General features: G+C 35.8%; 19 protein-coding genes, 2 long non-coding RNA genes, 1 other non-coding gene and 1 pseudogene across 27 annotated transcripts in view; 16 read left to right on the top strand and 7 right to left on the bottom strand.

The window, feature by feature from the left end:
- The first annotated feature begins 1,019 nt into the window (after positions 1-1,019).
- On the top strand, positions 1,020-2,417 carry LOC147279159 (ethylene-responsive transcription factor SHINE 2-like). The gene is made up of 2 exons (XM_086250841.1): positions 1,020-1,346; positions 1,680-2,417. The coding sequence occupies exons 1-2, from the start codon at positions 1,267-1,269 to the stop codon at positions 2,251-2,253; spliced, it is 654 nt and encodes a 217-aa protein (XP_086106967.1). The 5' UTR covers positions 1,020-1,266; the 3' UTR covers positions 2,254-2,417.
- Positions 2,418-11,510: 9,093 nt separating this feature from the next.
- On the bottom strand, positions 11,511-17,745 carry RDR6 (RNA-dependent RNA polymerase 6). Its single transcript, XM_086252311.1, has 3 exons — positions 17,551-17,745; positions 13,584-16,368; positions 11,511-12,616 (listed from the first exon to the last, which is right to left on the bottom strand). The coding sequence occupies exons 2-3, from the start codon at positions 16,296-16,298 to the stop codon at positions 11,741-11,743; spliced, it is 3,591 nt and encodes a 1,196-aa protein (XP_086108437.1). The 5' UTR covers positions 16,299-16,368; positions 17,551-17,745; the 3' UTR covers positions 11,511-11,740.
- A 3,130-nt stretch (positions 17,746-20,875) lies between these two features.
- LOC147279157 (SPX domain-containing protein 1-like) lies at positions 20,876-23,672 on the top strand. The gene is made up of 3 exons (XM_086252723.1): positions 20,876-21,293; positions 22,479-22,605; positions 23,016-23,672. Exons 1-3 carry the CDS (start codon positions 20,976-20,978, stop codon positions 23,456-23,458), a joined length of 888 nt encoding a protein of 295 aa, XP_086108849.1. The 5' UTR covers positions 20,876-20,975; the 3' UTR covers positions 23,459-23,672.
- A 682-nt stretch (positions 23,673-24,354) lies between these two features.
- Positions 24,355-25,620, top strand: LOC147279156 (putative carboxylesterase 17). The gene has a single exon (XM_086252721.1). The coding sequence runs from the start codon at positions 24,646-24,648 to the stop codon at positions 25,585-25,587; it is 942 nt and encodes a 313-aa protein (XP_086108847.1). The 5' UTR covers positions 24,355-24,645; the 3' UTR covers positions 25,588-25,620.
- A 217-nt stretch (positions 25,621-25,837) lies between these two features.
- On the bottom strand, positions 25,838-27,225 carry LOC147279155 (protein BUNDLE SHEATH DEFECTIVE 2, chloroplastic-like). Its single transcript, XM_086251471.1, has 5 exons — positions 27,086-27,225; positions 26,915-27,003; positions 26,697-26,760; positions 26,512-26,608; positions 25,838-26,135 (listed from the first exon to the last, which is right to left on the bottom strand). The coding sequence occupies exons 1-5, from the start codon at positions 27,141-27,143 to the stop codon at positions 26,048-26,050; spliced, it is 396 nt and encodes a 131-aa protein (XP_086107597.1). The 5' UTR covers positions 27,144-27,225; the 3' UTR covers positions 25,838-26,047.
- A 1,424-nt stretch (positions 27,226-28,649) lies between these two features.
- LOC147279154 (DEAD-box ATP-dependent RNA helicase 15) lies at positions 28,650-34,677 on the top strand. 2 transcript variants are annotated; one of them, XM_086252719.1, is made up of 13 exons: positions 28,650-28,667; positions 28,739-28,795; positions 28,925-29,037; positions 29,325-29,425; positions 30,164-30,336; positions 30,448-30,679; positions 30,795-30,913; positions 31,572-31,628; positions 31,710-31,894; positions 32,478-32,622; positions 33,518-33,601; positions 33,691-33,754; positions 34,324-34,677. In XM_086252719.1, the coding sequence occupies exons 3-13, from the start codon at positions 28,928-28,930 to the stop codon at positions 34,332-34,334; spliced, it is 1,281 nt and encodes a 426-aa protein (XP_086108845.1). In that variant the 5' UTR covers positions 28,650-28,667; positions 28,739-28,795; positions 28,925-28,927; the 3' UTR covers positions 34,335-34,677. The 2 variants fall into 2 exon arrangements, with proteins under 2 accessions (XP_086108845.1, XP_086108846.1); XM_086252720.1 differs by lacking the exons at positions 28,650-28,667; positions 28,739-28,795; positions 28,925-29,037 and having other exon boundaries at positions 30,045-30,336.
- Positions 34,678-36,230: 1,553 nt separating this feature from the next.
- LOC147279153 (uncharacterized protein At2g24330-like) lies at positions 36,231-40,719 on the top strand. 5 transcript variants are annotated; one of them, XM_086251780.1, is made up of 6 exons: positions 36,231-36,611; positions 36,692-36,985; positions 37,477-37,621; positions 38,831-38,940; positions 39,395-39,818; positions 39,999-40,719. In XM_086251780.1, the coding sequence occupies exons 2-6, from the start codon at positions 36,725-36,727 to the stop codon at positions 40,280-40,282; spliced, it is 1,224 nt and encodes a 407-aa protein (XP_086107906.1). In that variant the 5' UTR covers positions 36,231-36,611; positions 36,692-36,724; the 3' UTR covers positions 40,283-40,719. The 5 variants fall into 5 exon arrangements, with proteins under 5 accessions (XP_086107906.1, XP_086107903.1, XP_086107905.1 ...); XM_086251779.1 differs by having other exon boundaries at positions 36,233-36,570; XM_086251781.1 differs by lacking the exon at positions 36,231-36,611 and adding an exon at positions 37,110-37,379 and having other exon boundaries at positions 36,856-36,985.
- Positions 40,720-41,751: 1,032 nt separating this feature from the next.
- On the top strand, positions 41,752-42,961 carry LOC147279152 (uncharacterized). The gene is made up of 3 exons (XR_015123568.1): positions 41,752-41,884; positions 41,974-42,037; positions 42,608-42,961. It is a non-coding gene; the product is annotated as an uncharacterized LOC147279152 (long non-coding RNA).
- A 2,923-nt stretch (positions 42,962-45,884) lies between these two features.
- Positions 45,885-48,430, top strand: LOC147279151 (putative polygalacturonase At3g15720). Its single transcript, XM_086252005.1, has 7 exons — positions 45,885-45,968; positions 46,930-46,992; positions 47,119-47,326; positions 47,412-47,493; positions 47,593-47,701; positions 47,830-47,943; positions 48,170-48,430. Exons 1-7 carry the CDS (start codon positions 45,885-45,887, stop codon positions 48,428-48,430), a joined length of 921 nt encoding a protein of 306 aa, XP_086108131.1.
- A 1,365-nt stretch (positions 48,431-49,795) lies between these two features.
- LOC147279150 (putative polygalacturonase At3g15720) lies at positions 49,796-52,195 on the top strand. Its single transcript, XM_086252004.1, has 8 exons — positions 49,796-49,813; positions 49,904-50,041; positions 50,243-50,380; positions 50,494-50,667; positions 50,920-51,127; positions 51,308-51,389; positions 51,645-51,750; positions 51,857-52,195. Exons 1-8 carry the CDS (start codon positions 49,796-49,798, stop codon positions 52,193-52,195), a joined length of 1,203 nt encoding a protein of 400 aa, XP_086108130.1.
- Positions 52,196-56,039: 3,844 nt separating this feature from the next.
- Positions 56,040-58,844, top strand: LOC147279149 (putative polygalacturonase At3g15720). The gene is made up of 9 exons (XM_086252003.1): positions 56,040-56,096; positions 56,243-56,380; positions 56,522-56,659; positions 56,874-57,071; positions 57,182-57,211; positions 57,654-57,861; positions 58,052-58,133; positions 58,297-58,405; positions 58,515-58,844. The coding sequence occupies exons 1-9, from the start codon at positions 56,040-56,042 to the stop codon at positions 58,842-58,844; spliced, it is 1,290 nt and encodes a 429-aa protein (XP_086108129.1).
- A 3,460-nt stretch (positions 58,845-62,304) lies between these two features.
- Positions 62,305-63,150, top strand: LOC147279148 (uncharacterized). The gene has a single exon (XM_086252001.1). The coding sequence runs from the start codon at positions 62,335-62,337 to the stop codon at positions 63,148-63,150; it is 816 nt and encodes a 271-aa protein (XP_086108127.1). The 5' UTR covers positions 62,305-62,334.
- A 2,679-nt stretch (positions 63,151-65,829) lies between these two features.
- LOC147279147 (putative L-type lectin-domain containing receptor kinase S.5) lies at positions 65,830-68,746 on the top strand. The gene is made up of 3 exons (XM_086252000.1): positions 65,830-66,286; positions 66,868-67,623; positions 67,920-68,746. The coding sequence occupies exons 1-3, from the start codon at positions 65,830-65,832 to the stop codon at positions 68,744-68,746; spliced, it is 2,040 nt and encodes a 679-aa protein (XP_086108126.1).
- A 279-nt stretch (positions 68,747-69,025) lies between these two features.
- On the bottom strand, positions 69,026-69,097 carry TRNAG-UCC (transfer RNA glycine (anticodon UCC)). Its single transcript has one exon. It is a non-coding gene; the product is annotated as a tRNA-Gly (tRNA).
- Positions 69,098-78,772: 9,675 nt separating this feature from the next.
- On the top strand, positions 78,773-82,966 carry LOC147279144 (uncharacterized). The gene is made up of 2 exons (XR_015123634.1): positions 78,773-78,807; positions 82,780-82,966. It is a non-coding gene; the product is annotated as an uncharacterized LOC147279144 (long non-coding RNA).
- Positions 79,265-80,035, top strand: LOC147279145 (zinc finger BED domain-containing protein RICESLEEPER 3-like). The gene has a single exon (XM_086250072.1). It carries the CDS (start codon positions 79,265-79,267, stop codon positions 80,033-80,035), a length of 771 nt encoding a protein of 256 aa, XP_086106198.1.
- Positions 82,967-85,540: 2,574 nt separating the features above from the next.
- LOC147279143 (putative sugar phosphate/phosphate translocator At5g25400) lies at positions 85,541-87,169 on the top strand. Its single transcript, XM_086250811.1, has one exon. It carries the CDS (start codon positions 85,720-85,722, stop codon positions 86,767-86,769), a length of 1,050 nt encoding a protein of 349 aa, XP_086106937.1. The 5' UTR covers positions 85,541-85,719; the 3' UTR covers positions 86,770-87,169.
- Positions 87,170-90,243: 3,074 nt separating this feature from the next.
- Positions 90,244-92,239, bottom strand: LOC147279142 (pentatricopeptide repeat-containing protein At4g21065 pseudogene; annotated as a pseudogene).
- A 204-nt stretch (positions 92,240-92,443) lies between these two features.
- Positions 92,444-97,795, top strand: LOC147279141 (AFG1-like ATPase family protein). Its single transcript, XM_086251072.1, has 14 exons — positions 92,444-92,635; positions 92,714-92,850; positions 92,934-93,076; positions 93,172-93,317; positions 93,478-93,557; positions 93,683-93,940; positions 94,711-94,821; positions 95,144-95,266; positions 95,379-95,500; positions 95,578-95,647; positions 96,130-96,222; positions 96,589-96,716; positions 97,278-97,419; positions 97,503-97,795. The coding sequence occupies exons 1-14, from the start codon at positions 92,500-92,502 to the stop codon at positions 97,635-97,637; spliced, it is 1,824 nt and encodes a 607-aa protein (XP_086107198.1). The 5' UTR covers positions 92,444-92,499; the 3' UTR covers positions 97,638-97,795.
- A 1,379-nt stretch (positions 97,796-99,174) lies between these two features.
- On the bottom strand, positions 99,175-100,265 carry LOC147279140 (EG45-like domain containing protein 2). Its single transcript, XM_086252461.1, has 3 exons — positions 100,130-100,265; positions 99,524-99,803; positions 99,175-99,412 (listed from the first exon to the last, which is right to left on the bottom strand). Exons 1-3 carry the CDS (start codon positions 100,233-100,235, stop codon positions 99,406-99,408), a joined length of 393 nt encoding a protein of 130 aa, XP_086108587.1. The 5' UTR covers positions 100,236-100,265; the 3' UTR covers positions 99,175-99,405.
- A 4,901-nt stretch (positions 100,266-105,166) lies between these two features.
- SHS1 (Mitochondrial substrate carrier family protein) lies at positions 105,167-108,494 on the top strand. The gene is made up of 3 exons (XM_086250984.1): positions 105,167-106,103; positions 107,535-107,696; positions 107,779-108,494. Exons 1-3 carry the CDS (start codon positions 105,564-105,566, stop codon positions 108,247-108,249), a joined length of 1,173 nt encoding a protein of 390 aa, XP_086107110.1. The 5' UTR covers positions 105,167-105,563; the 3' UTR covers positions 108,250-108,494.
- Positions 108,495-109,167: 673 nt separating this feature from the next.
- Positions 109,168-111,239, bottom strand: LOC147279138 (uncharacterized protein At2g34160-like). The gene is made up of 5 exons (XM_086251022.1): positions 110,999-111,239; positions 110,746-110,794; positions 110,417-110,479; positions 110,264-110,328; positions 109,168-109,546 (listed from the first exon to the last, which is right to left on the bottom strand). Exons 1-5 carry the CDS (start codon positions 111,122-111,124, stop codon positions 109,454-109,456), a joined length of 396 nt encoding a protein of 131 aa, XP_086107148.1. The 5' UTR covers positions 111,125-111,239; the 3' UTR covers positions 109,168-109,453.
- A 2,792-nt stretch (positions 111,240-114,031) lies between these two features.
- The window catches only part of LOC147279137 (cellulose synthase A catalytic subunit 1 [UDP-forming]), a 6,848-nt gene continuing 6,336 nt past the window's right edge, over positions 114,032-114,543 (bottom strand). Inside the window, exon 14 of the mRNA XM_086249438.1 lies at positions 114,032-114,543. This exon is cut by the window's right edge and continues 498 nt beyond it. Within this exon, the coding sequence (XP_086105564.1) occupies positions 114,454-114,543 (90 nt within the window). The 3' untranslated portion in view covers positions 114,032-114,453.

The following is a 114,543-nucleotide window of genomic DNA, read 5'->3' as shown; positions in this document are numbered from 1 at the left end:
CGTATCAACTATCAAGTAATTCATCATGTATTTTGACGCTTGTGATGGTTCAAATATTAATTGTGAACTAGTTTTTAGCACTTAAAAATGAAAATAAGTGCAGGTCTGAAAAGTAAAGTGTGAAAGACAAAAGAGTCAAGCCAACAATAAATTTAGACACCAAAACGTCAATAATTTAGAGAACTCGGGTCCTAGCATAGTAAATAACCAATCCACTACAAGTCTTCTGAGTCAACCTCCATCCAAATAAACCTTTAAATGAATGCAAAGAAAAAGAAAAAAAATCAGACTGCACGCAAACCCCTTCAACAGCATTCAATTTTCTTTAATAATATGAACCCTTTCTTTTAAACAGGATCTATACAAGCCATAGAATCACAGCAATACAAAAGAAAGAAAACAAAAAGCAGGGTAAACAGAACACTGGCATAGTGGCATATATGCATTTCTCACAACTGCAAACTCTACTGTACGAATTAATATGAATCATTTTTCCAACCTTTGAATTTGATGAATTTGTTTTTCATTCTACTGTCCGCGACGTTTATATTTTGATTTATTTCAGGGATTTTGAGCTCTCAGAGCTAAACATTAACATAACATTTCTATCAAATTCATTTTATATCCTAGAAAAAGATGATGTAAAAAAATAAAAGTTTACCCTCAAAACTGGGGAAGTGCTCGCCTTAAAAAAACCTTTGTTGAACACTCTGTGATAAGTGCACATCATTGATGCACACATGATGAGTTATATATATATATTATATATATGATTTAGGTAAAAAAGTTGTTGATAAAAAATTAGTGTTTGTGAATAGTGGGAAGATAATTAATGCTTTTCTTTTTGGTGGGCAGAAGGTCCATAACATGATGGTCACAATTTTGTTATAGTTCCAGATGTCAAGAACCAAGGTGTCTGCAATTGTGTGTACAGGTGAAAACTTTATTGCAGGCTGTACTAATGCACAGGTCACTCTCCGACCAATCCACCGACAATTCATATAAATGTCCACACAGACTTTGTACAATACATTGCCAATTCCAAGTTCATGCCCTTTCATCATGACTAGTAGTACTCACTCATCATGCATCACCATCACTCTACCCTATACATTATAGCTAGCTACCTCATCGATCATCAGTTCATCATCATGATCTCCAGCTAATCCCTTACTTAAAATCCATATCTACCTATCTCTGCAACTTCTGCATCTCTCTCTCTCTCTCTCTGATCATATTATCTTATACCAAATTCTAACAACAAACATGGTACAATCAAGGAAGTTTAGAGGAGTCAGGCAGCGCCAGTGGGGCTCCTGGGTGTCAGAAATTCGCCATCCTTTACTGTAAGTACTTCCACCCCATTCACATTATTGCACTCTACATGCTTCTTATCACACACACACATATATATATATAGATATATGTGTGTGCATATTCACATTGAATTCTTCATCCAACCCCATTTTCTTTCTTACATACCTCCTCCTACATCATTTTCAGAGTAATCGTCTAGTCTAGTCAAACATGCTATGTTATATTGAATCAAATGTTCATATACATATTTATGTATAATTGCACCTTATCAATAGTTTTAATTCGTAATTTAATAACATAACAGATCGTCTTACTTCACTTGGTTGCATAATGTGATGTTTGTTTCTCTCTCATGTTTTTAGTAAGAGAAGGGTGTGGCTAGGCACATTTGAGACAGCAGAGGCAGCAGCCAGGGCATATGACCAAGCAGCCATATTGATGAATGGTCAAAACGCCAAGACCAATTTTCCCACCACACCTTGTCAGGATCAAGAATCAAAAGCTAGTGATCAAGACCAACATGAGTCTCCATGGACAAGTCCGAAAGCGCTTTCAGAGCTGCTAAGCTCCAAGCTCAGGAAGTGCTGCAAAGACCCATCTCCATCTCTCACCTGCCTAAGACTTGACAATGAAAACTCTCACATTGGGGTGTGGCAGAAGCGCCCGGCTGGGTCCCGAGCCAGCTCCAACTGGGTCATGAGAATCGAGCTGGAGAAGAAGAAGAAGCAATGTTCAGATTTTGAACATGGATCCTCATCGTCGACCTTGTTGCCGGGTTTATCACCAACGGCTGGGATTGAGGTTGGATCGGGTGAAGCCGAAAATGATGAGGAAGAGGATAAGATTGCAATACAAATGATAGAAGAATTGCTCAACTGGAATTACCCAATTCCTTCTTCTTCATCACCTACAAGTAATGTTCAAGAAGGGAATTAAAAGTAGTACCTGCTCTGTTTTTCTAGTACTTAATCAGTAGTAACAGTAGTAGTAGTAGTGATATCATAAAATGCCACCTCACTATTGTTTGTGATGGGTGATGAATGTGGAAAATTGTAGAAAGATTTAAAGCACTATACTACTTAGTGGAGGGTTTAACGTGCATGCCCATACTAAGATTAATTAAGAGCAAATTACAATTTAGTACCTTAACTTTACATGTTGTTTCAACTTAGTACTCCAACTTTGAAAACTTGCAAAAAAGTACCTCAACTTTCATTTTGTGTCAAAATAGTACCTCCGTTAGTTTTTCTGTTAAATAAACCGTTAAATGCTGATGTAGCAGGGATATTTTCGTCTTTTTACTCACATTCAAAAAATAATAATATTTTAAAAAACTTTTTAATAAAAAAAATTCTTAAAATAAATTCTTAAAATAATTAAAATAAAAAAAATTTCTTAAACACTGTTTTTCCCCCTCCCCCTTCCCGAGCCATGCCCCCACGCAGCACCCCCAGCCCCATTCCCAGCCCCCATCCCCTCCACCCTACCCAATCCCAATCCTAGCCCCCCAGTCCCGTCGCCCTCCTCTACCTGCCCGACCCACCCTCCCCCTCATCCCCAGTCCCCGTCGCACCCCCTTCAAGCCCCGTCGCACCCTCCTCCCTCCAACCTCCGTTGCACCCACGTCCTCCCAAACCCAGTCGCACCCCTTCCCTTCCTTTCCAGCCCTCGTCGCCCCCACCCCCCCTCACCCAGCCCAACCCAGCCAACCCTCACCCAACCTTTCCCCGTTACCCAACCAGTCGCACCCACCTCCTAGCAACGCCCCAACCCCGATCGCACCCTCATGCCTCCCGAGCCACCCCCTGCTTGTCTCCCACAAACCCAACCCAGCCCCTCCCCGACCCACCCCCCTTCACCCCCCTATTACCCAAACCCCAACCTAGCCCCCTCAACCCCCCTGCCCCATCTCCCCCAAATTTTTTTATTTTTAAAAGTTGAAATTTTTTTAAGAATTTTTTTTATTAAAATTTTTTTAAAAATATTATTATTTTTTAAATGTAGATAAAAAGATGAAAATACCCCTGCCACATTAGCATTTAACGGTTTATTTAACAGAAAAACTAACGGAGGTACTATTTTGACACAAAATAAAAATTGAGGTACTTTTTTGCAAGTTTTCAAAGTTGGGGTACTAAGTTGAAACAACATGTAAAGTTGAGGTACTAAATTGTAATTTGCTCATTAATTAATTAGCATCTAGGTTCTTGTTCACATAAATCCATAAACTCTCAGGTACTTTGTGGTTAATTTGTATATATAGCTATATATATATATATATATACATACATTGGCCTGGTATGCAAAGGCAATTATCAGGAATGTTTATTTACACCATTGCTCCCGGTAAGATACACTTTTTTTCAATTTGCCCCCTGAAACTTAAATCTTCTCAGTTTGCCACCTGAACTTCACACAGTTATTGCAAAAGACCCTATACCGTCAACTCTGTCAATTTTTCCGATAAAATAGCTGACGTGACACCTATATGGCATGAGTGAGACCCTTTTTTAGCTATGTAAGATTCATGTGGACAAAAAAAGAATAAAAAATAATTTTTAAACTAAAAAATAATAAGATCCATGTCAATTTTTTATAACTTTTTTTGTCTACATGGATCTTACATAACTAGAAAAGTGTATCACTCATGCCATATAAGTGCCACGTCAGCTTTTTTAATAGAAAAATTGACAGAGTTAACGGCATAGAGTCTTTTGCAATAACTGTGTGAATTTCAGGTGGCAAACTGAGAGGATTTAAGTTTCAGGGGACAAAGTGAAAAAAAGTGTATCTTACGAGGGGTAATGGTATGAATAAGCCTTATCAGGAATTATGTTTAATTCTCAAGATGCACTGAGTTTTTCATGTGTACTGTTTTAAGTGTTTGGTCAATAACTTTGTGTTAACAACTAATTAGAGTAAATATACTCAGATAGATCACATATGCAATTCGTGTGTAATGTGGTGGTAGTTACTGAGAAAATATGGACGGATTTAAAGTAGGAAAATGTGTAATTACTATAGCTTATAAGTAGGGGTACTATATTTTTTTGATGAAATTAATTGACAAATATTTTACATTTCTTACATGATGGTTGAAAAAAAGTTCTCTCTCTCTCTCTCTCTCTCTCTCTCTCTCTCTCTCTCTCTCTCTCTCTCTCTCTCTCTCTCTCTCTCTCTCTATCAAAGGCATTGAGCCTACAAACAGTTTTAACTTTTCTCTTAATGGTATAAATTATTAATTTCTATTCTATCTAGTAAAATTCTATGAAGTAAAAAGAGAGAAAATTTGAGTGAAAATTAAAAGAGGACTCTATTGACAAAAAGGAGAGTTTTTGACAAAAAATGACTATAATTCATAAGGAAATGAAATGCTAACCAGTAGCAACAATTCGAGGAAGTGATATGAAAATGACAGATAAATTAAGTCTTTAAAGTTAATTTAAATTATGAAAAATGGTAAAGAAATAAGTTGGGATCACGATACATTAGAGTCGGGTTAAAGTCCTTCTAATGTAATTAAAAAACAATCCAATAAAACTAGTTAGATTACATTTATTAAGGGGTATATTTATACCAAATTAAGAGAAGTAATACCAGCTTGGTCTCACTCCTAGGGATGGCAACGGAATGAGGAGGGCACCAGTGCCCTCCTCATTTTCCGCCCCCAACCCGCTAGGGAGTTACCCCCCAAACCCCCGAATCCCACCCTTTTTTTTTTTTGCCTTAATACACTCACAGTTAAAACCATGTTCTAATATTTAATAAAATAAATTCATATTCAAAAAATAAATTCTTATAGATGTAAGTATCAGTTAGTAATCTAACCACCAATTTTTTTTCTTTTTTTTATAGATGTATTAGCTAGTAATGTGCAAAAACAAATTTGATAGTCTATTATTATAAATCCATAATCCATAAATCAATATATCCATAAATTCATATACCATACATCCATAATTCATAAATTCATAAATACATATACCATATATGATACATCAGGGCCCTTCCAATAAGGGATCCCTCATTTAGTGTTAAATGAGGGATCACCTTGTGGGACCCACACGAGTCGTTTTGTGTTAATCCGAACCACCCAATTTTTGCATCTCCATTGATAAATCATTCCTACAAAAAATCAGCCAAATTGAAAATCGTTTACCCGTTCGATTAAGTGGTCAAAGTTTAGGTGTTTATAGAGGAATTTGTTATTCGTCTATTTGTTTTAAACTTTGACCGCTTAAATAAACGACTAAACGATTTGGCTGATTTTTTGCAGAGATGATCTATCAACGGAGATGTAAAAAATGGACGGTTCAGATTAACACAAAACGACCCGTGTGGGCCACACAGAGTGATCCCTCATTTAACACTAAATGAGGGATCCCTTATTAGAAGGGCCCTGTATGATACATATATTATATAATATTAAAAATAAAAATAAAGTATATATATATATAATCAGGGCAAGTTCGGGGTTGGGGGAACCAATATCATACACGCCCCGTCCCCAATCGGTTCCCCGTTTAAAATCCCCAAATCTGAACCCGCCCCATTTAGCATTTCCATTTATTTTTTAATTGGATCGGGTCTCCGCAAAGACCCTAATCCGCGGGTATTTTTGCCATCCCTAGTCGCTCCTACTAGAAATGTCCACTACTCAGAAAATAAAAAGGTAACATTATCTAAAAAAGAGGGAAAATAAGAGGTAACATTGGGCCCTGCATCCTGAACATAAAGTGAAAAATGAAAAGCAAGATGGATGAACACATTTGTGATATGCCTGTTATTTTGTATATATAGGATTTTTGTAGAATAGCTTATTTTGTACACTTGCACTGTTTTTTTTTATTTGATTAATTATTGAGGCATAAAAATAAAGGAAGGAGTGCAAATGTAAAAAATTGAAATGTGTAAATCATCATCTTCTTTTTATATTTTATATAATTATACTATTCCTACATATAGAACCATTATAATATCTCGAGATTCTTTACTTACTTAGTTGGTATGTATTTGAAATATCTTCTAATAAAATGGAGAAAATACTATTAGATCAATAGTTTTGCATGTTGTTACCCACTCCACTCATACGTGGGGGTACCCTACTAACTTGAGGGTTTGACAAGTCTACGCTAAGACTCAGTCTATTAGTTCAATAGTAAATTAGTAAGAATCAGTGACACGTTAATATATATATATATAGGGCCCTTGCAATCAAGGAGTAAAATTTCGATTTCGAGGAAATTTTCGATGAAAATTTCGACGGAAATTTTCGCGGAAATTTCGATTAAAATTTCGATTTCGATAAAATTAAACAAAAATGATGGAAATTGCTATCAAAATACGGAAATTTTGAATGAAACTTGACCATATGTTTATTTAACATATTATCTACTACATTGATAAAAAATATTGAAGAAATCAAATTATATGGTAGGTTTCATATGATATAAGGTGAATATAATGTGCGCTGGAGGCAAATACTGTTAAATAAAAATAGTTCACTAATTACTAATTACATAAAAATGACCTCTTTTTAAGGGATATTTAATCATTTTGAATCCAATTGTCCTTAAAACATATGTGGACAAATAAGAAAATGACATGTATTGTTATTTTCTAAACCACTTAATCTAATAACAAAAAACAATCTATAAATAGATTGTGAGATCCCAAAAAGTTGGTTTATAATTTATTTTGAAGTAAATAGTGATTTATTGATAATTATCTTGTTAATTCGAAGATATTAGAATTTTTCTGAGGAATTTTGGAAGGAAATAAATGAATTTGAAGTAGTACAAAAATAAAATTTATTGAGACGAGCTCACGAGATTTTACAGAACGTTTTTCGAACCTCGAAGTTGATTTTGGTAAATTATTTGAATTTTAAGTGATTTTGGCAAGTCATTGAGAAACAATAAAAATTAGAAAATACTCAATCTTGATTTTAGTCTTGTTGGAAAAGTCTCGGGTCAACGAGCGCATAGACGCAAATAAAACGTGTTTTTTTTTTCTTTTTTTTTCTTTCCTTTCCTTTTCTTTTCTTTTCTTTTTTTTTCTTTTCTTTTTCTTTTTTTCTTTTCTTTTTCTTTTCTTTTCTTTTCTTTCCTTTTCTTTTTTTTCTTTCCTTCTTCCTTTTTTTTCTTTCCTTCTTCCTTTTCACCCGTGACTGCAGGCTATACAACAACACCCAAATTTTACCACTTACCTTTTTAACTGAAAAGCAAAAGCTGCACCCAAAGCATTCTTATCTGAATCTTAAGGACAGGACCCTACCCTATTAACCCTCTGCCGAGCTTAACCCTGCCCTTTTGAAGGGAGCCAAATAAATGTCAACACCTGCTGCCAACAGTCTTTCTTCGGAATTATACTGAACGGGTCGATCCTCCCCTCCCGTTTGTTTTAGCAACTTATCCTAAGGTCTCCTCACTACCAAATTTTACCACGAAGCCGTCGCACCACAACAGCCACCAGCAGAATCACCAGTACTCCGAGCCCAACTCCTTCATCGGTTGCTAGGAGGCCCCCAGAGACCCAAAACAGGCGGAGGCCAAGCTCGCGCGCCTCCACTGAGAGTACACCAAGCAAGTCAAGGAGGTCCGCAAGAAGTACATCAAGGAGGTCGAGCTCCTGCGGCTCGAGAAGCTTCGCAAGGACGAGGCCCAAGGAGAAGACAGAGAATAGAGATAGAGAGAGATCTGAGAGATGAAAATGGAAAGAAATAGGGCTGGGCAGATGAAGATCTAAATGTATAGTCGCGAAATTTCGCCAAATTTCGTCGAAATTTGGGCGAAATTTCGCTGATAGTTTCAAAAATGAACATGAGGCGGCTTCGAAATTTCGGCCGAAATTTTACCGAAATTTCGGCGAAATTACCGAAATTTCGCCGAAAAATTAACGAAAATTAACGGGTATGGTATAAAATTTCGGGACCCCTAAAAAACGAAAATTTCGCCGAAATTTTCGAAATTTCACTCCTTGCTTGCAATAAGGGATTCCTCATTTAGTGTTAAATGAGAGATTATTCTGTGTGGTCCACACGGGTCGTTTTGTGTTAATCCGAACCGTCCATTTTTTATATCTTCATTGATAGATCATCCCTGCAAAAAATCAGCCAAATCGAAAATCGTTTACTCGTTTGTTTAAGCGGTCAAAGTTTAAAACAAATAGACGAACAACAAATTCCTCTATAAACACCTAAACTTTGACCGCTTAATCTAACGAGTAAACGATTTTCGATTTGGCTGATTTTTGGCAGAGATGATCTATCAATGGAGATGTAAAAAATGGACGGTTCTGATTAACACAAAACAACTCGTGTGGGCCTTACAAGGTGATCCCTCATTTAACACTAAATGAGGGATCCCTTATTGGAAGGACCCTATATATATATAGGAAGGCTCCATTGTAAGATTTTACAAATAAAATTTTTAACAATCCAAACCGTTTATTTTTTAGACTTTTATTCATAAATTATTATTGCAAAAAATTAGTTAAATCGGAAATCATTTGCTTATCTAACTTTGATCAAACAAATAGATGAACAAAAAAATTTTCGATAAAACCGTCCATTTGTTTGATGAAAGTTAGATAAGCAAATGATTTCTGATTTTGCTAATTTTTTACAAGAGTGATCTATGAATACAAGTTTAAAAAATAAACTGTTAAATAACTACATGGGAGTGGGCCCCATAAAAAATCCTACATTTAGTGTTAAATGTAGAATTCTTTTTTTTTTTGGTACAAGACGGGCCGAAGCCAAAAAAAAAACCTAAACAACTACAGCTCTAGGACAAGGAGTACTAAGAGAATCAGCAGAAAGTAAAGAGCAGACCTCAGGAGGGGGGGAATCAAACCAATGAACACCCAAAGCCCTCCCTACACTTAAGGAGGCTAAACGATCAGCACAAAAATTTTGCTCACGATACACATGCCTCACCAAGCAATTAGCAAACCCACCAAAAAGCAGCCTGCAGCTATTAGCAAGACTAAACAGAGGATGAGCAACATCAACCTCTTTAGATACAAGGGAGACAACCAAGGAGGAATCACTTTCCACTTCAAGCATAACAACACCTTGATCACGAGCAGGGGAAAGACCCCAAAACAAACCCCACAATTCAGCCTCAAGGACAGAACCAACACCAAGATTAGCAGTAAAGTCTTTAATCCACTCCCCAACATGATTCTGCAATAAACCACCAGCACCAATGATCTCAGAAGAAGGATTTATGCAACCATCAACATTAAGCTTCACACAACCCTCAACAGGAGGCCACCAATGAAGATCAATCACGTTAAATGTAGAATTCTACAATAGAGTCTTCCTATATATATATATATATATATATATGCTTTTATGCGGATACAATAATTTCTCATAAGAAATCCACTGCCATTGCATATGTATTATAATTATTTACCATATACTATGATTGCCAAAGAAGTGCCTACCATGCGCTGCACGCCTAGGCAATGAAATAAATGAAATTCTGGGAATGAAAAAGAAATTAATGCAAAAGAGTTATATCGATCAATATGCTTAATTAATTATATTGAAAACAACATCTTAAGCAACTTGGACGTGCAAGACTTTGTTTCAACGTCAACTTAGATTTTTATATATGAACAACATATTCCAGATGGGCACAAAGAATAACCTTTTATTTTCTACTATGAAGAATTAATAGAATTCTTTGGTATAAAAATCACTTAAAACTCAACTTCAATCTTTCCTCAAATTAATTACCAAGAACAAAAAAAAAATCCTCAATCAAATAAATCCCAAACTCATAATTTTCTCAATCAATTGGGTATTCTGGGTTCTTAAATTTGAGTTTACTACTAGAATGTTTTTTCTTTAAGTCGAACTTTAATCCTAAATGTGAGATTGAAACGCTAGATTATATATTGGAAGCTTATAAGCTAGCCCTCGTAGCCTATCAACCATCAAAGTAGCTTGAATGATTTCTGAAGTTAATTACTGCCAATAATTCAAGAAGCTGGAGAGTTTTGAAGGCAGCAAATTAAATAAAAAGGAACGAATTAATCTTGTGGTGCGAATGATAATGAATTCAGACCACAAGATTTGTTCCTCTGATGTCCGTACGATGAATACGAATTCATGAATGTAAAGCTGACCAACTGATCGATATGATGAAGGGACAGCCCTTAGTAGTTGGGGGTGATCAATGTTCATAAATGCTCCATACATCAAGGAGGACTAAGACTTACTCAGAGAGAGAGAGAAAAGAGGCTTAATTTCAGTGCATGTGATTATCAAAGGGGCAGTTGATGAAGATGTGACAGTGATATATAGATTTTAGTTGTCATTGTTCATTGTTGTCGTGGATCCTTCTCCCTCTCAAGTCTTAATATATGTATATATAGAATGAATATAAACTTGTGTAACAATCCATTTTTCGAGTAGAGTGTTGGAATAATGTGATGGATTAAAACACCAAATACTTGACAATTACAGATACTGAAAAGGGTGGCAGCTCATTTTCGAGTTTTCATAATGAAAAAATAATAATAATAATAATAATAATAATGATCGATAATAATTGGGAGTAACCTCTATTTTGGGTCCTACATCAGTTTCTTCGTGTACAAGAAAATTGTTTTGTTTGTTTGTTCAACTCATTTTCATTGTTTCAATAGATAGTATTACTGGCCAAAAAAAAAAAAAAAAGGATAGTATTAGATAGAAGCTTTTCCATCTTTTAAGAAACATCGTACTTGATGATATGGTGCTGATTGATGAACCGTACTTGTAAGATGAGAATTAGATAGAGTTGCGATATGTGAAAATTTGTGAATCTTCATGCTTTTAGGCATGGGAGGCAATTGAATATCACATGGAATTGGTAAGCCTGCAATAAGATTCATTAATTTAGGAGATCCGTACATGAAACTGTTACAGCTCCTAAGCATTAATCATTAGGATATGTCAAGCAGTGTAAAAGGAATTTAGAGTATTATAAGCATTAATCAAGAGTTGGGTTTCACAATTTTCTAATGCTTGGGCAGTAAGACAGAAGCTGATACTATTTCAGTATCTCTCTCTCTCTCTCTCAAGATATCAGCTATTAAGCCAAAAACCCAAGCCTTCCTGCTTGAATTAGCAGATAACGCAGGGTTGAGCCACATGGATCTGACTACAAGGCTTGAATATTCAAAGGAACAAACAATTTTGCAGTCAACCAGAAGACACTTAATTGCAAGCAAGCTATAAACTTCAACAAGTCACATTCTAAAAGGAAAATCTAAACAGAAAATTAAACATAAGAGCAGACCTAATAAAATGGCAGAATGGCCTTGCTGCCATGGATTTTGGCAGAGACACAGGAGACAACTCTCAAGACCTTCAAAATGTTTGACACAGCCTCAAGAGACAACTCTCAATAGCTTCAAATGCTTGTCACATACGATCAGCTAGGTACCTAGCCAAAGAGTTGATTGGCTTTGTAGAGTCAATAATCCCCACTTCACGGCACTTAATCTTGATCCGAGCGAGGTAGTCAGATGTGATCCAGGGAAAGCTTAACATCACCACATCTCCAGAACCATCTGGCTCTTGCAAATGCAGTGATTTTTTCACCCATACAGGATGGTAGGTGACCTGGTACCATGCTGATGCCTTCTTCTCATACACAACATTCTTCTCATCATCAGTAAGTGACTCAAAATCTGAATCTATCTTCTCAAAAATTTGCCTGAATTCTTTCTTAAGAGCACTGTAGGAATGCTTCAGCCTCTCTTTCAGATCCCCTTGCTTCCTGCTGTTGGACTTGGGCATTGACCAAACATGCCCAGTAACAATCTCTTCTTCTCTCTTAACTTTATATTGTCCCAGTAGTCCCTTCAGCTGACCATCATAAGAGCACTTTCTCTCCCATGCATCAACCATGAAATCAGCCGCTCCTGGAACCACCAGATCCATATCATATGGGATGTCACTGGGAGCATAATTTAGCTCAGAAGAGGTTGCCTCATCTTCATCATAAGCATCTCTAATCTGGCGATAGAGTCTCCCCAAAATTTTAGTTGACTTGTACGACTGGTAGTCCTCTTTCCCCATGAAATCTGGGTACAACTTTGGCTTTAGGTGTGGTGGCATGGTAGCAGTCTTCCCAGTTTTCGGAAAATCAACTGCTGTTGCCGCTAACTCTGCTAGTAATAGGCAGGTCTCATCCATTGCCCCGTATTCACTGCGGTCAGCATGAACCACATGGGCATTGCATATAGTCCCCAGGTTCTCATTGGCCATGTTTCTCACAAAAAAGTCTATTATATCCTGCGGTATAAACACGATGACACAAGTGAGTTTCTGTGGCATACTTAGGATTCCAAAATAGTGTAAATCCAGAAAAGAAAACACGATTTTGAATGTAAAACCTAATAAATCTAGAACAAGTTACTGTAAATTATATCTTCACTCTTACTTTAGACAATTGCTCAGAACATGGCGACATTTTATTGGCATGATTTGGAACTCTGGATGTGTTTATTAACAGAACAATTTCTTGTAATCAAACCATTTGCTAGGAAACTTCATGATGGAAATTCATGTTGTTAAGAGTATAAAATATTTGTTGGCATGCATCTTGATAGTTTAAGCTTTTAGGAACTAGGTAACCCAACAAAATCTAACATAGTATCTGAACAGGAGATCCTAAGTTTGAAACTGCAACCTCCCAATATTTGTTGAATTCTATATGTTGGGCCCTTTAGTACTGGGAAGAGGACCACAGTGACGGGTAACATTAGCGTATAAAATAATTGTAGTCCACATCTTAACAACTTAAGCTTTTAGGAATAATAGTAAACCAAAAAAATTTAAGCCATGTATCCCTTAATGGTACCACCAATAACAATATGGTGTTATCTAATGTGTTTCCAAGAATTTGGTTGAAAAGAAACTTAGGTACTCCTGTAGAGCATAAAACAAAACAATATTGTATAGCATTAACTATACATGATTTCTGGCCTTAATGTACAGTGTACTAACATTATCAATTCTACAAGAAAAATTACTCATAAAATAGGAGTCTGACATGATTTAATCCAATATAATGAAATTGCAGTGTTATCCTAATTTTAGAAGCATACAAGATAATAAGAAGGTTGCTTTTCCAAGGAAGAAAGAAAAATATATCCATTACAGAAAAGCAAACATGGAGTGAGGAGAAAATTCTACATGTTTGAAAATTCAATTATTTAAAGAATCTCATAGATAACCATTAGAAATGGCAGGTAAGTACCTGTTGAGTGACAGGACGCCCTTGAACTTTGGGTTCCGCAGCAGCATACTGCATAGGTTCCGAGCTCTTCTTACTCGGGGGAATAAGATTTTCATCCCATGTGACAAAGTAGAGGTCCCCATCTAGGTCACTTCCAGAAGCTTCATCTGTGTGGGGCCTATCACCCTTCTGAGGGAAAACAAGGCAATCATATAAGTGGTGTAAACCAGGGGCATCAACTGCTTCAAGAATCCTTATATCTCCTGGATGAAGGCAAGGATTCTTTGCTATCACAACGTATCCTTTAATTACTTGAAGATTTTTCTCTATCTGAGCAAACCTGGAGCCATGCTTTGCAAAACAGTTTTCTAGTGATGGGGCAGACACTTGGATAAAGCACTGGCCTTGCTCAAGTACCCCTAGCTCATCTAGACAGCCCATAAGCCATCTCCCAGAAGGAACAAAAATCCTAGCCTTTTCCCGAAGGCCCCAAAGCTGTGCGGCTTGTATACAGGTTAACATGCCTCGCAGATGAGGTTCTGTCTGGGGCTTGAAACCTGCACTCAACATTACAGCTGCCGCATTTCCTTGCTCAGCGCAGGATGCAGTAAGAACATCAAATGCCACATCCGTTTCCACAAGCATCCGCATTAATTTGGAAACCATTGTCTCCTGCATTCTCCAGAATATTTCATCTGGAACATTCAGTGTTGAAAGCAATGTTATAATCTGCCTGTTTAGGAAACCTGGCTGCAACCTAGTCCAAGAACAGATTTCCAATGTAATATGGTCTGACTGAAACTTGTTCATGCTAGGCCTTAAAGAAAGCTGGAACCCATCGCCTTTGGATGGCCAACAAGCGATAACCCCTTTACAGCCAGCATATCTAATTTGATATGCACAAGGTGGATCTCTGTCCAATTTCAATTTCTGTGCAACTTCCAGTGCAAGCTCAGGAGTGATCGTACCAATCCCATCTGAGAAAACATACCCATTCCTCTTAACATCTGGAAGGGTAGGATTAACCTTGCTTGATGGAACTTCTATTGTTGCATATGTAGACGAAAAGCACTGACCCATCCTAGCAGTACATTTTGCAATGTTTTTGTTGTTGAACTTCCCCATCCAAGTTTTGATCTGGAGGACACTAATGCACTTGTTTTCAGCAAAAAACCAGGCAGAACGGTCCTTCAATTGATTTGATGAGAAGGCCAAGAAAGAGTACTTCCGACCACATAAGTAAAATCCATCAGTCAGAATGGTCCTAACCCGTTTATTTACTGCTGTTTTTTGAGAAAAGGAGTATGACGTGATTTCCTTCACAATAGGAGCGACATAATAGTTAAGAACATGGGAATTAATTGTCTGCATGCCTTCATCCATAAATGTAACCCTTAAAAACCGATCAGAAACTTCTTTATATTTTCTAAGAACCCTATTGGATAGTTCAACCTCTGCTGGAAGACAATAGGCTTTAGTTGGGGTAATAGCCAGCCTCCTAACTTCAGAAATATCATCCAATTGTTTAGGATTCTTGAAAAGCTTGGGATTCTTCAGCAACCATTCTTGGACAACTTTCAGCCTCTTGCAGGCATCAAAAACTGGTTGTCTGCCTGAACACAAGTGCTTCAATGCCGCCACATTGACCTCCTTTGGTTGGTTTCTCAGTAAATCAAAGAAACTGTCTGACAACTGGTACTGGTTAAAAATGCCCTTGTGCATTACTGCATTAACCAAGAACATTATATCAAAGGAAATATCTACCTTGTAATGAAAGCAGAAGAAAGAATCTGAAATGGGTGTCCCAAAATCGGGTTCATCCTGAATCCTAGGTGCCCATTTGATGCAAACCTCCTGCACCCTTTGTTCTCTAAGATAATTCATGGCCTTCTTCAACTTTGCACCATGGCGGGGTGGGATTGAAACTCTGTACGAATTACAACGCCCTATGGCCCCACTAGGAGTAAAATCCGTGGTTCTAATCCAAGGATCATCATCATCCAACAAATCAAATGGAACTGATTGTTCAATATCATCATCGGCAGTTCGATACGAAACCCAGGGTGATGAAGCCAACCGCAGCAGAATTACAAGATATGAGGTATCTGAGTAATGTTTGATATCAGTGATGTCTCTTACCAAGAACTCCACCTTAAAATCACATTTTATCACTGCATGCTTCTTCCTCCCTTTAAATGAAAAGGCAGTATCTCTTGTAAAACAAAATTTGCATGTCCTATCAAAAGGATCCACAATAAAATCAACCCCATAAGGAGGTCCTCTCCAAGCAATAAAGAATTCATCTTGCCGAACTAAAGTTCCAATCTCAACACGCACATCAGATAGCTTGAAAGGAGTTTTAGTATTCCTCCTCCTGTTCAAGGAGTATGGATTCTCAGGGCCCAAACTTACCTTCAATGGTTGGTTGTTGAAAAAAAGTTCACAACGCCCCTCAGCATCCATGGTAGAAGTCACTGACTCAGGCAAGGCAAAATGCACAAATGCATGGGGCTCCACCTTCTTATAATCATCTGTTGTTTCAATATCTGCAGTACCAAAGAGATCAAAATTCGGAAAAGAATCTGGAGGTGTCCAAGAAGTTTTTAACCTACACCTATATACAAGCCCAATTTCATCTTCCAAGTATTTTACAAAATCTTTTGCCTTAACATGACGGTCGAATCCCCCAAAACTGACTTGAGTTACCACTGTGTCCTTTTTGCTTCCTAATTCCATTTCCTCTATTAAAAGAAACTGCCAGTTCAAAGCTTATGAACAAAAAAGAAGAAGAACCTCTTCAGTCAACCTGATTCAAAGAAACAAACACGTGTCTCAGCAAATGTGGTAATATAGGCTAACATTCACAAGACAATTCTACCAAAAAGTTATATATTCCAGTATAAACTAAAAAATAACCCTTCTCTTGGTAACTGTGAACAGTGAGGATGGAAAAATTCAACCTAATGTCTGTGTTGTCTGTTTGACAAAAGCTGAAGAGATATAACAAAACTAATTGTACCAGACACGTTCAAAAAATTCCTTTCTTACTGGAAATATGCATCTCTGTGTGTGTACTTCTCTATCAAGATTAAGAAGTTTGAAATAACTTCATTTGTTGTGAAAAGGAGGAATACAAGATTAAAATCAATAGGCTCATTAGACATGCTGGAAAAGAATGTTGTGAACAGACCCAAGGATTTAGGTTCCAATCTATAAAAAATCAAACTGAATAGAAGTATACCAAAACAAAATGCAAAACAAGAATGTGGTTTGGCTTTTGTTCTCCACCCAAAGACAAAGATGACAATAAATTCAATGAAAGTTGAAGCATTAAAGGGTGTAGACAAAACCAGAACAGTGGTCTCCACAACTAAAACACCCAAGAGTGCCTTACACCCACATCAGACTCTATTGGACTCTCTGCAACCCTATCACAGATATCCTATACTTCAATACATCCCCACATAGCACAGCCTAAAGAATTAATCAAATGGCAAAGAATTCAAAAATATAATATGTTGCCAGAAGAAAAAAACCAAAAACCCATCAAAAATATTTAAAAAAAATCATCCAGTCAACCCCAATACAACAATCTAAACTTTATTTAATCTCAAACTAACAATATATACGAGTATCACTTTCTATTCTTCTCCTAAACTTTTTTTTAGCATATCATCAGAACAAGAAGCTTCATTTTGCCCAGGAAGAGACAAATTGAATAGAAAGTGATCATATACTTTTAAAATTAAACTGAATACAACTGTCCTCAGTTAATTTGACGAGATAAAAATTTGAAATGCAAATGTAGATCATTTTACCTGAAACAACAAATGTAAACCAATTGGAACAAAATTTTATTTTCTTATCAACCAAACATTCTTTTTACAATTACCCATAAACAGAAACAAGACAAACTCTTTTCCCACATTTTCTCGGGAAACAAACACGGATTAGCTGAAATTTGGGGAAGGGGAAAGAAGAGCCCTACCGATCGACCTCTGGAGCTTCAAGTTAAAATTTGTAATCCGAGCGCGACACTGTCTGTGTGAGAGAGAGTGAGTCTGCGACTGAAGAAGACTTGAATGAATGAATGAAAGAAGCGTGCGTGTCAGCTTGTGTCTTTTCAGTTAACTTCCTGAAGAAGTTCATGACTATGAGAGAGAAAGACAGAGAGAGATCTTCTTTTTTTCTTTTTCCTCCCGCTTGATTTTTTGGTCAGGGAATAAATGAAAGTTGTGGCCCTTGTGGGGGCTCCGTTGGAATAATGCTAAACTATAGGAGTACCGAAGAAATCAACAATAAATTATATAATTATTCTTTTTTTCTTTAAGGCAGATGCGTTCGCCTTTTATACAGATATCCCGTGTATCGAATATTTGATAATGTGTTTTTATAATAGCTGAGCGCTGCAAAAAACGCTTGTTACCGCTTCTTTTGCTTTTTTTTTTTTTTTTTTTTTTAAGATATGGGATACAAATTCACTTCATAATCTTTTATGGTGCGTTTGGATGAAGTAATTTGAAACTACTAAAAAATTCACAAATGACGAAATTAAAAATGACGTGATTTAAAATTTTAGAATTTGTAAATTCTCTTGTTTGGATAAATGTAATCATAATGGAATTTAAATACGAAATTTATAATAGTTTTATAAAAGAGTGATGGTGATAGTGGCAACAATAAAAATGATGTTTATGGTAAGTTGACGATGGTAGTAGGGGTGATGGCCCACGGGCGGTGGGAGAAATGGTGGTGGCAAAAATTGGGGTATTAGAGGTGGTGGCAACGGCGACATTGGCGGTGATGGTGATGGTGGTGGCGACAGCAACAGCGATGGTGGTGGTGATGGCATTGGTGATGGAGGCGGCGGCGGCGGTGTCAGTGTCGGTGGTGGTGGTGGTGGTGGTGGCGGTGGCGGTGGCGGTGTCAGTGGTGGTGACGGTGGTGGCAATAGTGGCGGCTGTGGTGGTAGCGGCGGAGGTGGTGTTGGTGGTGGTGGCAGCCGGCAGTGGTAGTGGTGGTGGCGGTGTCGGTGGTGGTGGTGGTGACGGTGGCGGCGGTGGCGGTCGTAGTAGTGGCAGAGGTAGTGGGGGCGGCGAAGGTGGTGTCGGTGGTTGTGGTGGTGATGGTAGCGGCGGAGGTGGCGGTGGTGGTGGCAGTGGTGGTGACGATGGTGGTGGTGGTAGTGGTGGTGGTATTGTAATTAATTGGCAAGGTAATGGGTAGACACGACTTTTTTTTTATTTTTAAAAAAATTGGAATTTTAAAAATGACACCAATTTAGGTGGAATTTAAACTTGGAATTTATAGCCTTCAAATCCCAAGTTTTTTTCCACATAGAATTTACAAAATTCTATATGTATGGACCCAAACAAGGAAATTAGAGCATGTAATTTCTTAAATGCTGAGTTTTGTTTAAATTTAAAGTTTTTTTTCTCCATCCAAACACACCATTAGAGTATAGAACGAGACTTTTCGGATTTTAGGCTCTCATAATTAAAATTTAACATAAAACCGATAAATTAGTGTCAAACGCTCGGCGCCTGGTATCTGTAAAAAAAATAAAAAATTTGCAAATGTTTGCCCAAGAGAATGGCTATATATATAGGACCTAGATCCTCTGCCAGTTTTTTGGTACCAGAATGGTACATGACTTTCAATCCAAACTCTTAATTTTCTTTCATGGCTAAGATTTTGTCACTTCAAAAAATTTTATTTTTTCCCTTAAATAATAATAAAAAAATTAGAAAATGGAAAAAGGAAAACCCATTGTCCTCTTCAGTGGCCCTACCCACGCCTCCTCCTTCACTCCAATCACCCTCGCCACCTACCCCTATCTCTCTCTCTCTCTCTCTCTCTCTCTCTCTCTCTCTCTCTCTCTCCCCCATAGTCCTAGCTGGTGGATGATTTTCTAGCCCAAGCTTGCTCCAATTTTGGGTTTCCTCTCAAATTCAAAATAAAATAGGAAATTATTGTAGGGTATATCTCCGGCCAACTTGTGTTAAAAGTGGAGGCTACATATCAAACCCAAAGCAAACAATTTCATAATTTTGAAGAAAATTAGATGAGGCTTACAAATTACAAGAGAAAGAAGAAGATGAAAGAGTTGCGTGAGAGGAAGGGACGACGGTGTGCCTCAATTGACCCACCCGAGGATACATTATAGATGATGATGATGGAGGCCTGTACAGCTGGGGGTTTCGCTTACACCACTGCCATGCCGAAATGGAGAAAGATAGGGGAGGAGGTGGGGATTGGGAAATTGTCGCCGGAGAAGTGGGGAACAGTGGGTTGGGCTGAGATGATATTTTTTGGTTTTTTTAATTTTTATTTTTAAATATTAATTTATGGAAACTAAGTAATTTGCAAATGTGGCAAAATCTCAGCCATAAAATATTATTGAAAGGCTGAGATCAAAAGTCAGGCACATAGCCTGGTATAATTTGCCAAGCAGAGGATCCAGGTCCATATATATATATATATATATATATATATATATATATAGGCCCATTTAAGTAAGGATGTGTTTACTTTAAAAAAAGTAAGAACAACTTTTATGTGTAACACCCGACAATATAGTTTAATGAGCGAAATCGATCATTTTTTAGTTTCCTACTTAAAAGCCATTTCTGTAAAAAATCAGTAATTGTTTGGCCATTTAAAATCTGCAGACAAATACAGTCTGTATGATAAAATTGAAATGATATTGGCTATAATAAGTTGGCTAAATAATTTTCAATTTGGCTTATTTTTTGTAAAAGTAATCTTTGAATAATGTTCTAAAATAAACAATTCTAAACATTGAATTATAGGTATAGAGAGAATGTTCTTATTTTTGTTAAAGTAATGACAATCTTATTTGTAAAATTTCCATATATATAAAAGTAAAAGATAATATTAATTATACCGATCAGGTGCGGACGTCTAAGCGCTTGATAATGAATTTTTAAAACAAGCGCTCGGTGCTGTTTCCTCTGTTGAGTTTTGAGGATATATTAATGGGTTCACCTTGTCCCCTCCTAAGATATAGAATGAGTTTGATGAAAACGTTATGTTAGGGGTTAGTTATGAGATTTTAGATTTTTAAAACTAAATTATAATATAAACGTTGACAAACCAACACGGATTGCTCGATTACTCGATACTGCAAAATTTTATATTTCGAACGCTTAGCATTAGGTGTGAACGTGCGACCTGAATGAGACTAATTCATTGTAATGCTTGCTTTCTTAGTCAAACAAAGAGAATATTCCCCATAACCCACTTGACAGTCGAATATTCCAATTCCACATCCTATCCTATAATATCTCTCTCTCTCTCTCTCTCATCACAAACCAAACGTCGCCGTAACGAAACCCGACAAAATCACCGGTAACTTCCATTACCTCTCGGTGTACTGGTGTGCGCGGGAACATGAAGTTCTCGAAGAGCCTCGGCATCCTGATCGAGGAGGCCTTGCCCGAATGGCGGGACAAGTTTTTGTCCTACAAGGACTTGAAGAAGCAGCTGAAGCTGATCTACCCCAAAGACGGAGACAAGCCGCCGAACAAACGGCCCAGATTGGCCGACGACGAGGCCCGTACCGACGGTGGAGATTTCGCCGACGAGACTAGCGAAGCCGGAGACGTTTCCAAGGAGGTCGCCGATTTCGTGAGGTTGTTGGAGAACGAAATGGAAAAGTTCAATGCCTTCTTTGAGGAGAAGGAGGAAGTGTACGTTATTAGATGGAAGGTATAATTTTCGAATTCAGAATATGATCGATAAATGTAATTTGGATTTTAGAATATGATTGTTCTGAAATTGAGAGATTGAATTGCTGCTTGGAAATTCTTGAACTTTTTGTTTGTTTTGTGTAGTAAGCTTGGTTTAGGAGATTAAGAGATGTGTATTGATGTGTAATATTGAATTTGGTTGGTTTTTGCGTTGTTTTAGGCCATGTTATGCTGGTAATTAGCACAAATTCTAGAAATATTGGTTTATTGTTGTTGATTGAATAGAGAAAACTTAGCCACCTTTCATTCTGTGACCAGTTTAGTATGTTGAACTTATACAATTAGGAATTTTTTTGTTTTTGGTAGGCTAGCATTGATATATCTATCTTGTTACACAAAGCATTGATAAACAACATTTAGAAGCAACTGGCGTTGAGGAATAGCAATAATTAGTATAAAACAGGGTAATTAAGGAAGATGTGCCTCGTGTTTTAGATAGGGTCTGGTTTACTGTTGGTAGGAAAGTTTTGATTTTTGCTTATTAGCCATTAAAGGAATACTTTGTCTTGCAAATCGAAACCAACTAGTATGCTCTCTTGGAGTGTTTTAATTGTGTTATCTTTCAAAATAAAGGAAAAAATATGTTTAGGCAAAGCTTATTCTCTTTCAAATTGAGTTTTCTGCTCCTAGAAAGATGTTATACACTTATAGCTTCTCCAAAAGCTGTTCAATATGGACCTCTAGTTTTTATTTGTTTGAATCTCCTTTTCCTCTAAAGTGCTCTATCTGTTATAATACGTATCTTATCCTCGGAAGCATGTTCTTATTACCGTTCTTCGATTTTCATTTGAGATTGGTATACATTCTCTAATCCTTGTTTGGTCTAAAGCACCACCACAATCATCACCAACCCTGCTTTCTTCGACATTGTAATAATCACAGCTCTACTCGATTCTTTGCCAAATGTTGATGACTTCTTGTTGAATGGTACACATGAATCAATGGATGACATTTTGAAGTCTCTTAATATACTTGCAAATATACTTGGTCGTTTCCTCCCTACCTCTTTAATTTTTTATGGTGGAACATAGCTATTGCTTTGGGACCTGCCCATTGTTGAATAATGTATAGTAAGATACATGGACATGTTGTACAAATTGATCTTTCAATTTTTCATACCTTTTGGGTTGATTTTGGAATGCAGGAGCTGCAAGATAGAGTAGCAGATGCCAAGGACTCAAATGAGCAGTTGATGAAAGTAGGGAGAGAAATAGTGGATTTTCATGGAGAGATGGTTTTATTAGAGAATTACAGTGCCCTTAACTATACAGGTACTTATCTTTATCTTGTGGTTGTGCAAGACTTGTAAAAGAGATGCCTGGTCTTGAAAAGATTGACATTTTTTGTGTGCAAATGTGCATGAGGCAGTGAATTATGAATCTGTTATTGTTGTAATTGCAAATTACTATTATGACATACAGCATGTCTATATAGATGTGAAGGCCGGAAAAGCGAACATGTTGACCTGAATTTTAATTTATTAAGATCATTGGTTTTGGTTTACATCTTTCAGATCTCTTCTGTGGCCATATCATATATGCTATTTGTCTTCTTTTTCCTCTGCACAAATGAATGGCTAAAATTGATAGAGGAACTTGTCAATTTTCTTTGATTTTTCCTAGTTGTTCAAAGCCCGAAATGTCTTACTTTTGGGTGTTTTTGCTTCCTACTTGGTCAATAGGACTATTGAAGATTCTAAAGAAACATGACAAGCGAACTGGTGCTCTAATTCGCTTTCCCTTTGTCCAAAGGGTCATGCAACAACCTTTCTTCACTACTGATGTACTCAACAAGCTTGTGAAGGAGTGTGAGGTGATGCTTGATCATGTCTTCTCCAAGAATGACCCATCAGGCCCATCTGAAGCAACCAAAGTGGAAGAACAGTGTGACTCTAAGGCTGTGACTGAAAATAGAGAAATGCTACTTAAAGCTCCCAAAGAACTTGCAGAAATAAAGCATATGGAGAGTGTATACATGAAGCAAACTTTATCGGCATTGCGGGTCTTGAAGGAGGTTCGGAGTGGAAGCTCAACCATTAGTGCTTTTTCGCTGCCCCCTTTGCAAACTAATGTGGTGGAGGAGGATTTGAAGAATATGCCTGTTTTAGAACAAGCGGCCAAATGAAATATTTTGAAAAATTTGGGATGGAGATTTTCTTTTGCTATTGATTTTACACCAATAGTAGATAACAATTGTATGCTCATAACGGTGGGATGGAACCATGGACACCCCTTCCCTAGTCATTGTAAATCACCATGAGGTCCATGACCAAGTATCACTTTTGCATGTCAAACTGTGGTGCAAGATAGCGACTCAAATAAAGATGATTGATTCCAGATGTGTTATAGTTATCAATTGATGCCTTTTCTTTTAATTTTTTTTTTTCCATGTAAATAATTGATTTGCTTTTCCCAGACAGAAATTCTTCTAATATAGAAAGGCATATGTGGAACAAAAGCCACAAGCGTTCCATGGAAGAGTACTTTGTAAATGTCCATAAAGCATAACAATAGGAGAGCTAGTGTGAGAGGGAAGCAAATTTTGATGGGGGAGAAATGTTTGGAGAAATTTGGCATGGAGATTTTCTTCCTGTCTTGTTTTATTGAAGTTACAGCAGTAGTAGATACCAATTGTATGCTTATTACAGTGGGATGGAGCCTTGGACATCCCTCCTTTCCATAGTCATTGTGAATCACCATGTCCAATTATTTGTTTTGCATGTCAAACTGAGGTACAAGATTGTGACTCAAGTAAAGATAATTGATTCCAAATCTGTGTTATATTTTTCAATTGATGCCTTATATTTTATTTTTTTGTTTTTGTATGGAAATAATTAATGTGCTTTTCCTAAAATAGGCAGCTTTGGAGCTCTATACGAATTTTGATCTTCCCCCTCTGAACAGAGAAAAGGGAAAAAATCACTGCTTATTCCTGTAAAAGTTTCAGATTTTTATTAGTTTGGTTCAAATTCTCATTTCACCTCTGAAAAATTTGACCAATGGGAGTAGTTGAAAGAAACACACATAACGCACTCTTTGATTTCTAAAGTTTTGAGTTTCCGTTGCATTCTACCAACCCCTTTTCTATGTCTCTTCTTTTATTGTCTAATGCACTTTACATGAGGAACCTAACATCAATTCCTTCACCAGCACCAATTTAAAAGCAAAATATCCTTCACTCACAGTTCATGCTAGACTTGCTAGTGCATTATGTAAAACCTATAGCTTTTAGAATACCCAATAAACCTATATATACCACCCCCCCTCCCCAAACTGTGAAACATTCATGTGAAAAATATTTTTCGTGGAAAAATGTCCATAGTTGAAGAAGCACCAGATTTTCTTCAAGTTTTTTCTGATGGAACTGTAAAACGCTTTGCACCAGAAATAGCGCCTGCCTCACTGGAATCAACTAACGGATTCAAGTCCAAGGATGTGATCATTGACCCATCAAAACCAATTACCGGAAGGGTCTTCCTTCCTAGTACTCCAAAATCCTTGAGTCGGCTTCCGGTAGTGGTTTATTTTCATGGTGGTGGCTTCTGCATTGGCTCAACCACATGGCTTGGCTACCATCATTTCCTAGGAGACTTCTCTGTTGCAGCTCAATCCATTGTTATTTCGGTTGACTACCGTTTGGCTCCAGAGAACCGGCTCCCCATAGCTTATGAAGACTGTTATTACTCACTTGAATGGCTTAGCCACCAAGTAAACTCTGAACCATGGCTGGAGCAAGCTGACCTCTCTCGGGTGTTTCTCTCCGGGGACAGTGCTGGGGGGAACATAGCACACAATGTTGCTGTGAAAACCATTCGCAGTGCAATCAATCATGTCAGAATAAGAGGATTGTTATTGATCCATCCTTATTTTGGTAGTGAAAAGAGAACCGAGAAAGAGATGGCTGAAGCGGCAGCAGAAGATTTGGGCCATTTGGCAAGCAATGACATGTTTTGGAGACTAAGTATACCAGAAGGCTCGAATCGTGATTATTTCGGGTGTAACTTCGAGAAGACAGAACTGTCTGCAGCCGAATGGAGAGATGAGTTCCCTGTCGTGGTAGTTTATGTTGCTGGCTTGGATTTTCTGAAAGAGAGGGGAGTGATGTATGCAGAGTATCTGCAGAAAAAAGGAGTTAAAGAAGTGAAGCTGGTGGAGGCTGAGAAGGAGTCTCATGTTTTTCATGTTTTTGAACCTAAATCTGAGGCAACCCGTTTGCTTCAGAGAAATATGACTGAATTCATCAGGACCTATTAACCAGTTCAGATGGCCATCACTATGGCATGCCAATGAGACCATATGTAAAATAATGGAGATAGGAAACCCTTCTTCTACTTCAATTCTATATGAATTTTAGTAATCATATTCATATATATGCATCAATAGTGTAAGTTCTTATGTGCTAAACCAATGCTTTAATTAAGGTGAAATTCCCAATCAAATTCAACCGAAATAGACACAACCAAGCATTTCATGTTTGGCTGAGTATGGGAGTCAGACCATATCATAATCTGAAATCCTACAGATTTTCACCATAACAAGAACTAATAGGCTACAAGGTCATCAAGATATTATAACATCATATGCTAACCCCAATATAAAGACAATATCACTGAACAAATGACAATGTACATAAGCATACAAGTCCACTCTAGGAGGGCTGCAGCTAATGATGTATATACTTCATATTTTGCAGACATACCAGCATTCTCATTCTTCATTCAGACGTAGTATCGGAGGTGCTCATGAAACCTCCAAGAAAGCCCGCTCCATTGCAATTTCCACACAACATCTCCTTTCTACCACTAAAAGGAAATAAGAACATTAAAAGTGACTAGGATTTCACCTAAAAAAAAAAAAAAGTGTAGCATTTTATTTCACCCAATCTATTTCGTGAGTCCAAATACTCTCTCTAGGACAAGCATTTTATTCCACCCAAAATCATAGTTCTTGTGCATAGCAATGAATGTTGTTTCTCATGTTAAAAAAACATTAAAAAGCTTATTTTATAACTTTGCCCCGCGTCAATACTTATTTTGACTCACTTACAAACTAAGGTAGTTGGCACGCTAACGAAAAAGATAGCAAACTTGACCGAATGAGACAATTTAAAACAAGACGTATTTTTCGGGGAACAAGCTTAATCAAGCAAACGAAAAGGATGTAGAAGTGCATGGTTACCCGCAAAGCCAACATGAGTCACCAGCTTTAAACTGCCCATTAAAGAGATCAGCAGAGTTCACTCCACTACCTTTGCATTGCGAGCAGAGAACCGCACCTGCCCATTGCACAACAAACACAAATATAACTTTATTCATATACAACACATGCATTATGCATACTCTTTCCAACAGTACTCAGCTTACCATTTCCCTCACAATCAGCACAAACCATGCTGCTGGGTTTTGTGCTTTCATTGCTTTTTGAAGCCTAATGGGATTCCAAAGAACAACATTTCAGCATGCAACATATCTATGTATCAAAACTATGTATACCAAGAAATTATTTGAATTATAGATGCTTTGTAAACTAGCAAGTAATATTTATTCAAGTTAGATTAAAGAGTGGGACAAAAATAAAGAACCTTAGCTTTCACATGGGAAAATTTAGCAGCTGGAGAATTTCGGACCAGGTTGTCTATCCGAAGGAGCTTTTGAGTTCTGCTATGGTTGCCTATAGTACCATTGGGTCAGTGAGTGAACAACTTAATTCATGAGCAAGAGCATAACAAAACGTGACAGAGAAAGACAGAGACCTGGTTGTGGCGTGGCTTTGAAGGAAGTTAAAGGTGCCAAGTACAGAGCATATGCCATTGAAGCAAATGAAGGAGTAACTAGATAGCACCACCAGTCAACTGTAGTTCAGGTTGGTTTGATTGGTGTGGCTGGGATCTAATCTTGTACGATTAGATATTTTACTAAACGTGGCCTAACACATGTAGATTGTCTTGAAGGACTCATTTGGCCCATTGGGCTCGAGAGTGGATGTTGAAACAATTCTTTTGAAAACTAAACCCTTTTGATTTCCATTAAAGACTTCTAAACTTTTTTTTTTTTTTTTCAAAGTTTCAGAAATTTAACTCTTGAGTAGTGCTCGATTTTCCCTTGAGAAGGAAATGCTCGAACACCCTTTAAGGGTCAAATTTCTGAAAAAAAAAAAAGTTAAAATTTGTTTACTCAAATTTGTGTTAGTTTTCCAAATGAGTGGTTTGACTTTTTTTTTAAATAAACTCAAACGTGAGCTTGGTTTGGCTCATTAGGCTCGAGTAGGGGTGTAAATAAGCCGAGCCAAAGACCAAAGTGGTCATGCTCGGCTTGTATATTTTCTATAGAGCTCAAGCTCGGCTCAAAATTGAATGATTTTTTCTATGCTTGTGCTTCATTTGGCTCATTTGATTTTTTCGAAGCTCAAGTTTGGCTCGTTTTTAAATGACTTTGATCTTGAGTTGAGTTTGGCTCATTTGGCTCAAATAAGGGTGTAAATGAGCCAAATCGAGCCGAATACTAATGTGGTCAAACTGAGCTCAAGCTCAAATATTTTTTTAGGCTTAAGCTTAGCTTGGCTCATTTGATTTTTCCCAAGATTGAAACTAACAAAATTATTAGTATTGCATGAATAAAATTATTTGTATAAAATCTTTGGTACCACATTTATACCAAACTATCGACTACACTTGTGATACAAAAATATATAATACATCTAGGGCTGACATTTTTTACCGAATTATCGAAAAAAAAACCGTCTACCCAGTCAATCCAAATCAATCAGTTCGGTTATGTTTGTGTCTTTTTAGTTTCAGTTGGCGAAACGAATCGAACCGCCACCATCAATAGTTGGAAACTGTATGCAAAACCACCCACTCATAACACCAAAACCCCGAACTGCACCTCCAAAACTGTTGACTGACCCCAACAGAACCTAAAATTGTCAATAACCGATAGCCTTCGGTATGGCGGCAATTGCATTATGTGGCATCTGAGAAATGTCAGTTCAGTAGTCAGTCATAGGTTTTCGAACCGATTCCACCCCTAGATCGATACATCTAACATATTTTTTTTTTGCCCAAGAATGATACATCTAACGTTACTCCTATTACAAACGCCAAACCGATCATCTTACCTCAGCTTATCTAGATGCCAAGTTGCCGACTCCATCACTCCAATATGAAAAAGAAAAAAAAGAAATTTTATTCTGCCAAAATTGATATAAGTGGATCAATAGTATTATAGTGAATATTGACAAACAGCAAGGGTAGTTTCGGAAATAGGCCGTTTATATATAGTGGTGGTTCCCAATCCTTGTAACCCTATCACTGGCTTTGCTCTCTCTTCGTTGAGGTCTCATCCCGACTCTCTCTCTCACTAAAAGTTTCAAATTGGTTTTTTCAGCTAACGTTTTCAATTTGCAGACTCTCCCAAACTCTCAAACCCTCACCCTTATTCAACCTACTCACACTTTCGCACAGGTAAAATTCTCCATCTCCATCTCCTTCGGAAACCCTAATTTCTCTAACAACTGTGTCGGATTCAAAAGTTCGAAACCCTAATTTCCGACTCGAGCTTCGAAACCCTAATTGGAGGTCTCTGAATAGCAGAATATGGGCGAAACAAGGGACGACGTTTACGACGAGGAGCTCGTCGACTACGAAGAAGATGACGAGAAGGCCCCCGACTCCGCAGCTAAAGTCAATGGCGAAGCCGCCAAGAAGTGAGTTTTTGTTCTATGGATTCTGTACCTGTTTTCTGTTGTCAGATTGTTTAGGAAACGAAGAGCAAATCGATTTGATGTTTGTTTTCTCAGAAAACACAGGAAATTAGATTAAAAAGATTCAACCTTTCCTTTTAGCTGGTTGCGGATGTTTTGGATTATATATTATCTGTTGCTCCTATTTGATTGGTGAAATAGGAATGGTGATCATAAAGTAAAGCTAGTCTGATTGCAATTGATTTATATTTAGGTCTAATTTTATTCTTATTTATTCTTGGTTTTGGCAGGGGATACGTTGGAATTCACAGCTCAGGGTTCAGAGATTTCCTTTTGAAGCCAGAGCTTCTTCGGGCTATTGTGGACTCAGGATTTGAGCATCCTTCAGAAGGCAAACTATTAAACTCTTTATTATTGATAGTTCTTTTTATTTTTGTTGGTGAAGTCAACCCGTTTTCCTGATTCTTTCAATTTTTCATTGGCCTTATGATTATGTTTCGATATACACATGTATATTTTGACTTCTAGATTATATCATACATTATGGCTCTATGTTGTTTTAGAATAGCTGAATAGGTCATTTCTTGTTCTCTGTGATGCCAAGGTGCTCTTTGAACTAAAATGTCAAAACTTGTATAGTTTATACAGTTGAAATTTATTTTGGATAAGGACTGTGTGTTGGTTTGGAGTTTGTTTCTTCAATGCTCATTAGTTTATCCCCTTTGGTTTCAAATGGGAATTTTCCACTCTCACTCTAGGAGGTGGTTGTAGAGGGAACTCGTTTAGTGTCTTAGATTGTTGTGGTCTAGTTCAGATAAGGGAATTGGTATAGATCATCATTCTCTCTCATAAGTAGTGTGGTTCATGTGTCAGGATTTTGAGTTGATGCATGCTATATGGCTTTTGCACTTCTGTAGGATTAGATAATTTTTCCCATTATTATTTACCTGCTTCTCATTTTTTTTTTTTTTGCAATGCTTAATTTTAATGATTTGATGTATGCTTTTCAGGTAATTTGTTCTACTATCATAATCTTGAATTCAGAGAAAACTTTCATATAAAGATTGGAGAGGTTATGTTTTACTTACCAATGGTTCCTTCGATGCGGTTTTCTTTGGTTCTTCATCAGTACAACATGAATGTATCCCGCAAGCTATCCTGGGCATGGATGTTATTTGTCAAGCTAAATCAGGGATGGGAAAAACTGCTGTTTTTGTTTTATCGACTTTGCAGCAGATTGACCCTGTAGCAGGCCAAGTTTCTGCTCTTGTTCTTTGTCATACTAGAGAATTAGCTTACCAGGTACATTTCCAATCCATATTCTATCTGATAAAATTAATGTCTGAATTAATTTTTCTCTTGTCCATTCATATATACATATCACCTCACTTTTGTTTCCTAACTCATGTGTAGATTTGTCACGAGTTCGAGAGGTTCAGTACCTACTTGCCTGATCTCAAGGTTGCTGTCTTCTATGGTGGTGTCAATATCAAACTTCACAAAGATTTACTTAAAAACGAATGCCCCCACATTGTTGTTGGAACGCCTGGAAGAATACTGGCACTGGCAAGAGAAAAGGACCTCTCTTTGAAGAATGTGAGGCATTTTATCCTCGATGAATGTGACAAGATGCTTGAATCACTTGGTATGGGATGTTTATGTTTACAGATAGTGTTCGTGTTTGTGTGCCATTGGATTTTCCTGTATGCCTTAGTTAATGTTTCCATGTTTTCTCATTATTTGCTTTCTACTCAATGCAGACATGAGGAGAGATGTGCAAGAAATTTTCAAGATGACACCTCATGATAAGCAAGTGATGATGTTTTCTGCAACACTCAGCAAAGAAATCCGCCCGGTTTGCAAGAAATTTATGCAAGATGTAATGTCTCATGGCCAGTACTACTTCAATTTTGAAGTCTCTTTTTCCATAATCCCACTTTCTCCGAGAGTTGTCTAATTACGTAGAATGCGGTGGTTCCATGACTGCTTGCTGTTGGCATTGTGTTTACATGGTATCTTTATTCGGCCGTTTATTTGGAATTTGTGGCTTGATAAGGGTGTTCAACTGGAGTAAAAAAGAAAAAGTAATACACAGAGGCCATCTTTTAGGAGTTCTCACAGTTGTGTGGGATTAGCGCCTTGTATACTGCATTAATATTTGTCTAGGTTCATTTTTCTCCTTTGGTTTAGGCTTTTTTGTTTTTATTAGGTCATGTTGGTGTGGTTTTAGATTTGGGGTCAAGGGTATTTTGGGTTTGTTTGCCAGTTGAGGGGTGGGTGGGTGGGTGGGTGGGTGAGGGTGTTGGAGTTGATTTCTACTTTGGTCAACTGTCAAAATTGGGTAATAGATTGTATTGAGCGTCAGTGCTTGAATGGTGGTTGCTTGGTGTGGTTTAGAAAAGTATCTTGGAGGAGACAAAACAGATGGACCAGAATCTTGATTCAAGAGATGTGCATCCGTCATTCATTTCCTTCTGGATTCTATTAGCTTGAGGAAGGCCCCTAATATGATTTACTGTGACATTTGTTCCTTTCAGCCCATGGAAATATATGTTGATGACGAAGCCAAGTTGACTCTGCATGGTCTAGTACAGGTATGTGTTTTTACAAGCTGATTTTCAGTTGATTGCACTTGTTCATTGATATGAATCTTACCTTTGTATCTGAAATGGCAGCACTACATCAAGTTAACTGAGGCAGAGAAAAACCGCAAGTTGAATGACCTCCTTGATGCGTTGGACTTCAACCAAGTTGTTATATTCGTCAAAAGTGTGAGCAGAGCCGCAGAGTTGAACAAGTTACTTTCAGAGTGTAATTTTCCCTCCATATGCATCCATTCTGGAATGAACCAGGAAGAAAGGTTTGTATAGTAACATGCATATATGTACATTTTTCGTATTTTCGTATTTTGATAGCTTGTGGAGTTTTAGTATTTTTTTTGTTTCTATATTTGGGATAGATTACTACAACTTTTTTTTTTGTTTTTTTTTTGTGTTCTTAGTAACTCATTTCATTACCCATCTTTGTAATTTGGTTTTTGTGAAGTTTCTATACAATGTGATGTGAACGTGGGAAAAATGGACCCTGTGAGGTGTTTATATTTGTTAATTTTTCATTGCCATGATATATTATTCTTTTGGTTTTCTATTTGTTATAACTTATCTTCTTAATGGGTTCATATGAATCTTGTTTGCCCCAAGTTAAAAGCTTGATGTTGAGTTTTCTACTGTTTTTTAGTTTCTGTTTTTGTATTGAAGTTATAGTTATACCCTGTCTATCCTGGTGTCCCCCCCCTCTCTTCCGTTTCTACTTTCTTTCTTGTCCTGGCATCCAGTATCAGTCCAGTATGAAATGTCTTGTTGTACTGTCTCCCTTGTTTGGCTAAGTTATTTTCCGTTGGGACTGGGAGTTGCATTTAATCTGTAATGGTATGCCTTTTGTAGATTGAAGCGCTACAAAGGATTCAAGGAGGGTCAGAACAGGATTCTTGTGGCCACAGATTTGGTTGGTAGAGGAATCGACATTGAACGTGTTAACATCGTCATCAATTATGACATGCCAGATTCTGCTGACACTTACTTGCACAGGGTAGGTTAAGATTATTTCCTTAATTTAAGAGTAGTCTTCTCCTACATCTTTATTGTGCAACTGAGTTTTTTAACTTATGTATTATCTTGTCGTTTTGGTCTGTTTCTACCTGTTCTTTAGGGGTATTTTGTATTGGTGTCATGCATCATCATATGCCTTTACTTCTTTTCTGGAAAAGGATGATTGACACTGCATTTATATGACTATGACACATAAACAGTCATCAAATTATATCCCATTATTTTGTTTTAAAACCTACAACTGAAATTAAAACTAATGCTTGGTTAAAAATGTATATCTGATAAAACATTTTTTTTTTTAAATCTCAGAATATTGTAGTAGTTGTAAGATGTGGATCAGAAAACAAAAATAGAGTTTTGAGAACTCCAGTTATGATCTTTTGCTATCCCCTTATTACATTCCTTAATTATAAAAGACCAAAATTGTCAAGATAGCAGAATTTTATTCCAGAAGAAAAATCATGTTGATGGTACATATTAAGATGCAAGTTCAACAAACTTAATTGGTCCTGTTAGTGTGAGATATCAAAGAAAATGCTAGTGTATTTGAAAGTTTGACTAATAACTCAGGTGTTTTGAAATTGTGAAATAAAAACAAATTTGCCTTCAATACATGCTCAAGATTTTCATGGATATTTTTCTTTTAAAGTAAACAGTACAAATGTAACAGTTTTATATCTTTTCTGTGAACAGTATTGAATTAATTTAGTTTCCTTGTGGTGCATTGTATCATATGTTATGCATGCTAAATTGTGAGTGTATATGAGTATTTAGACTGCATGATGCAAAATAAATGTTGTGGATATAATACTAATGTTAATATGAAAAGCCTTAGAGCTGTCTAACCTCCTGCGTTCATATCGAAATCTTGACAGGTTGGAAGAGCTGGTAGGTTCGGCACCAAAGGGCTTGCAATTACATTTGTTTCATCTGCTGCAGACTCCGTTGTTCTTAATGATGTATGAAATTAGTTTTGCTGGTCTTTATCTTTTCCATTGTTTATTGCCACTTTTTTGTGTTTTTTATCTTTTTAGGTTTGCATATGCAGGTTCAAGAGAGGTTTGAGGTTGATATAAAGGAGCTTCCTGAACAGATTGACACTGCTACATATAGTATGTTCTCTTGCTTAAAAGTTTATTGTGTGTGATTGTGACTTGTGAATCTGTAACCGTAGTTTATAGTAGGTTCAATATATACTTTAACCTTCATCTTTTTGATTAATGATTTTTTTTTATTTCATCTTATATGCACTAAACTCTCTTACTAATTTTTGCATCTATCAATGGAGAAAAAAGACAGAAAATATTTAAATTTCTTTCCCATTCATGTTTGTGTTATTTACGGGTCTTATTATTGTACTTTCCTCACAATTACTCTCATTTTTGGCCGACTTTGGTGTATGTTAATATTAGTAGCAAATTGGTAAAATGCGTATCCTCTATGGTTTTCCCATATGCGTTGTGTTTGCGCAATTGTTTCCATACGTCTTCACAATCATCATATGATTTCTTCTATTATATGCTTTTGTTTCTACATTTCATTTACCACTTTGAATTTGATGTTGACAATTATTGTATGTGAGATGTTCTGGTCGATGCCATATGGGAACTAACTGTTGTTGGTTTTTGTTAGTTTCATGGCTTAACGGGATTCTACTTTTGACAATTACTCTTGTATGCAGTGCCGTCTTGATGGAAGTTTACGTCTCGACATGATGGCTTCATTTACTCGGACAGTGGAGGAGGGTTTGCTGCATATCGTTTTGTGTTTTTCAGACTGATTTTAAACGATTTGAAGCGCTCTACGCTAATGTATACGACTTTGAACTGTAGTTTCTAAAACTTGTTGCTCCCTCCTCCACACAAGGAAGTAGGCATGACGCTATTAGGGATTTGAGAGAGTATGTAGTATGCGTTCAAATTTTTAGCATTCATTTGCAGTTTTATGTGTTTACTAGCTGTGGACCTATGCACTTTTGGGTAAAAAAATTGAACTTTTGGAGAGAAATGTAATGTGTGTTCTTTTCTGTCGCTTATCAGTTTGTGTTGTACAAGAAAAATATGTTATATAGGAGGGAGAGGCGCATAAGATAAACTAATAAAGGTTTTCCCTGTATTAGTTTTTGCCTTTTTGGTAATGCAAGTTTTTCAAGCTAGAAAACCAAAATTTTCTCCTTTTTCTGAAATTGTTTACTATTTCAGTATTTCTTATGGTAAATGAGTAAAACAATAGTACTTAGGAGTACAATGTATAGAGCAGTTACGAAAAAAAATCATTTCAAGGTCGGAGAAAATATTATGTTTTTGATCTTTGGTAAATGGTAATTGAGTAAACTGTTACTCAACCCACAATGCAGTCCGGCCTTTTCGTAAAATAAGAATCTTCCTTATTTGAGAATCTCTGTGTATACTTTGGTTATCATAACAAATATTATTTTCAAAGAAAGACAAATTATTTTGTGAGATATATGACTAAGTCATCGATATTTAACACTTTACAATCATTAATATCTGACCTAAACAGAAAAAAAAATTAACGTCATATTTCTTTCCTTCTATTCTTTGATTTCTTTCCTCATTTACTCAACCGATAAGCAGAGGCGGAACGTAGGAGAGACTAGGGGCCATGGCCCGTGCAAACTTAAAAAAAAAATAATTCAACATAAGTTGTAATTACCAATGTGTAAGAGTATATTTGTTGTGTCATGTGTGTAATTACATTTTTTCTTCACTTCTGATTCTATTATTTTCGTTGAGATTATAGTTAAATCAAATACTACATAACTCAAACCTCATCATTTTGATATTTATTTTTTTATGGTTATTGGTAATATGAGTTTTTTTTTTTGGTACTTAATTGATCATATTGCTTTTTTTTTTTTAATATATATTTTTTAAAGAATGGGTTTATTTAAAACCAATTATTTTGTATCTTATTCTTCATCCAACTTTTTGTATGTAATTTTCGGATTCCCCCCACATTTATAGTTGCAAAAAACTAAAATCATTGGTAATTTATTCTTGTAGTTTCCTTTGTTTTAAGGACCATACTTCTTCAAAGTCCAATTTCTTAAATAAAACCCCTCTATTAAACCAAACAAGAAAATTAATATTTAAGAACTATGTATTACACAGAATCAAAGATAATTGATCATGATCATGATCTTGATTAGTGCAACAAATGTGTAAAACATAGTATTCCAACAATAAATTTTTAACATGCTCATAATAAATAAACTCTAATTGTAAATATCTATATGAATTCACAAAATTCATACTAATTATATGAGAATTTAATATATGTATATGTACACAACTTAACAATTTCATACTATTTTTTGTAATAATAGAAAGAGTTAAAATAATTTTTTTTAAGATATTATTAAAATTATTTAGTGAGATATTGGTGAGAATTAAATATTTATATTTCGGGCCCCGCTACATTTAAAACAAGTCATTTTATGAAAATTCCTGAAAAAATCTTGAGGTTAAAATTGGGTTAAATAAGATGAATAGGTAGAGAGTAGAGTTGGGTACTGAGTTGAGTTAATGAGCAATTAAATTTGGAGGCGGTTGGAGAGGCATGGGAAGGCAAATAGGGTCTGGACCCGGCTCCGCGTTGTTGGCGCTGCGGTGTGCGCGTCTCTCATTGCGTGTGAAAAAAACTAACATCTAAAAAGCAAGAATTACGAAAATAAAGAAAAAGCCCACCCCCGATTATTTTGAACACCGCCCTTCCTCGACACTCTCGTCTCTCACTCCACCGCCGATACTCTCTCTCTGCGCATCATCGTCATCGTCATCGTCATCGTCATCTTCATCGATCAAATTCAAAGCTCTGCTTTGCGTTCCCCTCACGGACTTCTCTTCTTTCTCAATTTTCATCATTACTCTCTCTCTCTCGGTCTCTCCGAGATCTGAAAGCGAAGGTTGATTCAAGCTCTCTCGATCTCCCATCACTTTCTTCAAGGTCCTCATAACTTTCACAATTTTTCAGATCTGATTTTTTTTTTCTATGTATTTATGCTGCGGTTTTTATTCATCTTACAGAACGAGGAAGGAGAAATTGAAAGGACCAAGGGAATGGCGGAGGACAAAAGCGACGTCGTCGGAGAAGGCGCGAAGAATCACTCGGCTCCCGCTACGCCCGTAGCCAAGAAGAAGCGCAAGGGAATATTCTCCCGAATGTGGAGTGGGATCTTCCGATTGCACGGCGACGATTTCGAGAAGCGCCTTCAGTACATTTCCAAGGAAGAAGCCACTGTCCTCGCTAGAATGAAGCGGCGATCCCTAACTTGGAGGCGCATGACCAGACACCTCATTATCTTCTCCGTCCTTTTTGAGGTATTGGATGTCTTGCTCTGCTTTGTTAAGCATATTCATATACACACCCATCAATTTGGGGTGCTCTGTTACACTACCTGACTTGTTTGGCTGATTAAGAATTCTGACTTTTTGGTGCCAATAGTAGTTCCTTTTCATGTCCATAAAAGGTCTTAGAATCCACTACAACCGTTACCAAATTTCTTGGAGTATTGAGTTTCAGCTAGTTGGGAAGGTGATGGCGTCAAAATACAATGTTGTTTGTTACACTATCTGGGTTATTTGGCTAATTAAGAATTCTGACTTTTCGGGGCAATACTACTTCATTTTCATCTCCATGAATGGTCTAAAAATGCACTTTGACCATTATCAAATTTCTTGGAATATAGACTTTGAGCGAGTTGGGCAAGTGATGGTATCAAAGTACACTGTTGTCTGTTACTTACTCTTTTGTCATTTTCCTTATTTTTTGTTTCTTCCCAAAGATTTTGTTTTAAACCCTTTAATTTCAGGTTATTGCTATCGGTTATGCTATATTAACGACAAGATCAACTGATTTAGATTGGAAGATGAGGGTGTTTCGAGTTATGCCGATGTTTCTTTTGCCCGCCTTTTCCTCTCTTGCGTATTCAGCATTCATGAGCTTCACAAAGATGTGTAAGTGTCTTAAAATTTACAACTTGCTTATCTTTTGTAGGATAGATAGGTTCAGTTTTATGTCATGTGGTATTTCCAATTATTATTTTTTAATATTTTTATAACTTCTTTTTCAAAAAGTATCTGGTTCCAATTTTGTTTTAATATTTCTGATTGTCCTTTTGTTAGGAGGAATTTTGACTTATTTTTTAATACTTGCGTTGGTGGCTTCTTACTTTGTTTATTGAGTTTGTTTGAGCTTGATCATATATTCTTTGTGCACATGGAGTGTAGCTTCTCCTATAATTCCATTTGGAGTTAGAAAGCCATATAAAATTATAAACTGTGCAATTCTCTGATAGAGATTTCCACTTTAAATTATTGGAGTCATTTGCTAGACAACATTTGTTGGAAGTCATTGGGGACCTGTTGCTTTAAACTTCTTTCCTCATTCATGCAGAGTGATGTTTGAATTGCATCCTCCTTTGCATGCAAGAGAAAATCCTTTCTGTATTTTCTTAAATGTTAGCTATAGTAACTTTATTAGTAATTAGAGATGGTCAAATCATACTTTTGTTAAATAGTTTGGAGAATGATGCACACTCTCATAAGAGTTCAATTGATGGAAAATGAGCAAAAACTCACTAAGTTTGGGAATCTTCTCGGAAGTCATTATTGCAATTCACAAATCATTAAACTGTGGAATTTCCCATGGTACTGGTGGCTAGTTCATATGTGATACCTGATCTGAAGTTCAATATTGTTTCCAATGTGTACACATATGGTACATATCATGCATTTTTTTACTAGCAAAAGTCTCTTTCCAGCTGTCCCTATCTTGATTTTCTTGGCATGTTTATTTTTAATTTTGTCTGTTGCGAGTCTATGCTTACCAGCTTTATGCATGCCTGTATTTTAGGAAGAACATACAAAAGCATCAAACATATGGTTTTTAGTAGTCTAACGCCACGTCAGTGTTGTAATGGATCATGGACGGAAAGCTACAAAACTAGATCTATGATGTTAATATTTCATTAGTTTATCACTGTTGATCAAAATGTCTGTTGAATAATTTGGATGTTTGGTGGTTTGAACCCATTATTTAGAATGCATTGAAAAGATAGATTTCTTGCCTTTAATCAATGTCCAATATGATACTGCAAATAAGTGGAGGGTACATGTCCAGTGTTCATACTCGTTTTTATTAACAATTTGTTATCTCAAGTATAGGTGATCGCAAGGATAACAAAACCCTGGAAAGACTTCGGGCTGAAAGGCAAGCAAAAATTAATGAACTTAAAGAGAAGACAAATTATTACACTACTCAACAGCTTATTCAGGTGATGATTAGAAGCGAGTTTTGTTGTTATTATTGCCCTCTTTATATGTCTTTATGTCTCATTATTGAACTCTCTTTGGTGTTTTCTGTTAGTTTGTTGAATTTTTATGGTGTAGGCCTTGACGTATCATTTGGCCCTTCATCTCATTTTATCTCATTTGACTGTGTTAATGGTTGTGTCGAGGTTTTTATATTATATATGCAGAATTGTTTGGAAGAATTCTAGGAACTCATGTAAAATGAACCAGATAATTGAGTCAATAAAGTCAATTGCAATAATCATGACATACTTATTTCTATTGTTGTGGGCTGAATCGTTTGTTTTTTCCTTTTCTCCTTGTTGGGGCTGAGGCTCCTCAATAGTTTGTGCTTGAGTAATGGTATATGTGAAGATGTACCTTGTTTGTTCGCCACCATTTTTTTTGTTTGTGCTTAAGTTATGTTCTTGTATGCAGAGATATGATCCTGACCCAGCAGCAAAGGCAGCTGCTGCAACTGTCCTGGCTTCTAAGTTGGGTGCAGATTCAGGCTTGATATTTCATGTGGGAGATGAATCTAAAACAAATGCCCCAGCAGGAAAAAGCAATGATGTTGAACTTGTCCGCTCTGGTGAACTTCGAAACCGGAAGCCAGTACACACCAGATCTAGTAGTACAGGGAGTGCCCCATTGCTTTATCCTGATGATGATACACCTCATTCTGTAGGGTCCGAGGGTCCTCAGACTCCTATGGAGAATCAGCTGGTTGTTGCTCATCACAATCCTCAAGCATCATCTCCACAAGATGGAGGATGGATTGCTCGTATTGCAGCATTACTTGTGGGTGAGGATCCAACACAGTCTTATGCGCTCATATGCGGCAACTGTCATATGCACAATGGTAAGTTATCTGCATCCTGTAGTATGCACTCTTATTTTTTCATGTTTTCTTTGAAGCAAGTGACGGAAAGTCCTGAATATGGTGCACCTGCAGACTCATGCACTCTCCTCACTGAGATGCTTTCTTTCAATTTTGTGGTTGTAAGATAATGAATGATTTTTTATTTTTGTGTCTGTGCAGGTCTTGCTAAGAAGGAGGATTTCCCGTATATCACTTATTATTGCCCCCACTGTCATGCCCTAAATAGGCCTAAACAATTGGAAGAGCGCGGTTCTGGTTCTAGCACTCCTAGTTCGGGCTCTTTGAGAGCAGGGGTCGGAAGTGATGCAACAAACCAAGCCAGTGGTTCTTTGAATGACAGTGTAGTCACAAGTAGCAGCCCGGTTGGAGCTGGTCCAGAGATTGAGGAAGTAACTGAAAGGCCTGCGTCGGGTGATACAGTTAGTTTAGAAAAACACGAGTAGGGTGAAGATGTTCTTTTCTTCAGTTAGGTCTTCGTTTCCCTTTGCTTGTAGGTATGGGGCTTATTCTGCTGGATGGATTTATGTGTTTGCCTATATGCTTGGTCGTGTACAAGAAAGCGTTGAAGTTGAGATGCCTTGCCGAGAAACTATGGGGCGTTTATGAAAAACATAGATTACATGGATTGATTGTTATCTTGTACATCTCTTGAGTTTTCATTTTATTATATTGTTGTCTGGTTCGCTTGTCGTTGCTGGTAATGGTATAAAGTTGCGGATAAATGGTCCCAAGTACCTTTCTAAACTCTCCAATTTTGGAAAATCATAACTTTACTGTTGTAATGTAAGTGATACAAGAGGGAATACTACTTGAGTTGTTCAGAAACTGTTACTCTTTGTTTATTTATTTTTTATCCAGGAAAGGATATGAATTAAACTTGTTTACTTAGAGTTTCATTTCAGTATTTCCCTAATACTAATATTATCAAGAAAATGAGAACCCGGATAAGGATGGTTATTGTTGAGCACTTGAGCTTGTGAGGTAGCGTCCCAACTCTGAATCACATAGTTTGATTGATGCTATTGAAGTGTATCCACCAATTTATTTTATTCATTTTTTTGGTAAATAATAAAATATGTTTTAGTTTAGATTTTTCAGTTAGTAAATAGAAAAGTTGCAGAGTTAATTAAATGTTGGCAGACTGGTGGGAACTAACTGTAAAAGTCTCCTGAGATTCTGACTGCATCTTTATTTTTTGTTGGTCAGATTCTGACTGGATCTTGACCCTCGTGTCACATACATCAAACCCCTTTCTCATTCACCAAAAAAAAAAAACACTTAAAAAAGGAAAAAAAAAAAAAAAAATCTCTCAAGTCCGTCTGTCTGTCCGACTTCCCTCTCTGCCTGCGTGGGTCGGCCCTTTCTTTTCCAGTCATATTTTTTATTTTTTATTTTATTATATAATAAAAAAATAAATAAAAAAATAAACAAAAGGAAATAAATGTAACCAAAATCAAAGCCTTTCCTTTCCTCGCACGCTGACCTAAAAAAACCCCCCAAATTATATTTTTTATTCTTCCCAATTTCACACCAAAAAGCCCGGCTCTTTCTTCTTCATCTTCCACTTTCAGCTACAACCAGCTTCCTCTTCTCCTCAACCAGGTACCTGTTAAGCTATTTCTCTCTTCTCTATTTTTTTTTTTCCTATAACTCAGGTGTTTTGAAATTGTGAAATAAAAACAAATTTGCCTTCAATACATGCTCAAGATTTTCATGGATATTTTTCTTTTAAAGTAAACAGTACAAATGTAACAGTTTTATATCTTTTCTGTGAACAGTATTGAATTAATTTAGTTTCCTTGTGGTGCATTGTATCATATGTTATGCATGCTAAATTGTGAGTGTATATGAGTATTTAGACTGCATGATGCAAAATAAATGTTGTGGATATAATACTAATGTTTAATATGAAAAGCCTTAGAGCTGTCTAACCTCCTGCGTTCATATCGAAATCTTGACAGGTTGGAAGAGCTGGTAGGTTCGGCACCAAAGGGCTTGCAATTACATTTGTTTCATCTGCTGCAGACTCCGTTGTTCTTAATGATGTATGAAATTAGTTTTGCTGGTCTTTATCTTTTCCATTGTTTATTGCCACTTTTTTGTGTTTTTTATCTTTTTAGGTTTGCATATGCAGGTTCAAGAGAGGTTTGAGGTTGATATAAAGGAGCTTCCTGAACAGATTGACACTGCTACATATAGTATGTTCTCTTGCTTAAAAGTTTATTGTGTGTGATTGTGACTTGTGAATCTGTAACCGTAGTTTATAGTAGGTTCAATATATACTTTAACCTTCATCTTTTTGATTAATGATTTTTTTTTATTTCATCTTATATGCACTAAACTCTCTTACTAATTTTTGCATCTATCAATGGAGAAAAAAGACAGAAAATATTTAAATTTCTTTCCCATTCATGTTTGTGTTATTTATGGGTCTTATTATTGTACTTTCCTCACAATTACTCTCATTTTTGGCCGACTTTGGTGTATGTTAATATTAGTAGCAAATTGGTAAAATGCGTATCCTCTATGGTTTTTCCCATATGCGTTGTGTTTGCGCAATTGTTTCCATACGTCTTCACAATCATCATATGATTTCTTCTATTATATGCTTTAGTTTCTACATTTCATTTACCACTTTGAATTTGATGTTGACAATTATTGTATGTGAGATGTTCTGGTCGATGCCATATGGGAACTAACTGTTGTTGGTTTTTGTTAGTTTCATGGCTTAACGGGATTCTACTTTTGACAATTACTCTTGTATGCAGTGCCGTCTTGATGGAAGTTTACGTCTCGACATGATGGCTTCATTTACTCGGACAGTGGAGGAGGGTTTGCTGCATATCGTTTTGTGTTTTTCAGACTGATTTTAAACGATTTGAAGCGCTCTACGCTAATGTATACGACTTTGAACTGTAGTTTCTAAAACTTGTTGCTCCCTCCTCCACACAAGGAAGTAGGCATGACGCTATTAGGGATTTGAGAGAGTATGTAGTATGCGTTCAAATTTTTAGCATTCATTTGCAGTTTTATGTGTTTACTAGCTGTGGACCTATGCACTTTTGGGTAAAAAAATTGAACTTTTGGAGAGAAATGTAATGTGTGTTCTTTTCTGTCGCTTATCAGTTTGTGTTGTACAAGAAAAATATGTTATATAGGAGGGAGAGGCGCATAAGATAAACTAATAAAGGTTTTCCCTGTATTAGTTTTTGCCTTTTTGGTAATGCAAGTTTTTCAAGCTAGAAAACCAAAATTTTCTCCTTTTTCTGAAATTGTTTACTATTTCAGTATTTCTTATGGTAAATGAGTAAAACAATAGTACTTAGGAGTACAATGTATAGAGCAGTTACGAAAAAAAATCATTTCAAGGTCGGAGAAAATATTATGTTTTTGATCTTTGGTAAATGGTAATTGAGTAAACTGTTACTCAACCCACAATGCAGTCCGGCCTTTTCGTAAAATAAGAATCTTCCTTATTTGAGAATCTCTGTGTATACTTTGGTTATCATAACAAATATTATTTTCAAAGAAAGACAAATTATTTTGTGAGATATATGACTAAGTCATCGATATTTAACACTTTACAATCATTAATATCTGACCTAAACAGAAAAAAAAATTAACGTCATATTTCTTTCCTTCTATTCTTTGATTTCTTTCCTCATTTACTCAACCGATAAGCAGAGGCGGAACGTAGGAGAGACTAGGGGCCATGGCCCGTGCAAACTTAAAAAAAAAATAATTCAACATAAGTTGTAATTACCAATGTGTAGAGTATATTTGTTGTGTCATGTGTGTAATTACATTTTTTCTTCACTTCTGATTCTATTATTTTCGTTGAGATTATAGTTAAATCAAATACTACATAACTCAAACCTCATCATTTTGATATTTATTTTTTTATGGTTATTGGTAATATGAGTTTTTTTTTTTGGTACTTAATTGATCATATTGCTTTTTTTTTTAATATATATTTTTTAAAGAATGGGTTTATTTAAAACCAATTATTTTGTATCTTATTCTTCATCCAACTTTTTGTATGTAATTTTCGGATTCCCCCCCCCCCCCCCCACATTTATAGTTGCAAAAAACTAAAATCATTGGTAATTTATTCTTGTAGTTTCCTTTGTTTTAAGGACCATACTTCTTCAAAGTCCAATTTCTTAAATAAAACCCCTCTATTAAACCAAACAAGAAAATTAATATTTAAGAACTATGTATTACACAGAATCAAAGATAATTGATCATGATCATGATCTTGATTAGTGCAACAAATGTGTAAAACATAGTATTCCAACAATAAATTTTTAACATGCTCATAATAAATAAACTCTAATTGTAAATATCTATATGAATTCACAAAATTCATATGAATATATTTTGGGTGTAGTACTGAGTGTCATTCAAAAAATGTGTCATACTGTTCATACTAATTATATGAGAATTTAATATATGTATATGTACACAACTTAACAATTTCATACTATTTTTTATAATAATAGAAAGAGTTAAAATAATTTTTTTTAAGATATTATTGAAATTATTTAGTGAGATATTGGTGAGAATTAAATATTTATATTTCGGCCCCCGCAAGCATATATAGCATCTCGTCTCCGCCCCTGCCCAAAAGCAAGAAAGCCTCCAAATTCTTCTTTGTCTGTGGGCCAAGTGGTATTGCTACTGGAAGTGATTTATTGTGCTTCCTGGTGGGTTGTCACAGCCTATCTCTAGACAGCCATTGGAGAATCGAAGAGACCTTTCTCTGGCTTTGTAGAATCCATTTCCTTACACCTTCAATTCAGTATGGATTCACTCCATATGAAATCCAAAATAAAATTTCAGCTCTAATATAGCATTTTGGGTTTCCTATAAATTATAAACCTTTCGGAGGAAGTCAAATATGGACCAACTCTGCTTATAACTTTTAGGAAAAAGTCGAAAACCCTATGGAAATAAACTTTTCCTCTGATTACAAAAAAAAAATAAAAGAAGCTCAAACTAACATGATGCATTTGTGTACAATATATACATATTAATTAAAAATTTGAAAGTGGCTCTCTCTCTTTCTCTCTTTCTCTATATTTGTACTTTAATTAAAATTATAAACAACAAAGATATTGTCATATGGAATAATAGGGAAGGGAATTAATGGGATGCATTACTTATTTCATTTTCAATGTCCATATATATCATATATATAGAATAGGCAAAGAGGGTGCAAACCATGCATAAATTTTTTCGAAGCTGTTCATATATACAAATCACACAAAATGGTACATAGATCCGAGCATTTAGCATTTCTGAATTTGCTACCTCTTTTTTCATCAAGTATTCTATTAGAGCTACTAGCATCTGTACACGAGTGGCTCTACTTGTAGAACTAGAATTCGCCACTACTATTATGGAGAAAATATATAGAAAAAATGTTCTATATATTCTCTACAAAAAGTCTCGCAACATAACGTACAATATTATGTGGTCAAATTGTACATCTGAATTATTATTTAAATTGGCTTTTAATTAAATGTGTATGTGATTCAGATTCATAATTTGATAAAACAGCATCCCTCATAATATGTATACGAAAAGTTACCACACTACTTTTATTATTTGTATTGTTTAGCCGTATTCTCTATAATATGTTATTTTTATCATATTCTCTAAAATTGAAAATAATAATATAACTAGACATTAAATATATATGCGCAGGATTTATGGGGCACCACTTTTATCATTTGTATTGTTTTAACGAGTTTTGTCGACATTGGAGCTGCGTGTGAAAGCTCAAATATTTTCAACGTGGTTGACTATGGTGCCACTGGAGATGGTCAAAATGATGATTCCCAAGTAAAATATTGCCTTCAACTTTATTAATTTTGCAGTTTTTCTATTTGGGTTTTGCTTCTTTAATATCAATTCTAAAAATAATATATTAATTGTTTGCTTAATTTTTGATTTTTATATATATGCAATATTTGATAGGCTTTTTTAAAAGCGTGGAAGGATCTGTGTGAAGCTGAAGGATGTTATTATGGTCTGCCAACAATGGAAATACCTGGAGGAAAGACATTTAAATTGCAGCCTGTTCATTTTCAAGGTCCCTGCAAGTCTAAATCTGTTCGAGTTAAGGTACTTCACTTAATTATTTATTTATGTGTTTGTGATCAGGACAAAAAATTTCAAAAACCGAGCTTATACATGTTTTTATCTATGTTATCACGTAATTTGAAATCTTTGTAGGTGAATATGTAAAAATTAAAAAATTCTTATATATTTTTAACAAAATTGCTACTGAGTAAAAGCGTTTTACATATGAGTACAGAAATGATACTTTACTAAGATAAAATCCTTCGTAATGGAACATGAAATGTCTGAAAATGATTTGTATTTTACTGGAGTTTTTTTAATCATAATCAATTAATGGATTTTATTGGCAATACAATTGGAATACGGTTTTGATCAGATTAATTACTTTGATTAGGTTAAGCATTGTCCAAATTAATTCACTTCAAAAGATTGAAGTTTGTGGGATGCAGATTTCAGGAACCATCATTGCTCCAGCATATACGAGTGGATGGAAAAATTGTTATGCAAATAGCTGGCTAGGATTTTCTAATGTGGCCAATCTCATCATCAATGGATCAGGAATTATCGACGGTCAGGGTGAAATTTGGTGGAACAAACAGGAAAAAAAAGACCATCATGTACACATCTTTACATTTTATTCTATGCATTTATAGAGTAACACATATCCTCACAAATTCTGATAACAGATGCTAGCTACTTCTTTTTTTTTTTTTTTTTTTTTTTTTTTTTTTCTGCCCATAGCCCCATACCGCAGTGTAGTTTTATGATCATAACTTTTTATTCTATGCATTTCAATTCTCACAATATTATGTTGACAAATTCTAAATTTGGACCACACATTTAATATAGTACCTCAACCTATTAAATAATTCATAATCACTTTGTTTTATTCAATCCAGATTCACTTCTAATAAGAGAATTAATATTTCTGTGTATATATATATATATTATCATATTCATGAAATTAGATGGGTAAAAAATTATAACTCTAATTTATTTCCAGGAAAGAAGTAGTTATGATCAAACTCTCCCTTTGTTGGGTTATGCAAACTGCTATAGGCCTACGGTAAGACACTATGGAAAACTTTTAATTCATTATACAAAGAAATTTGTAACACAGTTAATTATTTCTATTAATTAATATATATCCAATAGAAATTAATTTGTATCCCTTTTCCTATTAATATTGCAGGCTTTGTTTATCTACAGTTGCTCTAATCTTGAGCTTAGGGGATTAACTCATGTTAATAGCCCAAGAAACCATATCAATATAATTCGTAGTAACAATGTATCTCTTTCCCATCTTAATATAACTGCACCCGAATCAAGCCCTAACACTGATGGAATTGATATTGGCTCCACAACACATGTGCAAATCCAAAACAGTAACATTGCAACTGGTAATTAATCTATCATTTAATTAGGTGTTGTTTTTTTTTTTTTTTTGTTGGTAATAATGTACCTATATATTAATATGCATGCTAGGGGATGACTGCATTGCTATCAAGGGAAATTGTTCTCATATCAATATTTCGGGGATTGAATGTGGCCCAGGTCATGGTATAAGGTTTGTCAAATATCTCATCTTTAATATGTTAGTTGAATTTTGGTTTAATATTATAATTTTGGTTTTTTCTTTCTAGTAAATGTGTCTCTTATTATATAGTGTGGGAAGCCTTGGAGCAAATGGGGCATATGAAACAGTTGAAGAGGTGTTTGTGCGAAACTCTACTTTTAAAGGGTCTATGTATGGAGCAAGGATTAAGACCTGGCAGGTGAGAAAAGTACTAATTTATAATTATTTTGATCATCTCAATCGACTATCTTATGTTGCATTTGCTTAATAGTAAAGTGATAATTAAAAACTAAACCCTTATCAATAATTGGCTCTTATTTTGATTAGGGGGGTTCAGGGTACGCGAGGAATATTCATTTCGAAGGCATCCAACTTCAGAACGCTAGCAATTCGATTATCATTGACCAATTTTACTGCCCTGGTGGCAGTTGCAAAAACATGGTAAGTGCATGCATGTATATATTTTTTCTTTTGCATAATTTCGAAATCACATTTTTAGATAATATAATGTGATATGGTCTAAGAATATGATCATTTTAACATTACTTTCTCTTTCAATAAAAATAAAAAACAAATGGGGTTTGGTCAAATATTATTATACAACTGGATCTTGGTATATATGGTATATATGTGCAAAGTTATAATCAGAAATGAATTAATGTTGCAGAGCAAGGCAGTGTCAGTGAGCAATGTTACGTACACTGGTGTGAAGGGAACGAGTGCTTGGAATTGTGCAATCACATTGAACTGTGCAAAGATAAATTGCACCAACATTAAAATGGGTCATGTTAACATAACATCAGCAGCTAATGGGGGTGATCAGGTTTTTGCCTCTTGCATGAATGCCAAAGGAACATCTGCCTACACCACACCCACTGTGCCTTGCTTACAAGACTTGGGCTATGGAAGACCCCCATATAGATCATGAAATAACGAGTGGTGAAATAGAGATAGAGCAGTTAATTTTGGTGCCTAATTATACAAGTTATCGACTATTAGTTAGGTGGACTTCAATGATGAGTGTTGAAGGATAAAACAAATATATAGTGATCGAAAACACAATTAATGGCTATTCCTTAGTCCACACTCCACAATGTAACATTAGTGAAGGTGAGTGATGTAACATTTAGTGGCTTTCATGGAACTTCAGATACTGAACAAGCCATAACATTGGATTAATTGCTCTAATTTGGGCTGCACCAACATTATAATATATGGATCATATCAACATAACCTCGGGGGTGCCTGGAAAGCCACTTCGATCTTTATGCAACAATGCCAGTGGAATATCAAGCTTTACTACACCTGACGTTCCATATATGCCTATCAAAGCACTGATGCATTGCATATTATGCTTCTTAATTGGAACTTAATTAAGCCAATTCCTTCTTATTATACAACGACACCGATAGAAAATCAAGCTTTACTATATACATTCATCAATTATAATTTAATTTTTTGTAAAACATGCAAATTGTATCTTCTTTTTTGAGTTCATCGATCGATTGTGCGGTTGTATCCTGTTGTGGCAGCAGGCCAACCAATATATTGTTCCAATCGATCTAATGCGAAAACAGTTATATGGCAACTTAAAATAATTGTTGCTTTGGTCTCTCATATATGCCTACCTTTATCTTAAAGTCAAATTTTATAATATATATATTGGGTTTTAAAGTCAAATTTTATAATATATATATTTTTTTTTCTGCATAAATTGATGATCATCATGGACATTACAGTGAACGGTACGTTGAAAAAATTGATTACCGAATGCCGCATAAAAGGGCACAAAAAAATTCATTATCCATTAACTAAGTAAGAAATAAAAAAACAATTATAAAGTAAACAATTCACCAACTAACGAGTACAATTCACCAACTAATGAAATGAAAAAGAAGAGAAAGCAAAATCTCAAAACTCAACATGCATGTACAGATTATATAATTAACCACCTTCCTGGATCTTTTTCATAAATCAAGTCAGACACCACAAGTCTGTAAAGCTGATTTTATATGTCCAAAAATTAAGGCCTCAGGAGAAAAATTTCCAAATAAAGACATTGATTAGATATAGGCATATCCTATATTGATTAGTGTTATTAATATTTAATTGTCAATACCAGTGGAAGGGACTCCATGTTCAATTCCAATAAGAGTATAAGACTATAAATAAGAAGGTATATGGATAAGAGGAGGATATGATATATATAAATCCATGAGTTTTCATTGAGTTTTTATTGGTGATCCCTTGGCAATATTCTGTTCGATCTTTTGCTTTTCAATCTTCTTGAAACATGAGTGCAGTGATAATGGCGAGTTTCTGTTCTTTTCCTTTCCATTATTCTTGAAACATGAGTAGTGCATGCACTGAAAGCTTAATTCTCTTTTTATATTTTGTGCAGGACAAACTACCATCAGTTGGTTTACTTCCTTTTTTGGCTATTGTTTCATCTATAATTGGCATTGCATATGCCCAAGATGGTACTTATAATGTGTTTGATTTTGGTGCTACCGGAAATGGCCAAGTCGATGACTCCCCAGTAATTAAATCTTGAACTGATCATTTTCAATCATCTTTTTTTTTTTTTTTTTTTTTTTTTTTTTTTTTTTTTTTTAAACAGTCTCTATATCTTGCTATATATAATATATATATACACAAAAAGATAGAAGAAATTAAAATGAAATAAATATATCGCTAATTTAATACATATTGAATTTTTAATTTATTTGTATGTAAAAAGGCTTTCTTGAAGGCATGGCAAAAAGTATGTGGAGCTGTTGGAGGCACCCAAACCCTAAACATTCCAATGGGAAGAATATACTTAGTGAAGCCTATAAAATATGAGGGTCCTTGTAAGTCAAACAGCATTGTAGTTCAGGTAATCAATATATCATCAACTAATTATTAATTCAATAATATTTACTTTCACTTAATTTATTAGAATATGTCTCAATTTCGAATTCCTTTTTTTTTTTTTTCTCTTAAAATCAGATTAGAGGGCATATTGTGGCTCCCTCCAATCCTAATGAATGGACAGGATGTGAATTGGGATGCTTGCTATGCTTTCAAAATGTGAAGGGCCTTGTCATTAAGGGAACAGGACTTATAGATGGCAAGGGTTCAAGATGGTGGACCCCCAAACCTGAGTTACCTGACTACACAAATGTGCTTGCTATTCCCTACTTATTTTTAATTTTTTTAATGCATAAATAATAAAGTATTATTAATTTCTCAAATTTTTAAAAACTACTTATATATCGGATTTTTTCCTCGTGTATGTTTGCCTGGAAGCAGGAGACTCACTTGAATTGCATAGCACCCGCGGTAACTCTTCAACTCTATGAATCTTTCATCAATTATATATAATTCTAAGTCATTTTTAATCGCTATGACAAATTTATATATGTTGTTGCGCAGGCTCTAAGTTTCCACTACTGTGACAGACTTCAACTAAGTGGATTTAATTCGCGTGATAGCCCAAATAAGCATATCTATATACATGGTTCCACTGGTGTATCTATATCAAACATTCATGTAATTGCACCAGAACACAGTCCCAACACTGATGGAATCGTTCTCTCTGCGACAAGACGAGTAAATATATTTGACTCTGTCATTGCAACTGGTAATTTAATTAATTTCTCCCTCTTTTTATTCATTACTTTATTATTAATTTTATGGGTATATATGGCGAATCATTTGCATATATAAGTGTTGAATGATGTGACATCGCCTTATTGGTTGTAATTGATATTGTTTAATTAATTGCATATCTCTTGGTTTTACTTGTAATTAATTACTGTAGGTGATGACTGCATTGCAATTAAGCGCGGCTCCTCTTTTATAAACGTAACTCGTGTAACATGCGGACCAGGTCATGGTATTAGGTACGGTAAAAACATGTTTCTTTAATCATAAAATCATAATTTAATTATTAGAAAAAATATGCTCCGTCACCACATAATTTTCGTCTAAAAAAAGAGGAAATTTAATGGATGACGGAGATTGAACGAGTACATTACTTTTTCTAGAGTATGTGCTGTATAGTCTGTATTCGAATTTAAGAAAAAACAAAAAAACAAAAATGAGCTTTAATATTTGAACATAACTCTATGTCTCTATGTACATGTGTTTGCCTCTAGTGTGGGAAGTTTAGGAAGACATCCTGATGAAACAGTTGAACAAGTGCACGTTCAAAATTGTACATTTTACAAAACTCAGAATGGTGCAAGAATCAAGACATTCCAGGTAAGAATATTTCCTAACTATCATATATACATATGCTTAACATTAATTATTTTTCAAGGATTTCTCATAAATAAAAAAAACACTCTCTGTTTGTTTGTTTTTCAAGGGAGGATCTGGTTATGCGAAGGCAATATCTTTTAACCAAATCACACTTGTAGAGTCCAAAAATCCAATTATTATTGACCAAGACTACGTTGGTACCGAATCTACCGATGGTAATGGAGTACAAGTGAGCGACATAACATTTAGTGGTTTCCATGGAACTTCAGCTACTGAGAAAGCGATAATACTGAATTGTTCTGATGGCTTGGGTTGCACCAACATTGTTATGGATCATGTCAACTTAACTTCGATTGTGCAAGGGAAACCCACCATTTCTTATTGCAAGAATGCCAGTGGAAGATCAAGCTTTACTAGACCTAATGTTCCTTGCCTATCAAAGTGATCGAGAGCCATAAATATATTATATATGCATATTGTTAATGTTCAATCTTCTTGAAATGATATGATATAAGAAATTCAAGAAGATTGAACATTAATATTGTTAAAATTAGTGATATATATGTGTAACTTAAAATTAAGAATAATATTTTATGCCTAGCTGGCCATTTCTGGTTGGTTGTAGCTGCAATTCCCTTTGTACGATCGATGACTCCTTTTATAGAGCCTATAAGGGATATTCTCTAATTAATTGATGAAAACGATGAACTTTATAATTAACCACGATCAACACAGCTCCATGTAGCGGATTCAAAAAAATTTCTTGATGGGGTGAGATGAGGGAATGTTTCATATATTTTTTTTTTAAATGAGAATGTAGCTCTAAATATTTCCTCTTGTTCTTACCTCAGCTTCTTTGAGGGCATTTTATCAAACATCTAGCCCCATGATCATGATATGTATTTCTGAGCATTTTAGACCAACTAGTGCGTATATCTTTGGCATTGGACCTGATAACCCATATTTGTTGGGTTGTTTTGCCGTTTGGCAATGGGTCCAGCCCTGGGCGTTGGGCCCAGTAACCCGTTGGTAGGGTTGTGCTGTCATGTGATCTCTCTTTACAAATTGATTTTAAAGGCGATCGAGTTAACCTCACAGAGCTTTAATTAACACATTTTGTTAGAGAAATTTCTCTGCAATATAGATATGACTGATTTGGTATCTTAATCAAATAACATGGTGGCACTTATGCTTTTATACTTCATCACATAACAATTTCTCCAATTTCAAGACATAATCGATCTATCTCTTAGAATGCCAAGTCAGCTCATATCCTTATTATAGATAAGTTTTTCTCCCTTTTGTTATAACTAATTAATAATGTGTTTTTAGTGACGAAAAATAGTTAATGATAAAATTAATTAATAATTCAACAAAATATATAATTTTAAGTGAACCACTTCATTTATTATTGTTCAATTAATTAAGGATTGAATGTTTACAATTAACTTTTATATTTATCGGATCGCAAAGTTTGAATCCATATTGTTCTTGTAAAAGTCTTGAAATTACAACTCAGTATACTTGGAATTCCACATGTTGACCTTGCCAAGGTTTTTAAAATGTTTTTTCTTTTTTGTTTGCCTCTTGTCAAGTTATTTATTTAATTTTTTTATTACAAGGGAGGGGGAGGGTTCGAACCCGGGTGTGTAAGGGGGAGCTTTTGTCCTCGAAGTACCAACTAGCTAGGCCAACCCCAATTCGCCTCTTGTCAAGTTATTTAATTTCATTATGTGGCTAGTAATGCACTACAAAAGAACTATGTAAGTACATAATAAAATGACTATAAATTAGGGTGTAAAATTTCGTTTTTTAAAGGTATGAAAATTTTAACACCAAACTAAAAAAATTTTGTTTAATTTCGACAATTTCGTCGAAAATTTCAAAAATTTCCCGAAATTCTTGAAATTTCGGCGAAATTTTTGGCTCGGGGAAGCGAAGACCAGAGAGAGGGGAGGAAAAGGCGAGCTGGCCTCGTCGCCGGACGTCGCCGAAGCCCGCAGATCGAAGAGAGAGAAGAGATCGGGGAGGGAGATGAGGAAGAGAGAGAGACCAGGGAAGGAGGAAAAGAAGGAGAAAGGAGGAAGAGAGGGAGGGAGGAGAGAGAAGTCTCTGGGCGTGGGTCTGGTGGCTGGGCAGTGGGAAAGAAGAAAGAGATGAAGTCATGGGAAGAAAGAAGAAAAGAAGGAAAGGAAGGAAGGAAAGAAAAGAAAAAGAAAAGAAAAGAAAAAGAAAAGAAAAAGGAAAAAAAAAAAAAAGAGGAAAAAAAAAGTTTAGGATTGGTTAAGGTTTGGGGTCTTTGTGCAATTAAAAAGAAAAGAAAAATTTGGGGTTTCGTTTAGTTGTTTTTAAATCCTAAATCTTAATACATTTCTATATAAAAATAATTAAAAATATCTTAATTAAAGAGCATAAACCCTAATATCTTATACGGTTATACCATATCCTAAAGAATATAGAATACACATTATAAAATATATAAAATTTAGTGTATATATTATAGAGTATATAGGATTTAGTGTATAAATTATAGAGTATAAAGAATATAATAATTTTATTTATTCATTATATTAATTTTATTTAATAGTATTTACCTCCAGCGTACATTATATTTATATTATATCACATGAAATTTACTATATAATTTAGTTTCTTCAATGTTTTTTATCAATGTAGTAGATAATATGTTAAATAAACATATGGTAAAGTTTCATTCAAAATTTCCGTATTTTAATAGCAATTTCCGTCGTTTTCGTCTAATTTCTGTCGAAATTTAAAAACCTTCGAAATTTCCGTCGAAATTTCCATCGAAATTTTCTCGAAACCTGAAATTTTATTCCTTGCTATAAATTGATATCCACGAATATTAAATTACTGGAGTTTCTTTAATTAACCCATAGTCAATTACTGGATTCTCTTATCGTGCATTCAATATATGGATCTAATATCCAAACTTTTCAGTCTATCGAAAGTAGTACGTAGAAGAGAATTAAAACACTGGATTATGATAAGATAATTTTTTGGATTCATTAATTACTGTGATCAGATTAATTTAGTCAATATCCAAATGGAATTAAAAATGGACTTTGGCGGAAGGCATGTTTCAGGAACCGCAATCTCTCCCACTATTATGATTTATGACTTATGAGTGGATGGATATATTGATATATATGTGGAAGAAAAAGAAAGAAACGCCATAATATTAGTATACATGCGTAATTCTATGCAGATTGCAGATTAACATCACGAGTGCTAGTTTTATTACTGTATGTTATGAATAATTACAATAAGAATGTACTTTCATATTATGAACTGTTGCTTTTTTATTAACGTACTACTTAAGGTGAAAGCTAGCTAATGGATCTATAATTCTTATAATTTACTTTCTCAAAAAATTTGCTAGCTGTAGTCATTCACACAAATATTACTATCGTTAGTCATTCAGACGAATATGGTGTATATTAATTATGGGATCCATGGTAAAAGTTAGTATGTATACGACTTAGATCATTCATGTACGTGTACATGTCTGACCTATGCTACGAACATGTAATCATAACTTTCCATCTCAAAGATCAAACCTTACTAACGTAAGTACAACTTTAGTCAAAGACGTTTCTAAAATATTAAAATAAAAAGAAAAATACTAAATGTAGCAACTATTATCTCATGTTGTGATAATATTTTATTAATTTATTTACATTAATTAAGTTCATTTTAAAATTTATTTATTTATTATTTAAATAAGAAACTATCATATTATATTTGACATCAGGTGGTTGGTATAAATTAAAAAGTTGAAATACAAGTTGGTGCCCTTAGAATTACTCAAATGAAAAAGCATTCTAAACTATGTACCTATTGAAACAGTAGAATGAGTAAGGTTAAGTCAATCCTGTTTAATGATATGAAAAATTAAAAGAATGGAAAATCTCAAAACTAACCAAAATGCATGTAAAGATCATATAAGTATCTCCTTCCTTTTTCTCTAAAGCTAGCAAGTCACAAAAAGCACAGTGCTGTAAATTTGATTTTATCCCAAAAATTAAAAAAAAATTAAGGCATCATCAGGTCTTCAATAAACATATATAGATACAGTCATACAGGACATATCATATATTAATTAATGCCATTAATTAATTGTGATCGATACCAGCAAAAGAGACTCCATGTCCAAATTCCAGTAAGGCTATATATAAGAAGATGGAGGCTAGGAGCTAGAGTAGGATAATTGTCTCAAGTAAAGACATATTGAGTTTCTCTTCATCCCTTGGTTGCATATACTAATAATGGTGAGGAACTTGTATAGGACAAGAGCCATGTTTAATTATGATAGTCGCTCACACGTGCACGTGGAAGATTTTCAACTATTGTGAAGTTCATATGCATCAACGGTTAAAAGCCATCCACGTCCTCATGGGCAATGTCTCTTTCATTTTCCATTGTGATCAAATGAGGGTACTGAAAGTTTGTCGTTTTATATTTTGTGCAGGATTTACCTTCAGTTGGCTTAATTCTGTTTTTGGTTATTGCTGCTTCATCTATTTTTGGCATTGGATATGGCCAAAATGGTACTTTTAATGTGCTTGATTTTGGTGCCATTGGAAATGGCGTAGTTGATGATTCCCAAGTAAATCTCTGATCGAGTACTCTTTCTCTTCTAACTAATTATTTATGAATCTAGCTTCCTATATATACATGTTAATATGTCATTTGTTTGATTGTTTCTCCATCCACGTTGAGTACTCTTTCTAACTTCTTTATTCATTAGGCTTTCTTGGCGGCTTGGAAAAGAGTGTGTGGAACTGTGGGAGGCACACAAACCTTAAAAATCCCACCTTACAGAACATACATGCTGCAACCTCTGAAATTTACTGGTCCTTGCAAGGCATTCCGCGTTGTAATTCAGGTAATTAAACAGGTAGTAATTAAGATGTTCATTTTTGGATATAAGATCTAATTTTCATCGAACCCGAATGTTTCATTAGATTTTGATTTTAGTCCAATAATTTTATATACACATACATGCATACGTGCGTACCTTATTATTGTGACAATTAAGCGTTCTCTTAATAATTTTGCTTTTATAACAATCGAAATTTAATTTAAGGTTGTTAATTTAGGTTTTAGGGAATATTGAGGCACCCTCTAGTCTAAGTGAATGGGAAGGCTGCGAATCTGGATGCTGGCTGTGCTTCTCATACGTGAGGAATCTCGTCATCACGGGAAGAGGACAGCTTCATGGCCGTGGTTCACTTTGGTGGACCCAGCACCCCATACCTCTATTTATTCACAACACAAATGTTTCCACACACAAAAATGTACGTGTAGCACATTAATTTACTTTTTTATATATTAATATATTCTTAATGGATAATTGAATATTCATGCTAAAGGGATTTATTTTTTTTCTTGTGTGTTCTTTGTTCAGGTGATTAATAGCAATTGCAAACCACCCGCGGTAATTCTTTCTAGTTAATGATGTTTATATATGTTCTAAAACTAACTAGTTAGCTAGCTACTAATATATATAAATTTTAAAAACACATATTTTCTTTTTCAAATTATACATATAAATTCTGTGCATAATTCTAAAAAAAAAAACAGAATTCGAACAACGTACTATATTAACCGAACATCAGATTAAATTACGCTGTCTAAAAAACGTTTTTGTGAGATTGTGATGTTTCAATCTTGGGTGTATGCAATTGCCAAGATTAAAGATATGCATTCAGTTCTTTGGTTTGTTTTTTCACTTTTCATTGGGAGTCTTGTTTAATATACTTTGAGGCTTTGATAATGAATTAAGGAAAAGTATTAATTGAAAATTGAAATATAACATGTATGCTAGGAATTGTGAGATTATATAATTAACTAATTGAATATTGTGTTTAAATTTGCAGGCTCTAAGGTTCTACAAATGTGACCTACTTCAACTAAGGGGATTTACTTCTGTGAACAGCCCAAGAAACCATATATCGACATCCGGTTGTAGTGGTGTAACTATCTCAAACATTCATATAAACGCTCCTGGTTACAGCCCCAACACTGATGGCATCAGCATCACTGGATCAACTCATGTTAAAATACTTGACTCTGTCATTCAAACTGGTAATTTAATTAAACTTTTCCTCTGACCAAATTGGTCGAGTGAGTTACAATAAATTCGCTTGTCTTTTCATGCTCTTTTGATTGTATATATAGCTTTCGACGGTTTGTGTTCTTTTTTTGCATAAACAGTTAGTATTAATTAAATTGCTTCTTGCTTTGCTTATAATATTTAGCATATATATATATACAGGTGATGACTGCATTTCAATAAAGGGTGGCTCCTCCTTTATAAACATATCTCATGTCACATGCGGACCAGGTCATGGTATCAGGTATATATGTCAAAAAGGATCCATTACTATGTCAATTTGCATGTCAAATAGCAATTTTTTGAGTCATAAAATCATGATTTTCCAAAAAATAAAAGAAAATCACAGTTCAAGAAGGAATTATGAACAAACTAATTTAATATTGTGTATGTGTGTGTGCCCCAAGTGTGGGAAGTTTAGGACAAAAAGGAGCTGTGGATAGAGTTGAACAAGTGTATGTTTACAATTGTAGCTTCTTCAACACTCAAAATGGTGCAAGAATCAAGACATGGCCGGTAATTAATTAATGCCCTCTTAATACCCATATGATTTCTTGAACATATCATAATATTTTTTTTTAATTATCAATTAATCTCTCAATATATTCTCTTGTTTATTCTCAAGGGAGGATCTGGGTATGCTAGGGCGATTTCTTTCAATCAAATCACAGTTACAGAGACCAAACATCCCATTATCATTAACCAGAACTACTTCAATGACAAAGGATCAGTGAAGGTGAGCGATGTAACATTTAGTGGCTTCCGAGGAACTTCAGCTAGTGCTCAAGCAATAACATTGGATTGCTCTAAGTTGGGTTGCACCAACATTGTGATGGACCATGTCAACTTAACATCCATGGTGCCTGGAAAGCCAGTCGGTTCTTTTTGTAAGAATGCCAATGGAAGATCAAGCTTTACTACCCCTGATGTTCCTTGCCTCTCAAAACGGATATAAATTACCGTTAATATATTTATGTTCCTTTTATGATCTTTGTGATCAATCTCTATGTCATTTATATCTTTCTTTTTCTTCTTAAAACTATTGAAACAATGTCAGAATCCAAGATGAATATTGCTAATAAGAAAAGGTGTTGATGTGTGTTATGGGAGACTCACGAACATGAACGACTGACAATCGTTGGTGCATACATAGACAATTGCATGTATGTCCAATGAAAAACTTCAAACCCGCCTGATGATTCCCAACATTTTCTTTTGGATAATGTTGCTTTATCAAATAAGATACATATTATTACGGTCATAAAACGGTCAATAATTTAGATCAACAGTCATGGGCCGGATCATGGAATTAAGTCTGTCCAGAACTCCAATTTTTTGGATAAGTAGCTTCTATGGTTGATTGATGAACATTATAGGGTCTCTAAGCCCAGGGCCCATCCCTGGTTGAATGTTTTGGGCCTTGGTCCCCATGATTGGCTATTGCCCGACCTAGCCCACAAAACAAAATGCTAAGTAGCCTATTACTCCCAACTTATCCCAAGCCTCAACTCAAGACCACCTTGGAGGCCCAATTTGGATTTCTTGCTCCAACCTTGTTAAAATATAAATTAGAAAGAATTACTCTTAAGGACAAAAAATGTATTTAATTTAAGGGTTTTTTTCAAATTTGGTACCTGAACTATTACCCGTGTCCCAATTAAGTACCTGAACTTTTATTTGTCCCTATTAGGTACCTGAACTTTTATTTTGTACTAATGTAGTACCTAAATTGATTTCCGTTAAAGAAATGGACGGAAGCTGTGAAATCCAAGGGTTTTTTAGTCAATTCAAGTGAGATTGTTTACCCATCATCTCTATTCCCCAGCCTGTCCTTTTCCCCACCATTGTCATCTTCTCTCCTGCGTTAATTGGCATAAGTGGGCATGACCTTCACACAAAGTTTTCCTACAACCACCAAAGCCTCACCCAACCCAACTGAAACCAAGAAATCAAGCAAAACATGGCAATGGCATTGGCGCTTCGCAGGCTTTCCTCTTCTGGGGACAAGCCCATTCGACCTCTCTTCAATGCCACCTCTCTTTATTACATGGTTCTCTTTTTATATTCATTTCTTTTGTTGGGTTCTGTTCTGTCATTGAATGCCTGATCATATTTAACCACTTTTCCCACTTTTCTCTGTCACTTTTACAGTCATCTTTGCCTAATGAAGCTGTGTACGAGAAGGAGAAGTCCGGTGTCACAGTAAGCTCCTAATCCTATATATCCTGTTATCTATCTGACTTGGTTTTTCGTTTTATGTTTTTGTTTGTTGCTGTGTTTTGCTTCTAAGTACTGAAATATAAACTTTTTATTGGCTTACAGTGGCCTAATGCCAATTAACGCAGGAGAGAAGATGACAATGGTGGGGAAAAGGACAGGCTGGGGAATAGAGATGATGGGTAAACAATCTCACTTGAATTGACTAAAAAATCCTTGGATTTCACAGCTTCCGTCCATTTCTTTAACGGAAATCAATTTAGGTACTACATTAGTACAAAATAAAAGTTCAGGTACCTAATAGGGACAAATAAAAGTTCAGGTACTTAATTGGGACACGGGTAATAGTTCAGGTACCAAATTTGAAAAAAACCCTTAATTTAACTGAAAATACACTCAGTAACAAATTTAAATTAAAGGACATTTTATGCATGCACGCGCATCCATTAGCAAAAAAAGACCGTTGAGCGCTTGGCAAATGCATCTATAATCCATGTGAGTAATGTGCAATACAGTGGTTTCACAAACAAAAATGCGATTAGATTAGATTGTTGCCAGAATTTGGGTTGTCTCAGCATTACAATGAATAATGTCAATATCACCCCGATGGCGGCTCCCAACAAGAAGATCTATGTCTCATGCAGACATAGATGGGTTGTCCAGTACTAGTAGTGCATGAGCTTCATGTTGATCAACCTCATCTAACTAGATGTTGTAGTTCCTTTATGAACTTATAAATTGTACACCATAGGGCATAGTACCACGTTTCCAATTGATAATACTTCTAAGGGGTCACACCGAAATAAAATAGTACTACAGGGGCTTAATTGTCTTGGTTTTCACAAAATTTAATTACAATAAAGGATTTTAATCTAGTTTTCTCCTTAATTTTATCATCTGGAATTGTATGAGATGGGTTTGTTCTTCTTTAATTTTTCTTTGTTACATTGGCTAAAACAGTGGCAACAAACTAGGCCAGACACTCCAGCCCAGTCATCCTGCAGAATACAATTAATGAATAGCAGGCCCATCCAAAATAAGTATATATGTTGTGACATTGAGATAATTAAGCACTGCAGTATCATCCAAGGGGTTCTGGAATTTTCTCTTTCCCTCATAGAGGTCTTCAAATTAGGCAAATAAGCTGATGTTCTTAGATTGATTTAACTTTTTATTTCTAAGGGGGTAATTTTTTGTTAAATTGTCGATCTAGAATATACATTAAAATGAAATTTCACTTAATTAATAATTTAAATTGACAGTCTAATAATATAACATGTCAGACTATTTGTCAAGAGAATAATTATATATATATAATTTCACTAAATATAATATGTTCAGTTCTAATATAAAATATTTGAGTGGTCCACCACATAACAATGATCCTGACCCACTAATTTTGTGTTACTTGCGGACGTACTCGAATAAATTTTGCTCAAAATTGGTAGAGTACGTAGTTCATCCAAAGAGTAAGAAGTTTAATTATCTTCTAATATTTAGAAGTTGTAAACATTAATGTTTGAACATGAATCACAGACTCACAACAGCTTTTTTGTAACTTTGTCATGGGTCATTGAGTCAATGTATAACTAGTTCATGAATTAAACAAAGCGGCTAAATTATTATTATTATTTTTTTTTCTAAAACAAAACTAGTCTATCGTATGAATTAAACTTGTATGAGTCAATTTACATCTTCTTCATTATTCACAGTCAAAAGGGGGGCAAACATGCATATGGATGCCATGCTTGAAATGGTCTAATATATCCAAGTCCTTGAGTGACTGTGAATTTAAAGAATTCATGTAGTGTAAATTAGATAATCATAAAAGGGAATTGCTTTAAAATATTATAAATAGTTGTAGAGTGGAAGTACATAAATGGCAGGTTAATGAATTCAGGCCTTGTGCTTATGAAAAACATGCTGTATACACACGAACTGAAAACCAGAATTTGAGATGTTACCTAATGAGTTCATATCTGCCAAACACTTACCATATTATGATTCAATTGGGGTTCTTTATAATGTACTATTATACACACCAATTATTACCACAAACCCTTCAATTCATAACAATTTCTTCAATTTCTTCCACACACACAAACACTCACTCACTCACTATGAACTCACTCATTATGGACTCACTCGCTATGAACATGGTCCCTACACCAAGGCCCTCAACTGCAACCCAAGAGCAGCTCCATGCTTTCCACAAAATCGACCGAGAAATGTTTTCTCGATTGGTCATCAACTTCATTAGAGACCCAGCTGAGTCCTTGCTGGTCATGGCCTTGTGGATGTGGCTTGAGGCAAATGGGTACCCCAACCTTATAGCTTACATGGTTGGGTTGCCAGATTCAATAGTCAATGCTTTGGCTGATGAAGCTGTGTTCTGCTTGAGGTATCTGCAGGGCTCTTCGAGTAACGGTACAACTACTATCCGACCCGCTGCTGAAGGCACTGTCTTGACTTCAAGACTCATGGCCAAGGAGATCCCACACCAAATAATGTTCATCCAAAACAGGTTCACTACAATCAGTGGGTTAAAGAATTATTTGAACAATGTTTGTGCTAGAGTTTTCACTGACATTTTGCAGAGGGTTTTGTGTAATAATAATAGTCCAGTCCAGCAGCCTCTTATAATCCCTGGATTCCCACATCCAGTGTTTGGGAGTCTCGATATAGTCCCGGGGGGATCGAACACAAACAGTTTTCTCCCCACTGGAGGGATATCCATATGGAGTTGGAGCCCATCTATTGACATGTCAAAGGATGATAGGACTATGTTTCTCACATTCTCAAGGGGGTTTCCTGTTTCAATAGATGAAGTCAAGGAGGTTTTCAACACTTCGCTTGGGGTTGATTGTGTGGAGAGTGTGGAGATGGAAAATGTTGCTTCCGAGCAGCCTCTGTATGCTAAAATGGTGTTGCATTCTGTCATCTTTGTTGATCAAATTCTGAAGGGGAATCGTGTTTCGAAGTTTCGAATCAATGGCAAACACATCTGGGCTCGGAAGTACGAACGTCGAGATCATCAAGAGTAGGTGATGAGGATCAATCTTGTAGTTTTGTTGTAGCTTGGTTGTCACTTATAGAGGTGAATGTACCAATGCACACACATTCATGGATCAAAATAATAAATTGCCTTTAGGGGTTTTTCAGGTTTAGTACCTTTGCAATGTCTCTTTTACTTGCCATGTTTTTGCTTATGGAGGGTAGGGTGCTAACAACAACATACGATATTTAGCTTCTCTCATTTAATACGATAATATTGACACGTCATTTGATACACTGAACAAATTCAATATTTTTAACATACAACAACATGCAAAATTTAACATCTCTCATATAGAAATAAATCGTACTTTCTTAAAATGTAAGTATGAGATTTAAGTAGAATATCATATCCAACTTGTAATAAAAAAATATGTTGTTCATATTTATGAAATAAAATTTAGGTAATCATACCACGTCGTCACATTGACATACTCTTGTCATGTATTATAATTAAAGAAAATTATATTTATTATTCTACTACAAAATATGAACAAATTAATAACTTTTTGTGTGTGACTAGATCACCTCAGCATATAGTAACTTGGCATAGTAGTTCCACTAAAGCTCTTCTCAATATGTGTAGTTAGGGATTCTATTTATACATTTTTTTTAAGTGTGCAAGAGTAGAAGGCTTTATAGTTCATTCTTTCACTAGTTTGCTAATTGTTATTAGTCATATTTTGTTGTAAATAACGTAATTTATGTGGTTTTCCATAAATAAGTAAAATTGGGGGTCCAATGAGTAGTTATGTATGCTAAAATGGTTTTGGGTTCTGTCATCTTTGTTGATCAAATTCTGAAGGGGAATCGTGTTTCGAATCAACGTGCAAACACATCTGGGCTCGAAAGTATGAACGCCGAGATCATCATGAGTAGGTGATGAGAACCAGTCTTGTACTTTTGTTGTAGCTTGGTTGTCACCTATAGAGGTGAATGCACCAATGCACACACATTCATGGATCAAAGTAATAAATTGCCTTTAGGAGTTTTTCTGGTTAAGTACCTTTGCAATGTATGTTTTACTTGCCATATTTTTGAAAACGGAGGATAGGGTGCTAACGATAATATGCGATATTTAGCATCTCTCATTTAATACGATAATACTGACACGTCATTAGGTACACTTAACAAATTCAGTGATTCTAACATACAACAACATGCGAAATTTAGCGTATCTCATATAGAAAAAAATTGTACTTTCTTGAATTGTAAATATCGGATTTAAGTTGATTATCATATCCAAATTGTAATAAAAAAATTTTGTTAATATTTATAAAATAAAATTTAATTAGGTAATCATACCACGTCGCCATATTGACATACTTTTATCATGCATTTTAATCAAAGAAAATTATTTTTATTATTCTACTATAAAATATGAACAAATAACATTTTTTGTGTGACTAGATTGGCATGGTAGTTTCACTAAAGCTTTTCTCAATATGTGTAGTTAGGGATTCTATTTATACACTTTTTTTAAGTGTGCAAGAGTAGAAGGCTTTATAGTTCATTCTTTCACTTGTTTGCTAATTTCTATTAGTCAAATTTTGTTGTAAATAACGTAATGTATGTGGTTGTCCACAAAGAAGAAACATTAGAGTTGCTATGCAATTTCCATTTATTAGTGACTTTTCTCAAGTAAAATAGGCAGATTTGGAGTACTCAAGTAAACATCTTGGAGTCCCAAGTAAACATTTTGGGGTACACCAGATAATATGAGTGGGCTCGAAGTACCCCTTTGCCTATAGGCAATCTAATGAAAGAAATGGACACACTCTATTCTCCCAATTATCTCTGATTTCGTACAACTTCATAACATATTTTACTTTGGGTTAAATATAAAAATAGTTCATGAATTTTACAGTAAATTTCAATTTGGTTCATTAACTATAAAAAATATCAATTTGATCCACATACTTTTTAAGTTGTACTAAAGCAGTACAAACGTTAACTTCCATCGTAAAATTTAATGGAAACTAGTTATGTGCACAACAAGTGACCACATTTTTAGGGATATTTCAGTCTGTTCATCACATTTTCATGTGACCAATTCCGTTAATTTTCGGATAGAAGTTAACGTTTGTACTGCTTTAATACAACTTGAAAAATTCGTAGATCAAATTGACACTTTTATAGTTAGTAGACCAAATTGAGAATCAGTGTAAAATTTATGGACAATTTTTGTATTTAATATTTTACTTTTTATTAAGTCATGAGAAGGCAGAAAAACTTTTGGTAGGGTGTCTCTTGCCACCTCACCATATAGGGTGGCATGACAAACCCACTTAAAACTTGACACTTGTTTAATTTTTATTATAATCTTTTAGAAGGGTTAATTTTCTGTTCTAGTTTAGAAGGGACTCTTGTCTTTCTATTATTGTGCAAGAGGACAAGAATTTGCATTTCTTTGGTCATAACTCATTACAATTAAGTCAACTCCTGCTGGATATAGCCACCAAAAGCATGCAAACAAATGGAATTAAGATTCCCCGCAGTACTTTACCCAAAACTCCATTCAAAGATAAGCTTTCACAAAATTAGAGATAAAAAAAGTACAATTAAGAAGTAAGAACAACATAAAATTCAACAGAAAAATATTATAACAATAAACTTTATTTCCCTTATATATAAGCACATACCAAAATCCACTCTGTTTTAATTAAGTCATGGGGTTTTCTTCTATAACCATGTTTTTAATTCTTAGCTTCCTCTTCACCTTTCTTATTCCTAACCAAGCCTCTGTGAACTCCATGACTGACCCCATCAGTTTTTCCTTCCCCTCCTTCTATCCCCAAAGTTGTAATAGTGAAGGTGGCCTAATATGCATGGGCTCTGTAACTGCAGGCAATGGGTATTTGAGCCTTACACCAGAGCCACCACAAAACGAGTCGACTTCATCATCATCATTTTCACCATTGTATAAGGTTGGGAGGGTTTTGTATCGCTACCCGGTGCTTGCATGGCCGGCTTTTATCTCCACCTCCTTCACTGTTAGGATCTCTGCCTTCCCAAACACAACAGGCTCTGGAGATGGAATGGCCTTTGTCTTTGCACAGGATAGTAGCCCTTCACCACCTGATAGCTATGGCTCATTTCTTGGACTCCTTAATAGATCAACTCAAGGTTAATACCTTTTAATATTGTGACTTTTTTAATGTGTCTAGTCTTCTTTTGGTATTTAAAAGTGTATAAAGTTATGTTGCCCGAAGTAATATTACATGTATCACATTTTTATACTACATTATTTGCATCACTAATATAAGTAAAACTCACTTATATAAGTGGGTCTCACATCTATCAGTGATGTAGTACTAAAGGTTGATGTGTTTGTTTCTAATTTGGTTTTTCAAGCTACATAATTCATTTTTTCTTGACTTATGCTACATTTACAATTTTACATTATTCATGTACTATATTATTAGGTGAAACTCACTTGTATTAATGGTTCATATCTTTATTAGTAATGTGATACAAGAATGTGGTTTATACTTTTTATTATTTTGGATATTCTCTGCAAGCTGTTGATTATGGTGAAGTTCTCAAAGCCAGAATTTGTGGATATTTAATCCAACCTTTTACAGATAATGATTGCTAGAATTATCAAACTTATCCACATTGGCAAGGGAATATATAGATATACACACACACACATATATATATATATATCTAATTTTTAACATCCACTGATGCTGTCCAAAAATTAGGTGGTGTGGTGAAGCAATTTGCTGTGGAGCTAGACACTTCCATGAACCATGAGTTTGACCCAGATGGGAATCACATTGCCATTGACACAACAAGCATAATCAACCCAGTTGTAGCAAAGAGTCTCAACAGCACAGGCATTGACCTCAAGAGTGGAAGAGACATCAAGGTTACAATTGAGTATGATGGCTGGAGACAGATTCTCCATGTCTCTGTTGGGTACTCTGAGAACCCATTAGTGAGCTTCCTCAACCATTCAATTTCCATGTTTGAAACAGTCCCAAGCTCTGTTTATGTTGGCTTTACTGCCTCTACTGGGACTCTCCCAGAGAGCCATCAAATCCTTGATTGGGTTTTCACATCAGTTGAATTGCCAGTACTTCCCAACATCCAACCTGAAGGGCCTAAAAAAGTACATCATGGAAAGATTAGAAGCATTTGGGTCATTGATGTTCCTGTTTTTCTGGGTGTGTCAATTTTGATAGCCTGCATATACCCTCTAATTTTAAGGGCTCTGAAGAGAAATCAATGTACTAGGAATCAGAATGAAGACATAGAAAGCAGGTCAAGAACAGCTGCAAATGCCCCTAAAATGTTTACTTACAAACAGCTTTCAAGGGCCACTGAGGACTTCAGCAAGGAAAATCTGCTTGGCTCAGGTGGATTTGGAGTTGTCTACAAAGGCATCATATCTTCAGATGATTCAGGTCCTCCAAAAACTTTTGCTGTCAAGAAGATTTCAGCAACTTCTAAACAAGGTATGTTCTACTTGCATTGTATTTTGAATCAACAATTGATCAGTTTTTAAACTATTGCACATCCTCTAATAGGCCTAAAACCAGTCACATTTGGATGTCATGTCTCTAATAAAAGCAGGAACCACTTGTATAGTAGGTCGGTAGAACCTACTTGTACAATGAGTCTCACCTCTATCCAAGATGTGATCCAGAAATGTGACGTCTAATATAGTCCCTCTAACATTACTCTAATTTTCGTAATTGTTTCTTCCAAATCTATATGCACTGAGACAATTTTCATCTCCAAACCCAAACAGGGGAAAGGGAGTACTTAGCAGAAATATGCACCATTGGGCGCCTGAGGCACAAAAACATAGTGCAACTCCAAGGCTGGTGCCATGAAAACCAGCATCGCTTCCTCGTCTACGAATACATGCCTAATGGAAGCCTAGATCGCTTCATTGGAAAGGGCATTCTTGATTGGAGAACCAGGTACAATATATTAACAGGATTGGCATCAGCATTACTATACCTCCATGAAGAGTGTGGCAACCCTGTGGTTCACAGAGACATTAAACCAAACAATGTGATGTTGGACTCTGAGTACAATGCTCATCTAGGTGATTTTGGGCTAGCAAGACTAATACTCAAGGATACCTCGGTTACAATCCCACTAGCTGGGACCCCCGGATACTTGGCCCCGGAAGTGCTAGACTTAGCAGGGAAGGCTACCCCGGAATCCGATGTCTATAGCTTTGGCATGGTGGTACTAGAAGTGGTATGTGGGAGAAGATCAAAGGGTATCATGGATGACTATAGTTTAGTAGAATATGTATGGAATTTGCATGCAAGAAATGCACTGCTGGAGGGTGTGGACCGAATGCTAGCTCTAGATGGAAAATTTGAGGAGGAACAAGTGAAGAGGACATTGATGGTTGCCCTTTCTTGCTTGCATACAGATTTTATGTTCAGGCCTAAGATAAGGAAGGTGGTGCAGATTTTGATGAACCCAAATGAGCCTCTAATGGAATTGCCATACACTAGGCCAAGGCCCAGTGCAGTTTATCAGTCAGTATCTTCCTCTGCTCCAGCCACTGATTTTGGGTCTAACAGTGCATCTATGAACTGTGACAATGCAGTATGAGGTTGCAAATCCAAAATGAGCATTTCATAAAATACATGATGTTCTTGTGGAATTGATATGGATCACACAGCTGGTGCAACAAAATTTCAGTAATGTGAGATTTTATGTTATTCTTTTTAGTTAATTTGTTCATTTTTTCAGATGTAAATACTTTTTTCTTTTTCTTTTTCTTTTTTTGGCTTGATGTACATACTTTGTAAAAGAAAAAAACAAAAAAGAATGTATGAACATATAATTTGATTGCAAAAGCATTTAGAAGATGAAAAATATAAAAGAAAGTGCGTCTGCCGGGAGTCGAACCCGGGTCTATTGCTTGGAAGGCAATTATCCTAACCGTTGGACTACAAACGCTTGTTATTTGATCACATCTAGTTGTTTTATTAAATATATAATGGTGTTAAGAAACAAAAGCAGTTCATCCATGATGGATATAATTTTGGAAGATTTATAGTCTAGTCCATTTTATGAGTCTTTCTTAGACTAATACCGGTAGTAATTTAGGGCCCGTCTGGTAACGTTTTACAAAAAATTTTCTAAAAACTGTATTGTAAAATGAAAATGACAAATTAAATTTTACATTCTCAAAATATGAGAAGGCGTCTGATAGCGTAATTGAAAAACAATTATATAAAACAAAAATAATGAAAACACATTTGATATTAACTAATTATTACAACCAAATAATTATATTTACAAAAAATATCAATTATAAATTATTATTAACCAATTTAATAAAACATATAATTAAAAAAGAAAAAAGTTTCATAAAACCCAACTCACCTCAGTCAGCGCAACTACTTTGGAGGTGGAAGAGTTGTTGGTGACCGTATTATTAATGGAGACAAGACTGCAAACACCTATGATCTAGTTGAATGAATGTATTTTCTCTATGTGTGGGTTGTAAGGCTCGTGAGCTTTCTGCCATTGATGTTACGAGGAGTCTTGATCCGTTTATTGAAACGAGAATTGGAAACTATAGAGGGATTACAAAGTATATATTTTGAGAGATGGGTAAAGAGAGAGAGATAGAGAGGGAGAAAGAAATAGAAGAATAGATGATAGATGAAGAGAGATGGGTAAGGTGGGTAGCGACGGGGGGTAGGGCTGCTGCTGGAGGTGGGTCTGGCTATGTGAGGAGGAGGTGCAGATCACATGTTTTTTTTTTTTTTTTCAGTTCTAATTTTTTTTATTTGTATCTGTGTTCTCTATGTTTTCTAAATTCATTGAAAACATCATTTAGTCATTTTCTGAATTTACACTGTAAACTATAAATTCTATTTTGTATTTTTCAAAAACTGTTTTCTCAATACGGCAACCAAACACATTTTTGTCATTTTTTGAATTTGTGAAATGAAAAACCGTTTTGTAAAATGTTACCAAACGCACCCTTAGAGTTTTTAATCAAGTGCTTTTATTTTTATTCTTTGACGACTTTATGTTAGTTTTTAATGCTTCTACAAAGTCTACTCTATACCCTAAGAGGGGAAATACCCTTTAAATATAAAAAAGACTTTATTTTAAATTAAAAAGATTTTCTTTATAAATTAAAATGACTTTATTATGAATTAAAAAAATTATAAATTAAAAAAAAATTCTTTTAAATTTTAAAACACGTCATTCTCTTTCTAAAAATTATTTTTCTAAATGGCCCGAGCTTAATTATCTTTATAATTTTTCAGAACACTTGCTTGGTCCATATTATCAAAGCAAAGTTTTGATCTGAGACTTTTTTTTTTCTTTGATCGTATGGCCTTGAGATTCTTCAAACCTAGTCTGGTCCAACTCAGAAACCACCAACTGGCCCATTCCCATAAAATCCCTTCAAAAAGCACCGAAATGTCAAGTACAAATCAAAATGATTGTAGACTTGTAGTGTCAGAAAGACAAAAGTCACAACACTAATACAAAGACCTAATAAAAAGGTGAGCTATCAAAACCAACTTTATGGGTTATGTCATAAATATGATCACAGAGAAGACCACTGTGGTCGTGGAGGATTGGAGGAACCTTTTCAAAGGTAGGTGGCCTAACACAATCCCATTCTGGAAGGCAGAGTCTGGTTCACAACTAGTTTCTATGTCCCAAAATCTTCAAAAGTCATATTACTATGTTTTTTTGGTTGGAAAACCCACACCCACAAAAACAGCCACCCTCTTAACATCTTTCCAATACAAATGAGTGAGTTCGTATTTGCACAACATTAGTGTTGTGACCTTTTAGAAGTGAACAATAAGCTCAAAATTATCGTTAATAAAGATTCAATCCATCAAAATATTTGAAGTTTTTTGCGACATGATGTCGATAACAATCTTAGATTCACCTTCAGTTTGCACCTTATCAAAACTTGTTAAAGAACCAAGTCATACAACTTAGTTTTTATACATTTTACATGTATAATTAAATCAACTTAAAATTATTATACAAAATGACTATTATTGGAAATAAATTGAAAATAAGCATTATGGTTTTAACTTTTAACAGAAAAAAAAAAAAAACTATAAAATTATATGTCAAAGAGAGAGAGTGGAAAGAATAAAATCAATGATGAAGATGCCATAAAATAGATTGGAATAAATTATAGAATAAAAGTAAAATGTAATTGTCGCATCTCTTCTTCTTCCCTAAGAGCATCACCAACCGTAGTCTATCTCCAACACTAAATTTGGAGTTAATAATGGGAATATTCCAAGCATGTTCTCTATAGTATTAAACACTACTTCTTTTTTTTTTTTTTTTTTTGGCCAAGAGTATTAAACACTACTTCAACCACATGCCATATTCTCCGACGCTAAACTCCTTTTTTTTTTTTTTTTCCTTATATAAACTAACAACTGCTCACCTCTTTCTCATCTAAACTAACAACTGCTCACCTCTTTGGTGTACATTCTCTTTTCGACTTCTCCACATTATTTTGTGTACATTATTAATGTTACATAATTGATTAATAAATTAAAAATATTTAAATATATTCAAGTTTGGTCTAATATTAAAAATCTTTGTGATGCTATAATTTTTATCAATAAAAAATTATAAAAGAATAATTATTATTATTTCAAAGTAATAAAGGACATGGAAGGAAATAATAATGTTTTAACTGGGGAGACAAAGATAATAAAAAAATATTAAAAAATGAAAATCAAATGGCATTAACAATTTCTCTACGGCAAAATTGGAGTTCAAAACTTTGAGAGCTACTATTTGCACACTTTTTTTTCTTTTTGCACACCATTTTTTTAATTTTTCTACTAATATACCCTCTACCCTTTTCTAAAATTTGGAATTTCTTTTGCACACCTCTTTCATTACCAAAATATTTCTCTTTTAAAACACCCTCACCCCACCCAAACAATACACACCTTTCATCTAAAACCAGCACCACCACACGCAGCACCCCGCTCCACCCCCAATCCCACCTCTCTCTCTCTCTCTTTCTCTCTCTCTCTCTCTCTCTCTCTCTCTCTCTCTCTCTCTCCTCCCTCCCTTTTTCTCTCTCTGGCTTATTAACACAGTCACCCCGCACCACCGTGCACAGCACTCGTTTGGCACTGGTCCGCTGAAAATGTCACACTCGTTCGGCAGTCATCCTCCAAAAATGTGAGTGTCGTTCGGCAAGTACCCACCGAACATCCAGAACCCGTTCGACAAGTACCCACTGAACCAACTGCTCGGAGAAGATGGGTCAGGCTCAACATGTTGTGCTCGGCGATGTCGGCAGCTAGGCACTTTTCCGATGTCGGTGGTTGCAATAGAAGATTGGTGTTGGTAAAGATTGCAAGGTAAAACACAATGGCAGCAGGCAAAAACTTCTTGGTTGTCTTGAATATGAAGGGATCATGGTGCAAAAGTCCAAACTTTCCCAAAACCCAAACTCCTAAAGCAGAAATAAGGTATTGTAGTGCGGTCAAAAGGCCAAGGTAGTTGAATATGGTTACGGCAAACTTGTTTATCACAGCTAACAAGCTAGAACAAAGTGCATACCCAATCACGAGACTGCTTGTGGTGTAGTACTACTTGGTAGAATCAAGTCTAAGCGAAGAAATTGTGACTAACTAATATTAGAGAGCAGCGAGAGAGGATAGAGAATAAAGAGTGTCAGGGATGATAGAATTAAAGCATCCAACCCAAAATCAATTAGTAATGGGTGGAGAGGCCTAAGACTTATAAGCATATATACTAAGCTCTAGTTTTCCGATGTGGGACATTACTCCACATTACTCTCAACCCGCCCCCGCACGTGTAGCGAGATTTTGAGCCTTACACGTAAACAAATTGTATTGAGTGACGTGGGAGCACGTGTGGCCGTTGGGCCTTACACGAGGATAACCAAGCTCTGATACTATGATAAAATTAGAGCATCCAACCCAAAACCAATTGGGAATGGGTGGAGAGGCTCAAGACTTATAAGCACATATACTAAGCTCTAGTTTTTCGATGTGAGACATTATTCCACATTACTCAACAAGGGAGAGAGAAGATAGAGGAGAGAAAGGTGGTGTGGCTAGGTTGGTGTAAGTGGGTTGGGGGAGGGTTTTAGGGTCTTTTCATAATGGGGTTTTAGGATTTTTTCACTAATTAAGTAATGAGGCTGTGCAAAGAGAAAAAAAAAGTGTGTACAAATAACATACCTTAAAACTTTCTCACGCTAAAAGTTTATTTTGGGAAAGTGTAAAATAGCTTACGGGTGCAGCTCGTCCAACTCCAAATTTGAGATTATGAAATACGGTTGGTGATGCTCTAATCCCCTACCGGCTTTGGGCCATTATGTCCATGAAAATAAGGGTCTGTTTGGACCAATTTTCTAAGAAAAATGTATTTAACTATTTATTTATGCTTTTTATAATATGTTGACGTAGTTTCTCTGCTGTTCTGTTTTGCTTGTACGTTGGATGTTAGAAATGTATTAATGTTGCGTGTATAATAAGGCTAAAAATTAAAACCAAATGATGTTACTTTTCATTCTTGAAAAAAAAGAAAAAGAAAAATGAAATTACTTTTCTTTTTGTTTTTATAAAATATTATTATATCAGGGACTTAGTAGATTGACATAAGTCTACTTAAATTATAAACATATATAAATATTAAAGATAATATAATATTTACCATTATATGGAAAAACTTTCGAAGTTGTGCACTTTATTTTCCTAAAATAGGCTCTACAAGACTACAACTAATGTAGTTGTATTCCCAATTGCAAAGGGTTCATCTCCAATTGCATTCCAGACATTTCCAAAGTCTAAAGCTCGATCTACTTTCTTTAACGTAGACTTCACTCTTCACTTTCATTTGCTGAAAATATTTGACTTTGTTTGAGTGATGGGTATGGTCGGTTTATCCACATATTTACTTCGAGTAGCATTGAAGACTCTATGAGCAATAATTAATTAAAGTTTCTAAATTAAGTTTTACTTGTGCAATGGCCCAAAACAAAAGCTTTACTTGTGCTTCCTGGCCAAAAAAGAAGAAGCTTTACCTGTGCTTGTAATTCACTACTAATTCTCGCATCCTATGCAAAATGGCCTCCCTACAGAGTACAGCCTACAGGCAAATCAAACAAGTCTTTTTCTTTTTTTTTTTGGTCGAAAAATCAAGCAAGTCTATTAACTGTAAAACCCATAGTCTAAAAGCTAAATTCTAAATTCTAAGATGATTAGACTCAAAAAAGTTATTTTCTTATTGGGATTGAAAAAAAAAAAAAATCCACTTTTGGTTTATCCTAACTAAAAGAATTCACAAAATTTTGTCTTGCCTATCAATGGACAAGAGATCTAGCGTCAAAGAAACTCAGCCTTACTTAATAGTTGTTGCTTGAAGTGAGACATTTGTTTCTTGTTTATTTGGGAGAAATACGGGTTTAGAATTTAGGATCTCTTTTAATATTAATCTAGTTATATTTTTATCTACAATATTGTAGATAGAAATATCATATATTTATAGCTTGTTCAAGGAAAGAATAACCTGATTTGAGTATGATAATTGAGATTATGAATGACTATTTTATTAGGGCACCATATAATAGTTGGAATTAGTAGTTAGATGGATCAACATTGCAAAAATTGGTTAAATGTCAAATCCAACTTGGAGTTTTTAAATGAACTGAGAAAAATAAATTTGGGGAAAGAAGGCTTTTAGTTGGAAGCCAGCCAGCCATTAGGGAAATAGTCAATTGATTAATTGACCATCTTTGATTTTGCTATGCACCCATGAGGCCATGAAGGTGCATGAACCTTTTATCTCTAAATATATAATAATGATAGTAATAAGCATGGAGACTTAATTCATGTATTCATGGAAATTTCTATAATAAATTATCTACACAACAACTAAATATATATAATGTTAACATTTTGAAATGTCATATCAAATCCAACACCAAAATCTACACTATCTACCTAGTCAAAGTTTATACATAACAATGGCATAAAAAAAGACCCAAAAAAAAAAAAACACAGTTTGTACACAACAAAGCAAGCCCACTTATTCTAATTCTTATTATATATTTTCATGTAATTAGAAGAGAAATATATGGTTCTGCATCCTTTCTCACAATTCAAGCCTTAAATTCCCTTGATAAGCAGCTTAGGAACATGGTAGTTTTGGGGTTTTTTTTTTAAAAAAGGAAAAAGAAAAATAGAGGTAAGCATTAATTAAGTTACCATCTCACAACTTTTGTCAACTTTGTGAACATGCTGCAATCGTTCATAGTCCATACTCCATAGATTTTCTCACAATATTGCTTTATACAAATTGTAGTACAATCTGATCACATCCAAATCATTTCCTTGAATTGTTGAGAAAATTTATCAGTACTGCTCACTTCAAGTTACAAATATTTCATCCCCCTAATATATATAAGTTGGTAGAGTTCATAGAGGCATGGTCATGATGAGTACGTACTGAAAATTTCAATTTATTTGTAATTGGCAACAAACGCCATATGCATATTTCGTTTGGCTGTACTTCTGACATGTTTTCTTGAAGAATATTGAAGGTAATTACGATGAGCTTGTATCTATAAATTGACCAGCATCAAATTGCTTTTAACTTCATTTGGATGACCCATTTCTAGAAGTCGAGCCAAATTTCAACTTGTCCTAATTATTGGAAGAAAGACTGCGATTTTTTATCAACCATGCAAAACACAAATATTAATGTCATTTGTGTTGTTTTGATGTACTGGCTACTTTATCTACATATCAACCAAAGTATAAAGAAATTACATTAATTATAATGTGTTCAATTTTTGGTTTGTCACTCTTTTTCAAATAGTAAAACAAACTGTACGTCAAATTTATTTATGGTACGGTGGAATCAATGTAAGAGGGACAACATTAGCTGATGATGCATGTGGTGATTTATGTGTTTACTAATAACTGGTCATAACAATTGATTAACAAGTAAGTCTCATAATATGATCAACTAAATACAATTAAGGATATGTTCGCTCTAGCATATTCATTTGAAAGAGGATTCTATGTGATATATATATTTTTTTTTTGTTGATATAATGTTTGTGTCTAAAATGACATAATGACATTGCCTTGAGTTCATAGTTATACGTTTTTTGTTTAGCGTTTACTATTTGAGGATTTATATTGAAAATATAATTGAACAAAAGCTTGAACAATGTATTTTTAAATAACCGCCATAACATGAAAAAAAATTAAAAAATTACTATTAAACTAATAGCTAGTTACTTGTTTACCTCTTATTTGAGACAGTAAAATAAATGAAAAGTACCAACAACGCATTCCCTTGTGTGAAATTTTATTTTATTTATTATTGTTTGCCGAGAACTTTCATAAAAGGAGAAGAAATATATGAATAATGTTATATTTATCATATTTTTATATTATCTTACGTGTCATTATTTTATTGGACAAATTTTTTTTTTTTTTTTGAATTTTTATTTTTATTTTTTAATGTCTAATATATAAATGTCATATAAATTGTCACATAAAATAATATAAAATTATGATATAAAAATATAAAATATGTAGTACTATTTAAAATATATATATATATATATAAAAAAGGCCCATACCTCATAGTCCGCCGTGAGGATAAAGCCCCATACTTCATATGACGAGCTACGCAGACCGGTGGTCAACTGTTACAGTGGTCACGTGACGATTCCCAAGAGCGCGCGTTTTATGCTTCCTCAAATCCGAATCTATGCTATTTGCTCGGACTTCAAACTCACATTCCAATTCACTTCAATCCATACTTGCCTTTCAAACCCGCCACGTTTGCATTTCTTTGTTTTTACGGTTGGAAATAGGGATGGCAAAAATCCCCGCGGGGCCGGGTCCCCGCGGGGACCCGATCCGATTAAAACCCTAACGGGGGAAATAAATGGGGCCGGGTTCGGGTTCGGGGATTTAGGCGGGGCCCCGAGTCGGGGGCGGGGCGGGGATGGTTTTAGGTCCCCCGACCCCGAACCCGCCCCGTTTACACTAAATATATATATAACCAAAATTTAAACGTGATAAGTGCTATGCTGGGAATCGAACTTGGCACCTCAAACTCCTTCCTTCAGCTCCTTACCATCAGACCACCAACTTCTTATGAGTACACTATCCCAATTTATATATTTATACACAATTTAGATAATAAAACCCTAAACCCTAAACCCTAAACCCTAAACCCTATACCCTATACCCTATACCCTATACCCTAAACCCTATACCCTATACCCTAACCCCAAACCCTAACCCCAAACCCTAAACCCTATACCCTATACCCTAACCCCAAACCCTATACCCTAAACCCTAAACCCTATACCCTATACCCTATACCCTATACCCTAAACCCTATACCCTAACCCTAAACCCTATACCCTAACCCTAAACCCTATACCCTATATCCTATACCCTAACCCCAAACCCTAACCCCAAACCCTAAACCCTATACCCTATACCCTAACCCCAAACCCTATACCCTAAACCCTAAACCCTAAACCCTATACCCTATACCCTATACCCTAAACCCTATACCCTAACCCTAAACCCTATACCCTAACCCTAAACCCTATACCCTATATCCTATACCCTAAACCCTAAACCCTAAACCCTAACCCCAAACCCTAAACCCTAAACCCAATTTATATATTTATACACAATTTAGATAATAAAACCCTAAACCCTATATATACCCTAACCCTATACCCTAAACTTATTCTTCCAATTTATATATTTATACACAATTTAGATAATAAAATTAATAACCCTATACCCTATATCCTATACCCTAAACCCTATACCCTATACCCTAAACCCATACCCTATACCCTATACCCTATACCTTATACCCTAAACCCTATATCTTAAACCTTATACCCTAAAAGCCTTTAAACCCCATAAACCCTAAACCCTAAACTTATTCTTCCAATTTATATATTTATACACAATTTAGATAATAAAATTAATAACCCTAAACCCAAAACTTATTATTCCAATTTATATTTTTATATACACATTTAGATAATACAATTAATAACCTAAACCCTAAACTTATTCTTCCAATTTATATATTTATACACAATTTAGATAAAAAAATTAATAACCTAAACCTTAAGCTTTATATAAATGAAAAAACATATATATGTTAAGTAAATTAACAAATATATATGTTTAGGGTATATACCATATATTAATGTATGTTTGTTAAATTATATATTTATATATATGTTTTAAAACCCCAAATTCCAAACCCCAAAGCCAAACCTGAAAGGCTGAAACCCCAATACACCAAACCCTAAAGTCTAATCTCGAATTCTCGATCTCTCAGACTCAGTCTCTAACTCAGATTCTCAGTCACTCGACTCACTCGGTCTCTGTCTCGCCCTCTCGCCAGTCGCCTCTCTGTCTCGCCCTCTCGCCAGTCGCCTCTCTGTCTCGCCCTCTCGCCAGTCGCCTCTCTGTCTCGCCCTCTCGCCAGTCGCCTCTCTGTCTCGCCCTCTCGCCAGTCGCCTCTCTGTCTCGCCCTCTCGCCAGTCGCCTCTCTGTCTCGCCCTCTCACCAGTCGCCTCTCTGTCTCGCTTACTCCCCTCTGTCTGGACTCTGGTATGTATTTGGTTTTTGTTTGTTGATGCTTTCTGAATTGGTCAAGAACGAGTGTTGCTTTTAATTCCCTTCGATTTAACAGATTTTAGAATTGAAAGGTTGCCGTGCGCAACCATCTGTACTGCAGCTTTTGATGGCTTTTAATCTGTACTGCTTGTGAATTATGCTTGTGAGGCTTATTCCCAATTAAATTTCTGTCCTTGGCTAATTAGTATTTTGGTTGGTGCCTGTTTTTTATCCTAAAGAGAGATGAAAGATTTGTTAACTCTTCCCTCCCTAAATTTGTACCAATATATCTGATATATGAATGTGTGTGTGTGTGTGCGTGTAAGAATGTGTTTATTATCTATACTGGCAGTCCAAATATCTATACTTGCTTTTAACTTGTATAGGCAGCAACTTATATAAAAGTGTATCATTTCTTGCTTTTTATTTTTTATAGATGGACTCTACAGAAATGACCAGCGGCCATGGTGCTGAAAATGAGGAAAATCAGACAGCCCCACAAGGGCCACAAGGCACACAACTCACACAGCATTCACAGCCACCAAGACCCTCAAGTACCCCACAATCATCAAATACAACACCAACTGAGGGGGGAGGGGACAAATCTGTACCAAATACCATAAGTAGTGATTCAACTGGTGAAAATATACGTAAAAGGAGATGTACGTCACAAGTATGGGATCATTTCACCAAGCGTATCGTTGCCGGCAATATGAAAGCTGTTTGCAATCTTTGTAGTAGGATGCTAGGAGGGAATAGCAAGAATGGAACAAAACATTTACATGATCACATCAAATGTTGTCCTATGAAGAGACAAAGAAGCATATCACAATCAATCTTGAATCCTACAAGGAGTGGCGATGGGAGCTTTAAACTTGGTACGTATAACTTTGACCAAGACAGTGCAAGGAAGGAACTTGGTGTTATGATTATTATCCATGAGTATCCGATGTCCATGGTTGATCATATTGGGTTTAGAAGGTACTCCCAAACTTTACAACCATTATTTAAGGTTCCTTCTCGGAATACTATTAAGAGTGACATCTTCAAGATTTTTGAGTTTGAAAGAAATAAAACAATGAAATTCTTGGATACCAATGAAAGTAGAATTTCCGTTACTACGGATATGTGGACATCTAGCAATCAAAAAAGGGGATTTATGACTGTCACTACTCACTTTATTGATGATTGTTGGAGGTTGCAAAGTCGTCTTGTGAGGTAAATTTATTTAATTATTTGCTATAATTATTTTAATACGTTATGATGTAATCAATTCACTAATTTTGCTTTTAATTTAAATGATTTTTTGGTAGGTTTGTATATGTACCAAGTCCACACACTGCGGAGGTACTTGCGGATGTTTTGGTGGATTGCTTGTTGGAATGGAATCTCGATCGTAAGGTATGCACTTTAACGGTAGATAATTGCACAACCAATGATGCCATGATTGATATAGTTTTGGGGAAGTTGTCTTCTAGTTCACTTTTGTTGCAAGGAGGCTTTTTTCACATGCGTTGTTGTGCGCACATTCTAAACTTGGTGGTGAGGGATGGGTTAGATGTTATAAAAGAGAGCATTGAGGTTATTCGGTCTAGTGTTGCATTTTGGACCGGAACTCAAAAGAGAGAAGAAAGGTTTATTGAGGCGGCTCGACAATTAAGATTGTCAAGCACTAAAAAGTTGGAGCTTGATTGCAAAACTAGGTGGAACTCTACATATTCCATGCTTTCCACTGCATTGGAATATAAAGATGTTTTTCCACGGCTGAAAATGCGTGACTCTCTATACAAAAAAGTGCCTAGTGAAGAAGATTGGTCAAAGACAAAGGTGTTAGCTGAAAAATTGGAGCTTTTTAATGATGTGTCTGAGTTATTTTCAGGGTCCAAGTACCCTACTGCCAATCTTTATTTTCCAAATATTTGCAAGATTAGGTTGGCAATTGAACAATGGATTTTGTCAGATGTGACTGAGGTGAAAGAAATGGCATCAAATATGCTACCAAAGTTTGAGAAGTATTGGAATACTATGCATGGCTTGATGGCAATTGCAAGTATCTTGGATCCAAGGTATAAGATGATGTCCGTTGAGTTCTATTTTCCAAAAATCTATGGAGGCGAATCTTTTCTTAAGATTGAGGAAGTTAAAAAGTTAGTGTATGACTTGCTTAAAGAGTATCAACAAAAACCCAGTCAAAGTCATCAATCTTCTCAACATTCTAATGCTACTAGTGCTACTGTTTCACAAAAGGTTTCACCTCAAGTTGATCAAGAGTTTCTTGAGTTTTTGGCTATTTCTAAGAGCACTCAGAGTGTGAGGTCAGAGTTTGATCAGTATTTAGAAGAGTCTCTTATACCATTGGATGCTGATTTTGATATATTGGTTTGGTGGAAGACAAATGGGGTCAAATATCCTAAACTGCAATTGATGGCTAAAGATATTTTGGCTATTCCAGTTACTACAGTAGCTTCAGAATCAGCATTTAGTACAAGTGGCAGAATTGTGAGCCCTCATCGTAGTCGTCTTCATTCAAAAACTATAGAGGCCTTGATGTGTGCTCGAGATTGGCTATGGAAGGAGATAGAAGGTAATCTGAAAATTGTTTTAAAGTTTGCTAATTAATTTGTTTTAAGGTTTTCTAATAATATTTTTTTGTTTTGTTTTATGATAAGAATCAAACCCGAATGAGGTAGAAGTCATGGAATCTGAAACTTGCGTTTCAACTAATGATGATTTTGACATGGAGGAGGTAAGCAAATCATGATTGAATCATTTGATGGTTTAATTAATGAAGTGTGACTATTCTCACTTTATTTTGTTTTGATTGTTTAGGTTTCTTGCCTTGAACAGGAGAATAGCTCATTATATGAAGTGTGACTATTCTCACTCATTATATGGTTTCTTGCCTTGCTGATTCTAAGGTATACTTTGCTGACTATTACATTTATTATGGTTTCTTGCCTTGCTGATTCTAAGGTATACTTTGCTTCTTGAATTGTTGGATTGGGTAATTGTGCCAAATTAGTCATTTCATTTTCATTGGTGTTGGAGAACTGATTGAACTATGAAGATATACAAAATCAGATGGAGATCTGGAATCTGCCCACTCTTTTAGATGTAGGAGCATCTTGTGTGTTAACTGTTATATTTATTTTCAATCAGAAGTCTTTCAGTAGATTCTGCTACACTAGCTATGTATCAGTTGAGTTCTTTGTTTAGCTTTTTCATATTTTCAGTTTTTCACATGTTCAATGTAGAGGACCAATAATTCTTTATTTGATTTAATATGTTTATTGGTTGTTTACTGGGGACTGTGATCGCTTGAAGGGTTAGATTAGTTAATTGGGCCAACTACTTACTTCATTTTTAGTGATTTGAGACTGCTGATTATATTGTGAAGATATACAGAACCAAATGGGGTTTCTGAAATCCACCCTAGTGTTAAATCACTGTCACTTGTATGTATGAGCATTTTGTGTGTTGAATTTAATGGATTTATACAAGAAGCCCTTCAGTAGAGTATGTTATAGCTCATATGTAGCAGTTCAAGTTCACTTGAGACTACTCTTTTGAGATGCTTACTCTTATTCCTTGGTCTGTAGACACAGACCTGGCTTTTCTTGTTCCTTGTAAAGTGTAATTAATGGTATACTTTGCTTGAATAGCAATATGGTTGTCATAATCCACATCCCAAATTCCCAACCTAAAAATAGGACTATATTACTTCCTACACTGCTCTCTTTACTTCTTTAGTGTCACTTTCTTTATCTTAATATAGTTGACCATTATCAGATTAGTATTTTCTTCTTTTGGTTGATAGCAACATGGATCCTATCACAATAGGATAAAGCAAGCAAATTAATTATTCTTGTACAACTGAAAAGCAGATTAAGAACCCTATATATCTATGTGATTACAACTGAGCCAGCAAGTGATTACAAATTTACAATCATATCTCTCTTGGTGCAGGTTTGCAACACATTTTATGATCTTGGAGAATCAAGCATACTCCAACCATATATGAGTGATGTACTGATGCCATAAAGGAGATATCTAAACCATGTTTGAAGCTTGATGCCATAGATGTGTTTTCTTATCAATTGATGGATGTATCATGTATTTAGTTTTATCCATTTATGGACTATTAGAACATTAATTTGTGAGTTTGATGCATTGAAACATTAATAACAGGTCTGCAACTCTGCAAGTTTGATATGTATTATGTTAAGCAAGTTTGAATTGAATCTATTGATAATTTGATACTAGCAGGTTTGTATTAATATATTCATCAGGTTTGTATTAATAATTACTGATTTACTGCTAGCAGGTTTGTATCATACTGCTTAACTATGTAAATATGAGGAAAATGTAAATATGGGTTTGAATTGAATCTGTAAATATTATATTACTGCTAGCAGGTTTGAATTGAATCTGTAAATATTATATTACTGCTAGCAGGTTTGAATTGAATCAGGGGAGAAAAAAAAAGTGGACATTGAGGCGGGGATTCGGGGCGGGTTCGGGGAAGCCATTCCCCGGCGGGGTCGGGGACGGGGAATCCCCGTTTACATAATCGGGGATTTGGGGCGGGTTCGGGGATTCAAATAGTTTCGGGGGCGGGGGATGGGGGAGGCACCCCCGGCCCCGACCCGCCCCGTTGCCATCCCTAGTTGGAAAGGGTTTCATTGTTTTTTGGCCACACAAGCATTTTATTTGATGCTTTTATTGTTTTTATGCTGTGATTAAAAAGTATTCCAAAAATCGTTTTATATGCTTTTTAAAAATTGATTACGAGGCTTGATTGCCTCACAAAATTGTTTGTAGCATTTTTTATTAAAAAAATGTTTGAAAAATGAATAATAGAAAATCGTTTGGTATTCATGAAGAAGCTTTGAACTTTTCTTTGGCCGTCAAGAAGCTTTTTACTTTGGCAAGAGAAAGGAAACGCTTGATTAACAATTTGTTGATGGTAAGCATTAGTTTTTTAAACAACAAATAATAATTTATGTAGAGTTGTTATATTGTTTTTATTTATTTTTCTATTTCTCATTACCACAAACAAATATCCTACATTTATTAATACTCATGCCAATAATAGAATTTTCGTTCCAACCATGCCAATAATAGATTAAAGAAAATAATACATTATCTAATCCCACCATACGTACTAAAATAAGAGAATGTATAATATTTGTGTCAATGTTTTCATACTACCAACTCCCCACCTTCTATTGTAAAAGTACAAATTTAATCCCAAAAACAAAAGGATCGTGACTGCATGACTCGAGCATAAATGCACAATGCAAAGTCCTCCTCCAAAATCCCACCACTACATAAATAAGCATTTTGGTCCATAAAATAAATTCTTGAAAAGTCTATTGATTTTAACTACTAAATTTTAATAACTTTTTAGTTTAGGTACTAAAATTAAATAGCATTTTAGATTAAGTAGTAGTTAAAAAGTCAAACAAATTAATAAAGTAAAAAGTATTAGAATTTACAAATATTACATAACATGCCACTATAATAAAAAATAAAAATAATATTACATCACAAATATTACATTAATTTATACTATATTGTATTATAAAAATAAAAAATTAATCCAGTCACAACTTAACTGTGACTGCCTTAGTAAATTGAAAGAGACATCTCACACCACTATACTATATATTATTTTGAGTAAAAGTATTGGTTTGACATATATTTATACTATATTGTAGTATAATTTCTCTAAAAAAAATTCAATTAAGTCACAACTTAACTGCGACTGTCTCACAACTTAGATGTGACTGTCGTTTAGTCACAACTAAATTTGAAGTCGTGAGTGTCATACAGTTACAACTAAATGTAAAGTTAAGACAACATTAACAAGTTTTCAAGATAATATAAAAGCATCAAGGGCAATTTTGTCAAAACCTTATAAATTTTAACTAACACTCATCATATGTGGGCCAAAGGATAAAAATGTCAAATGGAAAAAGCTCAAATCAAAGGGTCAACATATTTGTGACCAAATCTAAAAAACTACATTTAAATTTTGGTAGTTCAATTAAAATATTATATGATATTCATGCTATACCAAAAAATTATTAAAATTTAATATTTAATCATAATTTTCTATTCTTAAAATTCAGAATAGAGTCCAATTTTAAATCCAAATAAAGTTTGTATATAATAAGACTTCATATGCCATTAGGCCACGTATCCAAATGTATCCAACAATGATCAACTCAGAAAGTTAAACTTTATTGTTAGAAAGTAAATTTGTTGATTTAAGGATAAAAAAAAAAAAAAAAAAGACTTGTATAAGTGTATAACATACAAAGTCATATTAAAGGAATATAATTTACCAGAAACAAAACAAAAACTATTCTTTGAAGGCAAACCTTAGCCGCCAGAGTCAAAAACAACTTCCAAACTTTTGTCTAATGACTCTAATCGATTCAATTCGATTTGAGTGGGTTGGTTCAAATTTTCTTTTATGTTTATGCATTTGGGTTTCGGTTGTAATTGAACCCAACCGATTATATCTGGTTCGAGTTATGACTTTCATAATATAAAAGTTTCTCCGATAATAAGGAAAATTTTTATTTTTATTTTTTTTCCAATAAAAAAATCTGAAAATCTAATTCCTATGAAGCCCCCAAATAGTACCTTTCCCGTCAAAATCCCACATCAGATGCACTTCCAAATTCCAATCTTATTTTATTTCCTCAATTTTCCACATAAACACCTCTCTTTCTCTCTCTGTCTGTCTGTCTCTCTCACTCACTAAAATCCAGCTCTCACTCCCAACTCACCCTCTTTGAATCTGACCCCTTCTTCATCTTCCTCCTCAGTCCTCACCCACTTCCCCCTCCTTATCCTCCACCCTTCTCTCACCACACCCACCTCCATTTTCAGAAAATGGGCAAAGGTGGCTCTCTGAGCGAGAGCGTGATCAAGAAGATCGTCCTCTCCTACACCTACGTGGCCATATGGATCTTCCTCAGCTTCACCGTCATCGTCTACAACAAGTACATCCTCGACAAGAAGATGTACAACTGGTCCTTCCCCATCTCCCTCACCATGATCCACATGTCCTTCTGTGCCTCCCTCGCCTTCCTCATCGTCCGAGTCCTCAAGCTCGTCGAGCCCGTCACCATGTCTCGCGATCTCTACCTCTCCTCCGTCGTCCCCATTGGAGCTCTGTACGCTCTCTCTCTCTGGCTCTCTAACTCTGCTTACATCTATCTCTCTGTGTCTTTCATCCAAATGTTGAAAGCCCTCATGCCTGTGGCTGTTTACTCAATTGGGGTCTCCTTAAAAAAAGAGAGCTTTAAAACCGACACCATGGCCAACATGCTCTCGATCTCCTTCGGCGTCGCCGTTGCCGCTTATGGGGAGGCCAGATTCGACACCTGGGGTGTGATTCTCCAACTGGGTGCTGTTGCTTTTGAGGCCACCAGGCTTGTCCTGATCCAAATCTTGCTCACCTCTAAAGGCATCACCTTGAACCCCATTACCTCTCTATACTATGTGGCTCCTTGTTGCTTGGTCTTCTTGTTTGTGCCTTGGATTGTTGTTGAGTACCCGCTTTTGAGGGACACCTCAAGTTTCCATTTTGATTACTTGATCTTTGGGACCAACTCTCTCTGTGCATTTGCTTTGAATCTCGCTGTGTTCTTGCTTGTTGGGAAGACCTCTGCTTTGACAATGAATGTGGCTGGTGTGGTCAAAGATTGGCTCTTGATCGCATTCTCTTGGTCTGTCATTAAGGACACTGTGACCCCAATCAATCTGTTCGGGTATGGCCTTGCTTTTCTGGGTGTTGCCTATTACAACCACTCCAAATTGCAGGCGCTTAAGGCCAAGGAGGCCCAGAAGAACAAGACTCAGGTCGATGAGGAGGCCAGTAGGCTGTTGGAGGAGAGGGAAGGTGAAGGAATGGGGAAGAAGAACGAATCCCACAATTGATTTACCAGTTCCTAATTGATTTAGGGACTAATTTGAGCTAGATTATGATAATAACAAGGTGGGAGAGGTGGTGGAAGAGCATAAAATGGATTCGATTTCGGGGCAAAAGAAATTGCGAGGTTACGGTTTTCTTTTGCTTCTTCAGATGAAGAATTCGGGTTCGGTATGTTGTTCTAGATTTTGGTTTCTTATTCTAGCTGTGGCTGTTCCTTTTTTTAGTTCTTCAATATTGTTAATGTCTAAGGATTTGAGATTCGCAGCTGTTGCTTATAGTGCCAATCATGTATGTTAGGAGAGAAAGAATCTCAGATGCCCTATTTTTTATTTATGTCTGTGTAGGAACTCCTTGTTATGAAGCTTTAATACGTATTTATTCATATTCATTATGTTTCTGTCTCAATCTGATTGTTTCTGGTTGTGTTGGGAAGATGGCATATGCATGTTGTGGGTGAAAACATGATAATTTGGATCACATTTTGGGTTCTTTGTATTGGACTGATGTTTGTGAACTTTTATCACTTGGAACTTTGAGCCTTTGGGGGATTAGATTCCTTTCTGAAATGGAAAAGTGAAAAAGACTAAGGGTAAAAATTTGGACCTTTTGAGTTTGAGAAGAAAATCATGGTAATAAACAGCCTATGCAGAACTGGTTGGTATGACATTGGTAATAACACTAAATCATATTAAACCTTTTTAGTTCATCAATTTACCAGATAAGGAACAAGAAAGGTATCTGGATCTGTAGCCTGCAGACCAGATTGGAGAAACAAATGAAGATCAAATTTACTCTGAAGAATGTAGTGACTTGAAAACGCTTAATTGACTAGTTTTCTAATGATTGAAATGTTGTATGGTAGAAAATACAGAACTGAACTTCTGTTTGTAGTTTCTTATGGTTGGAATATCTATTCCAATATACTTCATCTTTTCACTTTAACATAAGTGAACCCCTCTCAACTGTAATTGTAATATAGATTCCATTTTATATTTCGGGTATAAGATTTTCCCCTTTGCTCCTCTAGAAAATGATGTAGAAATGTTTTCTCAGATTACATTTTCTTCTAATCTTTCTATAGGAGCATGTGAACAGTGTTACCCCTGTAAAATTTTCTCCATTAGAAGATCAAATCCAATAAGATAATTGTTTGTATTTTCTCAGCATTAATCTTCCACCCCTTTTACCCTAACACAACCTTGAGTAGGCTCTGAGGCTTTGAAATGGCTGGAGTACAATGGACACTTGCACACAGTCTGAAGATTCTCACTCTTTTCATGTGAGGAAAGAAATGCACACAAAAAATGTATACACTCCTAACATGAAAGTTTCTTTTATATGGCCGGACGCACTGTGTGGAATTCTCACAATAGTCTACGAGAAACCTGCTCATTGCGTTGGGGCAATAAAAGTTTTTTCTCTGGTCACACTAGGCACTCTGCGCAAGCACGCCTCGATCCCCAAAAGCTATCACGCGGATCCCTGAACTTCTTACATGAGGCTACACAGAGTTGTTATGCTAACTAATATATTTTAGTGGTGTTTTGTTTTGTAGAGAAGGTTTCAATGTTTTGATGCTTTTAAAGAGTTGACCCCATTCCCTGTTATGCAAATACTGTTGTTTCGATATCAACATATTAAACGATATGCAGCACATGGGGTGTCAAGATTGAATCTTGTGATGAACTGCCAACTGATGACAAGACAAATAGGAATAATAATATGTTTAGTGGTAGTGGCATTGGTAGCAGCCTCATTTTCCCTCCTCTTCATTCGCCACAATTTCAGTGGGGATGGGTGATTTTGTGCCATCTTAAATTTCTAATATTCATGTGCATATTACATATATTTGTCACAAAATTGACTAAGATTGGCTGTTCATGTTGTTTGAAAAGGATATTTCTGTAATGTAGTAATTTAGTGGAGAACAACATAAGAATCTTTCTTTTCCTTTTTCTTTTTCTTTTTCTAGTTAGTAATTTTTTTTGACTTTATACCACAATAATACAAATTAGGATAAGGTGTCACGTCTTGAGCAATTTTATAAGTTTGGATGCCGGCTTAACTTGGCTGCTTATTTGAACTCACCTCAGATAAGGGATCATCTAACATTTATTATATTAAGTGAGATAATTTTTTAAATTTTTTTTGGGTTAAAATTTCACACTCAGACACAATATTGGTGCAACATGATCCAACTTGTCCTAACATTTCCATAGGTTTTAGGCTTTTAGCTGTCGTATATGTCCTTGCAGTCCTTGGGGCCACACCATGGCCATTGGCCCATAGCAGTTAATGCATATTATGCATCAACTGTTTCATTTGCTTTTTTTTTTTTTTTTGGCCAAAGTTTCATTTGCTTTTCAATCAAGTGTTGGTCGTATTCATTATTTGCCTAGCAATGTATCATAATTCATGTATGTCGTGTCTCGATTTTTAAATTATTTTCCATGAGATTTTTTTTTTGACGAAATATTTTCCATGAGATTAAGAGAGATCTGTAAAGTAGATGACTACAAGTCTACAACATAAATAATTAATGTAGTTGCTAAAAAACAAAGAGGGGGAGAGTGCGCACTTGAATCAATGCATGCCTTGATCTGTTCTCATAGTTCCCTTTAAAATTAGGCTTTATTGCATAAATGTCATCCAGATTATGAGGTTTGTGTGCAAATATCATCTAATCTTTTAATTATGATAATTTATCTTCTAATTTTTCAAAAATGTGCAAATTTGTCATATACCGTCAATTTCATCCATTCACTAGTTAAAATTAGGGATATTTTCGTCAATTCATCTCTAAAATATTTAATAAATATAATATAATTTTTTTTAGCAAAAATAGATCCCCCACCCAGCCGACGACACCACTTTCTGGCCCTTCCTCCTCTCTCTCTCTCTCTCTCTCTCTCTCTCCCTCTCCCTCTCTCTCTCTCTCTCTCCCTCTCCCTCTCTCTCTCTCCCACTTCTTCCCTCTATCTCTCTTGGCCTGTTGCTAGGTGGGTGACAGAAAGAGAAGGAGGACGGTAATGGGTGGGTGGGTGGGTGGGTGGGTGGCGCGAGGGTGTGTGTGTGGGAGATGGGAGTCGAGGGGTGTTGCTAGGAAAATGGGGGTTGCGGGGTGAGGGGTGCCGGGGTAGGGGGATTGGGGGAGAGCGGGCGGGTGGTGCTGGGTGGAGACGAATAACTTTTTTTTTGTTTTTCTGATTCAAAGTTTATAAAATATTAATTTTGGGTTTTTTATTTTTTGTATTTTTGTATTTTTAATTATATTTACATAAAAAAAAATTATTTAAAATTTTGCTTTAACATAAAATATGACAGCAGGTGGCAAATTTGCACAATTTTAAAAGATTGGATGACAAATTGTCTTAATTGAAAGATTGGATAACATTTGCGCATAACTATCATAGTCTGGATGACATTTATGCAATAAAGCCTTAAAATTATAAATGGATTGAACATCTGTGCAAGTTAGATGAAGTTGTTGTAGCTATCTGCTATGCTAGAACAAAGCTAGCACTACTGAAAACTTGAAATTTCAGGTCTAGTTAACAAACATGTAAAATTGTAAACTATCAAGCATCCATTAAACAAAAAAGAATCTCAAAACTATAGTTCAAAATATGAACTAATGATCATATTGTAATTAGATTGTCACCAGAAATCTCTACATGAGCACAGGCCATCCTTGAAATGGTGAAACCTGTTTCGGTCCCTCACTACAATCTCTCGATTATAAATCTTGGAGATGAACTTAGTAGCAGAGTGGCAATCATGACAAACTCGCAAATTCTTCACTATTCGAATAGGTGTTCCTGGTGGCGTATTCAGGAGGGCAAAAGCAATGGCCAACTTTTCACTATGCCTGTTTAGAGCATCTTCTTTATCTTCTTCATCAATATCTAGCAGAACCTCTGATGTAGTAGGAACATATCCAGCCTTCTTCATCTCCCTCCCCATCTCATCTACCATCTCATAAATCTCTTTGTACTGTTTATGTGAAATATCTCCAGCCACAAATTCGTAAATTTGACCATCTAGCTCAATCATAGTGCTGCCAGGGATCTTTTTCATCCCTTTGCTGTCCATCACCTCTCTAATCTTGGTTTTCTTCTCCCAATGGGTCATTTTTGCATAGATGTTGGAAAGTAGTACATAATTTGACTCATGCATAGGTTCATTCCTGATTAACTGTTTGGTGATGCTCTCTCCAAGCTCGAGTTCACCATGGGCACGACAAGCACTGATCAGGGTTCGCAAAACTATCGGGTTTGGCTCAATGGGCATTTTTTGAATAAACTCCAGTGCTTCTTTGACAAGTCCTGCCCTGCATAACATATCCACCATGCATCCACAGTGTTCTATCTTAGGTATAACTTCAAATTTTTCCATCATTGAACTGAAGTACCTTTTACCCTTTTCAACTAACCCGGAATGGCTACACGCAGAAAGCAATCCTATAAAAACAACATCATCAGGTGCTACCCCGGTTCCAATCATTTCCTCAAACAAAGATATGGCCTCCATTCCACGACCATGCATTGCCAGACCATCAATCACAGAAGTCCAAGAAACAATTGTTCTCTCACTCATGTTCCTAAACAATTTCAAAGCTTTATCCACATCGCCACACTTTGCAAACATGTCAATGAGTACATTCGAAAGCTCCACAGTTTTCGGAATCCCTTCTTTCTCAATGTAAGACTCAACCCACTTCCCAAGCTCAAGCGCACCTAAATCTGTACACGCAGACATAATCGAGACCATAGTAATCTCATCCGGCCGAACTCCCACCATCTGCATTTCCCTAAACAACTCAACCGCATCTGCGGACCACCCCACGCGCACATACCCTCCAATCATTGCGCTCCACGAAATAGAGTCCAAGTTGGGCATTTCATCAAACACCTTCCGACCAAATTCAATCCCCCCACCACAACAACAATACATGTGAATCATAGTATTGCGAACATGGACCTCATCGTCAAACCCGAATTTCACCACCGATCCATGAACCGACTTGCCCAAATTCAACTCCCCGATGCCAGCACAGGCCTTGAGGACAAAAGGGTACGTGAATTTGTTAGGCAAAACAGCACCCTGAAGCATAACATTGTAAAAGCACAAAGCTTTATGCTTTCCATGACTGGTTTGAGCATAAGCTCTGATAATGGTGTTGAAGAGGAACGCGTCGTAAATGCGGGTATCGGCGTCGGGCGAGAACAGAAAAGAAGAGGCATAGTCAATGGCTTTGAGGTCGGAGGCGGTGGAGGTGAACTTGGTGAGGACTAGCGGGTTGTTCCGGAGACCCGACTTGAGAATGTGGGCGTGGAGTTGGGTCAACTTTGGGAGGGCGTTGCATAATTGGAGAAGAGCTAAGCAGCTCTGCTCTGCTTCTCTTTTGTTGATGAGCTTGCATCTTTTGATGGCTTGCATGGAATTGCATTTCAAAGCTCCCCAACGGCTATCCATTAGATTAAACCGTTAAAGAGGTTGGTTAAAAAACGACAATAAAATCGTCGTCGTGTTCTCGCTCACTTGGGCACTTTCCCTTTTTCCACGTGGCTGGTCCAAACCGCGGCCACGTCTCGGCCACGTCACCTCTTCCTCTACCTCCCAACTTTCTGGTACGCTTTTATGATTTCTAAACTTTGTTACAGTGAATGAACAGAGAAATCAAAATCAATAACGTCACTGCAGAATTTGATACATCCAAGTCGCTCCGTGAGAGAATGAGATTCAAAGCGTCGTCGTCAATCTCAGCGCTTCTATTTCTTGGGCTTGTTCGCGGCCCAACTGCAACCTCCAAGCTCCGAGACTTCAATGCGATTCGCTCTTACTGTGATCGAGCCTCAACAAACCCTCTAGGTCTCTCTCCCTCTCTCTAAAGATTCAATTCAATTCGACTATGCATTTTATCAAACAGTCTCAGTGCTTCTTCTTCAGGGCCACTTACACAGTACAAGAGGCTCGTCGAGCAAGGGAATCTACAACACGATCCGAACCAAGAAGCGGTCGCTTTCGAATTGGACAAGTTGCTCGGGAGGTTGGAGCAGTATGAGAAAGAAATGGAGGAATATCACGTAAAAATTCATTGATTTTGAGCTAATTGAAACCTCGAGAATTCGTCTGAAATTTTTTGATTATTTTCTTCTTCATTTTGCAGGCACGCCTTGCGAATTGGGAGAAGCAGAGAGAGGACGAGCGACGCAGGCTTTTGATGGAGGAAGCTCAGCGTCAGCAGAAGGATGACCTGTGGAATTCAGTCAACAACCAACGCAGTAAGCTTGTTCAGAGATGGCTGTACCGGTAAGCCAAGCCAAGCTGCTTATACAAAAAGCTTATTGATTTTCTATTCGATTTTTTTTTTGTGTGTGTCAATGTGATGGCTCTGTTTGGCTCAGAAAAAGACCTGATAATCTAGAACCTGGAGTTGGGAAATGGGTTTCATACCTTAATCGAGAGAGGAAGTTAGATTCGGTCGTGGGTCGCCGTCCAACTGCTCCTCCAGCTCCCAAAGGACTATACATTTATGGCAATGTTGGAAGCGGTATGGTAATGGTGCTATATTATATATATGTTTATTTGTAAAGCAAATGTGTGCCAGCCTAAATCGAAAGTTGATTTTGCTTCTGATTGTACAACACTTGTCCAGTATAGCATTTCAAAATCATATTTTTAAAGTGCTAAATAATGATACTTCTATTCAGGAAAGACAATGCTTATGGACATGTTTTATAGTGCCACCGAAGGAATTGTTAAGCATCGAAAAAGATATCACTTTCATGAGGTGAGCCTTTGATCGTGAAGATTTCACAAATTTTGGATAACATTAGATGACCATATTCATGTATACAATTCTTTCTAAGTTGACCATTAATAAAAGTTTTTAAACCATAACATCTTTATTTGCAGGCAATGTTAAAAATTAATGAGCAAATGCATCAGATTTGGAAAAAACAATTGGAGGAGAAGTCTGTGCAGTCAAGCATTGCCAATTGGATAATGAATCTTCCCTTTGATTCAAGGGTGAAGGAGTGGGTGGCTGCCGAAGAGAGATATAAACAAGAGGTTCAGATGAAAAACATCCTTCCAGCTGTAGCAGATAAGCTCCTCATAGACCGGCAGGCGAATCAAAAGGGTGGTAGCGTACTTTGTTTTGACGAGATACAGGTCAGGTTAAATGTGTGCTATGAGAGTTTTTTCTTTTTGATACTGTGTCATCACGATTATAAATTGATTATACTGTCACTTTAATCAGGGGAGGCATGGGTTATCTACTTTTTAACTCAAAATATTACCTATAACCTATTAACAATTAGACAAAGTCATAGAGCTAGTATTTGGTGTCCCAACTCTCACGTCCAGCATGACAAAAAAGCTCCCAGTCCATAGCTTATAAGCTGTCTACTGGGATGAACCATCATTCATTACTGAAATGATCTTAAAATTTCTAATGCATCAATCATTTGGTTGCACACAATTAAGTGTCACCAATATTTGGTTGATTTTGAAGAACTTGTCATTTCTGAAAAGTAAGGGGTACCAGTAGGGAGAAGGGGCAGGGGCAGGGAAAACTTGTAAATCCATATTGTTTATCATTCAGAAGGAAACACAACTAGGATTTGTAGAGGTTATTGATAACCAATAGTTACACAAGGGCATTCGGTGACTAGGATAATATGTGATATGATAACAGATGAGAACTATATAGCTTTAAGATGAATTGGTAATATTCAAGATGATGGCTAAGAAAAATTAATTGGTTACTCTATCAGAAATTTGATTCAAGATCTGTTCTTATTTGGTCTTCTTGTTGTCCCTTTTTATCCTTCATTACAGTTTGGGATCACTTTTGGTGATTGGAAGTTGGAAAAAAAAAACCAGCTTATATATTTTGCAGCTCATTTTATGACTTGGAATATTCTTTCTTTCTATTACAGACTGTTGATGTATTTGCTATTGTGGCCTTATCTGGAATTGTTAGCAGATTGTTAAGTACCGGAACTGTTCTTGTGGCTACCAGTAATCGAGCACCAACGGACTTAAATCAGGTGCGCCTGTGTGTTTTAAATTGAAGATAAACCGTCAATATTCCCTGCCACCTTATTTCTCAAGCACATATTGGTATTTTGCAACATATTTAATCCATCATTTTCAGCTATTCGTGTAACTTTTTGGGTAAGGAGTGATGAAGATGGCCTAAGCTCAATAGTTTTCTGCTCACACTTCTCCAGATTATTTAGCAACTTGATTGATTGTTATGTAGATAAGAACATTGCATCTTTTTTTTTTGAAGCGTTTCTTGAGTTTATCGAAAAACCACTTTGCCATAAATTTAATCTTTTACTTTTGAAACAAAAATCCCTCATGCAGGACGGTATGCAGCGGGAGATCTTCCAGAAGTTTGTTGCAAAATTGGATGAGCACTGTGAAATTGTTCTGATTGGAAGTGAGATTGATTATCGCCGTGTTATAGCTCAAAGATATACGGATGAGGTGAGCATGAAGCATTTTTCAGTTATTGCTTTGCTCTATCTGCCTATCTGGTAGTTGAAATTACTTGTAAAACAAATTTGGTGGTTAAAATTTTACAAGCTTAAACATACAGGTTCACTACTTCTGTCCTTCAGACAGCATTGCTCTGAAGAAATTTGAGAAGAAGTGGCATGAGGTCACAAACCAAGTAGGGGGACGGATCACCTCGGATACTATTCCAGTGATGTTCGGAAGGTACTTCTTTTAAAATTTAAAGATATTCATTTGATGATATTCCATTTTATATCATACAGACTTGTTTCTTAAATCAGAACACTGGAGGTTCGTGAAAGCTGTAATGGAGTGGCACGGTTCACATTTGAGTATCTATGTGGTCGGCCGGTATTATGCTTGCCTTTGTATGCGTTTTTAATTTTTGTGTTGTTTTATTAATTATCCATTTATATATTGGATGATTGTTTTAAAGCGCAATATATTCAATGGAGCTGTGTGTTTTAACTAACAAGTTGATCTTCTGATTCTGTGAATCAATCTCAATCTCTTATGAAGAAGACTATAATCATTTGAATTCTTTTTGTGCACCAATAAATTTAAAGGAAAAAAAATGAAAGTTGTGCATTTTGATATATTTTAGAAGAAGGAATTTGATATGAATCAGAACAAATTGTACATTTGTATTCCAAATTATTACAATTGGAATGTAGAATGACATTTCTCAAAGCTACCTATATTGCGAATCAAAATTAAACGCTTCTTGTTTTTAATATTTTGGGCCTTTTCTTGATGCTACTAAAATGCACTTTAGCTCCTAACTTCTTTTTTCATTCTCTTTCTTCCTCTTTGCTTTTTTTAATTGACTTTAGGTAGGCGCAGCAGATTATATTGCAGTAGCAGAAAACTATCACACTGTCTTCATATCTGGCATTCCAATGATGAGCATGCGTATCCGGGATAAGGTACTACAGCTACTTTTCTACTTTTGTGTTTGTTTTGTTTCATGTTCTGCTCCTTCCGCATAAGTTGGTTAAGCTTCAATTGCACAACAATGACTAAAAGGAAGTTTTATACAAAGTGGGGTTAGATATAAGATGAAACTGGAGAAACACTCGCAGTTAAATCAGAAAGGGGAAGGAGGGGGGGAGGTAAGAGACATAACAATCCCTGATACCACAGTTAAGTGGTCATCATATCCCAATCCATTCAATACAGCTGGATTAAAATGCATACATAATTACATATACATGTATGTCACAGTAAATTTTCTGTCTAATGTATCTTTTATATGCACCCAGTTTAAACCAAGTTTTGTTCCAATTTTTCAGGCACGGAGGTTTATTACCCTCATTGATGAATTATACAATCATCACTGCTGTCTATTTTGTTCTGCAGCTTCTTCTATTGATGAGTTATTTCAAGGAACTGAAGAGGGTACACTTTTTGATATAGAGAGGTAACTCTTCACTTTTGTTTAATTGTTACTTATTAATAATGATACAAAGAGTATCTCGATGCTTCGAGATTCATCATTCTAGGTCAGGACTTGCAGCTGGTTGCTTTGATTCTGAATTGTATTCATTTCACATATATTTTTCATTTGCTCCCTCAGATGCATAATTTACTCTGTGCTGCTTGCGCAATAAATTTTTATTGCATTTTTGCAATTTTAGCAGTGATTTAGGAAAGAGTTATCAAAATAGTAGCTCAATTTTAAGAGCACAATATGAAGGAAAGATCATTGGCCTCAGCTACAGTCTTGTTGTAACACTATTGTATGGTCAAGGGCTTAAGGAGTTTTGTCACATGGTGAAATTTCCTGCTGCATTTTGGTGACAATTCAAAGATAGTTTCCTATGGGGGCTAATGGCCTACTTATTTGATTATCCACCTTGTCCCAAACCTTTTTCTATATGTTCGCAAGTACTGACTCTAGGTTCTTTTAGTTTTGTCATGGTTGGTAATTTGGTGGTCTAAATATGCAACATGATGAGCATGTGTACTTGTTTGCTTCCAGTTTCCAGTTTGAAACAGAGACAGAAGGTGCAAAGCTTCGCCGTGATGTTTTATCAGAAGGGACTGTGAGTTCAGGAGGTGCTCCCACTGGTATAATATCCATGCTATCTGGTAAAGAAGAGATGTTTGCTTTCCGCCGAGCAGTAAGTGGTGTTCTTTATCTCTAGAACACTTCACTATTTCTGATTGAAATCTGTATGTTGAACAAAAAGCGCTTTCTGTGTAGGTATCGCGCCTGATTGAAATGCAGACACCTGTATACTTGGATGGAGTCCACAGTCTTCATCCTTATTTCCAGAGACAACGCCGAGAATTTGAAAATATTTCTGCAGGAAATTTGCAGCCTCAGTTGTCATTCTAAGCAACAGAATTATGGTACCTTCCTGTACATTTGTGATGTTTCACTCCCTTGTATCTCCTTATGGTTTGAAGTTCAATAAGCCTGAATTTGCTGTTATTTAACATTGAATAAGAATGTTGTAAGATTATTATAATAAAAAAGTGGTTCTTTATTCTTTATTTCTGCTCTGCTACACATTTGTAGTTTTTTTTATTTTTCTTTGGGTACATTACACATTTGTAGTTATAGTTCCGCCAGTGGCACTGGCAAATTGTGACGTACAAGATATGCTTTTCCAACATGCATGTGGCTCTCAAGATGCAATCTCCTAAAATTCCAAGAATACTTGAGCAACAAGCAAAGCAAAAGTGGAATTGCTAAGAATGACCTCATTTTGTTTACATGAGGAATAAGGTATAGTGGTATACAACCACATGAGGAACTTAGATGCTTGTTCGGTTCTTGAGCATTTCATTTGCTACTAATTCTAGAAGTCTTTTTTTCCTCTTTTTGGGGATTGCATCAGAACTGCCTTTTGATGAATGAAAATTCTTTTTTTTAAGTAGTTACAAATGGTGCTGTAAAAACAATGCCCTTTTTTTGTTCTAATTATTTGGAGAGAAAAGACGAGTGAAACTCTTGTTGTGGGTGTGAAGTGATCTTACTATTGGAGTTATAAATCACCACATGTACCACGCCCTTCTCATGCAAGAATCTGAATCTATCACATGTTTTAACCCTTAAGTTAGCAGTCAACTTTATTTAATTTAATAATAATAATATAGAATTCATGACTTTGAGATAACTATTATGCCATTTACTTTGGAAGAGGATAACCCATTTGTTTTTTTATTGGTTATATTCTCTGATTAATTGATTCCTAGCCACTTCTGATGATCATCAGGCTCCTTTAATTGCTTTGTGGCTCAAAAATCATATATAGTACCTAACATGCTTGGATCTTGTGGGAATATTACGTAATATACATTCAAGCATTCATGGAAAAATGGCATCTGGAAGTGGCATACATACCACAAGCTAGTGATCAAATAATTTAGGAATTTCAGATTTCAGAGTTGCTATATCGAACATGATAGTACACGTCATCCCACTCACTTTTAAAACAGTTGTTAAGAGTCCTAAGCGCCTAGTTGAAAAGGGCTTGAGCATTCCGTTTCAACCATGATCATAGTTTAGTTTTGCCTTTGACTTATAGTGGAAGACCCATATGGGATAAGGAATGGCCAATACATATCCCACTCATGGAAGTCAAAGTGGGGGGAAAATCAGTACTGGAAAGTGATAATAATGGATTCGTAATGAGAAATTCTTCTTAGAGTGTGTAAAACGTTTATTTCATATTTACCCTTTACGTTGATTATATAATTAATAATTGTCAAATGAGTGCGCTGATTACATAATTAATAATTGTTAGATGAGTGTACACGTTACACTAAAACTTTCTAGCTCGCAATTAGAATGGAACAACAAATTAATCAGCCAAAAGAACAGAGTCAAACTGCTGCGAGAATTGAGTGCATGCATGGGATGCCTCGTTTTTATTTTATTTTTTTGGGTCTGGGATGCCTCATTACAAAGTGTTTTATTGAAGGCTGCTTACAACTTACAAGATCATGGTACGTACACCATGCATTAATAATCACTGAACGTTAAAATTTCTATATCCTCTAAACTTCAGCTCTATCTGAACTACAAAGAGATCCCGGCCATTTGAAAATACTCTTCATCAGGTAGCTGTAAACATCAGATCAGCTGGTTCAAGTTGATTTCATATCCTGCAGAAATTAACCATCATTTCTAAGCATATATTATAAAGAGATACATACCATGGTATGGTTCAAGATAAAGAAATAGGTAACAATAAGAGTTGAAGATAGATATATTACTGGACATATTCAACATTGATTCTTGCTGTTCGAGAGCGTGAGATGGCTGCAAAAGCATTCGTTGACATGGCGATGGTAGAAGGGCATGGTGATTTTCTGCAAAAATCCACCACCTTCACGTCCACAGTTCCACCCTTGCAAGGTTTGTTATTGCCACTCAGGCACCTCAGTCTATAGCGCCTCCCACAGGCAGCACCATTATCCCACAACCCTTCACTCACCGCCACAAACAGATTCCCCGGCGGGAACTGGTCTTGCTGGTTTCTATAACACTCTGTAGCTGCACAAAAATTCAATATGCATGCTTTATTAATTGCAATAGAAACAACTCAAGAAAGAGAACATATATATTAAACTATATATGTACCTAAAGCAAAATTTTCTCTTGTCGGAAAGTTTGATATGTTATGTTATAAAACTATGCGGTTCTGATTCTATCGTGTCACAAAAAAATATGCCAAATATCTAGCTAGAAATAATTACTCATGAGTCATGTTTATATACTATAAGAAAAGAAAAACTATGTTTGCAATTTATGAAATTGGTACTGCTTAATTGAGTGTGCATATGGAGTAAGATATAGATCATGATGTATTGTTTACTTACGTATATAGGGAGGACCATAAGAAGTTGCTGTGCCAATATCCCCCAGAACTAGTCTGTCTTCTTTGCACAATAAGATTAAAACTGTGGTCATAAAGAAGAGCCTCATAATCACAGCAAAGTGAAAGCAAAGCAAACTTGTGCTTCTTTTCTAATGTTCTACTTCTATACATCTGTTTGTGCAATGGGTATATATAGAGGCATTAGGCTCTCTATCACTCTGACAAAAAAAAACCTCTTTTTCTCTGTAGATTATTTTTGTCCTCATCATAAAGTTTAAAACTTTTTAAATCATTTTTGTGAGTACTAAGAATATTCATATCTGCAGGTTGACAATTCAATACCTTCTAGATCAGCCTTCGAAGATGTCATGAGGTGCTTGCAGATAAAGAGGTTCATCACTCGGGAATTTAGTGGGAGTCTCTGGTCTGATTACTTTTAATTAAAAATCACATAAAGTAATGAGAACGCTACTTTTTAGAAAAGACATAGAACCACTTTATAAATTCAAATGATCTGATCTGGTATCAATGCCGCCTATATGTGCTAAAGTTTGTCACTAGATAATCTTTATACCAAATTTAATCATGGGTCAGTCATCACTCACATGAATTGGGTTTTCAGCTAGATTCTATCCTTTACTAGATGTGCACGTGCTACACTATAGAAAAATTAGAACAAAAAAAAAAAAAAAAGACTAACAACCAAATATAATGTAGCAAGCATCTTTAACGTGTCAATGACATGTCATGACATACTACAACCTGCCATTACAATATGTATAAATGAGTCATGAGAACGTCATCTGCACGCCATATCGCAAGTCATGACATGCCATGGGCACATTGAACAGCATAAAAGAGTTCCCTTTAGGATTGCACCAAACTCAACCACAAAGTAGAGTCTGAACAATGTCATGCCCAAAAGGTGAGATGGAGCATGTAATTTGCTGCTATAGAAAAAAAAAAAGAAAAAAAAGAAAGGGGAGGTAACAAATGAAAGTAAAATGGCAAATTGGGTTAAGTTGAAGCTAAAACTAATGTTGACTACATTCTGTGATCAAATAGGTAACGTAAGAAATTCTACAAACTGAGATAACATAATATCAAATAGAAGATAATTATAATTTGAGAACAAATAGATTTTGGGAAATTTGCATAAAATGAGAAGTGAGGCAGTTCTATCCTACACTGAACAGAGCGAGCTGCCCTTTTTCGCCGCTTGCAATTTCTTTGATCCGTTGGCATGCCTTTCTCCCATACATCTTCGAACCTCAAAATAAGGTCAACCCCACCTAAGTTCCTACTATCCAAATAAAGTATTAATTACAATTTAATATTTTAACTTTACTACATTTTTCAAGTTCATACTTCAAGTTCAAAAACTTATAAATATATACCTCAATTTTTATTTTATTTCAAATTAGTACCTCTGTTAAGTTTTCTGTCAATCAACTGTTATCTTTGATGATGTGGCAGGATTATTTTCGTCTCTTCACCCTAGTTTTGTCCACTTGGACTCTAATTAACCACTTAAGTTGCCACATATAAAAAAAGTATTTTAATATTTAAAAAACTTTAAATCATTTAAACAAATCATTTAATCAAGAGCACCATCACCAATATCTTCTATCTCCCCTGTGAGCAGAACACCCAGAAAAGTAGTGTAATGGAAAACCCAGCCTGAGATCGATCGGACCCCATTGCCGCTGACCCACTTTCTCGGCGAAATTGAGACTGGCCACCACCCCATTCAGCTTCCCCTCATTGTTCTGAGCAAGAGGTATTAAATTGTAATTAAACCCAAACAAATGTCCCTTATAAAAAAAAAAAAAAAAAAAAATCTGCATTCATCGATATTTTCATCAAAGGTGAGCTCAGGACCATGTGTTTTAAGTTTTGGTGGAACCAAAGTAAGTCAAATGCTGCCACTGTACAAGTGGTGCCTTGTGATAACAAATGTTATGCTACCATAGGCAAGTTGTAAGTGATAAGCCAAGAACATAAACAAAAATAGATACTCTAAAAGTAGAATAGACCAAATCTGTAAGATTTTCAATTATCAATCTCATAGCACATCTCAATGTCTGCACTCTGCAGCAACCAAAAGGAAAAGTAACTCTGGATGAATCCTTATGGTGAAAACGACAAAAAAACATGCTTAAGCTAAAATTATACGCAAAAGTGTCAAAAGACATTGAAGTAGGAGAATATCTTCCCTACAACAAATAGGTCTCTTACAATAACCTATCGTGTGATCATCATATGAAGGATTGAATGTGAAAGAATCATTATATACAACAGTTGTAAGCAAGAGTAGAGCTAGTGACAATGTGAATTTCCAATTTAAGATAAAAAGCACTTATAACAAAGATGAAATTTCAATAATAACTATTCATGTTTTTAGGGTCAAGTTTTTTATATGATTACTAGCATCAGCATCATCTGAGACAATCTTTCAGAAGTAATATCGCAAAGCATCATTCACTAGCTTTTTTGGGGGAAAAAGAATAACTTCTTTGTTTGCATCACTAGCTTTGGATTCTTCAGCAAAACTGTAATGAGAGATTTGGATTCTACGGCATCAAATAGAAAATAATAATTTCAAAATAGCAATACTGTTATGGGATTGACCATCCTTTGGGAGTGGTTGAAGCATACCAATTACAAATACTGAAAATTTGGATTTCCATTATAAAACAAACCTAACATTCAGCATGGGCTCTAACATGTAGTAAATTATTTAATTATTAGTAGATTTGGAGCAGTTTGTCTACACTCTACACCGTACTAGTACACTGAACTTTCAATTTTGATTTCTGCATGCGTAAAAGGTATTGGTTTGGGTAGTACTTGGCATTAGTAGTTTAGTATTACCCTTAATATTAAGAAGACTTATTGGTAACTTAAGGTAGAACTAAGAATTAGATATGGTTTGGCTCCCTAAATTGTGGTAGTGACACAAATGGACAACTAAAATGGTTCCACATAATTTGTCCAAGTAATGTTTAACAATTCACTTCCTCAATACGAATCTTTTTAGAAAAATTATAGGGTATAACCGATATACCGCCACGTGGTATAACCAATCCTACGTGTAAGGGTATTATTGGACAATGTGTTTATATTAGTAGGGTATAGTATTAATAACATCCACTCATATTATAACACATAAACTGGTTATACCACGTGTCAATATATCGGTTATACAGAATAATTTCTCATCTTTTTGGGCCAGACAATCAGTTATTAGGATTCCATAGTATAGAATAGTACTTGTAAATTGTAATCCAACCACCAATTTCCACCAAATGTGGGGACGATCTCTTAAAAAATAGGACAATTTTGGGTAACCTATTTTGTGATCATTTATCTCGAATTTTATAACTTTATTTTGAATGCTATTTATATAGTTGTAAAGAAGATATAGCTTCAAAACTAGTATGAGATTGATAAATTTAGTAGAGATTTGATAGATTAAAAGTTGGGTCAAAATTGAGAAGAAAAACTGAAAAACATAGGACGGAATGGACCATTTTGCTCCTCTATTTAACGCATGTTTATGAAATTTTGACGAAATAGACAAAAATGACAAATGTCAAAAAGTTCGTGAATTAGAATGAAAAAATAAAAATAAAAATTTGTAGACCAAAACGATATAAAGTGAACAATAAATAGACCAAAATTGGTAATTTCCTCTTTAAATCTTTTATTTACTTCGAGTGTTGGAAGAAATGATGTCTCACTTAAAAACATAACAGAATTATACAAAATTTTGTTTGGTATGAAACAAAAACAAAATTTGAAAATGTTTGATTTTTTTTGTCAAAAGAAATTTTTTCTTTAACCTTTTCTATAATTTATTATCAAAATCATTATAAAACTTTATATAATTGTTAGCAAAACAAAAGGAAATGAGAAAAAAACAAAGGGTCCATTAACTTTAAGGTACTCATAGCCCAAAAAGTTAACCAAAAGCATCTAATTTCACAAATTTAATTTTAAGGTAACATCAACCCACCCACAACCATAAATTTAATTTTCAGATAACATCAACATACCCAGAACCACAAATTTAATTTTCAGGTAACATAAACTCACCCACAACCCAAAACAGTTTTAGCATTATGCAAACAAATTTAATCGTAAACCATCTCAATTTTCACTGCAGTTTCAGTTTTTACTCGCAGTTTCAATTATGAGGAACACTCTTATAAATTCGCAGTTTTAGTTGTCTGACACAGTTAACAAACTCAAAAAGTCGTAGTTTCAGTTTGCATTTTCATTTTGCAATTTCAGTTCATAATTTCAATACTTTTTTAGATCTGAGTTTCACATCTTTTGACAAAAAGAAAAAAAGTTTCAGATCTAAAAACATGGCCCAGGAAGCAAAGGAGCAGAGTGCTAAGAGGAGGAGGAGCCTAGGAGGAGAGACAGTGGCGAGAACGTTGGATCAGATTTGCCCAAAAATAGATATGTCCTCTGCCTCATCGCACTCTCCCAATTTTGAAAGATGTTGTATGGGTGCTTACTTCTTACGTTGACTATAAGGAAAACAGCAACAAGTGTGTGTAAATGTAAGCACCCACGATTGTAGAGTTTGAATGGTACGATGGAATTGTGATATTAATTGATATGATGAAATGAGTAATATATGCAAGAGGAACGAATATAGAGAAGAGAGATTGATGTTGATGATGGATCAAGAAAGTAGTAATAGCAGCAGCAATCATGTTTAGGTGACCTGATTATTAATAAAAGGCAAAACTAAGAGAAAGAGAAGTAATCTAATTATTAAAAACTAACTTAATTATTATATTTTACTAATAAGGGTATTACACGTTAAAAATAATAAATAAAAGGTAGCCTAAAGTAATTAATTCAAAAACAAAATAGGGTCAATCCTGGAAAGACCAAAAGGCAGAAATCATTTTAGACCTGAGTCCACTATTCACCAACTTGAACACAAAACCTAACTCCCTTCACCCACCGTAAGACACACCCAAGCAATGCCTATATAAGCTAAACTTACACACAGAGAAAAGAGAGTGTGTGTGTGTGTCAAACACAGAGAGAGGAGAGAGAGATTCAGCTACCCTCTTTTCTCTCCCCACCTAGGTTTTCAGTCCCTTCCCTTTCGTTTTCATCGCCTCCTTGTCTAAACAAAACAACACCCAATATTTTCACCAACCCCCTTTTTTTTTTTTTGTTGAGAAAAGAATTGTTTCCATTCTCTGCTCTTTGTCCCTCTCCAAATCATACAACATTTCAAGTTTTGCTCTCATACCCATCTGTCAAAAATGGATTATTTGAATACCCAATTGCCCAAAACTGAATCTTTGCCTCTCAAACACTGCGAATCCGCTTGAAACCGTGAAAAAATGAACTTGGTTGTCCTCTGAATCCTAGAAGAAAGCGTGTACAATAGGTTCTGATCAATGGGTAGGAAACAAATTCAGCTATTCGATGATAAGAGTGATGGGTTTTTCTCTGTTTGTAATTTGGGGTTTCAATCGAGTCCGCAAGAGGGGCTTTATCATCATCCTGGAGGCTTATTCGCAAGCGTTAGCCAAGTGGGAATGGGGTTTGGTGTCTCTCCGGACCCTCAGAATCCACGCAGCGATGGCGCCATGAAACTTCCATATGCTGATTTGTATATGAAGTATGTGGAGGGCTTTAGGAATTTTGGGGTTAAGGAAGAGAAAGGAGTGGTGAAGAAAAAGAAGGGTGGTCTTAAATTGAAGATTAAGGTTGCAAACCCTTCACTGAGAAGGTTGATAAGCGGTGCAGTAGCTGGCGCGGTATCACGGACTGCTGTGGCGCCATTGGAGACAATAAGAACGCATTTGATGGTTGGGAGTAGTGGGAATTCTACTACTGAGGTGTTCCATAATATAATGAAGACTGATGGGTGGAAGGGATTGTTTAGGGGAAATCTTGTCAATGTGATTCGTGTTGCACCCAGCAAGGCAATAGAGGTACGGGAATTTCTTTCCTTTTTTGGTATAAATATTATATTGGATCATATTTTCAAGTTTCAACTTGTATCATCTTCATTTACTCTCTTCGTTTTTGTCATATTAAGGATGCTACTATGGTTAGTTCTTTGAATTATTCTTTTTTTTTTTTGGTGTAATTGATGAATAAGTGACAACTTGTTTGATTTAGATATGGGTTTTGTTCGTTGTTACTTGTTAGCATTGCTTATAAATTAATCTACAAGTATGGTCTTTATTCTTTACAAGTATGATCTCCAGGGCCACAATTAAATGCCAGGGTAATTCAATTTTCATATGTTTTCTTGGTGTCATGCACTTTGTTTGTTTATATGCTTATCAGGGTGGCCCCATATAAATCGAGTACTTGGTGAAAATTATAATTGAGTACTTTTGATATTTAATCTGAAAATCATGGTCTTTGGGTTGACTTTTTCCCCATTGTGTTATATATGTCACAATTTCACTTAGCCTTGCATCTATCACCTGATAAACATATCAACGAATTTATATGTTCTAAGGCTCCATTCATGTCAGCCCCTGCTTGTTGTGTTAGAGCATATAGTTTGACAACCTGTCGATTCTGTAGTATGATGCAGCTTTTAGTTACACATACTTTAGGTTAGTTTAGTTTGCTGATCCTTTTTATTCTGGACAGTATGCTCTTGCATTGGGCCTGACAAATGATCAGTAAAATACAGTAAGTTACCTTATGATGAGTTCCTTTTTATTTACCTATCGTGGTCATGAGAAAAATATGCCTGATCATCTTAGTAACGTTGTTCCTTATGTCATGAATAAGCCTTTGCTTGAATGCTGATATCATCCTCAATCCTCAACTCTCCTAATGATCTAGTGAAACTGGACAGTTTCTAACATCTCACTTTTGAAACTTACTCGTTAGGCAGAACATGAAGGGGAACCTTGTGGATTGGAGAAATTGAGTTGGTTGCATGATGCTCTTCATTAGTGATAGCATGCGGAGTGCTGCAATGAATTGTTGATTTGATGTGCTACTCTGTTCTTGTGAGGGGCCTTTTAGTTATCATTTCTCATCATTGAGCAGAAGCAATATTAAGTTTGAGGAGATGGCCTATCTGGCCTCAGTTCCAATAACAGAAAAAATGGGGTTTGCTTCATGCAATTCAAGAATTTATTTATGATGTACCATCCTAAGTAGATTTCAATTACCCCTGGTATGTTTCTATGTGGCCAAGAAATAAGTTGCCTACAGTGTACAGAAACAAATAAAGAGATTTGAGAGACCCGTTCGGTGAATTATTGCTATAGTATTGTGCGTGTACTTGTGATTTGAGAGACCCTACATAAAATATGATTTCCATTTAGATTTTAAGGATTTCAATTTCCTCTTTTATTTGGTTTTGAATTTAAATTTCTGCCATCTTTTTGCAGCTCTTTGCCTATGATACGGTTAACAAGCGCTTGTCACCCAAACCTGGAGAACAGCCCAAACTTCCCATTCCTGCCTCGTTAATCGCAGGTGCCTGTGCTGGAGTAAGCTCGACAATTTGCACATACCCTCTTGAGTTACTTAAGACCCGGCTAACCATTCAGGTATTGTAAAGATAAGCAGAACTCATGTTCTTATCTCAAGTATGCACTCAGTTAACACATGACAGTGTTGTTAAATCTGCAGAGAGGTGTTTATGATGGCCTTCTTGATGCATTTGTAAAAATAGTGCAAGAAGAGGGACCTGGAGAGCTCTACAGAGGTCTTGCCCCTAGTCTTATAGGAGTAATTCCATATGCTGCAACCAATTACTTTGCTTATGACACATTGCGGAAAGCCTATCGCAAGTTCCTCAAGCAGGAGAAGATCGGAAACATTGAAACCCTTTTAATCGGATCAGCTGCCGGTGCTATTTCAAGTACTGCAACATTCCCACTTGAGGTGGCACGCAAACAGATGCAGGTGGGAGCCCTGGGTGGAAGGCAGTATAAGAACGTGCTTCATGCCCTCACAAGCATACTTGAACACGAAGGGGTCCAGGGTTTATACAGAGGGCTCGGGCCTAGCTGCATGAAGTTGGTGCCTGCAGCTGGGATTTCTTTTATGTGCTATGAAGCATGCAAGAGGATACTGGTAGAGTACAATGAGGAAGCCTAGAAATTTTTCGTATTTATATTACATATTGGTCGGAGCAGAGAGGGATAAGCGGGATAACTTTTTTATGACACGGGTATACTTGCCCATTTTCTTTTTGACTGTTGGATTTTGTTTCATTTATTTTTGCGACTAAGTTCAGTGAGCCTTGTTTTTTCTGAGGTTAGAATTTATGTTATTGACAATTAATTGAAATGGCATTGAGTTTTCTTGTCTTGAAAGGAATAAGCAGATCAATATCAATTTTGCGTGGCTTGATATGCCATATAGCTCCAATGGTTTACACAATGTAATCCTTGTGGGGAACTTGATTGCTGTTGTAGGGAAGGTCACCCGTTATTGCTTTGGAGATTTTGCTACGCCTGCTTAAAATGTTTTTGTTAGAGTGTTCCCTTTGCCTTTTCCTTTATGATCAATTCTCTAGCTGTCTATGTATTAAGCTCATATCACCCTAATTGATGGTAATACTTACTCTTCAGCTCTTAAAATAGAGGTAAAGCCATTCCAAGAAATAATTGGATATTAACTGGGTTGTGGTCCTGTGGACACACTGGTCTCTTTGATGTACACTGCTCAGTCAAAGCATTAAAGCACCTACCTTAAACCATTAAAACCAGAAAGCCTTTAGTTTTGTTTTGGGCACTGGGGTACTGATCCAATTGCAATAGACCTGTGAAAACTTACTTTTCTCTGCGTAGCTCTTTATTTTTTGACTAATAATGTCACCGTCAGGTGGACAATGAATTTCTCGCAGTGTGCACAAATCATAAAACATAACCAACTTTTCTTTCATTTTGGGGGTCCCTTGCCAACAACCACTGGTCCACTGGCATACAATCAGTGCACACGAAATAGGAGCTAAAAGACTATCAATGCTCCAGCAAAAAGGAGCAATTCAAACAGATTCAGACGCATTCCAGAGAACAAGCAGTATGAATCTCGATGGTTTACTAGAGAAGAGCAACAAAATCTTCAGCAAATTCATAACGTTCTAAAACATTGAGCTTCAATTAATGAACCTAGGAACAAATTTGAATTTTTTGGTAGCAGATAGAACTGTATTATACAACAATTCCGAAAAGAAATTTTATAACAGCTAAGCAGACATCAGTTGGAGAAGCCAATCCAAGAACAAAATTCAGACATCCACAGTTTCTAATAAAACTAAAAGTGAGTGCACCAACAAGCTAGATATCAGAAACACATTTCAACTCTGCTCCTCATACTCATTGGCTTCCTCGGCAGCAGCAGCAGCCATTATCTCGTCAAACTTCTCGGACTTTCCCAGCAGTATTTCAATCTAAATAACAAAGAAATTACATGTCATCATCAGCTTGTCAACCTCCAAGATAGAATTACAGTAATGAATTACTTCATGAAAGTACCGTAATGCATTCCGGTTAAGGTCAAATTAGATTGCCATGTCATCCAAGTGCTGAGTTGATCAAAGTGAAGAGTGACTAAACCAACCCGGAAACTCATATACTAAACCCACACACAAACCTATGGGCCCAATGCTGGTTTAATAATCACTTTCATGTGTACAATAGTGGCCAGCAGAGCAAATATGTATAGCCCTACCTAACTAAGCCAAAACTTTGCTTTGACGGCCTAACAGTTAAAATAAATTGTCCTTGAATATATAAGCACCTGATTTACTCAAATACTATGCCCACGAAAACGTGGGCACACCATCATGCAGACTCCAGTAATTGTATACATTCAGAAATAAGAAAACTTCGAGTAATATGGTGCCTCATGTCCTTGAATGAGCACTTTTTGACTAATATGAAACCTCATTTCCTTTTGAACAATACAAGATGTGTCCTTATTTATTGTTAACATTTAACGAACGCCCCATTCCAAGTTTCTTGATTTATAAGCTACATCAGATATGTTTCAAGGACCCCTATTTTTGGTGCACATTATCATAGTCCCCATCCTGCTGACTTAGGTTAACAGAATACCAATGTAGATACCAGAATATCGTTGGGCTAATACAAAATTCAAAATGTACCTTTGCCTTTTGAATTGGCCGTCCTCCTGCATCCTCCCTCATGTCAACAGTAGAAGTCGTGATCTCTGAATGCATACAACAGCAAGTTAAAACCATCATCACCATATACCAAAAACAAAAAACAGGATTGTCAGAAAGGTGTAAAAATCTCACTCTTCTCAACAGCCAATCCATTGTTCTTCAGAATCTCAGCAATTGTGACAACTGTGGCAATAGCTGTAGATATAAAACAAGTTGTGAATCCTTTAGTACACAAAAGAAAAGCTTTCAATTCAATAATACTGAACGTCATCGATAATCTGATAGCCGCATAACGATTATGGACAGTCAATGCCTATACAGCATTAAAATCCTAATCTATGTGCACAATGTGCCAGGGAAAACAATGAGCAAAAAAGAAGACAAAAATAATACAACCCAATACTATAAATCACTAATCAAAACGAAAAAAACCAATGAGGGGTAGAAAAACAAAACAATACCCATTCCAAGAGCGGAGAGTTCCACCTCATTGTGTTGCTGCATGTACCTCTGCAAAAGCAATTGCAAAGCACCCAATGACTAACAACACAAACAATAGTACACGCAACAATAGTATAAGCATAATACAAGGTTTTGGTCAAAATCTTCAACTTCGTAGATCCATATGTATGCGAGAGAAAATTAACGAAGGCCTAACAAAATCCCAAAAACAAAATAGCGAAACAGATAAAGAAGGAGAAAGGGGGGCACTACCTTGGCGAGATTGACGTAGAAAAAGAGGGGCTTTTTGGTGTTAGAGACTTGGATGCGATTCTTCTTGTTGTTGAATGATGAATCCGATATTTTCAAGTTGTTCACTACCTCTGTTAGACCCTCCATTCTCTATTCTTCTTCTTGAATTTCTCTGAAGAGAGAGAGAAGAAAACCCTAATACTCTCCGAAGTCTCTCTCTGCTCCAAAATCTAAAACCTCAAAAACCCTCCAACTGTGACTCCCGGAGGCTCAAGGGGTTTTATAATTAAATTAACAAATACTCCTCCAATCCTCCTGTCTCCTACAAGTAAGTGGATACGCCGTCGTTTACTGCACTGTCTCCCAACAAGTGACAAGTCAGTCTTGTATTTACAACTCATCTTGCCATTTTCTCAAAATGACATATTTGCCCTTTTTGTAACTTTTGTTTTTGCTTATTTTAACTCCAATTTTGAAAATAAACAACTTTAACTTTTCTACTAATAAATTCCTCTGGGGTGAAAACTTTTGAAATAAATTGTTTATTTTGGGCACGCTTTAATCCCAAACTCTTGAGGGGTTGCTTTTTTTCAAAAACAACTTTTTTCTCGCAGCTAGTTTACTTCACAACAATACCAAATTGAATTAGTCAATCATGACCTTTAATACCATAATTCACAAGATGAAAACTGAAATTGATCGATCATACGAGTCATGAGACTTATTGTCCAAAAATTATAACCCATATCCTAATAGCCTTTTTTATATGAGAGAGAGAATTCAGACTTGTTGATCCTTTTATGTGTCAACTTAGACCGAAACAAATTTCAAAATTTTAGAATAATGTGACAATAATAAGTCCTTTTATTTTAGGTACCAAATTACAATGTTTTTTCATTTTAACTACCAAAATGTTATGTCATTTCTCTTTAGATACTAAATTTTGGTTTAGGTACCAACTTTAGAAAACATGATTATATTGAGCATTGAATGTTTAACAGTCATAATTTTTTTATTAATTTGTTGTTTTTTCAATATTTGCAAGGCTTAAAGTTTAATGTTTAGTCTCTAGATTATAGGACTTCATTCCTCAAACCTAAATTCAAAGCATTAAACCTTTATAAATTTTGAATTTTTATGAATTTAAAACAGTCACAATTGTATAGTAAACTAATTTGTGACCTAATTCAAAATGTCTTGCTCTAGATTAGTACCTAAATTTTAAAAAAAAATAATATCTTACTGTTTTACTGAAAAACTATTGATATTTGATATTTAATTCTAAATTTATAGACAATATTTCATGCACATTGAATCTCATATTATTTCGGTCAAAGAAAAAATAATTGTTTTTCTAAAAAATAAAATTAAGTTTAAAAAACAAAACCAGATTGTCAGCCACTAAAAGATTTTAGGCTCAATTACAATTTACCCCTACGAACTATAGGGGTGATTTCAAGATGGTCCACAAACAAAAAAATCTTTTAAGCACATCCACCAGCTTTCGTAAATCATGCAACGTTAGTGTTTCCGTCCAATTTTCTGTTAAATGCTTACGTGGCTTTTGCTGACTGAATTTTTTAGTAATGTGGATGCCACGTGAAAAACAAAATAATAAAAAATTACAAAACATAAAAAAATCTCATTTTCCTTTCCTCTCTCTCTCTCTCTCTCTCTCTCTCCCCCCCCTTCCCCCACCCAGCCCCGGCGACCTTCCCTCTCCCCCCACCCAGCCTCCCGCAGCCACCCTCTCCCCCCCCAGCCCCAACCTCACCCCGCCCCTCTCCTCTCTCTTTTCTTTCTCTATTCTCTCTCTCTTCACTCTCTTCGGCCACCCCACCCTCACCACAGCCCCTCCTGACCCACCACCCTCCCCTCCCTCTCACTGACCTTCTGCACCGGCCCACCACCACACCCATCCACTGACCCCCTCTTCCCCCTTTCTTATTTTTTCTCTCTTTCTCTCTCCCTCCATTCCTTTCTCTCTATGGATGTGCAAATCTAGCTTCGTCTTCTTCCTTTGATTATAGTTGGTTTTTGAATTATCACAGTCTGTTGCACCCCCTCCCACCCAAACCCGATTCAGATTAGATGGATCGGACCTCAAATGGCAGCATCATGGCGGCTCCGGGACCTTCAATTGCAGCTGGGGAACAAGACCCGTGTGGACTGCTCCCAGAAGAACCCGCAGTGGGCCTTGGTCTCCTAGTACGTCTTCATGTGCCTAGAATGCTCCGGCAAGCACTGCGGCCTCGGTGTCCACATCTCCTCCGTTCGATCCGTGACCATGGACTCTTGGTCTGAGATCCAAATCAAGAAGATGGAGGCAACGAGCAGCTCAACAGGTTCCTCATCCAGTATGGCGTCCCCAAGAAGGCCAACATCGTCGCCAAGTACAACACCAACGCCGCCACCGTGTACCAGGATTGCATCCAAGCCCTTACTGAGGGGCGTTCGTGGCGGGACCCACCAGTCGCCAAAGAGAACAATGGGGGGTTCGGGAAGAAGAAGCCTTCTTTGGCTCAGGGAGGGAGCAGTGAGTCGTGCAGAGAGAGAGAGAATGAGTTGGGCAGAGTTGGGGTTGGGTGGGAGGTATGACAGTGCCAGAGGAGGGGGAAGGGCTGGGTGTGGAGGGGGAGGGGATGGCCTGGGTCGGGGAAGGGAGGGTCGCCGGGGCTGGGTGGGGGAAGAGGGAGCGTTGGGAGAAGGATGGTGGGTTCATTTTTTAGTTTTTAATTTTTTTATATATTTTAGTTTTAGTTTTTCATATTATATAATGTTTTTATTTTTTTTTTTTCCACGTGGCACTCCACGTCATTAAAAAATCCAATCAACAAAAGCCACGTAAGCATTTAACGGAAAATTGGACGAAAACACTAACGTTGCATGATTTATGAAAGTTAGCGGACGCGCTTCCGAAAGATTTTTTTGTTTGTGAACAATTCTGAAATCACCCCTATAGTTTATAGAAGTAAATTGTAATTGAGCCAATTTTACAGTGCAAGATAGAAATTGTGTTGAATGAATAATAACAGTAATATAATTCATATAGGCTTGTCAGGTGAAAAGAATCTTGTATTCAATTGTAGTTCCATCATGAGAACCCATAATAAGATTACATAGAACAAAACATACTCTGTCCTATCAGAGACCAAGTACTGCAATAAATAAATAAATAGCTCCTATATCCTCTCTTGACAACAACCATGACAATACTGCACAACAATGACTCTACTGCACAACAATGACTCAGGTCAAAGTTCAAGAAACCGGTATTTCAGTATGGACTAATAATAAACACTATAAGGGACAAAAAAAAAGATACACAAAGGGTTCTAAATTTTTCACCCACCAGACTCCCTTTTGGCCAGGGAGACCGCCCATAGAAGTTCTGCAGACGACTTGATTTCTTGTTATATACACACACAGGTGGAGAAAGATGGTGTTTCCATGAGAAGATTATCTTCGAAATTGAACTAACAATTGATGCCACATTGACCTTTTGATGCAGCTTTTGTAGCGTCGGATGTGAAGGGGTCGATGCGCACCCATAGCAAGGAAAATAT

The sequence above is a fragment of the Dryas octopetala genome, chromosome 7, assembly GCF_963921425.1.
Source record: "Dryas octopetala chromosome 7, drDryOcto1.1, whole genome shotgun sequence".
In the NCBI taxonomy this organism is placed as follows: domain Eukaryota; kingdom Viridiplantae; phylum Streptophyta; class Magnoliopsida; order Rosales; family Rosaceae; genus Dryas; species Dryas octopetala.
This window is presented reverse-complemented; position numbering and strand designations above follow the sequence as displayed.

Coding starts and splice junctions, on each gene's coding strand:
- LOC147279141 (XM_086251072.1), top strand. CDS start 92,500: ATGAGATTCAAAGCGTCGTCGTCAATCTCAGCGCTTCTATTTCTTGGG. Junction 93,558..93,682: donor AAAGATATCACTTTCATGAG/GTGAGCCTTTGA, acceptor CTTTATTTGCAG/GCAATGTTAAAAATTAATGA. Junction 95,267..95,378: donor CTCAAAGATATACGGATGAG/GTGAGCATGAAG, acceptor TTAAACATACAG/GTTCACTACTTCTGTCCTTC.
- LOC147279143 (XM_086250811.1), top strand. CDS start 85,720: ATGGGCAAAGGTGGCTCTCTGAGCGAGAGCGTGATCAAGAAGATCGTC.
- RDR6 (XM_086252311.1), bottom strand. CDS start 16,298: ATGGAATTAGGAAGCAAAAAGGACACAGTGGTAACTCAAGTCAGTTTT. Junction 12,617..13,583: donor GGCGTCCTGTCACTCAACAG/GTACTTACCTGC, acceptor TTTATACCGCAG/GATATAATAGACTTTTTTGT.
- SHS1 (XM_086250984.1), top strand. CDS start 105,564: ATGGGTAGGAAACAAATTCAGCTATTCGATGATAAGAGTGATGGGTTT. Junction 106,104..107,534: donor CACCCAGCAAGGCAATAGAG/GTACGGGAATTT, acceptor ATCTTTTTGCAG/CTCTTTGCCTATGATACGGT. Junction 107,697..107,778: donor AGACCCGGCTAACCATTCAG/GTATTGTAAAGA, acceptor TTAAATCTGCAG/AGAGGTGTTTATGATGGCCT.
- LOC147279159 (XM_086250841.1), top strand. CDS start 1,267: ATGGTACAATCAAGGAAGTTTAGAGGAGTCAGGCAGCGCCAGTGGGGC. Junction 1,347..1,679: donor GAAATTCGCCATCCTTTACT/GTAAGTACTTCC, acceptor TCATGTTTTTAG/TAAGAGAAGGGTGTGGCTAG.
- LOC147279151 (XM_086252005.1), top strand. CDS start 45,885: ATGGAAATACCTGGAGGAAAGACATTTAAATTGCAGCCTGTTCATTTT. Junction 45,969..46,929: donor CTAAATCTGTTCGAGTTAAG/GTACTTCACTTA, acceptor ATTTATTTCCAG/GAAAGAAGTAGTTATGATCA. Junction 47,702..47,829: donor CAAGGATTAAGACCTGGCAG/GTGAGAAAAGTA, acceptor TATTTTGATTAG/GGGGGTTCAGGGTACGCGAG.
- LOC147279154 (XM_086252719.1), top strand. CDS start 28,928: ATGGGCGAAACAAGGGACGACGTTTACGACGAGGAGCTCGTCGACTAC. Junction 29,038..29,324: donor AATGGCGAAGCCGCCAAGAA/GTGAGTTTTTGT, acceptor TGGTTTTGGCAG/GGGATACGTTGGAATTCACA. Junction 30,914..31,571: donor GCAAGAAATTTATGCAAGAT/GTAATGTCTCAT, acceptor TGTTCCTTTCAG/CCCATGGAAATATATGTTGA.
- LOC147279153 (XM_086251777.1), top strand. CDS start 36,665: ATGCTGCGGTTTTTATTCATCTTACAGAACGAGGAAGGAGAAATTGAA. Junction 36,986..37,476: donor TCTTCTCCGTCCTTTTTGAG/GTATTGGATGTC, acceptor CTTTAATTTCAG/GTTATTGCTATCGGTTATGC. Junction 39,819..39,998: donor CAACTGTCATATGCACAATG/GTAAGTTATCTG, acceptor GTGTCTGTGCAG/GTCTTGCTAAGAAGGAGGAT.
- LOC147279147 (XM_086252000.1), top strand. CDS start 65,830: ATGGGGTTTTCTTCTATAACCATGTTTTTAATTCTTAGCTTCCTCTTC. Junction 66,287..66,867: donor CCTTAATAGATCAACTCAAG/GTTAATACCTTT, acceptor TCCAAAAATTAG/GTGGTGTGGTGAAGCAATTT. Junction 67,624..67,919: donor TTCAGCAACTTCTAAACAAG/GTATGTTCTACT, acceptor AAACCCAAACAG/GGGAAAGGGAGTACTTAGCA.
- LOC147279138 (XM_086251022.1), bottom strand. CDS start 111,124: ATGGAGGGTCTAACAGAGGTAGTGAACAACTTGAAAATATCGGATTCA. Junction 110,795..110,998: donor TCTACGTCAATCTCGCCAAG/GTAGTGCCCCCC, acceptor TTGCTTTTGCAG/AGGTACATGCAGCAACACAA. Junction 110,329..110,416: donor TGGATTGGCTGTTGAGAAGA/GTGAGATTTTTA, acceptor GTATGCATTCAG/AGATCACGACTTCTACTGTT.
- LOC147279155 (XM_086251471.1), bottom strand. CDS start 27,143: ATGGCATATGCTCTGTACTTGGCACCTTTAACTTCCTTCAAAGCCACG. Junction 26,609..26,696: donor TGCTGATTGTGAGGGAAATG/GTAAGCTGAGTA, acceptor TGCAATGGGCAG/GTGCGGTTCTCTGCTCGCAA. Junction 26,136..26,511: donor GACTCATGTTGGCTTTGCGG/GTAACCATGCAC, acceptor ATTTCCTTTTAG/TGGTAGAAAGGAGATGTTGT.
- LOC147279150 (XM_086252004.1), top strand. Junction 50,042..50,242: donor GCCAAGTCGATGACTCCCCA/GTAATTAAATCT, acceptor GTATGTAAAAAG/GCTTTCTTGAAGGCATGGCA. Junction 51,751..51,856: donor CAAGAATCAAGACATTCCAG/GTAAGAATATTT, acceptor TTGTTTTTCAAG/GGAGGATCTGGTTATGCGAA.
- LOC147279157 (XM_086252723.1), top strand. CDS start 20,976: ATGAAGTTCTCGAAGAGCCTCGGCATCCTGATCGAGGAGGCCTTGCCC. Junction 21,294..22,478: donor TGTACGTTATTAGATGGAAG/GTATAATTTTCG, acceptor TTTGGAATGCAG/GAGCTGCAAGATAGAGTAGC. Junction 22,606..23,015: donor CAGTGCCCTTAACTATACAG/GTACTTATCTTT, acceptor CTTGGTCAATAG/GACTATTGAAGATTCTAAAG.
- LOC147279145 (XM_086250072.1), top strand. CDS start 79,265: ATGACCAGCGGCCATGGTGCTGAAAATGAGGAAAATCAGACAGCCCCA.
- LOC147279149 (XM_086252003.1), top strand. CDS start 56,040: ATGGTGAGGAACTTGTATAGGACAAGAGCCATGTTTAATTATGATAGT. Junction 56,381..56,521: donor GCGTAGTTGATGATTCCCAA/GTAAATCTCTGA, acceptor TTTATTCATTAG/GCTTTCTTGGCGGCTTGGAA. Junction 58,406..58,514: donor CAAGAATCAAGACATGGCCG/GTAATTAATTAA, acceptor TTTATTCTCAAG/GGAGGATCTGGGTATGCTAG.
- LOC147279148 (XM_086252001.1), top strand. CDS start 62,335: ATGTTTTCTCGATTGGTCATCAACTTCATTAGAGACCCAGCTGAGTCC.
- LOC147279156 (XM_086252721.1), top strand. CDS start 24,646: ATGTCCATAGTTGAAGAAGCACCAGATTTTCTTCAAGTTTTTTCTGAT.
- LOC147279140 (XM_086252461.1), bottom strand. CDS start 100,235: ATGAGGCTCTTCTTTATGACCACAGTTTTAATCTTATTGTGCAAAGAA. Junction 99,804..100,129: donor TTATGGTCCTCCCTATATAC/GTAAGTAAACAA, acceptor ATTTTTGTGCAG/CTACAGAGTGTTATAGAAAC.